The sequence below is a fragment of the Haliotis rubra genome, unplaced genomic scaffold (assembly GCF_003918875.1).
Source record: "Haliotis rubra isolate DU_JTF1 unplaced genomic scaffold, ASM391887v1 Scf249, whole genome shotgun sequence".
Classification (NCBI taxonomy): Eukaryota; Metazoa; Mollusca; class Gastropoda; order Lepetellida; family Haliotidae; genus Haliotis; species Haliotis rubra.
Window position 1 is genome coordinate 874,627 of NW_025766547.1, and position 131,804 is coordinate 1,006,430.

Here is a 131,804-nt window from a genome sequence, read left to right on the forward strand (position 1 = left end):
GATATTCGAAGAAACTTTTAGCAAAATATTTCATAGTTAGCTATGGGGTACTTATACGGTATTTGCTAAAATTGCCTATTGTGTCTATTCAAGATCAACAAATTGGTTGATGGCGTAACGTCCTATCCTACACCGCCCGCTATTGCTTGTCATGTGAATCACTGGATTGTTTGGTTTAGAATAGCTTGTTTACATGCCTCCATCATTTGACTGGCGTTATCCTGAAAGTGAATTAAGCAGCAAACAGTGTGACCGGTTGATGGCACATTTAGAACAGGACAGGTTGCATCATTTTGAAAGTATAAAAAGGCTTCTTTCGCCCTGTGGTATACTAATATATATCTAAGACTAGATCGGGGCGGTGGGGTAGCCTAGTGGTTAAAGCGTTGGCTCGTCACGCCATAGACCCGGGTTCGAATCCCCACATGGGTACAATGTGTGAAGCCCATTTCTGGTGTCCCCCGTCGTGATGTTGCTGGAATATTGCAAAAAGCGGCTTAAAACCAAACTCAGTCAGTCAGTCTAAGACTGGATCACCTCTGTTTCCAATAATGTGGTCCAGCTTTTTGTTATGCAGAGTTGTCTCCCTTTGATGACCCAGGAAGCTATTATTTCTAGGTTAGTCAGCACCATACCCAGCTGGGGGTAACGTATGAGACCTCATCGCTTCAGGCTTTCCTCCAAGTGTAAGCTGACATTGAACTGTAACTTGAATATACTGTTCAAACGTTAACTTCAACTCACTCACTCACTCACTTACATTCAGACTGGTTTCACGACACAGATATATTTGAGCGTTAAGACATCACGCTAGTCATTGTTTGGTAAACACATTGGAACCATGAACGGATTGTCGAGTGTCCAGATTAACTAACCGTTTATACATGCATGTCCACAGCTATAATCATCCGGAATGAAGGGTTTCACTGTATGTCCGATCCATATCCTTCGTCATGTATATTACGTGATGCTCATACATATTCATGATGATACTAGCACGAATATCGGAGAAATGTTGGACTTCCGAACGGAATAAGTTGGTGGTGCCCGGCACACTGACCCTGACGGTTGGACTGACCCGGACTGTTGGACTGACCCTGTGTCTTTCTATCAAAGTTTATTAAATAGGGTCACATGCAGATGTGAAATAAATCAATCATTCCCTTCACAACTCACAGGGATCGGCGTCGCAGTCTTGAACACTACACAAGTAATTAAAACGGTCTTTTCAGCATCGAGAATGTGCATGAGTCGGTAGGTAGCTTCAGATTTTACTCCCAAGGGAAAAGTGGGAGAATTTAACACTTTAAGTGGTAACAGTTTGTTAGTTACGTCAAGGGGATGTTTAATTAGGTTATGATTATTTGTCAGTGATATTAACAATACGGTAATGTAGACAGCCGGTGGTCGTCTTTTCGACGGGCAACTGAGATTATCTTAGAAGTATGAAATACACAATGCCATTTTAGAAAGATCTTAGAAGTAGTAGAAAGATCTTAGAAGTAGTAGAAAAGTAGTACATGCATTGTTAGATTTGTGGTGTTGTTAAGTATTCAGAGCCCCGATACACATTAAATATGGAAGTGGTAGTATTCCTCTCTACTGGGGCGGTGGGGTAGTCTAGTGGTTAAAGCGTTCGCTCGTCACACCGAGGTTCGATTCCCCACATGGGTACAACGTGTGAAGCCCATTTCTGGTGTTCCCCGCCGTGGTATTGCTGGAATATTGCTATAAAGCCATACTACTACTACTACTACTACTACTACTACTACTACTACTACTACTACTACTACTACTACTACTGCTAGGTACTACCTACTACTACTACTACTGGTACTACTACTACTACTGCTACTACTGCTGCTGCTGCTGCTACTGCTGCAGCTGGTGGTGCTACTGATAATAGGCACCCCATGTTAAGGTTTCAAGTTTCTTTTGTAACAGAACTCTCTACGCCTCGTTCCAAGTTTCTGTTGGGAAATTTGAGTTCGCATTGCCGTGTTTCGTTGACATGATCTGGTGAGCACCAGACCCACACAGCCTAGTGCTCGTATGTTCTGTACCAGTGTTTTGGAAATACAGGTAGATCTCTGCCAGAATCCATCTTACCTCAGGTCACGTGGCATTCTGATAACATTAGTGGGCTCCGAGTGGTAATTTCCTGTGTTTGCGCAAGCCGCAATAATACGTTTACCATATATGCAAACACACGCGATGTAATGGTATATCTGTCTGTGTTGTGATTAAGGTCATGTCATGTGAAGGTCAGGTCAAACACAATTCCTGAATACATGTACACGTGTTAATTCAAATGCCGTATTTCAGAGATCTGGATAGCTTGCCAAAAACCACGTACGTCCATGTGTCTCATGTCGTAATGTTCCCCGTAACGTCTGCGTGTCGTACATGGAGACGTAATGGATAGGTGGTTCAGATCGATGGCTTGTTTGTCTAGATTTTGCATCAATCACAATTTTGACAGGTTCCAGATTAGATAAATTTAAGACGCTAAATACAAGTTCAGTGGTGTGTTGATGAACAAAAATCAAAAGTTGACGGGTTCTCCCCGATTGTGACTCTTGTCCTGCTATAATTACAGCATCTGTGGATTTAGCAACGTTGCTGACGTAAACGGCTAACATCCCAGTCACCGTGATATAACTGAAATAGTTGACGTTGTCAAGCGTTTTCGCCATCTTTAACGTCAACGACAAGACGGTAGAATGGCAACATCGGTTAAATACGTGACTGTGTATATGGTACCATTTTAGTGACGTCAAGAAACAGACCTGGAACCGTCTATTAAAAACCATGCCAAACAGAGGTGAGAAAACGTTTTCCATATTTACAATTTAATAACAACATTGAACTATACTACCCATCAAAAGTTTAGACTCACTTAAATCACTCACTATATGTTATGTATACATATGAGGTTACAACGAAGATGAATTTCTCTACTAACTTAGGGGAACCAAATGCAAACCTTATGCAGATGAATTGCACGAGGATGAATCATCAAACTGCTGAAAAGCATGTGCAAATATCGTGCATGTGAACAACTGCATTGTGGTGTAAAGTTTTGTTAAGAATTCGCCAATTTTCAGTGAGTTTCATCATTTATTGAACCCATGACAATAATCTTTTCAACGGTACGAATTTGTTTTACAATACATCAGTTCATGTATAAACAGTACCTTTAAACAGTATGGAATATTTTGCAAAATCTAGTTTAGAACATGGGCTTGATTGTACCCATGAAGATTAACCCGGGTCTTTGGCGTGGCTTTACATTTACACTAGTGAGTCTAAACTTTTGATGGGTAGTATATATTCATGTTTATAACGAGAGTCGATAGTACGATTTGGACTACTTCATGAACATGTGGTGACGAATCAAGAAGAATGAAATAGTGCTGAGACCGGGTGTTTGCGCAGCCTGCCACACTGGCTTCACCTATCATAAACACATGCAAAGTCAAGTCAACTGTTCACCTGAACAACACGGTAAGATATAGTACAAGTTAAAATTGGGACATTATTATTATTTTCAACCTCAGGGTCGTCAAATTAAGAAATATGCTTAACATATGTACCATACAACTTTATGAAAACGTCTTTGGAAACTTGACTATTGAGACCTTGATGAAACATTGAGCTATTATATTACCGACAATTTACATTATATCAAGCTATTATATTTACTTACAGGTTTCTAATCATTGCTTTGAGTGGATATCAACACAGCGGGGCCTGCTGTTGTTGTGTTCTAACGTTGTACAATGTGCATACAATAGTTTCACAATTTCTCGACAAGTGAAGATCGGGGTTAGAATTGATCTTCAGTAACCTGTGCTAGTTTTAAAAGGCGACTAACGGGATCGGGATGTCAGGCTCTCTGAGTTGGGTGACACATGTCATCGTATCCCAATTGCGTAGATCGATGCTCAAGCTGTTGATCAATGGATTGTCTGGTCCAGACTCGATTATTTACAGACCGCCGCAATATAGCTGGAATATTGTTGAGTGCGGCGTAAATCTAAACTCACTCACTCACCATTTCTCTCACACCTGCTACCACCACTATTTGACAGTGATTTAAATTTTCGTAATTGTAAAATGAATTCATTTTAGTAGAAATTTCTTTTGATTATGGAATGATTAAATCGCTTTTATTTCATCACAAATCGTGCGGACATTAAAGGATACTGTATGTCTAGACCCATGTTCCAGTGTAGATTTGTAGATCGTACTTTGTGTGCACGTAAGACACTGTCGCCATGTAATCACGGTCTGCTGATCCAGATCATGAAATGAGAGTTCCCAGACGGGTAAAGTGCTGGTGAAATGAGCTGACAATTGGTCCGGCACGAGTGTTCCCGTAAATAACGTCAATGCAGCGGACATTATTGGCTCGGCAAGTCGGACCACTGAGAATCTTCTTGATTGTGTTACTGTTCCACGCCGAGTTGTATATAAAATATGAGGTTTCTCCTGTGAATGACATGTGTCCAGCAATCGGGTAATCCTTAATTTTCAAGAGTGACAAGGTGTTGGGACTTCGGCGCATCTTCAGATGCAACGTCGCCTTTATGGAACAGTTGGGTAGCCGAGTGGGTAACGCGGTCGCTCGTCACGCCGAAGAGAAACGAGTTCGATTCCCCACAAGGGTACAATATGTGAAGCCCATCTCTGATGAAGTCTGTTTTTGTTGTCCTCGGCGCTGATAATGCTGGAAAATTGCAACAAGTGGCGTAAAACCAAACTCACTCAAGATGTTGCTTTAGTTTTGGTTCCATGGAGACATAATAAAAATGGTGACAATGACTCAAATAAATGTAAATAGAATTCAAACATCATTGAATTTGACAACGGAACGGATATTGATATACAGCAAGCCATGGAAGATTAAATTTTGTTCCGAGAAATTTCGTCGACCTTTTTTTTCTGAGACAACCAGACTTCTTTCAGGTGACTACACTTGATCTGTATGACTCTCTCAGACCCCGTGATGCGTGCATGAAACATTCTCACCCGCGATGGGTACTATAAACATTCTCACCTGTGATGTGTACTTGAAACATTCTCACCCGTGATGTATACATGAAACATTCTCACCCGCGATGTATACTTGAAACATTCTCACCCGCGATGTGAATTTGAAACATGCTCACCGCCATTCTCTCCCACTCCCCAATGTCGTCAAGCAGCCTCCGTGTGTATTCATTCTCTCCACAGCTGAAGGCATTAAGTTATGAGATTTTAAAATCTCCATTAATACTCGTTGTTTTCCTTGTATAATGATTTTATTTAACCTTGTAATTCCTTATTTCATGTTAGCCTTGTGATTTATGAAAAGAATCCAGCATTACCTCGGGGTTATAACGGTTCTCTCCCAATTCTATGATTACATTTAAAATATCGCATATGTATTTCAGTCTGATTTAACATTCTACTCGTTTGCTTTTAAAAACGTATGAATTAATGACAGTAGATAAAATATTTTAAATCGATATCTAAATATCACCGTAGAGAGCCAACGTTTTGTCCTCCGAGCCAAACATTCAGGCTTGTGATTAAAGTAACTGTTTGCATACTGGTCAACGACAGACCCAACAGTTATCCAAATATATGGCGACATTTTGCCAATAATTGAGTTTGGATCGGATAATCCAGTGATTGACATCATAAGCATGGGATCCAAGGATCCCCACGGGGAGACAAGCACAGGTTCTGGGACCCTATATTCTTGTCCCGAATCCAAAGTGTAAAACTACTACCAGGGTGCAGGCCATCGACACAAGGGTTTGGTGTAAACAGGTTCCTTTATACACACATCACTGTGGCGTACCCCGACAAATTCAACGCTTAAAGGGTTAGCGTTAATAATGCATACTAACATGCTTACTGTGAATAATTTGTATTCAAAGCCCAATTCACGCTGACGAGCATCAAACGGGTTTTAACATACTGCACACAAAGTTAGCGGACGAAGTAGGCATTCAGTGTTTCAAAATGGGCTGTAACGCCGAACAAACAGCGAACATCGCTGTAGCAAGTTTGCCTATTTCCAGGACGATACATAAGACTGTATTTATAGTTACGGATCATGGACGCTGGTGCTTGGTTGATGAACATGGGCACAATCTGTCTGAAGAGGATGAAAGCATTACAATTATCGTGGAATTCTTAGCTGCCTCATCACCTCTTTGACTGGAATTGGTCTTTATTAAGGTAGGAACGTGGTTCACAGGTTTTGCTTTCTGCGATTTGCGTCGTTACTGAGGATGGCGGGGGTGGTTATTGGCACGGACGTTCGTCAATGGGGATTGAAAATAGGACAGTTATGACTGAACGTTTATGTTAGGTAATAAATAATCTTATGTTCCATCAAAACAATGTAGTGTGTTAGCCTTTACGTTACCGGTCCTTGACGCTGATCGCATACCCTTACACACGTTGTGACGTTGAATATGTATTGTATATATCAGTGGAGAACACTACAGTGGCCCATTCATTCCCGAAAAGCGTGTTAAATTACGTAATACTGACTGAGTTTGGTTTTACGCCGCTTTTAGCAATATTCCAGCAATATCACGGCGGGGGACACCAGAAATGGGCTTAGCACATTGTGCCCATGTGGGGATTCGAACCTGGGTCTTCGGCGTGACGAGCCAACGCTTTAACCATTAGGCTACCCCACCGCCCCAAATTACGTAGTACGATATCATTGGTGCCATCATCAATTGCCAATCGTCCATTCACATAACGTTCACCATCATTTTGCCTTTTTCTCCAAATGGAATCTGTTTCTCAGGAAAACTACATCCTTTGTACTCTTATTCTACAGACTGCCATTGAAGTGTTACTTGGATGATATATACACGTGTCTTTCTTGTTTCCAATTTCCATTATTAAAATACACTACGGTTATAACGAACTCAAAAGGACCACCGGTGTTAACCGTAGTTGGTTGTATGCACTTCGACTGAAATGTACAGCAAGTCCTGGGAACAACGCAAAAAGGTTCGTTGTATCCGCCAGTTCGTTATAGGCGTGTTCGTTATAAACGTAGCTTTCTGTAGTTATGATGCGTTCCGGTTACATAGATCCTGTTACACATACGTTGCTATAGATGTTTTTTATTCATATATGGTCAACGGTTCTTTATATAATGTCCATTTGGAATATATAAAACTTATGCGCCACATAAACACCAGTCTCGATTTTCTGCCGAAACACATTCTATTGGGCGAAAAGGGAAACAAAATATTAGCAAAAATCCTGGAAATCCGTCTGTGATGACACCAAGTGTTGTCGAGAAAGGTGATCATGTAAAGTCCTGTCGGTACCCTCTTAAATAAATGGACCCGTGAAGATCCCGGTTAGAATTGGTCATCAGTAACCCATTCTTGTTGTAAGAGGCGACCAACGGGACAAGGTGGTCAGTCTCGATGACGTGGTTGACACATCCCAATTACGTAGATCGATGACCATGCTATTGATCACTGGCTGGACGGTCTGGTCCAGACTTGATTATTTAGAGACCTCGAATATTGCTGAGTGCCGCGTTTAACAACAAACCAACCAACCAACCAATTTGAATAAATGTATATGCTATAAATATATTCTGGGAGCATCAAATCACGACGTTTCTGTTAAATGTGTCTCTATACATAGATTCCCGTCTTGAATTATATATAGCAGTTCACTGTCCGGCCAATCTTACATTTGATCTGATACTGTTACAAGTTTGTTTTACCTTCCTTTAATGCACACTGATGGTCAGCGCACAGTGGATTTAGGGGGCGTTTTAATAGGATGTGTGTCACAGATGAAATCCTACATTGTCGACCTTGAAACAAGTAGAGAAGATACCTAAAGCGTCTTGAAATTCCCTGTCTCTGGTACTCTGCGCGAATAGTTCAACGATCAGCGTCCAATATCCAGGGGTTGTTCCCATCCTTAAGGAATCTTCTGACCAAACACTGAATTGATAGCTGAAGTGACAATGTTATGGCTGTTTTTTATGGGATGCTTCACACGTAATTACCCTTGGGTGTCAACTCATTTGGTAGTCAACACGGAAAAACCTTCCAAGAAATAAACTTTGATTAAAGTGAGCATAAAGCTACTTTGCCATCCTGCTTGCGACATTCCTTGGGTCTTAAATTACATTTCATCGCAGGAAATACCAAAGACGACAGTTTCATGACATTTATTCATTGGGTTTCTGGAAGAGTAACTACAGATTAAGCCAGAGTGAAGTTAAATTCTGTTTACGCGCTGTTTCCTTCTTATATGCATTAAGGTAGCAACGATTAAGGCTTTATATCAACTTCATATCCCTGTTTAAGTCTGATATTAACCCTTCAGATCCCACAACAAATGGTGACAGACATTTGGGGTTAGAATGAAGAGACGCGTGTCATATGGCGTGAATATTTGTGATGTGTTTCAGTACAAAGTCAACTAATAATAATAATAATGATAATGGCTATTATGCATGCTCAAAGCGCTAACACATTATTACCCCAGACAACCCAAGCTGCCTGTGAGGCGTTAGAAGGTTAACAGTCATATGACTTTTCCTACCGGGTACCCGTTCATTGCTGGGTGAACAGCGGTAATTCATGAACAAACTCACCTGCCTAGGGAGAAACCACATGTGTACTAAATGTTTGTTGGTGGTGGATACATGTATGTCACCTTGGCTTCTCCGTTACAGGATGCTAGTGTCAGAAACTGGCAGTCAGATGCTGGCCATACCTTTTTGAAATCATATAGTTACGTACTGTTGATTATGTGGGTTTAAAAATGGAAAGACGTGACTTCGAAGAGGTGATGTTCTTCTGACTGCAATTAAACACGGCTTTGTAAAAGTGATTTTAACATAACAAAAAAGTGGCGGTAATGATTCAGTATTTATTTTACCGAAATTTAGATTATATGATGAGATTATTAGGTGACCAGTTGAAGTAGTGTTAAAGTATTATGTAAGTTAATGATTCAGTCAGAAATGTGTCACTGACAGGATCTCTAGACGGCCAAAATATAGAATACAGCAGTAGAGGTAGATGTGTCACTGACAGGATCTCTAGACGGCCAAAAGATAGAATACACCAGTGGAGGTAGATGTGTCACTGACAGGATCTCTAGACGGCCAAAAGATAGAATACACCAGTGGAGATAGATGTGTCACTGACAAGATCTCTAGACGGCCAAAAGATAGAATACACCAGTGGAGGTAGATGTGTCACTGACAAGATCTCTAGACGGCCAAAAGATAGAATACACCAGTGGAGATAGATGTGTCACTGACAGGATCTCTAGACGGCCAAAAGATAGAATACACCAGTGGAGATAGATGTGTCACTGACGATCTCTAGACGGCCAAAAGATAGAATACACCAGTGGAGGTGATGTGTCACTGAGGATCTCTAGACGGCCAAAAGATAGAATACACCAGTGGAGATAGTATATGTCACTGACAAGATCTCTAGACGGCCAAAAGATAGAATACACCAGTGGAGGTAGATGTGTCACTGACAAGATCTCTAGACGGCCAAAAGATAGAATACACCAGTGGAGGTAGATGTGTCACTGACAAGATCTCTAGACGGCCAAAAGATAGAATACACCAGTGGAGGTAGATGTGTCACTGACAAGATCTCTAGACGGCCAAAAGATAGAATACACCAGTGGAGGTAGATGTGTCACTGACAAGATCTCTAGACGGCCAAAAGATAGAATACACCAGTGGAGGTAGATGATGTCACTGACAAGATCTCTAGACGGCCAAAAGATAGAATACACCAGTGGAGGTAGATGTGTCACTGACAAGATCTCTAGACGGCCAAAAGATAGAATACACCAGTGGAGGTAGATGTGTCACTGACAAGATCTCTAGACGGCCAAAAGATAGAATACACCAGTGGAGGTAGATGTGTCACTGACAAGATCTCTAGACGGCCAAAAGATAGAATACACCAGTGGAGGTAGATGTGTCACTGACAAGATCTCTAGACGGCCAAAAGATAGAATACACCAGTGGAGATAGATGTGTCACTGACAAGATCTCTAGACGGCCAAAAGATAGAATACACCAGTGGAGGTAGATGTGTCACTGACAAGATCTCTAGACGGCCAAAAGATAGAATACACCAGTGGAGGTAGATGTGTCACTGACAAGATCTCTAGACGGCCAAAAGATAGATGTGTCACTGACAAGATCTCTGCCAAAAGATAGAATACACCATAGATGTGTCACTGACAAGATCTCTAGACGGCCAGAAGATAGAATACACCAGTGGAGATAGATGTGTCACTGACAAGATCTCTAGACGGCCAAAAGATAGAATACACCAGTGGAGGTAGATGTGTCACTGACAAGATCTCTAGACGGCCAAAGATAGAATACACCAGTGGAGGTAGATGTGACACTGACAAGATCTCTAGACGGCCAAAAGATAGAATACACCAGTGGAGGTAGATGTTTCACTGACAAGATCTCTAGACGGCCAAAGACAGAATACACCAGTGGAGATAGATGATGACAAGATCACTAGACAAGATAGAATACAGGAGGTAGATGTATATTGTATTCTGGTAAAATAGGGGATTATTTTCATGATAATCAATTATACTATTCAATGATTCCTGACGTTTGCATCTTTTTCAGTTCCATTCCGTTTTCAAACATATTTTCTTGAACCCGGCAGCTTATTGAAAGTAATATAGATAATAATCTGAAGATAATAAAAAGAACATCTCCCACACCATACACACATGCAATCCCAAAAGGACAATCCACACACACACGCACGTACGCACACACACACCAATACCATAAACCCAGCGTATATCCCCAACAACTCTCCTAGTTCCCCATGGCCATGTAGTATATCACTTTCAGCCATTCCTCTGTGTTTTCTTATCGTTGTGTCACATAATGAAAGTCGTCCTGAAATTCCAGCACTCAGCTCAGTTCCCTCCCACAACCATTCCATCTTTTCAGTCTGTGTTTGCGGCAAAGTTAATCCATACAGTGTTTTACATGTAGTTTCTCACGTATCACTTACATCGTGTCTTGAGAGTTATAGCCCGTTCGATGTTGTTAACGTTAAAGCAACAAATTATGTGTGGTAGTCGTCAAAAACTAAAAATGACCTCAAATGACCAAAAATAGTAATCTCTTATGTAACTCTTATCATGCAATTAAAAAAACTAAATTGATTCTATTAATGCTATCATAGGAGTATTTAAGTCTATATACCCAGTCCAGGGTCACAATTTGTCTATCAGTTTCTGTATAATGTTCACATTTATTCAAGTGACATCGATCACGGGACATTTCCCACCGAGCTTCCCCGTCAATGCATTGAAATTCTTAAAAGGGGGAGTCCACAGTCCATGCCGTCAATGGAAGGACTTCTCCATCGATCTGCCATAGAAAACTTTCTACCCTCGCCTCTCCACAAGTTTCGATATTGCTTTTGACTCTTGGACGACTCTCCCTGAGTCGATAGTTGGCGCGAGATGTGATGCCGTCTCGTGATTCGTGTTTGAAGTCGTGAAATTGCAGCAATTCTCTCCTGGCCGGGGTGACGAGTGCAGCCTCCAAGTCGACGTGAAGTCCTTGCAACATTTGGGATTTGGAAATTATCAACGTTGTTATTCCAGCTTTGGAACGATGACGTATTCCATCCGTCTTAAGATCTTAACCCTCTGATATGGCTGGGGTAATGATTGTTTAAATTGGCATTAACTCACTCACTCACTCACAGACCCACTCACTCACTCAAGTTCGTCCGAAGCGTATCTATTACGGTATTATTCACTCACATAACCTGATATTATAGAGGTCAGCGGAAGCCGTACAGTGGATGAAGGTGTACATTATGTGACGTACTTAATACACCATACAAAATACCATACACCCGTTTATTGCAGCTTCATAGATTATCTCAGGGTGGATTGTTTGTATGTTTCCGCAATCTGTACGTGTTTAGCGGTGTACGTGTCGTATGTTCGACTTGACACTAGCGGTGATAGAGCTGTAACTGTCTCCTGTTTCTTTCAAATGGAGAGATCACCAACATATCTTAATGTTCTTGTGTTGTTTCGAGTTTATGTTTGAATACGGTTTTGTATATAGCTTAGACCTAATGTTAGGTTGAGGTTAGGATTAGTGTAGGGTTAGGGTTACAGCTAGGATCAAATCGCAGTGTGTTGTGAGTTAACAGCGTTACCTTAAGGACCGGCGTTTCCCGAATCTGTTACCACTTAGAAACGATGTTGATGAAGATGTTGTATCCGTGACCCATGCTGTATATCCACAGAACCTTTGATATCTCTGCAGACAGTCAGTTGGACTGACACTTAGTCTTTGAATATATATTTTTTATTCTAACAAATAAATCCATTTAAATTGAAAAGGAGGCCCAAGGAGACCAGAGATCCTGAACCTGGGGAAATCTAGACTTGCTTCATTTAGGGCTTTTGCATTGCTGGGAGGGCTAGGTTGTCGGGAAAATAATATGGTTCAGGGACTGTGAGACAGACTAGCAGTGAGTTAGATTTACACTTCACAAACTAACATGTGCCTATTTTCATCACGGTTCCCGTTCACGTGCAAGGCTCTTTATGACATTCTTAGAACCATCCTCGTCTCCATAAACCAGGCTCGTATTTCGTTGTGTTACCATCATGAGTGTTTTATCACCTTAAAGTGTCTCCCGCAATGTATAGATCTGTAGAAAGACGTTATCCTACACATATAAGCATGGCTTGAACGTTCGTTGTAAAAACGGAGTGTATGTTTTAACAATCACACGCTATCAACCGAGTAGGGATGGAGCGCAAAACACGAGTTCTCCTTAAGTGCATATTTACATTTTTCATGAATGTCAAGAAAAATTATTTATAGCTGAACATGCTTTTTTTATGAGATGGGGTTCATAAATAAAGTTACATGCCGATAATACCTTTCTTTCAACCATCGTAAATTATGTGTTAAAGTGTTTTCATTTGATGAACTTTAATGACGATAAAAAGCCCATCTTATTATCTAAAGATTGTTGCTAGTGAAATTAGGTGAGGTGAGGTAAAAAATGAAGGGGCTTTAACGTTGGGTTCAAGAGCATCACGTTTCTAAAGCGGTGCGTGTGTATGTATGTTAATGTGTTTGTGTGAGTATTTGTGTACTGTGTGCGTGTGTGTTCGTGTGTGTGTCTGTCTGTCTTCCTCTCACTCTCTCTGTCGCTGCTTGTACTAGTCCGTACTAATGGTCTATAATGCAAGCTCACAGAGATACGGTCCCGTTTAACCATTTTTCCCCAAAACGATTTTTTGGGTATGATGCGACCGGAGATCGAACTACCGACCTTCGGCTCTCGGGAAAGCACCATCCGCGGCACCATCGAGGTGGGCCAACAGAGTATTGCCAGATAGCGAAGGGTGCCAGTTGGCCATGGGCAAGCTGAATAAGTTTGCAAGTCGCTGTGCAGAGTTAAGTCGCTTAACGTGGTCAGAAAACCGTTGTTGTTGGTTCAAGTACCCGGTTCGTCCTGATTGTGTTTCTAGGTACCCGAGCACCATACCCGGGCTAGTCTGGTAACGGTTCATGACCTGTATCTTTTCAGACTGAAGGGGCGGATACAGCTTATTTAGAAAGGAGGGGTGCATACTATTGAGAAAAGGGAGGGTGCACAATTCATTTTCACCCGAGTTTCAATGGTCATTTAATAAACTTTAAGGACAAATAAAGGGTGTGTGTGCGTGCGCACCCCTGCACACACACACACACACACACACACACCCGCGCCCTTCTGGATCCGCCTATGTTTTGGACTATCCCCACCCATAATGCCGACAGACTGTGAACTGACTTTGATACTGTTCAAAGCGGCGTTAACCTAACCTCATCCACAAACCTCAAACGAACAAAGACAACATAACTAACGACATGGTTAAAGCCCTCCATATATCCATGTTACAACTGAGAATAAAACTTTGATGTTACGATTACATCGCACTGAATTTGGGTTTTCCACACTCGACTATTCGACTATATCAGACTTCATTTTTACCAAACACATGTTCGGCACACCTGAGTGAGTAAATACTCACATTTTAGTTATGTTCCAGCAATCTTTAGGAGGGAAGAACAAAAATGGGCTTCACACATTGTAGTTATGTCAGGAAACCAGATCGGCCTTAGGTATATCTTGAGAACGCCCCCATAGAAATGCTATATTTTGAAACTGCTCAAGCTCCATACAATGAATCCCCGTTTATCAGGACGGTATCGACCATTGAGAAAGTGTCTGGAGTAACAAAATGTTAGGGATGTTGTCTTTGTCTTTTTATATAGTTATATTAACAATATTAACAATAATCATCCGGTGGTTTCTTCTTTAATCTCAGTCTGTGTTATTCTGCAAACAGCTTGTACCGAGGTATTGTAGATATAGGAGGAGGACTTGTGATAATAATAACTTTATAAAGATACCAAGCAGCGGTACGCTGGTACACTGATACCAGACAAGACACCAAGCAGCGGTACACTGGTACACTGATACCAGACAAGACACCAAGCAGTGGTACACTGGTACACTGATACCAGACAAGACACCAAGCAGTGGTACACTGGTACACTGATACCAGACAAGACACCAAGCAGCGGTACACTGGTACACTGATACCAGACAAGTAAGAAGAGTATCTAAGTTCTCAAAACACAACAGCTGATTTACACAACACAACGTTACTGTATTCAATTAACATTGACTCCACAGGATGCTGTGGCCCTACAGATTATGCTTCACGACGTACAGTAAACACTAACGAACTCTATTTCTGAGTACACTACACGATGTACTGAAGCAACGCGTTGTGTTGTTGGAGGACAGATGAGGTCAACCTGCAGATCCCCCACCTCCAGGCTAACTCCACCCTCCTCCTGTACCGATATAATGGCAGCCTGTTCTGCCGTCTCCCGACTAATGATGAACATTGTCCGAACCAGCAGGTTTCCAGTTGAAACATATTTGCCTGGTGATTTTCTCCGTGTAATGAGACGTTTTGCAAGTCCGGCGACGGTAATTTGTGGTTGAGTCAGGTTGATAATGTGCCTGGTTAACCACGACTTTCGTTTGGACAGACCGTAGTTAACCCAATAAGATGGACACCTAGAGACATTCAAAATATTTCTACATGAGTAGTTTTGTATTATTTTTGTGCGATGTGATAAGACTGAAATACTGTTCAATTCGGCGTTAACTCACACACTAAATATTAAAGAGTTGTTTTAACGATTGCTTCCGTATGTATAAAAAGTATTTTAGTTGCGGTCTATTCAGTTTGGTTCAAAATGCCACCGACTGTGTTTCAGTTGGTTGTTGTTTTATGCCGCACTCAGCAATATTCCAGCTATATGCCGGCGGTCCGTAAATAATCAAGTCTTGACCAGACAACCCAATGATTAACAACATGAGCATCGATCTACGCAACTGGAATACGACGACATGTGACAATCAAGTCAGTGAGCCTGACCGCCCGATCCCGTTATGTGCCTCTTACGACAAGCATGGGTTTATACCGAAGATCAATTCTAACCCGGATTTTCACGGGTTCAGTGTTTCAGCTGCATCGCTCCGATCTGTACGTTTCAACCAGGTATTATAGTGATCGATTAGGAGCAATCTGCCCTCACGATCCACATTGTAATGTGTTCCTGTGATAAAGTACAAGGTACAAGCCAAACGCGTATTTCGTTTAGTCAGTGTTGTATATTACGTTTTAGATATATTTTCACTCTTCTTCACTGATTGCAGACTGTTGGTGTGTTTGGATGATTTACAAAGTGTTAGTTTAGACCCTGCCTGTTGAACTGTAAGATTCTGCTGAATATGTACAGTAAATACATCGAATGGCCATATTGGAAAGCGGTTAGCTCTGTAGCCAAAGAATACATTACCTGCCGAAAAAAGTATAGATACAGTTTGATGATCGACCAGAACAATAGCAGCAGCAACAACAACAACAGCAACAACAACATCAACTACAACATAAGATTCTGTTTTCAATCATGATGTAATCTAAAGAGTGTCTACAGAACGATTGTTTAATCACATTGTAAATGGAATGAAGCCAGCACACATCGTATGATCACAAGCTGAGAAATATTCTGGGTATGAAATTCCAGTTTTCAGCAATATCTGAGCTGGCATGTGTGAAAGGCTCACTATACAACTGTCCTGTAAAATCTCGGTAGGTCGTACCCAAGGTGTCGTCAGACGTCTGATAACGGTTTCTAGAATCCCTTGCACTCCGCTCTAGTGATGAGGATTTGTTGGCGGATTCTTTGCTGTCTGTCACTTCGGTCCCAGGTACTCTACTGGATTATCAGACGGATGAAGGTGAAGGACATAGGTGTTGAGGAAATTCCTAGTCGGTCTTATTGTGTCGCAACACTGTAGCTGGTTTAAGAGAAGCATGACTGACTGCACCACTTGGTCCTTGTACTGTATATTTTTCAGGTTCCAATGTTCCAAATCAGTCTTGAAATCCCAAGTAAAACCCACACCACCATGCCTTATCCGCCACCGGAGAGCGGAAGGTCGCGGGTTCGATCCCCGACCGCGTCATACCAAAAGACGTTAAAATATGGTACTTGTTGGTCCCTGCCTGGCGCTCGGCATTAATGGGTACAACAAGGACTGGTCGGCTCGGAGTCAGTATAATGTGTCTGAGTTGGGTATTCATGCTTCACTGCGGCATGGTATCTCAATGGGCTAACACTATAAAACCAGCTTCAGTCTGAGCTAGTACAAGCAGCCGCACATACACATACACACGCATGCACGTCGTCATATGAGCGAAATATTCTCAAGCACGACGTTAAACCCAATTTCACATCCTCACCTTATCCGCCGATGGATGGATCTTTCGAATACATGCAGGAACCAAAGGTCCTACTTCCTTTCGAAACAAAACCTGTTCTCTGCCGTCATGTCGATACAAAATGTAACGGACCTCTCGGAAAACAGGTCACGACGCCAATTTCGCGCTTTCCAGCGTTGCAGTTGCCACGGACATCCAGTCACAGACGCCGGTGTTGCACGGTGAAGGACACTACTCCAAAAGGCTCTGATCCTTTCAGCGATGTACGTTGACTTCTCACCCTTCTCCCGCAGCCCTGAACGGTCGAGGTGAATCATACTTCACTTACTTTGTTGATTGTGGCGTAAAACCAAATCCAACCATGACATAATTCTCTATTCGCATTCGTTAGAAGTAATAAAATCACATTATCTGTCTTCGTGCGTATGGTTTCAGGTTTAATATGGCATTATCAAATGTACAGTTAACATAACACCACATTGAAATCCTGACACGGTGTATTACTAATCAACGCACTCACCGTGTTTCGGCTCAAAGTGTTAATGAGGTTAAATTGCCGATCGCTGTCATAATAAACAAAAGCGCTAACACACCTTTCTGTTCTCACATGACATCTCTTGCTAAGATCAGAATCGATTGTACACGTCTGATGACATGTCATAATGCGTCCGTGTCATGATACGTCATGACACAAACTGAACACAGTTGTATTGTCCGGCCAGAATATTGCTGGAATATAAACACATATAAATTACACTCTCTCGTTCTTCATATGATGCACAGTAGACTCGCTTTATAACGAGGTATGTTAAGCCTTATAAAACAAATGAACAATACTGTTCTTCCATGTGTGATTGGTGCTTTTATCAATAATAATAATAATAATAATAATAATGAGTGAATTTGTAACGCGGCAATCTCCACGCGAGCTGGTATGCTCATGGCGCTACAAGTAAAGTTATTTGGGTGAGAGTCTAGACAAAGTACTTCTGAAATAAAAACGTTTTGAGGAGAGTTTTGAAGGAGTGCAGGCTTGGGGCTGTTTTGAGATCTTCAGGCAGAGAATTCCATAGAACAGCTGATTTTATCAATCCAAATCGTTTTAGTCGATCTTGTGCGGACTGGGATTGAATTTCCTGTCACGTAACAGTGACCTGTCAGTAACATTCTTCTTGTGCATTTATATGGACATTTTCTCATTTATTTCGATTTATAAGCCAGTGCTAACCATGGTATACTGGCGGTGGGGTAGACTTGTGGTTAGAATGTTCGCTCTCACACCGGAGATCCGGTTTTCGATTGAGTACAATACATGAAGCCAATTGTGTGTGTAGCTCATGTGGTGGAATCCTGCCAAAATATGAAACGTCATTTCATAAGAATATCTAGTCTTGACACCCGCAGAAACAGATTCCATTTGATGTAAAAGAGCTGTGAAAATAGTATGAAAGGACCATTGAGAGTTGACACCAGGTGTTCGCGAAAAGGGTAGCAACAGTCTTCAAACAATTAACCCAGAACAATAATAAAACAATAATATTCCAACATTCTTATATGTGTCGCGGCGAAGTCGAACATAACTTGAAGTGAGGTATGTAATATAATCATTGCCACTATAACAACAGATGGTGTTCTCGATAGAAGCCGAAGTGTTCGGACCGGTAGCACACATATCATATACCACGCGTCATCTGAAGCCATTCCATCATCAATTAGGAGGCTGGCGAGCTGCGTTTTCAAGAATGCTAAAATTTAATTTGATGGCAAACCCATTAAGGATATCAAATTCATTCCAATACTTATTGAATATTCTTTGTTCAATTGGATAGCGCTGGTAGAATTCGTCTTTAGAGTTGTGAAGTATGACGTACATACATTGAGCAATATGATGCTTTAATTTTAATATTTTGTTGATAAATGTTTTGTCGGTGAACATGATCCTTTGGCAGATGCAAAGTTGTATATTTCGTCGGAAGTGCTAAAAGCAAAAACAGGTTTTAGCAAAACATCTTTTTTATTACAGGGTAAAATAACATAATATTATATTTATTGTCATTGGTTAGAATCTAGCCGCGAGGACATTGTAATCTTTGAAAAGATCGGATTTTGTGAGAAAGAGGAGAAAGGATATTGACAGAATGGATATTCTAAATCCCCAATATCAAAACAACGATTCCAAACTTTGTTCTTCCTGATCTTTTTTTCCACTTGTATGAAGCAGGGTTTTTCCTGATGGTCACTTGACTTGCCTGTCCGTGTGTTTGTGACGAGTGCTCCGAGAGAGGGGCAAGGTGCTTTCTCCTTTTCATGAACACATGATATCATCACTATTTGATAGTGAATCATAAAGTCATGATATGATAGAGTTGGAATCCTGCAGTGAACTCAGAGAAACCAATAAAACCAGAATATTCTTGTGAAAGTAAGTGATTCCTGACAGATGGTAGCATTTTCATAATTATTGGGTTAGTTTATCGCATTGATAACGCTTGTACCATCTTATTATGGAATCATCTGAAACATTCACTTGAAAATAGACGTAAATTCAACTGTTACTTGTTTCTTAAGCCCACCAGATACTTGCGATTGTGGGCTTTAATCCAAGGTAGACCATGACAATTAGGGCTGGTTATCGATCTAGATCGTAGAGATCGATAATCTTTAACTAACTATCGATCGATTATCGATAAATATCGGAAACGTAACTTTGTGCGAAACTGACAAAAATATATCAATGAAAGAAATAAGTATATTTCACATCACTGATGAATGGGACATGTTTTTGCATGGATTATTAACAAAACAACGTCCTGAACATAATATAGAAGCAGACCGTGAATAAATTCCTAAATTTGTATATTGTGTGCGAAATTTAAAACCTTTTTTGATCACAAAAGTTAATATGCGAAAGTATCGATAACACAATGTTCATATCGATAATCGTTTATCTTCCTTATCGACGATATTTCCTGGAAACAATAGCGAGTCAACACCATGTCTTAACACAATGTTCATATCGATAATCGTTAATCTTTCCTATCGACGATATTTCCTGGTATAGCGACGATATTTCCTTCCCTATCGAGTCAACACCATATCTTAACAACACGTTCCTATCGATATCGTTTATCTTTCGACGATATTTCCTGGTAACAATAGCGAGTCAACACCATGTCTTAACACAATGTTCATATCGATAATCGTTTATCTTTCCTATCGACGATATTTCCTGGTAACAATAGCGAGTCAACACCATGTCTTAACACAATGTTCATATCGATAATCGTTTATCTTTCCTATCGACGATATTTCCTGGTAACAATAGCGAGTCAACACCATGTCTTAACACAATGTTCATATCGATAATCGTTTATCTTTCCTATCGACGATATTTCCTGGTAACAATAGTGAGTCAACACCATGTCTTTGCTGGTTGATGTCTCCACAGTGGTCAGTGTTGGAGACTTGCATCATTACGGGAGTTTCCCACATCAAGTTGAAACAGTGAAATGTTGAAATACTCACAGTGTTCAAAGCGGCGGTTAAACAAGTTCGCTTACTCACCACATGTTTCAAATTTAACAAAACTATGAGTGTATTTTACATATGAACAAATACGGTAGGTCGGAATTTTCTTCTTCAAGTCAATTACATGTTGTACAATAGAAATAACATTTTACAATATTGTAATTGGGAACTTATTGATTTGAATCCCGTGGTCACGGAAGCCGTTCCGAGACACTGTAGCAACATCCCAGACGGGGAGACTGAGGGAACAGTCCATATATAACCGTTACATTTATGTCCCACCGAGCCAATGCATGATGAACAATCCCGGTAAATGTTCTGGTTGTTTATAGGGAGCACGAAGCAGCAGAGAGTGATGAAGTTTCAGATGCAGGTTACAAGAAGCCTCTACCATGGCGCGGGTTGTGTCGTGCAAATAACATTTCCAGTGAACAAAATATACTTTCTCAAATGTACAGAAAATATCAAAGGACGATGTTCGAATTTTAAATTCATTGGCAGACATATTTCCGGTCGTGATGGAAACCTATAATATAGTCTCTCTTTGATGTACTGTGGACTATTTTCTATAAGAAATGTGATCAATCAGCGTTAGGAAGATAGTGTTATCTATCCATCTACATTGCATCAATACATCACTACCGCTTTATATATTTATAATCAAGCAATTTAAACATGAAATGCATATATTCATTCTTTGACACAAACGATGAAATACCAGCCTTGCCTTCGTCTATCTCATGCCTTTGGAATATCAATCAACCGTTAATTATTATTGACTTTGACTGAGAACATTACGATCCTAACTCTCTGGATCTACATCAATGTACACTTGTCAGTGTCAAATTCTTGAAACATTCAGACTGAGAACAGTTCCTCTTCATGTGAGACAATCCGAGGATTAACTAATGTATAAATGTCGGTAACGTCACAATTAATTGTCCAGTCTCGACAACAACGACATAACATTCCTGTTGTATCCTCCGCAGATCAATAAGTGACATATGGTAAAGCTGTTAACAGCATTACATGGACTATCACATTACCTATGGTTATATCTCACATACGAAAAATAGATCTGTAGATTTCGCTGCATGAATAGTCACATGTGTGGATGGATTCCTGCTGTAATGAATCCATGTTTATAGGCTGGGGATCTGGACTGTGCACATTTGGCAAAATACCTTCCAGTAAGTAAATATTGTATCACGACTGCGCTAGGTATATATAGTGTATCATTATCTGTCTCATTGCTTCAGCGTTCGTTTAATGATGAGGACGTATATGGGAATATCATGTTTGTATTTGTTGTATGTCTGTGAAGATGGAGACGTGGAGAGGATGTTTGGATCTGTCGGTGAAAACGAAACACCACATGAACATGGGGAAACTGAATTTGCGATGACCTTTAAATATCATTATTATATGTAGGACGGTTAAAGTATGCTGTCCAACAACATTCCATTAGACAGAAGGTACAGACGGACCCAGGAACTACTGTATTGTTAGCAGTGCCATCAAGTTGTTTACCATGAACAACTGCCTTAATGGTAGTATCAAGTTGTTTACCATGAACAACTGCCATTAATGGTAGTATCATGAACTTGTGTTGTTTACCATGAACAACTGCATTAATGGTAGTATCATGAACTTGTGTTGTTTACCATGAACAACTGCATTAATGGTAGTATCATGAATGTTGTTTATCATGAACGAAAGCTGCATTAATGGTAGTATCATGAACTTGTGTTGTTTACCATGAACAACTGCATTAATGGTAGTATCATGAACTTGTGTTGTTTACCATGAACAACTGCATTAATGGTAGTATCATGAACTTGTGTTGTTTACCATGAACAACTGCATTAATGGTAGTATCATGAACAACTGCATTAATGGTAGTATCATGAACTTGTGTTGTTTACCATGAACAACTGCATTAATGGTAGTATCATGAACTTGTGTTGTTTACCATGAACAACTGCATTAATGGTAGTATCATGAACTTGTGTTGTTTACCATGAACAACTGCATTAATGGTAGTATCATGAACTTGTGTTGTTTACCATGAACAACTGCATTAATGGTAGTATCATGAACTTGTGTTGTTTACCATGAACAACTGCATTAATGGTAGTATCATGAACTCATGAACTGTTGTTTACCATGAACAACAGTATCATGAATATCGTGGTAGTATCATGAACTACCATGAACATTAATGGTAGTATGTGTGAACAACTGCATTAATGGTAGTACATGAACTTGTGTTGTTTACCATGAACAACTGCATTAATGGTAGTATCATGAACTTGTGTTGTTTACCATGAACAACTTCTATATCGTTAGTAGAACTCATGAACTTGTGTAATATGGACAACTATATCGTGGGTAGTACCATGAACTTGTTTACCATGAACAACTATATCGTTAGTAGAACTATGAACTTGTGTAATATGGACAACTATATCGTCGGTAGTACCATGAACGTGTTTACCATGAACAGCTATATCGTTAGTAGAACTATGAACTTGTGTAATATGGACAACTATATCGTGGGTAGTACCATGAACGTATTTACCATGAACAGCTATATCGTTAGTAGAACTATGAACTTGTGTAATATGGACAACTATATCGTGAGTAGTACCATGAACGTGTTTACCATGAACAGCTATATAATTAGTAGAACTAGTGAACTTGTGTAATATGGACAACTATATCGTGGGTAGTACCATGGTATTTACCATGAACAGAACGTAGAACTATGAACTTATGTTTACCTATATCGTGACCATGAACGTGTTTACCATGAACAGCTATATAATTAGTAGAACTATGAACTTGTGTAATATGGACAACTATATCGTCGGTAGTACCATGAACGTGTTTACCATGAACAGCTATATCGTTAGTAGAACTATGAACTTGTGTAATATGGACAACTATATCGTGGGTAGTACCATGAACTTGTTTACCATGAACAACTATATCGTTAGTAGAACTATGAACTTGTGTAATATGGACAACTATATCGTCGGAGGTACCATGAACGTGTTTACCATGAACAGCTATATCGTTAAAAGTACCATGAACTTGTGTTACAAGAACAGCTATATCGTTAGTACAAGAACAGCTATATCGTTAGAAGTACCATGAACTTGTGCAACAAGAACAGCTATATCGTTAGAAGTACCATGAACTTGTGCAACAAGAAGAGCTATATCGTTAGAAGTACCATGAACTTGTGCAACAAGAACAGCTATATCGTTAGAAGTACCATGACAGCTATATCGTTAGAAGTACCATGAACGTGAACAACTATATCGTTTACCATGAATTGTACCATGAACAGCTTTATCGTTCATGAACCTGTGAACAAGCTATATCGTTAGAAGTACCATGAACTGTGTATCATGGAGAACTATATGGTCGTAGTTGAACTATTTTAACGTGAACAACTATATCGTTAGTGTTAATATGAACATATGTCACATGAACAACTATTGCGTTAGAAGTACCATGAACCTGTGTAACATGAAAAATAAACAACGTGAAACATAACGTTAGGAATATGGCATATGCAGCAAATCTGATTAGTGTTTAAAACGGGAATATATTAGATGTGGCATATGATGCAATCTGATTAGTTTAAAACGTTGTGAGTAATAACCTCAAAGTCGAGGTGTTGTCTTGAATAATATGCAATGAAAGACGTATTGTATGATTTCATATTGAATTTTTTCTTTAAAATCCAATGTGAAGCAACGTTACTTGTCCCGTTAATATATCAGTGAAATACCCTCCCTCTGTCACGACGGACAAGCTGTGTAAACAAAGATAAAATGCTCTCTCAACGTCAAACCATCACTCAAACATTCAAATTCATTTAAAGAACCGGGATAATTTCAATGTTCACAGATGATCAATCAGTCGTCACGAACACGTGGCCCTGGTGTCTACAACCCCATCAATATATGATCGATTTCTCTGACATTTATCAAATCACCTGTCACGCAAACCAGCACGTGAGCAAGTAAAAACGACGATTAGTTAACATTACCTTAACGCACTGGACGAAATCTTTCGAATCCGACCATCAGTAGGTATTGTCGATATCACACATGCTCTGATATGCCTCGTCAATGTCATTATATAGGTCATATGTGACAGCTTGTCATATAACAGTAATCAATAGCGTCTGTTGACAGCATGCGTGATTACGTCCCGTTATTGACGTTATTTGGGGCAAAGGTGAGCTATAAACATCCCTTCACATGCCGTTGTAATCTGCAGCTGTTACAAGGAAAACTCTCTAGATATTCTGACAAGATATGCGACCCGCAGAACATGTAATGGTCATGCGACCCTGTTGTGAACTCCACCATGTGGTCGATGAAGTACTTTTATGAGACAACGCGATTGTTTAATTCAGTAATACACAACTGTTGTGTATCTACATCGGCAGCATCGGTCTACCCAATTGTGATCTGTGGGTTGCAGGCGGAAACATACTCCCATGTTTCATGGTGAAAGAAAAATGAAAACAAAATCAAAAATTATTTTTTTTCGTTTTTTATATATAATTTAAGTTTGATGATTGCCATTCGGATGTCATGCAGTTTGTAATGTTTTAGCAGCTGTTTTCAGTCTTGTAATATCTAGATAACGTTTGTAATTCTATTTGTTACAATCAACTTTTCAAGTGAACACTTTATTTGCCCGACACTTTAGAAAACTTGACTGAACATCTCATGTGAGATTTGATGAGGCTATGATACCTTAAGTGCGTTTATGACGTCATCAACAGATTGTCACTGCTGGGAAACCGTGCAATGCAAACCCGTTTATCCGTTAGCCAACACTTTAGCACACCTACAGAAATAATGACATGTTCATTTGGATTAACATTTTATCCGAACATGGCTCAAATAGTACAGAGCTACTAACTATAATACTTACACTTTAAATAAAATGTATATAAGGTGGGTGAACTATAAGGTGTGGTTTCGCCGAGTCACTAAGTGCTCCTACCTAACAGAATGCACCCTAAACCCCTTCTTTTCATTGGAAAATTCAATTAAATCATCAAATTTCTTAATCACCTGGCAGAATACTTTAAATACTCTAAGCCCAAATCAGCGCATATTTTTTATACTGAAATATATTATTTTGAAATATCGACAATAAAGGCCCAGTTATTGATTATTTTTAAAACAATACCAATTTGCAGATTCCCCGAAATCTAAGGTAGTCGCGTGATGCATTCGTGAACGTCTAATTGATGTCTGTTTTACTTGTCTGTGAATGACGCCAATCACAATGAAGAAGCTGTCGGATCTCTGTGAAATCCACGTCGCCGATAATGTCTTTTTTACCGCCACGAAAACTAAATTCCATGAAACAAATAAAACGGATTTGTTGACAATGCTGACATTTGAACATTATGAGCCATCATCTTAATGTTTTCTGTCACGGAAACACGAGAACATTTATTTCCCAGACAACATTATCGTAAATCTGGAGCAACTGCCACACAAACCGTTAAACTGGCCTTTATGATTGAACAGCTCTGAATAAATTGTCACGATAAATTCACATTTCAATGCAAATCGCTCGTTTCTTCTTATGTATCTTTCGTGTTTAGTTTTTATCAGTCTTTGTTCTTTGCGGGACCTGTTCTTCAAGGATGTATATTTTGCGCACACTTTTCAGTTAACCTTTGTGAAGATGTTTAATTTTTTGTATTGAATATTTCAAGAGACATACCGAGTCCTCATTAAAGGACTTCATATAATGTCAAGTGTTGTTAGGAGTATGTTAACGAGATATTCGGCAATATTCCATGTCACGATAGCCTGTAAATAATTGATTCTGATGTAGGTAATCCGTTGGTTACTATTATGAACATCGTCCAACCCCTGGATAAAATGACAACCAATCAACGCGCCTGAACACTCGTGCTACTTGGATCGTCCCTTAAAATAAGTGAGAGATAAAGTTGGTGATAACACCTCCAGGTTATCCAGTTATTTCACGGAGTACTGCTAAATGTGGGAGGAAATCCCGAAGTGATGCAGGCTACACACCTTTACAAGTTTGTTGGAACCCAAGAGCACGGGTTTGGTGCCCACAGAGATGCTTGAAAAAGAATCGGGACGAACTGGGATTCGAACCAATGATCGTAGGTTCCGGTCGTGATAGTACAGTACTGAGAGTCCAGCGCCACAGACCATTGAACCACCCGTGTCCCACTTATAACACGCACGAGATGAGATACCACAAATGGACGTGGATATTTAGACGAGACATATTCATGCCTTTACCGCGGACTTGACAAAACCGTCTCTTCAAGCTGGGAGACATCAGATGAACGCTGTGAGCTGTGTAGATGCCCGCGACAAATAGATGGAATATTGATGAGTGCAGTGTTAAACAAACAAATCCCCAAATCCAAACATATTACCAAACACCATATTTCCACCCGGAACGTCATACCGTGATGCTGTACAGAGAACCGCTTAAAGGTCACCAGTCGAGACAATCTTCTTCTGTAAGCTGTGAGTCCAACTGGGACTTTGCATGTACGTTAACCGAAAGGTGGTTCCATTTGAATGCTAAGAGAAATATGGCGCTGTTTAAACATTGTAAGACAAATATACATAGGACAAAACAGCCGTTCATAGTTATGGATGGAAGAAGTGATTCTGCAATGAGGAAGACCAAAAATATCAACGCCCTTTATTTGTCATTATATCAGTGCAGTATTGTTGTAAATAACAGTAGAATACCATGAATCCTGGACTAACTGTAAATATATATTGCTCAGTATTGAAATGATGGTAGACACAACTGGAAACGTTTCGGTTGATGTTTATGCTGGAAAACTTGTATCGATAATTTCTGTTGCGTCTCTTCTGAATGAAAGGCAATCTAAGCGTCTTCTGATTGCAGAACACTGCGAGTATTTTCAAAATGAAATGTTGATCAAAGATTAGAGATAACCATCTGTCACATATTGAATCAGCTGTGGCTACAGCTGGGCACAGATGCAATTCGGGATGAAATAACAGTACCCATGGTATTTGTATGTACAGTGAAATGTACAGTCGAACATGCATCGACAACTTGCCGTTGTCGCGAAGTAAAAGTCAGGTGCCCGTGGTTTCCTTTATTAGCGTTTTGAACTGCATTGGTCAAGATTATACAGTGAGTAAGTGAGTTTAGTTTTACGCCGCTTTTAGTAAAATTCCAGCAATATCACTTCGGGGGACACAAGAGATGGGCTTCACACATTGTACCCATGTTGGGAATCGAACCCGGGTCTTCGGTGTGACGAGCGAACGCCTTAACGACTAGGCTACCACAGGCTATTACAAAGCATTGGATGGCATTAGATTGGAATGGGCGTCTTGGTTGAGTGTCAGCCTCTCCTGGCACGACTACCTCTACGTAAAGAGTTCTTTGATCCGGGTCTCTCTTGGGCCTCTCTTGGGTCTCTCTTGGGCCTCTCTTGGACCTCTCTTGGGTCTCTCTTGGGCCTCTCTTGGACCTCTCTTGGACCTCTCTTGGGCTGTGTTGGCACGTTAAGTAGCTTTGGGTTGCATTTGAGATTATCAGTTGTGGATTTTGAATAACAGTTGATAGCACTGGATGGAACTATATAACAGGTGATAGCACTGGATGGAACTATAAAACAGGTGATAGCACTGGATGGAACTATATAACAGTTGATAGCACTGGATGGAACTATAAAACAGTTGATAGCACTGGATGGAACTATATAACAGTTGATAGCACTGGATGGAACTATATAACAGTTGATAGCACTGGATGGAACTATATAACAGGTGATAGCACTGGATGGAACTATAAAACAGTTGATATAACTGGATGGAATTATATAACAGTTGATAGCACTGGATGGAACTATATAACAGTTGATAGCACTGGATGGAACTATATAACAGGTGATAGCACTGGATGGAACTATAAAACAGTTGATAGCACTGGATGGAACTATATAACAGGTGATAGCACTTGATGGAACTATAAAACAGTTGACAGTATTGGATGGAACTATATAACAGTTGATAGCACTGGATGGAACTATATAACAGGCGATAGCACTGGATGGAACTATATAACAGTTGATAGCACTGGATGAAACTATATAACAGCTGACAGTATTCGATGAAACTATATAACAGGTGATAGCACATGATGGAACTATATAACCGGTGATAGCTCTTGATGGAACTATAAAACAGTTGATAGCACTGGATGGAACTATAGAACAGTTGACAGTATTGATGGAACTATATAACAGTTGATAGCACTGGATGGAACTATATAACAGTTGATAACACTAAATGGAACTATATAACAGTTGATAGCATTGGACAGAACTGGAAATAGTTGATAGCATTGGATAAAACCGTTTAACAATTGATAGCACTGGATGGAACTGGAAACAATTGATAGCACTGGATGGAACATGAAACAAGTGATAGCACTGGATGGAACTGGAAACAAGTGATAGCACTGGATGGAACTGGAAACAGTTGATAGCACTGGATGGAACTGGAAAAAAGTGATAGCACTGGATGGAACTGGAAACAATTGATAGCATTAAAAAACAGACTTGGATACATATGTAGACATGTAATGGTTGTATATCTAACGATTTGTCTGAATAATAGTGTAATTCAAGGCCATATTGATTAGAATGTTTCCAATTTGTTATGTTGAATGTTACAATGCATGGCTGAAGTTAAAGGAATTGATTGTTGCCGGTTGTATTATAAAACATGTTGCATACAATTATTTCAGCTTCGGTCTTTACGAAAGATAATGATCTACCAGCCGTCTGTATCAATGCCAAACCTTTCCATTTTTCTCAATTTTAAGCTTTGATATGTGTTTTGGTATCTGAGTCACTCACAGACATACACAATTACGGCCCATTTGTTTGTCGGTTGAAACCCACCATATGACTTTCAAGGACCTGCTGAGTGTGCTTTCATGTATGGCTTATTTCACTGTACTTATTCATACACATCGATTCTTAACTCTCTTCAAAGATGCACTTTAACATAAATTCCTAATTTTTAGTGTGAGTCTTATTCAAAAGACGGCGTTTATATGATTATATAAACTACGGATAATGACAAAATTCGGCACAATATCTATCAAAACCAAACTACAAAAGCTTATAGTTTTATTGAGTATAAAGACAATGCAAAATACCAACCTCTGACAGAACAGACCTTCTTGTAATCTTAAACATAAGTAGATCAGTCAAGCATATTGTTTCCTTTTTAGATCTATTTTTTGCTTGGTTAACGATTGAGTAAATTAGGTCAGGAAATGAAATTACTTGCTTCTAAATGATGCGCTCTTTTCACTTAAACGCAATCCCAGAAACCCTGTGGACATAATGACCAGTTTCAGTGGAGACCTTTGCTAGTCTTGGCCCATCGTACACAATTTATGGACTATTTAACAGTGTACTTCACTAAACCCCTACGATTGTAATAATTCTATAAACACAACGTTTAAACAGACACAGATCCTTCTGGCGCCATCAACATCATCACAACATCGATTTCGTTCTAATTCTGGATTTATAATTCGACACGTGGTCAGTATGCTGTACTCTGACTGCGAGTTCAATGTAGCGCGTTCCTTTGAGGATTTCGTTAAACACTAACTGACCTTGTATATAGCCTGTGTTGAACACGCCGTTGAGAGGTAGACGTAATTTGATCAGTAGAACGTCAAAAGAGGACGTAATAATGTCAGTACGTGACAGAGTGTTGGTGAAGACTTCGAACGTGCATGTGAGCAGTAACCCAGAAACATCATACCCATTATATCAAATGAAACGTCCTTTACATGTATGTTTCTGCACCTAGAAGAACATAATAGCATGTGTTTTAGTTCCCCAGTGTTTAGTACTATGTAATTGTCAGATTAAGTTTGTGTTTAACACGGTCTGCTGGGAGTGCATACGATGTTGGACTTATTGATTTTCTTCCTGAAGCAACAAAAGATATTCGCAAAACATATCTGTTGAAAAACGTAACGTTTTGTTAATCAATTGCTGTTTTGAGCATTATATAGGCGGTATCACGTCGAATCATCCTGGTATGGAACGAATGAGTGAGTGAGTTTAGTTTTACTCCACACTCTCCAATATTCCGACTATATGGCGGCGGTTTGCAAATAATCCAGTCTGGACAAGACCATCCCGTGATCAACAGCATGAGCAATTGGGATACGATGGCATGTGTCAACCAGGTCAGCGAGCCTCACCACCCGATCCTGCTAGTCGCCTCTTACGACAAACATGGGTTACTAAAGATCAATTCTAACCCGGATCGTCACGGGTTAAGTTGGAACGATGCCCTGAGTGATGATGGTTTTAGACTTAGGCACTTTGCGAAAATATTGGAGTCCGGATTTAGTGCCAACAAACAGGATCGAAATCGAGAATTGAATGGTGTGAGTGAGTTTATTTTTACGCCGCTTTGGACAATGTTCCAGCAGTATCACGGCGTGGGATATTAGAAATGAGCACCACCCAGTGTACCCATGTGGGGAATCGAACCCGGGTCATCGGCTTGTGCGCGAACGCTTTACCACTAAGCTACATCACCACCCCAAGATCTGAATAGAAATCACAGGGTTCTGGCAAAACCTAAGGGACGCAACGCTGCACAAGGAATACCGATGTTGCATCCGACCAGGGGGCCCGTGAAACCCCCAAACCCCTCCCACGTAACCCCTCCCACGTACCTAAAGCCACCACCCCTACACGCACACACACATACACATACTTACAACACCCCCACACCCAGTTTATTGACATAATCCACACCCACCATATATAGCTGAGACATTACCATTAAGTAACACATCTTGAGATTATATCCACCTAAATGGCCACGGAGTAATATACCACACAGTCACAGTGACATTTGTACCATGTTCAACGAAACGTACATTGGCTTTGCAACATCTCACTAAATGACATAGCAAATGTGTAATTTTGCCAATGGTTCATCGAATCAATAAAATTCAACTTTCCGAACCCGGAAAATGATTCATGTCCAGCAGAAAATAATTACCCGGACACGGACTTTATAAAGGAATTAATCCTAAAAAATCACCGGTGGGCCTGGCGATTTAGAGAAGGAAATTAGACCTAATTTTCCTCCTTCGCTCGACTTCCGTCAAATAATGCAATATTGCGGCAGAATCTTGGAGCACGGTGCCAAGAAAGACGGAGCTGTTTGATGATCAAAAACTTAATTTCATATGATTACACTTACAATATTTGTAAGTGAATCCAATGTGAAACAGGTTCAATGTCGTATATACATATTGCCTCCGAACTGAAAGCAATATAGTGCATGTACGTGGACCACGTCTTGTACATGCACTTGCTTACTATACAGAATCCATTAGCGAATGGCTCGCTCGACGGTCAAAATTTTACCAATCATTAGTTTCGTTGTTGGTGAAGTTCCCCCAGGGCATATAAAGAGTACACTGAACGCAACGACGAGAAGGATCTTCCGTGTTACTCAACGGAATGAATGGTAGAATGTTCGGTCCTTGCTCACGTACATTGTATTGGTTCTAAACAGGTTAAACGTCTCTGTATTGGTGTCTGCAGATGCTTGTGAAATAAAGATCTTGCTCTTAAAGTATAAGATCAACAAGCACGTATTCATGACGAATCAAAGTTCTTCTGTGTTTCGCCAGGAATATCAAATGTTAAACGCCGTAGAGTGTGGTTTAATGAAATAGACGCCGATTTGGTGTGGGTTGTGATAAGAGATGCAATCTTTACATGACTTTGAGACAGTAATGATATATACCTCATACTATGGTATTTTTGGATCGGGTACAGAACGTTTATTTTTTTCTCAATTTCTAATTTCTGAATAAATATCTACTATTAAAGATATTCACAGGACTATATCGTTAATTTGAATTTAATAACACAATGTTCAAAAATAACTCCAATGTTGCCTTCAGCTGTCAGGCCACACTCGCTCATGATTCCAGTACTAGTTGGGTGAAGGGGCTTGTAAGCTGGACTAAGCAACCTTCTGTATAACTATAGCAGTATATATCTGTGTATTTCGGCAGGACAGTGATACTAAGAAAGGAATCCACATACGGTCTTGTATGACAATAAACAGGGCTTCTAGGGACCGAATGTAAATGAGGTTTGACACAACAAATTTATTGTGCAAATATCTGCAGTCAGCAGTTTGTTGTAGGTTTGGCAACAACGGGTGAGGACTTAATACAGGCGTGTTTCCCCAGGGGCCCAAACATCTACGTGTGATGTCGGAGTACATTACTACAAGACAACTTCAGAGAAAGGATGGTGGTCACTTTACCCCTCAGTGGACACTCATACCATTAACACCAAGCACAATCTAAAACCCGATCGTGATTTCCATTAGAGGCATGTAAAACAGTAGGTTCTATACTCATATCACCCAAGGGGAAGACATGACTCTGGTAGTGGAATGAGATAGTATACACAGACTAGGTTGGTTTCAGTAAATGCTTGAGGAATTAAGTATTCTTTCCCTGGAGTCAAACATTTCACGGGGATTTTATGTTTGCCCTGTCAGCAATATTATATTTTTGTAACAAATTTGGACGAACTTCGTTTTAGATGGTCGGTACCTTGAACCTTGTCCTTATTTATAATACACTGTCACCTGACTTCTATCTGTGATTGTCATGATGATTAAGACTATTAGCAAAACCAGAAGAAACTATCCTGAAAGCAACATTTGTGTCCTGAAGCAACATCTGTATTCGGAAGGCAACATCTGTATTCGGAAGGTATCATCTGTATTCGGAAGGTATCATCTGTATTCGGAAGGCAACATCTGTATTCGGAAGGCAACATCTGTATTCGGAAGGTATCATCTGTATTCGGTAGGTATCATCTGTATTCGGAAGACAACATCTGTATTCGGAAGGCAACATCTGCATTCGGAAGGCAACATCTGTATTCGGAAGGTATCATCTGTATTTGGAAGGTATCATCTGTATTCGGTAGGTATCATCTGTATTCGGAAGGCAACATCTGTATTCGGAAGGTATCATCTGTATTCGGAAGGTAACATCTGTATTCGGAAGGTATCATCTGTATTCGGAAGGTATCATCTGTATTCGGAAGGCAACATCTGTATTTGGAAGGTATCATCTGTATTCGGAAGGTAACATCTGTATTCGGAAGGTATCATCTGTATTCGGAAGGTAACATCTGTATTCGGAAGGTATCATCTGTATCTGGAGGGCAACACCTATGCCTGATGTTAGAGTTCAAAATCCAAATGGCTGTAAACGTCAGTGGTAGTTGGGTATCTATGCACACCTTCATGCGTCTGTGACAAAAGTGATCAGAAATTGAACTCAATTCATGCGAGTAAGAATCATCCCTTGTCACAGTGATCTTGTACCAAGTGAACATGTTCTCCATGGTACTTTCTGCAGTGCGGTATCTTCGAGATCGACGTTACACGTGGCAAGTATTCAGGTGATCCTCAATCGTACACCTGATCCGTTTGTACTATATAGTAGTTATGTAGATCACTTCCAAGTCGACATCTAACTGCCCCATGACCTGACAATCACTGAAATAACCAAATATAGTCACTGACTCAAGACGCCATGGTTACCGTCGGAAGAAGGACCCCAAATACGTCCAAATGATCATCTCCCAACAGTGTCTCCTTTGTGGGTACATCACTACAACAGATCTGCCAGACAACAAGACCATCTTGGGTGTTTTAACTTTGAAGCTTGTCAATTCCAGGTCGGTCTGATGAAACGCATCCAATCTTGATCACGTGGTTTAAGCAGCCTGAAATAAAAACTGCGACCACATTAGTCGAGTTTTCCCATGCAGAAAGTCCTGTTCCTTTGAAAACCAGCATACTCTTCCTCCAAGTGTTACATCATACAGCTTTCTCATTTCAGCTCGGCACTCGGTCGACTATTCAAGTATGAATCGTCCAAATGTTGCGAGCACTCATTAGTTAACTTCTGCTTCAAATTACCGGATTAGAATTTAAGACATTTGTCCCAAAAAGCACCGTCATTGATTCGGCGTTTGAATGAGGTCCTCTGAACTGTTCAGTCGAAACGGAAGTTCCTAGCCGTAATTTGCATACCGTGCAAATAAAGGCCTGGGGTCATTATTGACCGGAAAATAAGGTCCCCGTTGAATGATTGTGACTCTAATGGAGGCTTGTGGCTTCTTTCGTTTGTGCGTTGAAGGACCTGATTCAGCCATGCGATTGTGTGGGATAGTTAAATCCTAGGTCACACATATCTGAGAGCCAAATGATGTAAATTTGTTAGTTTTTTTCTTTCCCTTGAGGGGCAAGGTTATCACAATGTTTAATTGGTGGGCCGTGTTATGGAGCCCAGTGTGGCCAAGAGCAAAGGGTTATTGATTCACCGGACAAATGCAAAGCTGGTTATGGGAAATAGCCATCAGATTGTGATTTTTCAAAATGTACGTTTACTAAAGCATTACCAGAATTTCATTTCAAACAAGACTTTTTACTCAGTTAAATAAGGTGTGTCGATGAAGTCGAGTCGTCACTCAAGTCGGCTGAGAGTTCATTGACTGAGTCAACACAGAGGTACTGCGACCAACAGGCAACAGTAATTCCATTACGAACTGAAGCATAAGGTCACCAAAAGAAAAGCCTAATCCTTTAGATTCCTGTCATCAAAGCTACACATTTATTGAAAGAGTGTGATGTAACTTCAGTGACTAGTGTCAATAAATCATTTTTATCTTTCATTCAGTTCCAATCTTCAGAGCTAAAGTTTAGATATACTTATTGATTATGATAAATTTTAAGTCAGAAAGCTTTTGATAGTATATTAAGACATTGAAGCAAATACTTTACATATCGTGTTCAACCACGCTTATGTTTGCAGGTGCTCCCAATATCATTGCTGTATCTCACGAGTAATGGTCATGAAGCTATTGCTACTTTAGTACTGGAAGTTGATGGTTCATCAGTTGATTAGTGACTATAAGGCAGTAAACACATCAATCTGTAGTAGCTCTCTATTATAGACTTCCTAATATATTCACACAAACAGCCTGGAGCAAGTAAAGAAGAATGACATCAATCAAAGAAGATTTGATATACAGTGGAGTTATTTCAGTGGGGAATTGTTAAAGCCAAGTGGTTAAAATGTTCGCTCGTCACAACGGACACCGGGTTGTATTCCCTTGATGGGTCGTATGTCTGATGCCTATTTATGGTGTTTGTTGTCGCGATATGGTTGATATATTGCCCTGAATGGCGTAAAATCATACTCATCCATATATATACGTTTCGGATGGGTTGTGTGACAGCTGTTATCTGACTACAACTATATATCGGTCCAGTATACTTCGAATATAAGGGGTGGTGGGGTAGCCTAGTGGTTAAAGTGTTCGCTCGTCACGCTGAAGACCCGGGTTCGATTCCCAACATGGGTACAATGTGTGAAGCGCATTTCTTGTGTCCCTCGCCGTGATATTGCTGGAATATTGCTAAATGCGGCGTAAAACCATACTCACTCGAATGTAACTAACTCCCAGGAAACATAAATTCTAGTAATATTCGAGAACATGATTATCATTCACAATGTGATGTCCTCACAGTGGAGTATCGTAAGACTGAAGTGGTCTGTATTATTTAGAGCTTCTGTCATGTCCTTTAAACTGATGCTAAATATAAATGGATCCATTTAGCATCAAGGATAATATCACATTGACACTGAAACCGTTGCTCCGCCTTAAGGGGGCACTTATCTGGGGAAAATGTCTGAAACAAAAATCGGAGCAATTCACATAATTACATCGAACCAGGAAGGCCGTGTCATCTTCTTGTTTTGCTGATACCCCTGCAGAGGGTATTGTCCGTGTCGGCATGTCACCTATGGCCTCATAAGACAACAAGTCAGCATCATACTGCTTCATTGTCTTTCAGTAAGGATTCGATGTAATCTCATTTTGGATACAAGCTCAGCTGTATTTTAACGTTTATGTACAGGCTGTCCTTAGAGCATCACTTCGACATTGGTTAGCTTAGTTTTATGATTCTGATATGGGTCGGCTATAATTAAGTTTCAGTTAAATATTGACAGTTTCAGTTAAATATTTAACATATAAGTTGGCTTTAGTTATTTTCATTCTGATGAACTTTAGTTACAAGTTTACATATAGATCAGCATTAGTTACCTAGTTCCATACAGATCAGCTTTAAATATTATTTTCATGTATGACAATGTTTGTCAAGGTGTGTATCACGCCCGACGTCATCGGGAAAGTGCTCATGTTATCGACCATTGGTTTGATTGGTGTGGACTTGACCAGAGGCCATATTGCTGACTGGGCGTATAACACCAGCAAACAGCTTATTTGTCCATCCTATGCTGCTGATAAGTGCAGCCAATTCAACCATGCATTTCATGTAGACTCGACCAAAGTGGTCGGGTTCTAAGATTTGGCTGATTGTGCGCCATCTTGTTCCGTCAGAGTCAACCGTTACATAAACATTTTAGTCACCGTAGTGGTGGTCTCGACGTTATGCAGCTGCGGCGTTCATCTTCATTCACTCGATCTCCTCAGTCGATGTAGTCGTTGTCATGGCTGACAACTTTCAGTGCGTGTCAAACCACCGTTAAACTTGAAGACAAGAAAGTCGGTTTTAAATTCGTAGCATTTATCAGTTCATATTGCAAACAGATTATTGACAACATTTTAATTGAAAAAATATATAAAAACGTACCTGATATCGACGAACAAGACACAAGTTCAGAACGCTAAATTTAAAGATTTACAGATTTTTACAATTCTCACTTTTGAAACTTAATCGCGATAACGAGGCTCCGGCAAAAATCATTTCCATCACAGACAACGGATTCCTCAACACGTGGACAGTTTTACAGGCATTGTCATCCCGAACGCTGAAACTTTACATTCCGAACTAAACAAGAAATTTCTCTTTATTTGGATGGTGACGGCGGTCTATACTATATTTAACCTAAGTCATCAAGTGAAATTAGTTGCGAAGGAGGCCAGGCAAAGAGATTGAAAACTCCTACCTATGGCGTCTGTTCACAAAAGGACGATTCGCTCTTTTACATCGATTGAGGAATGAACTGTTTGGTGTACTGTGGACAAGCCATTAAGCATGGGACCTGAAGAGGCGCGCTGAGTTTAGCTAGTTGGGTCCTTCAACCCTGCTTACTTCAAGTTGAATGTTGCACGCTTTGACGAGGACGCGCTAATCCTCGCTCGCGTTCCTGGGCACAATTGTTGATTTTTCATTCACCCGATCAGCAATTAATGTCTGATTTATGATGTTTCCTGTTTTATCTTCTAGTGGGAATGATTCTGCTCCATATGGCTGACGGAATACGCGAGTGGTCGTGGAACTAGAAGATCCGACTGACGAATATATCAACTTTTCCCTACGGTTGGAGGATTTCATTCGTGAAAGGAGCAATGCGTTTGTACAGGAGGGATAGTGCTATGCTTAGAACATTCTCCTGAGCTTCTCCGACGGATGGTTAACGGATACTTGTACAAGAGGTAACTCGCTACTGCTAATACAATTTGACTGTTGTATCGAAAACATGTTTATAATAATGTTGTCATAGTTGAATTGCAATTTCATTGAAACAACCCGTGATGGTTCTGTCTTCAGTATGCTAATCTAATGGTTATTTCGCATATGATGTTTCTGTTATGGTATATTTGAGCATTTGGGGACGAATTCTACACAGTGTTGTTTGATTCTTGTGTCCAGGTAATTAACGCAACTCTTTTCGGACTGTCCAGAAGGTATTCACGTCATCGAGTCTAAACATATGGTACACATCTTGTTAAAGAACATGTATAAAAGGAAGGTATTGATTTCCTATTTATCAAATGTGTGATAATATTTGTTTTTGTTCTGCTAAACTTTTGAATCGAGCAGTAGGACCATGAACATATGGTTACCTCGGCCAGAAGTGCAGCACATATACCTTAGACAGAAGACGAAATTATCAGTAAATTTGCATTTCCTTCTGACTGTAACACCACAGAACACTTATTGGTTCTTCAGTGAGGTAAGAAGAATAAAATCTGGATTCAGTATTACGAGACAGTAAAGGTAGTTCCATATGATCATTATCATATTCCTTAAAACCGTTAAATATTTGACGTATTCTTTAGAGCATCCAACACCACCCACGTTTACCATTATACATCATAATATGCAATGGCGATTTCCTCAGCCACTTTGTCCTTTGGGCCAAAGTGAAATCTGTTTAAAGATTGGTTTGCCTTTTGCATACGTTGACGTATCAGTTTGATAAATGCAATTCAGATTGCCAAAACGTTCATCTTTAACTCATATGTATTGTATATCAGTATGTTATTTACTCTGTACATTTAGTCAGAAAGCACCCTGCAGAGCTAGACATGCCTCTACAACAATATCGGAATCAGACCATGCCTCCGTGCATGTGTTAAAGCTACCGACAACGGTGCCAACCTGGGTTCGTGTTAAGTGAACTAAGAACGGTAATGCTTCGTACATCTTGGTTCGTACATCTTGGCACATGCAGTGAGCAGAAAAGCATGTGTGTGACCTGGGCGTATGTTTGTACACTGATCTGTGAAACATACTCTGGATACAATAATACCCTGCGCTATATCAAACAACTACACCGTTCTTTACCTAATACTCCTCGGTTTAACTTGGAGTGTCTAAACTTGGACTCAAAAGAAGATACACACACCAGGAAAATGGCTTAAACCAAAACATTGAAAACAAAATGTTACAAGGCTGAAAACGCCGGAACGCTTGAAACGTAGCTTCAAAAACACAACTTAGATACGAGAATGAAATATATCATCACCGGATAACCATTTCAATTTGGTTTAATTTTTAGCAACAACAGAAAATAAATGCAACGTTTTTTAAAGCGAATATCTCCAGAGGCTATATGGCAGTAAATGGTTGAATAGAACTGTATTAATCAAGTGTAATAGAGCAGTGATATTGTATATTCTCCAATAATAATGAGTTAACAGGGGAACAGCATTTTCCAATACGTCAATGTAATTCATTACGAAGGATGAAGCGAAAAGCACCACTGACACACAAACGTGTTCGTGAGACTAAACTGTCTTCTATCACTTGATTCATGTGTTGGGTCTATAAAGATAGATTAATCACATCAGTAAATGACCGCTATTTCCTGGGGACAATTAGTGACTTCTTTCATCCCACTTATTTTACTATTATCACTAATGGTCTCCGAGGATGGACATGGTACCAGATAAGGCACGATCGTACTTACCGTACGACTCATTATAACAATATATGTGAAAAGATCCCACAGTGGACTTGTATAACTAGGGCACCGTTCCACAAAACGACGTTAGCGCTACGATTGTCGTAAGTCTACGTTAAAGATTGGGATTACGATGGTCTTAACTTTAAGATCGTATTGATGAACCAGTCCCTGTCCGTTTGATAGTTTATAGTAATTTCCAGGGACAGAAACCTGAGATCCGTTGGGATATGAAAATGATAGTGTTGTAGCCTGTGCATGCATGTTTCTACGACATCACCGTATATTTGTACGACCTCTCCGTATGTTTCACGGCGTGCGAAGTTGCGTTATTATCGGGATATTGACGAGTTTTGCCTCTCTGTGATAGTAACACTGGTAGAATGTGTTTGTGTTTCTGTATATAATGGCGTGTTCGTGTGGAACCTGGTCAACAATAACACTGACATCTGGTGTTCATATACACTTAATATTGTGTTGATCGGATTCGTCTTTGAGGAACAACCACCATAGAGACTGGCAGACTGGTTTCTATCGCAGATAGGATATTTGCTCAATCACTGTTTCAAAATACACAATATTGTTTTCGCAATTTCCTCACAACGTGAAGCATTCAAGACGAATTCACCAATCTTTAGCGAATATGGGACATGTCTGTGACCTGCGAATCCCATGTGTGATAATAGTCTTTATTGTTTAAGTAGATACCCAGCTGAGAGTGACAATAACAGTCGCCATATATTCACAATTCGTAAATAATGTATCAAATAATCACCATAAAAGATATTAAATGCAACGAACAATTGAAACCTTGTTTCGAACGCTTTTGATCAGAATCTCCATTCTGAGTTTTATTATGCATTCGGAACATCTCGTAGAAGAAGGGACATATAACTGATGATTTTGTTTGAAATATTGTATAAAAAGAATTCATTAGAAGCCAGGACTGCTTCCAGTCAAATATTATTCATAACGTATCGATTAATTGATTTCCGCACAGGCATGTTAAAACAATGGAAATAGCATGCTTGCACTTCTCCGAGAGGAAGAGAAGCACGATTGTGCTTGTGTACTTCTCGGGGCGCACCCGTTGCACTACTGTAATTATATACTTCTCAAGCGTTGCTGGGGACATAATTGTATTTCTATACTTCCAGAGGCTAATGGTAGCACTGTTGTAAGCACATCTCTGCAGGAAACCCAGCACAATTATATTTATGTACTTATGTACTTATGTCAGGGTAGGCCCAACAAGATTGTAATTATATACTTATTTCAGGGTAGCCCAGGCTAGATTGTAATTATGTACTTATTTCAGGGTAGCCCCAGCATGAATGTAATTATGTACTTATTTCAGGGTAGCCCCAACATGATTGTAATTATACACTTATTTCAGGGTAGCCCCAGCATGATTGTAATTATATACTTATTTCAGGGTAGCCCCAGCAAGATTGTAATTATGTACTTATTTCAGGGTAGGCCCAGCAAGATTGTAATTATGTACTTATTTCAGGGTAGGCCCAACAAGATTGTAATTATGTATATATCAGGTTAGCCCCAACATGATTGTAATAATATAATTATTTCAGGGTAGGCTCAGCTAGATTGTAATTATGTACATATTTCAGAGTAGCCCCAACAAGATTGTAATTCTGTACTTATTTCAGGGTAAGCTCAGCTAGATTGTAATTATGTACTTATTTCAGGGTAGGCCCCAACAGCTGATTTGTAATTCATGTACTAGATTGTATTATCATTTCAGGTAGGCCCCAACAAGATTGTAATTATGTACTTATTTCAGGGTAAGCCCAACAAGATTGTAATTATGTACTTATTTCAGGGTAGGCCCAACAAGATTGTAATTATGTACTTATTTCAGGGTAGCCCCAACAAGATTGTAATTATGTACTTATTTCAGGGTAGGCTCAGCTAGATTGTAATTATGTACTTATTTCAGGGTAGCCCCAACAAGATTGTAATTATGTACTTATTTCAGGGTAGGCCCAACAAGATTAGGCTACATTTCAAGATTGTAATTATGTACTTATTTCAGGGTCAACAAGATTGTAATTATGTACTTATTTCAGGGTAGCCCCAACAAGATTGTAATTATGTACTTATTTCAGGGTAGGCCCAACAAGATTGTAATTATGTACTTATTTCAGGGTAGCCCCAACAAGATTGTAATTATGTACTTATTTCAGGGTAGCCCCAACAGGGTATTATGCCCCAACAAGATTGTAATTATGTACTTATTTCAGGGTAGCCCCAACAGCCCCAACAAGATTAAAATTATGTACTTATTTCAGGGTAGCCCCAACAAAGATTGTAATTATGTATATATCAGGTAAGCCCCAAGATGATTGTAATTATGTACTTATTTCAGGGTAGGCCCAACAAGATTGTAATTATGCACTTATATCAGGGTAGGCCAAACAAGAATAAATTTATGTACTTATTTCAGGTTAGCCCCAACAACATGTACTTATTTGTAGGCCCCAACAAGATTGTATGTACTTATTTCAGGGTAGCCCCAACAAGATTGTAATTATGTACTTATTTCAGGGTAGGCCCAACAAGATTGTAATTATGTACTTATTTATTTCAGGTAATGTAATTATGCCCCAACAAGATTGTAATTATGTACTTATTTCAGGGTAGCCCCAACAAGATTGTAATTATGTACTTATTTTCAGGTCAGGGCCCAACAAGATTGTAATTATGTACTTATTTCAGGGAAGCCCCAACAAGATTGCTATTTCAGGGTAGGCCCAACACAAGATTGTAATTATGTACTTATTTCAGGGTAGCCCAACATGATTGTAATTATGATTGTGATTGTATTATGATTGTAATTATTATTTCAGGGGGTAGTAGGCCCCCAACATGATTGTAATTATGTACTTATTTCAGGGTAGGCCCAACAAGATTGTAATTATGTACTTATTTCAGGGTAGCCCCAACAAGATTGTAATTATGTACTTATTTCAGGGTAGCCCCAACAAGATTGTAATTATGTACTTATTTCAGGGTAGCCCCAACAAGATTGTAATTATGTACTTATTTCAGGGTAGGCCCAACAAGATTGTAATTATGTACTTATTTCAGGGTGGCCCCAACAAGATTGTAATTATGTACTTATTTCAGGGTAATTAGGCCAAGCCCCAACAAGATTGTAATTATGTACTTATTTCAGGGTAGCCCCCCAACAATGATTGTAATTATGTACTTATTTCAGGGTAGCCCCAACAAGATTGTAATTATGTACTTATTTCAGGGTAGGCCCAACAAGATTGTAATTATGTACTTATTTCAGAGGCCCAACAGCTTATTCCAACATGATTGTAATTATGTACTTATTTCAGGGTAGCCCCAACAAGATTGTAATTATGCACTTATTTCAGGGTAGCCCCAACAAGATTGTAATTATGTACTTATTTCAGGGGACAGCCCAACAAGATTGTAATTATGTAATTATTTCAGGGTAGCCCCAACAAGATTGATTGTAATTTTCAGGGTAGCCCCAACAAGATTGTAATTATGTACTTATTTCAGGGTCAGCCCAAGGGATTGTAATTACACTTATTTCAAGCCCAACAAGATTGTAATTATGTACTTATTTCAGGGTAGCAGATTGTAATTATGTACTTATTTCAGGGTTAACAAGATTGTAATTATGTATGTATCAGGTTAGCCCCAACAAGATTGTATTTATGTACTTGTCAGGGGTCCAACATGCTTGTAATTAATGTTCTTCAAGAAGATTGGGACAGCACTTTGCAGCAAGATTATGTTCTTGTCAGAGGGTAGCCACAACAAGATTGTATTTATGTACTTGTCAGGGGTAACATATTTGTACTAATGTTCTTCTCAGAGGACAGCCACAGCAAGATTATGTTCCTGTCAGAGGTTAGTCACAACAAGATTGTATTTATGTACTTGTCAGACATAACATTCTTGTACTAATGTTCTTCTCAGAGGGTAGCCACAACAAGATTATGTTCTAGTCATAGGGTAGCCACAGCAAGATTGTATTTATGTACTTGTCAGGGGTAACATTGTTGTATTAATGTTCGTCTCAGAGGGTAGCCACAGCAAGACTGCATTTATCTTCTTGACAGAGAGTGTGCCTTAGACTTTTTAGTAATTATGTACTTGTCAGATGGTGCTAATGAAGTGACGTGGTTTATGACAAACAAATCTAAACTGACAAAGAACAGATTAGCTGTGTAACAGGGACAGGAACAATAGAGCCATTCTTCAACCACTGTCTGAAGAAGTACCCGTGAACACCCTTGTCAGAATTGGTCTTCAGAAATCCATGCCAGTCGAAAGAAGCTCGCTTACTTGGTTGATGCTTCGTGTCCCAATTACGTTTATCGATGCTAATGAAGTCAGTCACTGGATTGTCTGGTCCAGACTCGATTATTTACGTACCGCCGTTATATAGCAAGAAGTGTCAGAAGAACAACTGATCAGAACACTGTCAGAAGAATCACTGTACGAATGATGTCCGTGAAGCGATTGTAAGTAGCTGCCGCATAATATTCCAGATCAGTCGTGCATGTAATGTATACCTAACTGACCACCCGTGAGACCAAAGCCAAGTCCTGTTATGAAGTGCTGCTTTAGAACAGTGAATATCATTTGAAACACTGACAGCAAGTCTTCAGACAATGCATACACATGACAGCAACACAAACCAATCGAAACTGATCTTTTGGATAATGTTTTGATTGACAAATTTGAACGCCAAGGGTTTCTGTGAGATAAGGAATGTTTTATGGATCGTTTTATGTCCCACGGCTGTAGGGAGAGGGTGTATCCAGGGTCGATGAGGAGGCCACTCTACGCCGCACTGTGAAGGACAATTTGATCCTGAATTTGACCTTTCAAGGATGCAAGGGAAATAAACAGTAAGATCCTTAAGGTTAAGTATCGGAATAAATATCAAACAGTGTATCCGTGAACAATTTAGTACGCCCTAAACAACCACGGCTTTTGAAAAGATTAAGCATTAGATTATAAGCAGGATGCAATGTTAGCAATTATTTAGTGAACCATTTGATGAATTGCGTCTTAACTTGGATCTCACGCTACGTGTTTTTTTTCTGAAACACCTGGAATGAATTAGTTAGGGGTATCTACATGATGTATTCCAGTCTGTTGTGTCGTAATTAGCTAAGATAAGAACATAACATAACCGTAATTAAATCCACTTGGTCCTAATCTAAACGTACTAATATTAATACACGTTTAGGGACAGGGTGAAAACTATGGAGTGTCTGTTTGGACAGAATCGCACAATATGCGAATTTGGCACAAACCATGTAGCTCATATATTTATCACTCTTCTTATTACTTTAGACGCTGGATGCGAGGCAGGTCGCCGGTACACGTGGCTCGTTCTGCGTGGATTAACATGGGACGTAGGTGGTCACGCTGGGTGACTTGGCGTGTCCTACTGTACTGGTCACTTCTCTCGGTCACCACTGTTGTCTCATTCAGATTTACAATTATAACAATATCTACATAACAACAACAAACAAACAATAAAATAGCAAAATTAAAACAACAACAGGTAAATACATTTTTAACATCATACATACAGAATACTGAAGACATACACATCCCGACGAGAATGAGTTATGAAATCAAACGCAGGATAATTAATAATTGATAACCGAAAATTATTACTCATGTATCATTGGTACGAATATCTATATAAATAGAGAAAATGATATGTGATAAGATCCACGTTTGAAATCATTTGGATATTATAGGCGGCAGAGAAATGCAAGATTTGATACTGAAGGATACCCATCGATAATCTTAATGAATCTCAGAATTTCCTGTGTAGTGTCGGGCTCACCCCCAACACGCGCCGTCTTGGCCTCGACCCCTGTCTAAACGGTCTGGGCCAGATTGTGTGTGAGCGAGATAGGACGAGAGGAGTGCCTTATCAAGGTCTGGCTTGGGTGATGACTTCCTAATTAGACAACCGGTGCAAGATTCCTGGGGTCTATTTCAGTGAACAACACAACATGTTCCTGCAACGGGTGCCAAATCCATGTAAAAACACTGACGACGTTCTGCAATGGATCTCCTTTGCGATTAAAACTATCGATAACCTTTGATAAATTCCCAGGCAATTCTTTTGAGTTCCGTTTTTTTTCCCAAGCGTCAAGTATTTCTGATATTCTGAGCAGCTGAGGTGGTCTTGTCAATTCACATTTGAATTTGTTGCCGAAAAAAGTATGTTTTGAAGGGATATGATAAAACCCCTTTCAAGTCTTTGCGAGATAAGGATATGACATTTGTATACAACTAATATTCGTTCAGGGAATTATAATATGATTAAGATATTTTCTGATCGCATGTAAAATAGGTCCCTTTCATCACGGGTGGTCATAACATTACATAAAACTAAAGCTGGATGTGTATGGTAGACACTTGGAGTCATTTTCAAATTTAACGCCTCAGTGACCAGAACGCGATCTGATACAATTTTGACTTTTTCCATGTGTTCCCGTGCTGTTTCCTGTTAATACTTTCCGGGCCTTCACATGTGTTCAACCTGTCAAACACCCTCCTCGTATCATCGTTAATTGGTAGTGATTCGTACACACATGTCCATGATAGACGCACTACCCCGTTAACTTCTTTGAGTGGCATGTTTAGAAGTTAGTGAGTCAGAGGACAACTTTATTGATGAACAACTTGTTGTTATAAAGAAGTTGTTCATCCGTAAAGTTTGTCCTTATCCAATACACTTTTGTGAATTGTACCATGTGATTCAGTGATTTTCAGGGAAATATCGCCTTGCCTTGCATGTGTATTTAAAGGGAGAAACTGGTTGGGTAGGATACGATCACCTTTTCACAAATAGCTCATGCCGTTATTATCTGATAGTGATTCGTGCGATTCCATTTTTGACTTGGTCCATGTGATGCCGTTGTTCTCAGGCGATCAGTAGCTGTTGTTGGTCCATGTGATGCCGAACAGTAGCTGTTGTTGGCTCATGTGAAGGCGAACAGTAGCTGTTGTTGGTCCATGTGATGCCGATGTTCTCAGGCGAACAGTAGCTGTTGTTGGTCCATGTGATGCCGTTGTTCTCAGGCGAACAGTAGCTGCTGTTGGTCCATGTGATGCCGTTGTTCTCAGGCGAACAGTAGCTGTTGTTGGTCCATATGGTGCCGTTGTTCTCAGGCGAACAGTAGCTGTTGTTGGTCCATGTGGTGCCGAACAGTATCTGTTGTTGGTCCCATAGATCATGTACTCATAACTCAGTATGTACAATGTCGCGTTTCCTTTCTTCACTAACTCTTGGAATGACGTCATACATGGATGACGTCTTCGATGTTTCTCGTCACTAAACCTCGTTTTCTTTTTGGGGAATGTAGAGCTTTGTTACAAACTAGGTACAAATAACATAACAAATCAAATGTGGCATTGGTTTTTATGTCCTGCTGTGTTTATGACATTCATCGCCTCTCCATCTCCTGGGAAATATGATAACTAAAGCACTCAGGCTGTAAACAATGTACAGAGGTGGACATTCATGCCATATTCCCTGCTATACCATATTCCCTGCTATACCACTGCATCCAAGCATGCACACATGATGGGTTCTAGAGTACGATTCAATAATATTCATGAAGGTTGTACATCATGTCGTTTGTATAGAGGAATCTGATAGAAATGGTTAACTCAAATTTGAAACATCCGAGTTTTTCTTCGTCTTGTTGTTTTGTTGACCTAATACAGTGTGGCTGTGGACTATTGTGACCTAAATGTCCGTCCACAAAGTTTTAGTTAGTTTAATGAAGTATTTGCTAAAGCAACAACCCACGCGAATCACGACAATCGTAGCACTCCGATATAGCTGTGGATATGCTCAAAGCGAAATTAGCGCAAGGACTGTCGTAATTTGTTGTTTTTACAAGAGTTTTATCTCTCAAAAACCTCCAATTGTTTCAACTATTCTTTACTAAAAAAGTGGAATCCCAAATATAACATACGTTACTAAGAAACTGTAATCCTAAATATAACATACGTTATATTCATTGTCTAGTTCACTGAATAGGTTCAAACTATAAGACTGACCTAAGTTTGTAAAGGCATGTTGCACTAGTATAAGCATTCAAATAGACTTTTGTCGTCACTCCCGTGTATTTTAATCATCATCACCCTCGACTGTCATTACGATACCAAAATGTTGTGACAGCACGGAAACAAACGTACAAATAATGAACCTAATTACTGCCTGGGTCTGCTAGAACACTCTAACAAACGGGTACGAGTTAATTGAACTATTCCGAGGAACGCCCATATAGAATGTCTCTAAGTACAATATCTGGATGAAGAACTTTTTGAAATGATTCGTTCAATGCAAAGAAGTTGAACAAGAGAACAGCATGTCTTCCTTTACGTACTGAGACTGTATGTAATCTGGGGAGGTTGGCGGAGGATTGTGTGTTTATTTCTGGTCCACTGCCAGTTGTGTAAGCACAAGACGTAGGCAGTAGAGACCGATACCACCAACTGCGTGTGTATTGTTTATTCATTTATGCCGTGCGATGACTTTGCAAGAACAAAGTTCCATTGTTTCTTATATGCACGTGGTTGCTTGAGTGCATTTCTACCGAATCCTTTGTAACATACTACCTCCTTGTAGTGCACCTGGTTGTAGAAATGTAGAACACCTGCATATGGAAATGAAGTACACTTGCTTGTGGAAATGACGTGCACCTGGTTGTAGAAATGTAGTGCACCTGCTTGTAGAAATGTAGTGCACCTGCTTGTAGAAATGTAGTACACCTGCTTGTAGAAATGTAGTGCACCTGCTTGTAGAAATGTAGTGCACCTGCTTGTAGAAATATAGTTGTTGAAATGTAGTGCACCTGCTTGTAGAAATGAAGTGCACCTGCTTGTAGAAATGTAGTACATCTGCTTGTAGAAATGTAGAACACTTGCTTGTAGAAATGAAGTGCACCTGGTTGTGGAAATATAGTATACCTGCTTGTAGAAATGAAGTGCACCTGCTTGTGGAAATAAAGTACACTTGCTTGTGGAAATGAAGTGCACCTGGTTGTAGAAATGAAGTGCACCTGGTTTTGGAAATGTAGTATACCTGCTTGTAGAATGTAGTACACCTGCTTGTTGAAATGTAGTACACCTGCTTGTAGAAATGTAGTGCACCTGGTTGTAGAAATGTAGTACACCTGCTTGTAGAAATGTAGTACATCTGCTTGTTGAAATGTAGTACACTTGCTTGTAGAAATGAAGCGCACCTGATTGTGAAAATATAGTATACCTGCTTGTAGAAATGAAGTGCACCTGCTTGTGGATTGAAAGTACACCCGCGTGTTGAAATGTAGTACACCCGCGTGTTGAAATGTCGTACACCCGCGTGTTAAACTGTTTGTAGTGAACCTGTTTGTTGAAATGCAGTACACCTGCTTGTGGAAATGTAGTTACTCACCCCTTGTTAAATTGTAGTGAACCACCATGGATGCATATTCTTCCTTGTGGACATACCAGAGTTTACAGAGTTTGCGTTTTGCTTTTGGTTTGGTGAGAGATTTTCCCCTGCAAAATGCTTTTAACAAACGAAAATAATCATTATGGCTAATGTTCGGATGTCAATGTGGAGGTCGTCCTAAGTTATTAATGATATAAGTTTTCGTTAAAATGCACAATGTTCATATATTTGCTCAATGCGAGACATTAAAGCTTAAGTACAAAAATATACTTTTCAAAGGCGAATGAGAAAAGTGTTCACTAATGACCATTTTCTATTCATAGGATGTTCTTGTGCCTCTGTATAATCGAAATAAAATCATTGATGTCTCCAACCTGAGTGCAGAAATAGTCTCCGCTGTCTAGAAGACGAAATAGCTGGAGTAGCGATATTGTATTCTCTGAATGTACCGCACAAACGTCTTTCAATATTGCACTTCCATTTGAAGGTTAGAGCTGAGATTTCTCTGTTGGCTCGTAAACTTGGCTATTTTTGTGTGGTAATTTTAAGAGCGTGTCCCGACACACAAAATGCCTCAAACATTCGCATATAACGTCCAACCATAGACTAACGCCTGGCAGCGTAGATCAGCCGCTGCAATGGTAATGCTTTCTCCAGAAGGCTTAAGTCAACACCAACACCGCTACCGTTCTGCTATTGGCGCTGCCGTACCACACCGCCTCTGTAGTATTCAATCATATTTTGTTAAAAACTTGGCAGCGTTGGGATATGAAGTTATTTCCCTCGTGAATCAGGATTCGCGTGGTATCGCGTGGACAACTTGATAAGGGGCAAAGTGTCAATAAGAAGGACTGAGTTAAAAGCTTTGAGAGTACGTATGGTTTTACCAAGTGCAGAGAAGCCTGAGAAGGGATTTGTCGATTAAAATCAGGTAAATGTCGCTGACCTTTTATCGATTTTCGTGTTTTACATATCACTGGAAAAGGTTATGAGTGAAACGTTAGTGATTGCCGGGTGCATTGGATTTCCGTTTCCGAGACAGCTTTATAATTTGATTCGATTTCAGTGCAGCAAAGATACTTGGTCTTTTTGTACTTGTCCATTTTCAGGAGCAAGGATACCATGCTGTACTCGTCTTGGTCCCATGGTCATGATATTGTATTAAGTGTATGTATTCTCACCTTATATGTATGCGTGTGTGCATAAATCATCGAAATACCAAAAGTCACTATGAAAAAGATTTACTGAGCCGATAGCCTTGTGGTGATGGCGTTCGCTCGTCAGGCAGAGGATAGGGTTCGATTCTCAACGTGGGTATAAGATGCGAATCTCTGTGTTGTGTCCCCAACATATAAGGAATAGTGTTTTGATGTCCCAGCCATTTTGTGCCATACATTTATGTGTATGCATGTTTGTAGTCCAGTTATCCAGCCATTTTGTGTCATACATTTATGTGTGTGCATGTTTGTAGTCCAGTTATCCAGCCTTTTTGTGTCATATATTTATGTGTGTGCATGTTTGTAGTCCAGTTATCCGGCCATTTTGTGTCATACATTTATGTGTATGCATGTTTGTAGTCCAGTTATCCAGCCATTTTGTGTCATACATTTATGTGTATGCATGTTTGTAGTCCAGTTATCCGGCCATTTTGTGTCATACATTTATGTGTGCATGTTTGTGCAGTTATGCCATTTTGTTGTAGACATACATTTATGTGTATGCATGTTTGTAGTCCAGTTATCCAGCCATTTTGTGACATACATTTATGTGTATGCATGTTTGTAGTCCAGTTATCCGGCCATTTTGTGTCATACATTTATGTGTATGCATGTTTGTAGTCCAGTTATCCAGCCTTTTTGTGTCATATATTTATGTGTATGCATGTTTGTAGTCCAGTTATCCAGCCTTTTTGTGTCATATATTTATGTGTATGCATGTTTGTAGTCCAGTTATCCAGCCATTTTGTGTCATATATTTATGTGTATGCATGTTTGTAGTCCAGTTATCCAGCCTTTTTGTGTCATACATTTATGTGTGTGCATGTTTGTAGTACAGTTATCGGGGGCGGTGGGGTAGCCTAGTGGTTAAAGCGTTGGCTCGTCACGCCGAAGACCCGGGTTCGATTCCCCACATGGGCACAATGTGTGAAGCCCATTTCTGGTGTCCCCCGCCGTGATATTGCTGGAATATTGCTAAAAGCGGCGTAAAACCAAACTCAGTCAGTCAGTCAGTACAGTTATCCGGGTATCTCCATAAGAAATGGACGATAGTCTTTGAATTGATATAGAAACAAATGTCAGTTATTGGAATGTACTTGTATTTCTATTCCGTTGTTGATTGCCTGTTCTGCATTATCCAATATGAAGCAGTGATTTCGAAATGATTATTGTATTGTATCGAATGTATCGATCATCTGTGAATTTGCAAAGGCGTATTTACGCGAGTGTATTTGTGTTTTTAATGCAAGGGAACCGGGATGGATACCTATATGAGTACGATGTGACAAACCCGTCTTGTGTCCATGTCGTGGCATCTTTGGGATATTGCAAGAAGCGTCTGAATACTAGCCTTTGTTACTCACACATTGCCTTGAAGTCTAACGCTCAGGGTATCAGGGACTGCTTGTCATCAGGGTATCACGGGCTGATTGTCATCAGGGTATCAGGGACTGCTTGTCATCAGGGTATCAGGGACTGCTTGTCATCAGGGTATCACGGGCTGATTGTCATCAGGGTATCACGGGCTGCTTGTCATCAGGGTATCACGGGCTGATTGTCATCAGGGTATCAGGGACTGCTTGTCATCAGGGTATCACGGGCTGATTGTCATCAGGGTATCACGGGCTGATTGTCATCAGGGTATCAGGGACTGCTTGTCATCAGGGTATCACGGGCTGATTGTCATCAGGGTATCAGGGACTGCTTGTCATCAGGGTATCAGGGACTGATTGTCATCAGGGTATCACGGGCTGATTGTCATCAGGGACTGCTTGTCATCAGGGTATCAGGGGCTAAATACAAAACGATCGGATTGTACCATGGCCATTCCCATTCCGTAAGTCTGGCAAAACAAAGTATTCATGTCATCTGTGTTTGGCTGAACGGGAAGCCAGCAACACACGCTTCCTCGATGGTGACGTGTTTGATATGGTTGTCAAACGTGTGATTCGGCCGCTGTGTTTACATGAGTAACGTTAAACACGATTTCTTCAAATTCTATTTTACGCGTGTTCTTTTTTATGCTCGACAGTTTTTTCCTAATATTATAAAATCAAACCAGTAAATCCCCCCAAATGCAAATGATCTACTCAAGCACTGTGACGGTTAGGTAACGCGACATATATCTTGCTATGCAAATGGAATGACAATCTGTGTGTTCAAGTTATCTGCTATTGTTGTGGACTTTCTAACAACCAAACCGTCGAGTCTATTGTCTGCAACTGTTCATTACGTTTCCGCTGAATAGACAACAAGACGTTATGAATTTGTTTTTAACTCTTGTTCTGGGGAAGCCGTGTACAATTAGATAGATATACCTCGTGTCCTGCCAACTTGCCTGAACGAAGAACCAACACATGTTTCTGAACCAACACGTGTGGTTGTAATTGTTGACATTCTGTTTGTTTTGTCAAACCATGTTACAGTAACATTGTACCTTGTGTTACCTCTGTGATGCATACAGGTGCGTTTGAATAATATTGCATTGTTTTGTTGGTTCAATTATGATCGAAATCATCTACCTACTGGACTAATCTTAAACACGTAAGTTTTCTCTAATTTGTTTGTCATCTTTCCTTCATTCTCGCGTAGCTTCGGTATTCAAAATGTATCTGTATGTGAGTTGAACAGAGGGCTCTTCAAATAAGCTGTACCCAACAAACATGGACAAACCGACATGGCATGGATGTCGTGCTTGTTTTAATATAAGAAAACTTATTTCACTGTATAAGATTACTGTTTTCTTAACTAACTGCTTAGGTAAATGTATACTGAGAGATGTCGTCAATATCAGGTGTATGTAGCATTATTGGAACGTCTTTTTGTCATGTTTTTACGTCGCATTGATATTAGTTGTCTTTCGGCCTTTTATATTTCTATTCCGGTGATATACGGTGCACCAGTGGCCCGTGGTGTCGTTGTTTGCGTCGGATAGTATAAACTCGTTCTTATCGTAAGAAAGAATCGTAACCATTTCAAGGGCCATAATTTTTTTCCAGTTCTCTAAAAAGCTTCAACGTAACAATCAGTTTAAGAGAATTAAATTTATTTGAACTGTTGAAACAACTGAGCTTACTTGTGATTGCTCCTGTGAGTGTGATATATTAACATTGGTTACCTGTGTTCCCTGTAGTTTTGTATTATATGCATAAATAAGACTGAAACTCATCTTGCAACAGAATGCATATGTATGTGTATCTTACCGGTGTACAAATCCGGGGTCAAATATACGCTATTTTGTCGTCCTTCAGCTGGTTACATATTTTGCACTTGGAAATATCGAAGAACTAACAAGCACTGTGTTCGTTGTCTATTTTGTGTTCAGCAATTCTATCAATTATAAAACAGTCTATCTTCCAGCAACTGTCGACCAAAAAGGCGAATAAGGAAAATGATGAACCCTGCTAACTTCAGCCTGCTGCTTTTCTTTTGGCCTGTCAGCAGAACAGCTATACCTGTTATTCCGCCCTTGTCAAACCGGAAACCCCTTCATTCGGATTAGTCCTACTCCTTAATCGGGAGATATGTTAATGCGGATGCTGTCATTATGAACGCTGTAGTCCGTACGATCGGGATTTTCTTGTCAGACGCGTCCTCGAGGAAGGTCACTGTTGTCCTTTCACCAGGGATGAGTGCAATAATGTTCAAGAGAAGTACTACTTCCATCACTTGCCCAGGCTTTCCTTTGTCGCCATATTTGCAACAGGTCTTCTGAGAATTCCTCATATAAATTTAAGACATTTGACTAGGTTTAAACTGCAGTGTATGTGTATATTATGTTTATATATTTATGAACATTGGTTACCTGTGTTCCTCGTAATTCTTCATCTCCTCAACTTCTAGAATGCCAAAGAAGAAATCAAAGAAGTTGTATATTTACGTTGGGCTTTTTTTAAAAGAATACTTTTCTCAAAGCACCACTTTCTTTTGCACGTCAGTTTAGTTTCATTGTGTATTATTAAGTTACATTTGTACACTTGAAATATTTATATGACAAAATTATGAAACATAATACCTGAAATGTTAGATATTGATCATTTGTGGTTGCTCTTGTAAAGGCTTTTTGATATTTCGTGTGTACAGCCAAACACTGATGTCTCGAAATTACCTTCGTAAATACTTCGAATTATCCAACGTTCGACACAACCGAAATATGTATGAATAAAGAAAGCTTTTACGTCGATACAGCAGTAGGTTCGACACAGCGGTGTGTACTTCAGGTGTCCCTTGTTTTACAGTCATGTAGAACAGACTAGGTGGGTTTCGTTCAATGCCAGCGAGAAGAACTTTGGTTATTTCACCTCGCGTCAACTACATCTGGAGAAGAATAAGTAATGACCCAGGTCATTGAGGTATAATGTTAAGATGAAAACAATAAAGCCCTATTCATAATGCCCTATTCATAAGAAATGGTAATCATAAAGGTCCATGGCACTATCACGATTGTATCATGGGCATCATGAATCGCTATCAAATAGTGACGACACCACGTATACTGTGGTCTCACGTATACTGTTCCATCGGTGACACCGGTCACAAACACACGCGAAGGCAAATAAATATTTCACCTGTTTAGTCAGGTCATGTCTGGACTTCGCATTTCTTATACTCAGAAATACCCCAAACACATATACTACTTGTATGTAAAGTTTGTTGAGAGAGCAGTACTTGTATGGGCCGCGAACTAGTTACCTTTTAAAAAATACAAACCCTGAAATAACAGGCAAATGCTGGTGGAACAAGATTATATAATAGTGCCAGCATTCACAGTTCTGTGAACAGTGTTACATCTTTGAAGGATATTACAGAAAACAGATTTTCCATTAAACTAAAAACATAAAACCCCGTTTTGTAATAGCCAGGAGTTCGGTGGGGGACATCAAAGGGTTTCGGTTTGTGTAATTGCTTGTAGGCAAACGGAAATATCGAAACGAACCTTCTTGTGGAATATGGTAAAAGTGACTTTTTTTAAGCATATCGTGTACAGTATTTGTCAGGATAAACTGGTCGCCTTAACACTGACTATGTCTGATCTACCTGTGCATATTTGTGAAAACGATGTTGTTGCTTCAGACGATGGTTCTTTATACGTCAGCAGATGAAACAGCGCTACGCAGTAACATATACAACCAGGATGATATTTAATTATGTGTGAGTTCTTGAACAGACGATGCCGACATGGAAGGACACTGTGTACTCTTCATCGGCTGATGTCAATTCTGTGTTGAATTTAGGTAATCAGAATACAGTTGACCTGAATACAGGTTTGTACAGATATGTGCAGTGAGTAAGTCAGTGGGTATTGTTTTACGCCGCTTTTAGCAATATTCCACCAATATCACGGCGGTGGACACCAGAAATGGCCTTCACACATTGGACCCGTGTGGGGAATCGAACCCGGGTCTTCGGTATGATGAGCGAACGCTTTAACTACTAAGCTACCCCACCGCCCCTCAAATGACAAATAAATACAAAGGGGACCAGTTTCATGTCTATACTCACAAGACATGTCTACAATATGCAGGGTTCCCCTGACTGATTCTGACTGTATCCCTGTTTCATCAGCTTGTGTCCCCGTTTCATCAGTGCAGCCTGATATAAACGCCCTCTGAAGTGGGTTTGTCTCTTGAAAGCATGGAATTGGGAATTATTCTTACTCATTCGAACCGTTAATATAATAATACTGCCTTCCAAAAGGCTACGTTGTAGATTGCGATATATATTCCGATATATGTAAGTGGTGGGATAGGCGCGATGGTATAGTATGGTGTAGCGATGGCATAGCCTAGTGGGTAATTAATGTATTTGTTCAGGACTCCCACAAGGGTTCTATAATATGTGTAAAATGTGTAACGTCCAAAAAGTCTAACAGGACGAGATATCCAACTCAATCACTTCTTCCACTGCTGCTTGCGGAATTATTCCAAGCTGCACAGCCTTCAATATTTGACCTGGCTCATCACGTTCATGGTATGGACAAATATGCAACAGTATGGTACAGTTCACACATGAATAAATGATGTAGCAGGGAGCTTTTGAAGCATTAGAACATTATCATAATAACATAGGTCGAGGCCGTATTGTCATGCCACGGAGCTAGAACGGTGTTGTAACTTTATCCTCTGAAGCTACCATTCGTAACGCTCTAGTGTGATTTTAGCATTACACCATTCTGTGGTCCGACGTCAGTATGCATTGTGTTGTCAGCATCGTGTTATTAACGTCGTGTTATGAAACTAGCTTCATGTTGTGGTAGTTATGTCAGGGGAAGAAGCTTATCTTATAGGACTGTGTGGGGTCTCGTTTTAAATCTCGTAATCGTAACGGCTTAGTGTGAAAAAAACGTCATTGTCAGACCGTAACACAGCGATGGCAAAGAGATGTAATTATAATTGCATGATCATATGTCAAAGTAACGTATGATTGTATGTAAATAAGATAATTGTCCGATCGTAAGGCATCGATCTGAGACTTATCTCATTGTATGTTCATATTCACTACGTTATTGTGTGAACATAACGCCACAATGTAAAATTAACGTCACTGTTTGATCATAACGTTACAATGTGAAAATAACGTCACCGTTAGATCATAACGTCACAATGTGAAAATAACGTCACCGTTAGATCATAACGTCACAATGTGAAAATAACGTCACCGTTAGATCACAACGTTACAATGTGAAATTAACGTCACCGTTAGATCATAACGTCACAATGTGAAAATAATGTCACTGTTTGATCATAACGTTACAATGTGAAAATATTTGACCGTCAGATCATAACGCCACAAATAACGCCATCTTCTGATTGAACTCCACGATATACCGTCATTTTGAGATGGAAACATATATGCATATATAAAACGTCAGTGCAAAAGAACATACGTTAGAATAGGGGCAGACATACTGAGTCTCCGTACGTTAGTTATGCTACAGAGCATGACATTACAAAGGGCTGAAATGTTTAATTTAAGTTATCATTTTATTCAATAAAGATTATCCCATTCTCTTTCTGTTCTTACTGTCAAATGAAACACAGCGAAATGTTTAGACAATGTAATCAGATCATGCCCAAATATATCATGAAGGTCAACGATCGGCAATCAAGATAAATATTTCCATTGCCTAAGATGACAGGCCTTATTAGGAGCAATTAGTGATAATATTGCAGTTTCAACAGTTAGATTACGCGACGTACACTGAAGTCGCAAAGTGGTAGTGATTTGGTTATTTACCGACAAACATTAGTTAATTACCATAGCCCTGAGGTTACAAGTAGTGAATTGCCATGATTGATTCATCAGCAAACAAACAAGCAATCAGCTGATCGTCATCGATTTGTGGCAATTTTAACCTTTGGGTTGTTGACGCAGGTGCTTCATACCAACTAGGTTTGGCTGTAGGAACGGCCCCAACGAATCTGAATTACTTCCTGTAGAGTTTGTATCTTGGATATCGGCTGTTAACTGAAAGAAACAATTTGGAAACATAGATGCTACGATCGAAGTGAAATGACTTGATGACTGTTGACGTACGTTCAATGCCCGGGCAAAACGTCTCGAATGACACATTCAGTCACTGATGGCCACATTGTGGACAAAGCGCACGTTGAATCTACAACCTCAGGAGCTTCTCTTGATGCTTCAAAATCCAAAACGTTTCAGACGAAACAAATCAGCAAGTGAGTAATTGATACTTCATTCTCTCAAGGTTTCTGCAAACGATTATGTCAGGTGTTTTAGGTAAGTGAAATTGCTGTCCAATTAAGTTGTATGATCTACAGAGAATATCGCGCGGTAGGTTTCGGTAACACGTATATTGCTTATATGTTTGTGTTCATCTGCCTCTGCATATCTTCATACATCCCTAAGTTGGTCTCTATATATTCATATATCAAAATTCAACGTTAAATGTATGTGTGTGTGTATGTATGAATGGATGTTATGTATGTATGTATGTATGTATGTATGTATGTATGTATGTATGTATGTATGTATGTATGTATGTATGTATGTATGTATGTATGTATGTATGTATGTATGTATGTATGTATGTGTGTGTGTGTGTGTGTGTATGTATGTATGTATGTCTGTCTCTGTGTGTGTGTGTGTGTGTGTGTGTGTGTGTGTGTGTCTGTGTGTGTGTGTGTGTGTGTGTGTGTGTGTGTGTGTGTGTGTGTGTGTGTGTGTGTGTGTGTGTGTGTGTGTGTATGTATGTCTCTTGATTTGCATGCCTGCTTGACAACGGTACAAGAATCTGTATGATACGTGTGAATGTTCAGTGATGACTTTGCAGTTGTGTCGAACCTGGTGTTACTCAAAATATTTACAGAGGTCTAACATTCTCACTTTCTATCTGTAATTATTCATCTATTTTCTTTTATCTATCCTGTATTTAACAATATTTTCTACATCTACTCATATACGTTAACTATGTGTGTAATCTGTCCTTGTTCATCTAGGTACATTCACCTATTTTCATCTCGCTTCCTACATCTACTTCCTGGTGTCTCCCGCCGTGATGTTGCTGGAATATTGCTAAAAGCGGCGTAAAACCAAACTCAGTCAGTCAGTCAGTCCTACATCTACGTTGTCAGTCATCAGCTGTCAGACCGCCCACCAAAAGCCGGACTGGTGCCGCCATGTCCATATATCTACAGCTAGTACACACAGAGTACAAATTAATACGAATTGAAGCGACCATCATGACTTGATGCTCTTATTATACGTGTTTAGTGTTATTAACTAAGCCCTGTCCTTGGTTTATGACATCACTACACATAAAAGTGCTATCAAGCAGATTAGAAAGCCCAGACTCGCCGTGTAATGGCAGCAACCACGGCTACAACTTTATGTCATTTTGGTGTCCTCTTTGCCTTTATGTACACTCCAACATGGCCAATTTCAACTCCAATTCCAGATTATGTTGCCCAAATATTTCGGAAGCACAAATTGTTCCAACATCATAACTGTAACTTGTCTAGACAATGTGATATTACTTCCCATATTATTTTCTTCAGATAACAGTTTACAAGATGAAACATGCTTAGGTTTTAGAAGGCCTCGTAAGTTGAAAATTGACATGCACGGATTTCATGGATTCAGATTTTCATCGATTGTTCTGCGCTGTTGGCTGACTTTCCGTAACCTCTTGGCTGCATGGAACAAAATCAGTACAAGTGGAATATCAATATACTGAACATACTCAGTAACTGATGCATGGGGTGACATATCCCTCTCTGCGTGGCATCCTGAAACAGATGTCACCCCCATGCTCCACAGTTGTGCCGCTTTATAAACGTGTCCCAGCTGAAAACACAATACTCTTCCTTTACGATACTTCAAACATTTACGTTTTCAAAACGTCAACAGACAGTGACATCTATGGGAATTAAGTTTTACAATTCTTATAAAAGTTCAAATATTTAAGTTTTTACTGTGTTAAAAGGATGCTTGTTTTATGTGGATACTGTAGCTTGTTTACATATCTTTGAACATTCCAGCTATTTACTCCTGGAATTGATACTGCTTAAGTAAGATCTGTCAAACAGCTTAAGAACTTTATAGGATGTATCTGGCAACAAATCCCCAACCAGGCGTAACACCACAAGAAGATACGTGCTCCGGCCCTTAAGTTGTCAATCAATTCATCTCTATCAACAGCATATGGTGAATTAGCATGGTATGTGTGGCTCATGCAGGAATCCTGCTTGTGTTTCTCCCAGTGTCTGTTTACCGTTACGAGGCCTCTAAGAACACAACACCGCCATAACACAACACGAGACGGCAACCAGCGCTGATGGGCTGTTATCGTTGTTGTGGTATAGTGCTGCAAGATGTTACGCGAGAATGGCTCTTGTAGATTTCAGTGTATCTACTGGTTAACTTTGATGTGATATCTGCACATTTCCTTGTATCTACTGGTTAACTTTGATGTGATATCTGCACATTTCCTTGTATCTACTGGTTAACTTTGATGTGATATCTGCACATTTCCTTGTATCTACTGGTTAACTTTGATGTGATATCTGCACATTTCCTTGTATCTACTGGTTAACTTTGATGTGATATCTGCACATTTCCTTGTATCTCTGGTTACTTTGATGTGATATCTGCACATTTCCTTGTATCTACTGGTTAACTTTGATGTGATATCTGAACAATTCCTTGTATCAACTGGTTAACTTTGATGTGATATGCAAATTTCCTTGTATCTACTGGTTAACGATGATGTGATATCTGCTTTGATGTGATATTTCCTTGTATCTACTGGTTAACTTTGATGTGATATCTGCACATTTCCTTGTATCTACTGGTTAACTTTGATGTGATATCTGCACATTTCCTTGTATCTACTGGTTAACTTTGATGTGATATCTGCACATTTCCTTGTATCTACTGGTTAACTTTGATGTGATATCTGCTTGTATCTACTTTCTGTGATATCTACTGTATCTATTAACTTTGATGTGATATCTGCACATTTCCTTGTATCTACTGGTTAACTTTGATGTGATATCTGCACATTTCCTTGTATCTACTGGTTAACTTTGATGTGATATCTGCACATTTCCTTGTATCTACTGGTTAACTTTGATGTGATATCTGCACATTTCCTTGTATCTACTGGTTAACTTTGATGTGATATCTGCACATTTTCTTGTATCCACTGGTGAATTTGAGGTTGAATCTGATATCTGCACATTTTACTGCGATTATTGAATGCGTATTTACATATTTCCCTGTATCTACATTGGGAATGTTAAACGGATATGGTATTTGCATATTTCACTGAATCTATTGCAGTTCACCGTCTCGCCAGGTTACCTCTGAATGGATGTGATATCTGCACATTTTACTGTATCCATCGGTGATTTTTGAATGCGTATTTGCATATGTCCCTGTATCTACATTGGAATGTTAAACGGATATGGTATTTTCATATTTCACTGAATCTATTGCATTTCACCGTCTCGCCAGGTTACGCATTTCACTGCATCTACGGGTTAACCATGTATAAATATGACATTTGTTCATTTCGCCGTATGGTTTTACCAATTAACTTCGAGTTAATATGGCATTTGACATATCAGTTATCTTTCAGCTAATTTTAACATCATACCATTTCACTGTTCCCGACAGTTATATTAACTTTGTGCTAAGTGATTATGACATATCTGCATTTATTGTGTTTACCTGTGTACATTGTGCTGAAAAGTGAATCGGGTATGTGTGTATTTCAAAATGAGCGTTACATGCCCCATTTGAGTCCGGGGATCTAGGCTCCTGACAGCAATTATTTGTGATTCTGGAGAGTGTTTAGTTGCTTTCATGTTATTCCCATCTAACAAGCTCTGTAGTTTATTTCTGAACGTGGTAAACCGACTTGGAAAACCATATTTTGCGAGAATTACTTAAAGCAAATTATGAGGATAAGTTTTGATTTAGACCAGTGTCAACTCCTATACGTTACGTATAAGCAATGTATACCTAGAATATTATGATCACTGTTCTACTGCAGGCATTGGCAGGAAGGTTAAAAACACCGCATCGCTTTAAAACATATACAAAGTCGATGTACCTGAAATTGGAGAATGTGTTTACGCACATACGAAGCTTTGATTTCATCTTTCTGTGTTATAAGAAACAAACTCATTGTAGACACAACGTGAACACGTGTTCATAGTCCTTGCAGCATTAAAACCCAGACACGTTTGTTAGCTGCACGCTTTGTGAAGACTTTGATATTCTCGATTTAAGAAACATATTATTTTTTACGTTTATAGCAGTTGCACTCAAGATGGTGTATTTTACGAAATAGAATGCCGTTTTTAACTTGAACGTGTCTACAACATACAGTGCACATGGTTCTTTATGCATGAAATCTGGCTTCATCTGCATGCCGTAAGAATGATGTATTTTACTTAATTAGCTTGTCTTATGGAACGTGTGCAGAAGCAGTAAAATAGCTTCTGTGATGTGGGTAATGGTCTTGTGTGCATGTGAATGTTCCAACCATCATTCAGTCTCAGAATGCCTGTTGAACTAATGTTGGAGTTCAGACGTGTATATTAACATCAATGCCCAAAGAGTTTGACATATACGCCGTTAAACTGGCTGCACATATATTTAAAGAAACATTTCCGGGTTATCAACATCATGTGAAAACCTGGTATCTTGAAATACACAAAGTATATGTCCACGACACTGCAAGCAAGAGAGGGGGTGGGGTGGGAGTGGATGTAGGGTGGGGTTGAGGTAAGGGTATGAGTAGGGGTCGGGGTGGATGGACTGTTTAGCAGAATCCTGATGAGCCTTCAGCAACTCGGATCATGACGGCAGGGAGGGACACTAGAGTGTGTGTATTTAAAGGTGCTAGATAGGCACGCGTCAGCGGCTTTAAGAGACTTGATGGGTTTGTTATTCATGTAAAAGACGGGGTTCTCCTTACCAAAAAATCCATGTGCTTGTTATACATACATACATACATACATACTAACATTTGTATAGCGCCGATATCCAGCTTAGCTCAGCTGCTCAAAGGCGGTTTGTTTTTCCCTCGTTCACTGGATGTCAATCTCAACGGCACATCGTATTGTCAATCTCAACTCCCTGGGGATCATACAACTCTTGCAGCCACTAGGCGCACCGAGTTATTGTGGCATTCACATCCTAACGAGGTACCCATTCACAGTTGGGTGGACTGGGACACATAGTCACAGTACTTTGTCCAAGTTTACTGCACGTTGCTGTACCCGCAACTGGGTGTTTGCACGTATTCCTGTGGCCACCATCTGGTCATATACCAACGGATTCGTGGGTTCTTTTAAGTGCACAGGGCTGTGTACTGTACACTAGGGGTTGTGACAACACTGAAAGAGTCTGCACACAAAGTTGACTCCCAAGGTTTTTACACCCGGTCACAGGTGTGCTCGATCCCGTCACCTCAAGCTCGCTGGATCACTAGCCTGGCGCTTCAGCCAGTTCGCCCACGGCGCCCACCGCGCGCCCCATATTTGTTATATGTGTAGGGGCGGTGGGGTAGCCTAGTGGTTAAAGCGTTGGCTCGTCACGCCGAAGACCCGGGTTCGATTCCCCACATGGTCACAATGTGTGAAGCCCATTTCTGGTGTCCACCGCCGTGATATTGCTGGAATATTGCTAAAAGCGGCGTAAAACTAAACTCAGTCAGTCAGTCAGTGTTATATGTGTTTGTAGATAGTTCTGTGTTGATATTATGTGTCTGTGCCAGGTATTTACGTCCCACATGCTCCGTGTACGTGTATGTTGCACATGTGTGTTGTTTGTTGCCTGTTCTGTGTGCGTTTATGCTGCACACATGCGTGCGCAAGCTCCGTGAACATGTGCCTTGTGTGTAACAGTTTTATCGTAGATATGTGGTAGACATTCCCAAATTTGAGGAATCGTTAAAACTTATGCGTGATGCCATTCCCTATTTTGACTAATGTCCGTGTGAGGTGTTTTTTAACATGCCTTTGCATGTGTTGGTGTCGGGATCGGCCAATGAGGACAAGCTCCCGGTTTTGCGAACAGCTACTATTACCATTAATTTATTTGATTGTTCATAAGCACATGTTCTTGATGTGGTCAGAACTGTACAGTCTACTCTTCTTTTAGGTTTGTCATGAATATCGTAAGGGTTTGTCGCTTTTGTTTGTTTGCAAGCTCTGGGGACTTGTCGGTACGCCTGTAAGGCGGCTGTGCATTCAATGTAACTCCGCGAATTTACTAAAAATGTGCGCATAACTCTATAAATTAAAAAAAGCTGCAGAAACACATTCTAAACAACCACCTCAACAATAGCACTGTCACAGGCTCCTGACTTGATATTGAACACGAAAGTTTGGGTACAACGAACAAAATGAAATCAGAGATATCCTTGAGCCCAATGATTCATCACAAGCTTGTATCATCAGACATTTGGATGTAGAACGTCTCTTTAACAAACAGGAGCGATGTTCAGTGAAGGTTCTAGCACCATTACCAGGCAAGTTGACAACTGGGAGCGACGTTTTGGTATATGACACCTGTTTTTAAGAAGTTGTTCATTTATATATCGTATCCTAACTAGTGGTGTTCCGATTAATTGAAATAATCGAAGATTGGTCAAAGTGACCAAACGACCAAGCAATCGATCACATTTTCTCATAATCGAACGCAAACGATTTTGAAACTGCTGTTTTAGTCTTTGAAACACTTGACGATGGAACATAACTTCGAAGTTGTCAGGGCCTGAAAACTTGTTTAATTCTTAGAAAACTCACTTCACTAACTGAAAAGTCATGACTGAATATTTCTTGAAGACCCCAGAAGGTTATGTTCATGATATATCAGTCATCACTTTAAAGTAGCAAGGTGCATCATGTTATACATATCTGCAATAACAACCTGGATAGGAAAATCTGAAAATTTACGCTAACCAATTTTTATCGATGATTGTTCGTTGGTAATAAAGCAATCATCAATTATGAGATTTCAACCATTCCCAACACTAATCCTAACTTAATACCCCAATTTCTAATTCATCTCAAAGAAGTCATTGCATTATCAGGTTGTGTATATGCGAACATAAATACAAGATATTATCTGTCAGTCAATCAAATTCCACGAAATAACTTGCAACTTATTTACGATTAGGAAAGGAGTGTCATAGATGAGAAATTAAGTCTTCTTGAAGGGGTTCGACTAGCTACTGAGCCACTGTTCCCATGATAGTGATTGTGTAACCGGCACTAGGCGAGTGTGGGTTTCTTTGATGAACACCCCATCTATCAAAGTACAAATTAGTTGGAAATTGCATTCTTATAAAATCGAACCAATTCGTCTTTATAGGACAGATAAAGGTGAAACCCTTCAACTGTCAAAATACGAAACTTTCTCATCAAAATGCCTTTCCATTCAACTTCAAAAGTTTCATGAAAATAAACCAAGCTAATCTTTGACAGTGTCTATAATCCTTTCAACTTTTATGTTGTTCTGGATTAAGAACGGAATTTTATTATACGATATAAACGTGCCCCGGAATATTGTGATCTGTTTATGACGAGATATGTTTTAGGCAGGAGCAAAGACGTCCCTTGATCTGCTATGGAAACATTTCAAGATCAGTAAATTTATCTCATAGCATTGGACCTCTAATCTTAGTTTAGTTGAAGATGCAAATCTGGCTGTTGCAAAAGGTCCGGAAATTTGAAATGAAAGTATTTTGTGTGCCTCGATCTACAGATCAACTCCACCGAAGGGCAAAGGCTACGTCAAGTTTGAATTAGATAGAGATACTACTAAAGAAAGTCGATTACAATTTATCGATTAGTTATGTCTATCACTTAGTTTGTGAGACGATTTCTCTATTCAATAAATGCAAGCGCTTCACGGCGATAATAGTGCTACTTCTTTTCACGTCTACTTGACGGAGGAGCAGTAAAAAGCAATCTCGGAGCTGTGTTTGAGCATAACATGAAAAATTATCATCAATTGGGACTGAGAGGATGCGAAGACATCTCAGCCGCAGGGCAGTATCTCTCGATAATAAAACTAGCGACCGCAGCAAATTAAAGTATTGGTAGAGTGGCACAATTTGACCAAGGTTCAACCAGAACCAGCCCTGATTGTTCATATTTGGTTCATGATCAATCCATAAGCTCAGAAAATGAACTCCATTGAATCAAGGAGATTAGCAATGTTACTGCATTTCAAGATTCCTGGCTCGGGACAGAAGACGTATGGAGGCACGTTCGGGCCAAATTAGCCTATTTGCTTCTTTCGAAACATGTTTTGGGATATCGATCTTCTTTTGTCGATGCCATAAGCGCTTTTAGTAGAGAGATCAAAAAGGGGCTCCTTTTCTCAAGCGTCGCAGAGCTGTTCCGCACTTTCTGCATATTCTGTGTATTGCTCCATCAGATACCCCCACGAGACTCGTTAATTGTTTATCTGTTTGCATGCACTTCTTCATATTCACCATAAGCGACGGGGATTCTTTTGATGTGAATTGAGTTTGTCGTTTTTGAAAACAGATACATTCTCTTGTATCACTTACTTTGCCTTGTGATCCATAAACATCTAAGAGAAAGGGATGGCGTGGAATACATTAGACAGTTTTGCGAAATCAGGGTAACGAAAGTAACAGGACTTTTGATCGCCGTAAGTGATAGATAAAGATGATAATAGCTTCTACCAATGTGAGCATCATGTTAATTGTCCTATAACACTATCAGTTGTCGCTGATGGAATATGTTCAAACTTGTAAACCACATATTATCTTGTAATTGGTTCCCATTCTCCATATAACAAATAAAAGCTCATTACTCCAGGTTCCATTTCCACTTTACTGTAATTAAGTTCAGATAAATATCAGACCATATTTCATTACCTAAATACGATCACTGTATAACATTGCCCATCACGATTGCCATTTCATGACGGATAATAAGTGCTATATTGAATGTTTGACGTCCCTTTTCATGACAGCGGCAGGAGTGGTCAAACAGCTGTCTCGATGCCAAAGTGCCATTTCACAATTACAACTTGCTCAACGTTTGTTCGAATCCCAGACTCGACCGCATGATGATCGTTTGTGTATTGGTTTGCTATACTCATGGACAGACGTCCACCAGGTTGTGAATATTTAAATATCTGGAGTATTGTCAGATGATGATCATGAAGGTCATATACTGGAATCCTTACAGTAGTAATTTTCGTTTACTTGAAAAACTCGCGACCGAGATGTTATAAATTTAATATTATTTATGTTGCATTTAAATAAAACCAACGATATTGGTCTTACAGACATATAACGATGAATGTTTAGTTTCGTTTCCTCTGTCTGAAAATTATTCACACCTACCATCTGCCTGTAGTGGTCACTGCTCTTTGACGGTTAGTGTCCAATCCTTTGTGTTTGCATTTTAAAGGACGTCATACGACCATTGCTACATGGTGTTTCGTTACAAGACTGATGACGTTAACGAAGCGTTGATATGAGAATTTTATGTAGACGTGTGGAGGGTATTTCCAAAACTGATCCGTCAGTGACGAACCTGAGGTCCGACACAGTTCCCTATTTTGACTCGCACAACTATTATCCACGGTGTATACTTGACGTGCCTCTGCGTGTTTGTGTGACAAGTGCCACAAGTGGAACTGAATACGTTCATCGTTTTGAGAACACCTAGTAACATGACTTTTTGATTGTGAATCATAACCACATGCTCATGATCATGATGTAGTAGTATTTGTAGTAGTATTCGTAGTAGTATTCGTAGTAGTATTTAATGGCTTAACTATCTATTGGTACTGAACGGGAAGGTTCAGATCTCGCGAATTCCTGGATTGTGATTATTAATTCACAAACGTGTATTGATCCCTGCTCTTCGTATTGTTTCCCAACGTGGCAAAATGCTTTTCTGCAGCAGTTTAGTTCAACAGCATCAAGCGAATGATACAAGGATTTAGTCTCAAGCTTTCTCATTGATGCGTAGATTTTTGGCATGCAAATGTTGATGCTGTTGTTGATGTCAATGAAGATGCCCATGCATGTAGATGGGGATGTGTATGTTGATGCCAATAGTGATGGCGATGTCAATGTTGGTGTCAGTAGTGAATCTGATGATGATGCCAGTGATGTTTTCAACACTCAAGGGTAATGCTACCAATGGCACTGATGCCTCCAGAGGTGACACAGATGGTAATGCCAATGATGTCACTTTTTTCCTTTAAACTTCAAAGGTCAAACACTTTTAGACAGCGTCCTCGTACTAACACTCCTAGATTGTACAAACAAAGTTTCACGTTTCGTTCGTTCAGGTCCCAATGAAATACTTCAGATACATTCCTGTGAGTGCCAGGGATGCTGACTTCTCTCTGGCTCCCCCTGCCCATCACTTCATAATCCTCCTCCTTCCACACTGCCCCCTGTCCCTCCCCTACAATTACAACAATCAAGGACGAGGAAATCCCAGCCCAAATAGATGATTAGGTTTGAGATCGTCTTTTCCCCAGTGTGAAATGACCACTCAGTCGAGGCTACTGCTCCCAGTTGACATTGTAACCAACTTAAGTCCATTGATCTGACCACGACTACTCGCAGTTGTTTGTCCATCACTGGCGTGAATAAGCCAGCAGCTCCAGTCTGGTGTGTGTGAGAAGTGGCCATGTCTAGCCGTACGCATGATGGAGCATAAAAGAGGTAGATTCACAGGCCCGATGTCTCTGTCTTGTAGGCGTAATACGTGGGAATATAACCAAATTACACAGACAGAGTTAACAACCAGCATTAAACACTTCTGAAATAGCTTTACACAGAACAACATTACACAGACTTGTACAACAAGTGGTCCTGTTCTTATGTTTCTTAAAATGTGGACCGCCTCTGTGGTGTAGTGGTTAGAGCGTCCGCCCGGAGAGCGGAAGGTCGCGGGTTCGATCCCCGACCGCGTCATACCAAAAGACGTTAAAATATGGTACTTGTTGGTCCCTGCCTGGCGCTCGGCATTAATGGGTACGACAAGGACTGGTCGGCTCGGAGTCAGTATAATGTGTCTGAGTGGGGTATTCATGCATCCCTGCGGCATGGTATCTCAGTGGGCTAGCACTATAAAACCAGCTTCAGTCTGGGCTAGTACAAGCAGCCTCACATACACATACACACGCATGCACGTCGTCATATGAGCGAAATATTCTCAAGCACGACGTAAAACCCAATTTCACCTCACCTCACCATAAAATGAATATATACTGACGGTAAAAAGTAAGGTGACATACGACAATATTACCGAGTAGTGTTTGTTGACAGTTTCTACTGCTAGGACGTCATGAAACTCACAAAGCACATAAATTGACATTAACTTATAATAATATAATAATACCGAAGGCATTTAATACGGACATATGTTCAAGAACGTATGTATAATTAGATATCATTCTGTCTGTTTATTTCAGTGTGCATCTGTGTTTGAATTAATAATGACACGAGATATGAACAGTTGTCTGCATGTGAAGCAATACCTTGTTCCCAGCATACACAAATAGATCAGACATGATTAGTGTTAAGTCTCTCTGAAGCCATTTCCCTCGGTTAATACTGTAGACGATATGCTTAAAATAAATTCCTATCATTGGCATTCCACACAAAAACTGGTTTGATATTGGAGTTTGCCTACGATAATTACACAAGCCGAAGCCCCTTGATGTCTCCCACTGAGCTTCTGGCTATAACAAAACAGGGAAACATATATTGTGTGTTTTGTTTAATGGAAAATCAGTTTTATGTTATATTTTTCAGATATTTGATAACTTTTGTAGAAATGTGATTGACGTACTGACGTTGTCATATATGTCCGGCTCAGCCAACATTTGTTTGTTAACTGATTAACATGTTTTTGAACGGTAGGAAACTTACTTATATCCCCAATCGTAGCTCAAATACAGACGCTCGGTGAAAGGGAAACAGACCCCCAGGTCTAAATATACGAAGACTTCAACAATAAACAGAAAGGCCTTATCAACTATTTTCTCATAAAGATGTTTTTTCAGTTTATGAACAGATTCAAACAATTGTGATGGGAGAGTATTTGTGGCGATGTCGCTCTTTGTAACATTAAACACGAACGAAATGACATTACATTCTTAATGTCATGTCATCTGTGTGATTAGTTTCTATGGTTACATATCTAAACGATGTAGATTTGTGTCTAGTGTAGAATGACTCAAACGCCGTATTGCGTTGTGCTTACATAGAAGGCCACAACAAGCTGATTGTTTCTCCGACTGCCAGTCATGGGATTACATTTGGTGGTTGTTGCCATGCAAATGTCTACTGCTATCAACGATTGTATCCGCGTGTAGATAATTGATAAGTATAATTCATTTGATTCTGTTTCTGATGAGGGAAGAAGACCCGAAGTAATGCAGGTTTTAGAATTTACTCACTGGGTTAAACCCATGAACACTGAGCCCAGGAAAATGAACAACATAAAGCTGTGATTTGATCTGATGTACCCAACATCCTGTCATAGGGCGCGACAACAGAAATGGGCTTCACACATTCTACCCATGTGGGCAATCGAATCCGGGTCTTCGGCGTGACGATCGAAAGCTTTAACCACTAGGCTACCCCGCCGCCCCACATGTTAGGATATGTTTAGGATCAGAAATAGCAATCAGTTGAAAGAAGGGCAGGGCTGGTGTGGAACGTCACCAAAATCTCACTCACTCACTCACTCACTCACTCACTCACTCACTCACTCACTCACTTGCAATTGTCAGTGTCATTAACAATGTGTTGAAACATGAGACAGGGTGACCCATATACAACATTAAGAGACCCTATGGGAAATATGTTAACGACTTGTCATTATTTTGTATCACTAAAACGTGCATATCCATTCTTAAAAAATACTTATGACACATTTTTCACAATTGAACACCGATCTCTTTATGAAGAGAGTGTCGCCTTCAGGACCTCTGACGAGATATAATTGGGAATGTCCCACACACGCTTGATGGGACTAGCGTGGGCGTGATAACAATGATTATTTTGAAGCAATATATATTAGCTGTAAAACGTGGTCACTTGCCACCATGAACTGTATACCTGTCTGTAATGGCCGTGGTTGAAAGGATATCTCTACGAATAGTTATAATCAAATGTGTAACGCTTTTACAGAGCTTGGTTCAACTAACAAGTTCAATATTTCGCCGTTAGGTGTCACAGTAATTGCAAAGCTCTGGCACTCGGTAATCCGATGTAGCTTGAGGGTTGCCAGTTATCGGATTACATGAATGAAAGACATGAAACACACGTATCTCCGATAAATGCCACTTAAAAAACAAAAATAACCAACTGATTTGGTGTAACTCCAACCCCTACAGACACCTCCATATACATTTATGACGTTAGCAATAAGAGCAGCACATCTGTAATATAGAACGTCGAGCAAGGTGCTAGCACTAGTCATCCATCACCCACAGTGTAATGAATACAATAACTGACAACTACACTCTCCACAGTAATACATGACATGGTGGTCAGTCCACCTTCCCGTTTACATCGAGCAATATTGCAGCAGCTCCATCCTTTAAGTCTACATTTCCATAACTGAAGTACCACCGAGCAAGCCTTATATCCAAGATTTCCCAGCACATGCGACTCTTGTTCAAGTATTGTTTGATCAAGGTGACAACGTTCAAGGCATCAGTAAAGTTTTCAAAATGTTTCCAGGTACACACTTGAAGGATATTCCAAATTGGACGCCTCAGTGACCAATATGGTGTCAGATCTGCACATCTGTTCATAATTTTACACACAACTGGACGAAACAGTTTAGTCGCTAAAAAGCAAAAGCTACTATTCACTCATCCAGAAAGTGAACATTTTAAATTATTATTTATAATATTTCATTTCCTTAAAAGGTCCTCAGTATGTGATGTTGCGTGTCATAAACTCGACAACCAATTCAGGAGTATTTATGTATCATGTAAAACTCATTTCAGTTGGGTAGGAAGTTGACAAATTGCCTGTCAATCAACTCCAGACACAACATCAGAAGCTGTCTGTTCACATTGCAAGGTGACACCAAGTTATTAATGCATCATACGCAGACCTCACACACAACACTTACATCTTCCAGCAGCCTTGTGCCCATTCGTCAGGTTTGGATCTGTTCCTAATAAAACTAGCTTGAGTGTTTCAGGATCTAAAGGCTGTGTTTGTGCGCAGTTTAACACACAGACCCGGGATTGTCTATGGTTTCATACCACATTCCATCTGGACCAGTGATTGACATGATGAGCACCGATGTGGGATACACTGACGTGCATCAACCCATTGTGTGACAATCAGTCTACGACCCTTTCATCATGGACTGCTGAAGACCAATGCTAACCGGGATGTTTACGAGTACCTGTGAATGGTATTCTGAGCCACACCAACACTGTCGTGTGGTAGATGTTATGCACGACAGTCACTCAGTCTCATATGGGAATGATCCCGAGTCTTTGGAGTAGTAGAACAAAACTTTCCATCGTCCAATGGCAGAATACGTGCACGTGGTACATCCCTCTTAATGTCGATTAGGTTGCAAAACATCCGCAAACATTTCATGGCCGTGGATCTTTTTCCTTTTAGTTTGCCTTGGACAGCAAGGTGGCATGAGTGGTCCGGTTGTCGAAGTCGCCGCAGTTCGCTGTATAGAGTTGCGTCCCTTGGTGACGCCAGGATCCCATGTCTATTTGAATGCCTGCTCGTCCCGGTTTTATCTATTTATAAGTTCTTCAGATCAATACCCGTGCCCGATGGTTCCACCAAAATGGTAGAAGTCTGCGATTTGCATCTCTTCCCTAATACTGATGAAACACTTTGTAGAGCGGCGTAAAACACAAATCACTCACTCACTTGAACAACGGCGCATCTGTTCGCTTGCACAAGTGCTGTGCCATTGTAGACTCCATCAACGCTATACATATTCAATAAGAGGTTTACTATTTACACCTTTCAAGAGTACACCGTGACCAGTAACAAACTGTAACGTTGGCAGAAGGACTACAACATGTTTGTGGTATAAACTCCATATCATATTTCCTGTGCCTTTATATGTAGCATCAACAGCGATGCTGATCAATACGTAGTCCTCTTTGATATCGTGTTTTACGAGACGATTAGAGACCTCAACGAAATCCTGTTTACCCACCAGAAAATGAAACATACATTATTTACCTGTCAATCATAAATCAGTATAACGGGACAAAGGGAGATAACTGGTGTCGCGCCGCAATGGTCTATGTCAGCGAGGATACGACCGCAATCAAGTCTAGCACCTCAGGTTATCCGTCATGGCTATTGAAGAAAATTGGTTTATTACAATACTTGCTTGCTCCTGCTCCTGTCTGGGCCTCCACTTGATTGGCGGTGAAGGTTTTGTAATGATTTCAAAGAATCACTGTCAGGCAATTTGGCAATAATCGAAGGATTTGTTTCACACATTGCGCGCGTTTATGCTGCCTGTTGATCTTAGCTTGTCTGCTGTGAAAAATTTATTACGGTTCGCTGAGTGATTTAGTGGGGCCAGCAATCAGCGCCATTCAATCCCTCCGTTTGATGGTTGCTCATTCTTCTGTGTAAGAACAAGCGGGGAAAATTTCACAAGAACGCCAAGGAAGCGTTGCATACAGTGTCCCGTGATAGGGATAGGTGTGAATCACATAATGTAATGATTATAGATATGTGTTTGTTGATGCAAGACTAATGATAGAAGGCAATTGCAATATCAATACTGCATCATCTCCGTTAATTGCTAGTATAGCTATTGGTCAGATACATTCCCTCTTATTGATCCTGTCAATGAATGTTTCATTTCCATGTTCTGTACACATAGGGTATTGGCCTGGGATATTGATATTCCATTATATTTAAAACAGATTTGGAAGCATAGGTCTCAAATCGATGATACTAGACTTCAATTACAAAAAGTTATATGTGGTACTTAACGCTGGATCATGAACGCTGATTATATGTTAAAGTGGCAGTGGTATTGGCTTGGCCATACTGTTTCTAGTAAATGGAAACAACATGGTTTGCCCTTGTGTATGACCATCACTGAATCGTAGCAGAAACGGTCTAAGTGTGGATACTGATAGAGAACACGTCAGCTTTGAATATGCTGAAGAAACATCACATACAAGAGACATCAAAGGCAAGAAGCCTCAGACAGACAGACACACGAAGCATCACACACAAGAAGCATTCCATGCAAGAAATACCACGCACACGAAGCATCACACACAAGAAGCATTCCATGCAAGCTATACCACGTACACGAAGCATCACATACAAGAAGCATTCCATGCAAGAAATACCACGCACACGAAGCATCACACACAAGAAGCATTCCATGCAAGAAATACCACGCACACGAAGCATCACACACAAGAAGCATTCCATGCAAGAAATACCACGTACACGAAGCATCACACACAAGAAGCATTCCATGCAAGAAATACCACGTACACGAAGCATCACACACAAGAAGCATTCCATGCAAGAAATACCACGTACACGAAGCATCACGTACAAGAAGCATTCCATGCAAGAAATACCACGTACACGAAGCATCACACACAAGAAGCATTCCATGCAAGAAATACCACGTACACGAAGCATCACGCACAAGAAGCATTCCATGCAAAAATACCACGTACACGAAGCATCACGTACAAGAAGCATTCCATGCAAGAAATACCACGTGCACGAAGCATCACGCACAAGAAGCATTCCATGCAAGAAATACCACGTACACGAAGCATCACGTACAAGAAGCATTCCATGCAAGAAATACCACGTACACGAAGCATCACGTACAAGAAGCATTCCATGCAAGAAATACCACGCACGAAGCATCACACACAAGAAGCATCCCATGCAAGAAATACCACGTACACGAAGCATCACACACAAGAAGCATTCCATGCAAGAAATACCACGTACACGAAGCATCACGTACAAGAAGCATTCCATGCAAGAAATACCACGTACACGAAGCATCACACACAAGAAGCATTCCATGCAAGAAATACCACGTACACGAAGCATCACGCACAAGAAGCATTCCATGCAGAAATACCACGTACACGAAGCATCACACACAAGAAGCATTCCATGCAGGAAATACCACGTACACGAAGCATCACGTACAAGAAGCATTCCATGCAAGAAATACCACGTACACGAAGCATCACGTACAAGAAGCATTCCATGCAAGAAATACCACGTGCACGAAGCATCACGTACAAGAAGCATTCCATGCAAGAAATACCACGTGCACGAAGCATCACACACAAGAAGCATTCCATGCAAGAAATACCACGTACACGAAGCATCACGTACAAGAAGCATTCCATGCAAGAAATACCACGTGCACGAAGCATCACGTACAAGAAGCATTCCATGCAAGAAATACCACGTACACGAAGCATCACGTACAAGAAGCATTCCATGCAAGAAATACCACGTACACGAAGCATCACATACAAGAAGCATTCCATGCAAGAAATACCACGTACACGAAGCATCACGTACAAGAAGCATTCCATGCAAGAAATACCACGTACACGAAGCATCACACACAAGAAGCATTCCATGCAAGAAATACCACGTACACGAAGCATCACACACAAGAAGCATTCCATGCAAGAAATACCACGTACACGAAGCATCACACACAAGAAGCATCCCATGCAAGAAATACCACGTACACGAAGCATCACACACAAGAAGCATCTCATACGAACAATCATAGCCACTCACTTAATCAGGGCTAAATAACATTTGACCAAGATAATTTATGGATTAAAGCTTCTTCATTCTTTCCGATAACAACTTCTACACGCCGCTAAAAGACATCATATGACATAAATAACATTTGTCGACTTTGGTTAAAACAAAGGATTGAAACAGTTTTGTTTGTAAGATCTTATTCAAGAAATATGTGTGGAATATATTGATTTTACATTTTACAAAGTACAAAAGATAACTTTACCCAGCCGAAGACAAACATATCAATCTAACGATTTAGTATGTTGGCAACGAGTCAAAATCCACTTTGAGATCAACAGATAATAATTATTCCAAAACATATAAAAACTGGATATATCTGTCAAATTAAATAAACATAATGCATTATAACAAAACTAAAACTTAACAAACTTGCACGTTAAAGAGCTAGAACAATATTCCTCTCTTCATCAACTTATTCATTGTGTTTGTATTTCCTGCCGGTCAAGCCGTTGTGGGTTTTTACATCCATTATTATTCTGAAATGTATATGAAGTCAAAGGAGAGCCAGAACCTCGCAAAGCAGCCGAGAATAGAAGATTAATCAGCAACTCGACAGGGACGCGATGTATGTTTAACTCCTGAAAAAACTTAATGAATTACAATTTTATGACATGTCACGTACTTTCTGCAAAATGAATCGCGAGTTGCACCTCAGGGCCCCTTCGTTTCCACGTCAATCACGTTAGATGACGTCGCAGCTCTATAATTTCCATGCACATTGAAAGTTCAGAGAAATTACGTAAAATTAGCAAACTAAAGCTTTTATCCATTTGATTGAAAATACCCCATATGGAAATAAGGATGTTTTCTTGAAGATAAATGCTCTTAAGTGGAATTTGCGTTGATGAGAATTATTCTAACGTCAAAAAAATGCGTAAGTGTCGTTGCCAAAGGAATCAAGGTTCGTAGCTCACTTAAACAGAATGTTGAAAAATTCATTTGCATCGACAATCATATTCCAAAGTCATTTTTACTGTCTATAAGAGTCAATAAAACAGAGAAAGGACTTTCCATCTTGTGCCAAAGCAGGTTCATCGGGAGTATACAGTTAAGATGACTTATTTTATATTGTGTAAGATATAAATTCATTTACCGCTGGTGTATTTCACTTGTGTTGCTGCCTCCACCCATCACGTAGTCACGGTTTGGTGAAATCAGATCCATGGTGATTCCTTACTTAAAGTGGTCCCAACTACCCATGCTGTTTGTCGATCTCGCTGAACTCACTGACTTTGTCAATGGCGACATATCCTTGCGGCGTTGTCCGTTGCTTACAATGTCAGTCACTGGCCGACGTCACACAGCCAGGATAGTGTGACGTAAACCCCTAGGGATTTATGGAAATCTCCTGTTCTGCTATATCAAAAGCGTAACAGGATGGTGTCGTAAACTAGAGATTTATGGAAAGCTATATCAAAAGCCGAGGCCGACGTCACACAGCCAGGATAGTGTGACGTAAACCCCTAGAGATTTATGGAAATCTCCTGTTCTGCTATATCAAAAGCTAACAGTCACAGGCCGACGTCACACAGCCAGGATAGTGTGACGTAAACCCCCTAGAGATTTATGGAAATCTCCTTCTGTTCTGCTATATCAAAAGCTAACAGTCACAGGCCGACGTCACACAGCCAGGATGGTGTGACGTAAACCCCCTAGAGATTTATGGAAATCTCCTTCTGTTCTGCTATATCAAAAGCTAACAGTCACAGGCCGACGTCACACAGCCAGGATAGTGTGACGTAAACCCCTAGTGATTTATGGAAATCTCCTGTTCTGCTATATCAAAAGCTAACAGTCACAGGCCGACGTCACACAGCCAGGATAGTGTGACGTAAACCCCTAAGGATTTATGGAAATCTCCTTCTGTTCTGCTATATCAAAAGCTAACAGTCACAGGCCGACGTCACACAGCCAGGATAGTGTGACGTAAAGCCCCTAGAGATTTATGGAAATCTCCTTCTGTTCTGCTATATCAAAAGCTAACTTGCTGTCATAAACAATACACATCGCAAATATCGCTGCTTTTACATCTACCGCGGTATGTATGGTATATATAGATATATATTATTTACTGACTTGGAGGCATTACCATGACATGTCACCTCGGGTGTCTGGTGTTTATCAAGTCTCCAGTAAGGATTCACAAATCTAATAACCCAAGACCAGATTGGTTTGTCTTAGAAAATAAAATCCCTATCATCTTTAACAGTGTTTGATTCAAACGGTTAGACACAATTGTCATTCTCCCTATTTAACTTTTCATGTCGAATATGTCATGTTTTAAAGGAACATGTCTGTTTGATATTGCGTTATTTAAGATATTAGGCAGTTGGTCACATTTAGGCAGCTGATAAATGAATCATTTTGTCACACAGTACTTCCAATCCGATAAACAATGGTGAACTTTGTTGCAACAGCAAAGGCCCTGACAACCCATACGTGTGCTTACTTATACAGCCTTAGGGAATCTGTATATTGTACATCTAAGGATGTACCTGGTCACTGGTATATCGACTGGTGCACTTCACGCGCAATGTAACGTGAACTTGTAACCATATGTACATCAAGGCATCCAAAGACTGACTGACTGACTGAGTTTAGTTTTACGCCACTTTTAGCAATATTCCAGCAATATCACGGCGGAGGACACCAGAAATGGGCTTAACACATTGTGCCCATGTGGGGAATCGAACCCGGGTCTTCGGCGTGACGAGCCAACGCTTTAACCACTAGGCTACCCCACCGCCCGACATCCAAAGAGTTGCACAAACTGATAAATAAGTGGTAATAAAGTCCCAGGTTACCTGTTTGGCTGGAGCGAGTACGTTAGCTCAATAACTCGAAAAAGGTATCTTTCTGGTCACCACGAAAACTGTGCTCTAATGTCAATAACTTAACCCAATGCTAAGGCATACGCTGACAGCATTAACGCCCTGCAGCCCACGGTGAGAGCTCCTGTGTAGAATCATTTAGAGTTCGGTATTAGACGAAATTAGTCCTAATTACAAATACTCTGGGCAATGACGTAAATATTCCAGGTAACTCTGGTGAGCTACAAAGCCTGTGACGTCATGTTACTACAGAGTATATTTTGTTGACATGCTCACAATTTCATTTGTTTCCTTTCCAGAGTCTCCCAATTTTATCAGCCGCCACCATGATGCATGTAAAACTTACCAGGATGTTCACGAATGGCTTCATCCCGACATGCATGATTATCGGAGGAATGCTGGGTGAGTGGAATATATTTAATATAACCCACACGATGGTGTGTGACAACTTTCCGATATTTGCATATTTGCATTTTGTGTTGATTTTTCGCTGTCGGTCGAATGCTTTATTATGAAAAAAATACAATATGACGTCATCCGTTGTTCGTGACGTCACAAATGATTACATTACAAAATATGAAAAATATAACCCGTGAAATTTCATACAAATGTGTACAGACATGAGAACGTGTAAGACATGTTCATATATAATTTGCATCACGTATGAAAATATCAAAATTATCAGGCCATTCTGACAGATAAAACGCGCGGTGGGCGAGCTGGCTAAGGCGCCAGGCTAGTGATCCAGCGAGGTTGAGGTGTCGGGATCGAGACCTACTGTGACCGGGTGTAACAACCTCGGAGTCAACTTTGTGTGCAGACTCTTTCAGTGCTGTCACAACCCCTAGTGTACAGTACACAACCCTCTGCACTTAAAAGAACCCACGAACCCGTTGGTATATGACCAGATGGTGGCCACATAAATACGTGCAAACACCTACACTGGACCAAAAAAGAAACGCATAGCTGAATTCTGATCTTCAAAGTAGATTGTTTCGAAAAATATGGCATGGAATGACTGTCAATGTTAATATTAAGTGTGAATATAGCCCATACAGTTATCCAACACACGCAAACACAACCTTTGGTGATTATTCGCCAAAACACAGCACCTTGAAAAAAATCCCCGTATAATCTGCATGTAGAAAAATCTGAAAGCATGATGCACGTGCAAATACAGGATCTGAATCTTGATACTGATGGGTATAAAAAAGCCAGAAGTCCTGTTGCGATTCATTCTCCGAAATTCTGTATATGCGACCCTCAAGATGCCACGACTAAACGAAGAAAGCAGAAACAGAGCCATTGGACACTTGGAAGCTGGAGAAAGCCAGTCATCAGTTGCCAGACATCTAAACGTGAGGCAGAGTACGATTTCCCGTCTCTGGCAGCGCTACACGCAGCACAACTCGGCCAGAGATCGTCCTAGGAGTGGGAGACCAAGGGTGACAACTCCAGCGCAAGACCGCTTCATCCGGGTGTTTCATCTGCGAAATCGGACCGTCACTGCAGCGTACACCGCCGACAATGTTCCTGGGCTGCGTCGAGTCTCTGCACAAACCATCAGGAATCGCCTAAGAGAGCATGGAATCCGACCGATGCGACCACATACAGGACCTGTTCTGCGACACCACCATCGTCGTGCACGTCTTCAATGGAGCAGGAACGTTCGGCCATGGACCCTCTTGAACTGGAGGAGGATCTGGTTCAGCGACGAGTCGCGGTTTATGCTGTATCGACATGATGGCAGGATGCGGATTTACAGACGTCGAAATGAAAGATATGCTCGACAGTGTGTTCGTGAGGTCGACAGACACGGCGGCGAAGGTGTAATGATGTGGGCAGGCATATCTGTGAATGACAGAACAGAGCTGGTGCATGTCCAAGGGAATTTGAATGCTGTGCGCTATCGTGATGAAATCCTGGTACGTCATGTTATTCCCGTAATTGACGCTAGAAGAGAAATTTTCCAGCATGACAACGCAAGACCGCATACAGCACGCATTACAACAGATTTTCTTGCCATCAACAACATTACAGTTCTTCCATGGCCAAATTGAACATTTGTGGGACCAATTGGATCAACGTGTACGACGCCGACAGCCGCAACCACAGACACGTCAACAGCTTGTCGATGCGTTGCAGGATGAGTGGAGAAGAATCCAACAACGGCGGATCCGACGTCTTATACAGTCTATGCCCAGGCGATGCAGAGCAGTGATTGAGGCTCGTGTCGGTCACACCAGATACTGACTTTGTGACCGTGCCATCAAAAACAAAGACTCTCAATACCACTGTGAATGACTGTATGTTTTTTGATACACATGTCCCAATACCTGTGTGAATTTTTATTGCTCTATTATCATTACTTTTTGTGTAATTTAAGTTATTAAAACATCACTGATAACACTGGATTTTCACCTATGCGTTTCTGTTTTGGGCCAGTGTAGTTGCAGGTACAGCAACGTGCAGTAAACTTGGACAAAGTACTGTGACTATGTGTCCCAGTCCATCCAGCTGTGAATGGGTACCTCGTTAGGATGAGAAAGCCACAATAACTCGGTGCGCCTAGTGGCTGCAAGAGTTGTATACTCCCCAGGGAGTTGAGATTGATAATATGATGTGCCGTTGAGATTGAGATCTTGTGATCGAGGGAATAAATACCAGCGCCTTAAGCAAGCACTAGTTGCTTGGATATGTGCGTTATATAAATATCCTATAATAATAATAAACGCCGTTATTTCACCCGAACATGTATCTTCAATCTATGTATGAAAAGTGTACCAACACTACCAATAATCAACTTTAACAAATGCAATGTGGCAAAGGTAAACATCTGATGTAAATACGATCTAAGGTCTCATCACCGCTGCTCACGGATATAGGTTACACAACACCAAATGTTTTCCCATAGACTTCTATAGTAACCTTATATTTTTTAAAAATATCCAGGCTATCAACAGCCATTCCATGTACATATGGGTACACTCTGGCCTTTAAACTACCATAAAACAAAATATCAGGCCAACATGTCCGGCTCGTTTTGCGAGCACAGGAAGCGGAACACACCAACCCCAGTTCCGCACCAAATGTCACCTACTGGAAAATATCTGTACACACAATAAGCATAAGTCATGGTGATAAAAATGACAGCACTAAATACTTAAAATTGTGGTCAGTTTTAATTACTGTGCTTTTAAAAAACAAACATCTTACACTATTTCATCCAATCACAGCTGTCACATGTCTCTGTCTCTCTTCACTTGTTTACATACGGGTCTCGCGCAGGGAGCATGTGATACTGATTTAGTGTAGTAGAACCAATAAGGAACGTCCCATTTGAAGCCACGCCAGAACAGCCTTTCGTGCCCTTGGACCGACCAAAGAAATGTGATCTTCAGATCCGTGCATAGCAGCAGCGGGATCTGAATAAGTTAAATTGCGAACAGGATGACAAACGTCTCATCGACTGTTTCTGCCTATTATTATATCATTTGTATTACATTACGGATATATCGAATTATTCAACTCCAGTGCCAGAAGAGATTGCCACATGTGTGCTATCAAACTATACCACAGGACTTCATAAACCGATGGATCGATCAACCTTGGGTATTTATGAAGAACAAATACTCCAGTTCCACCCTATTATCTCTGTTCTTGACAATATAGCAGGGTTAAACCAAACTCATTCACAAGTACTTGACTACGTTCTATTTAGTAGTTTACTGCAAATTTCCTACAAGCTACTTCTAACACTGTTACGAAGCAACCAACACGACGTCCAGCATCTACTCAGGGGAATAACGATAGATAAAACTCTTTAGGAAACAACACTACACAGACCGCTGGTTTAGTATTGACCAGAACGTCGTTGTCAACCACAAGTACAACAGTTAGATATCGGTTTCAATTAGACTTTATGATGGATATTTCATAGACACGCCATACTAATGTCAAATGTGACGTAGAATTCCCGATTTCCGAAATTCATTTCTTTTCAAGTATTTATAATTCAACTTGTGTTTTTCCAGCACTGGTGGCTTGCAGTGAGCAGGAATACCGACTAGTCCGAGACATTCTGAAGACCTACGACAAGAGGATTAAACCCTTCGTCAACGGCTCGGGTGCTTTGAACGTCACAATGGGCGTGGCCCTGGCCCAGATTATTGACATAGTAAGTTTCAAAATGTTTATAGACAAATCTCAGCCATAGATTATTTTTTAGACCATGACCATGCTATGGTTGATACAAACTACACTCAACGAAGGGGGAAAGAAATCGTGCCCGTAAAATGGGATTTGGTCAAACAGTTGCTATATTATCGAAACGTTACCTGGGTGAAAGTGGTCACCGAAACACCTATGACTTCAGGTGCAAAGGACAGCTACATGTATAGCATATTCAAGACTGGGTGTCCGATTGTACTGACGTTTTGTACATGATATCCGTACCAAATACATTACTATGGAATACTATTTAAGCCACCATTAAACTTCAGCAAATATTATCTTTTCCGGTATGTGTCTGCAGCCAATGCATCTGAATAACAAATATCTGCAAAACGTCGTGTGTAAGATATTCCCGGATTAATAGTGTAATTTGGCCATTCAACCTCACAGAACTGATACGGACAGGCCCCATGTGTCGTGATAATATCTGGCATTTGCAAGGACACGATCTGTCAGTCTCTCGTGGACAACCGACCTCCGTCCACTGTAAATAAGAGCGCAATGGTAAGGTCGAGGTAATCACATGGTGCAATCTAGTTGGCAGGGTCTCTTCTGACTGCAGACGAATAGTTAGACAAGCTCTCATCATTCGCTTTGGAAAGCAACAAGGCTTGTACATATACAGTTAGTCTGACCTTTGTCGTCCGTATGTTCCTGATAACGACTGTACTTGTGATTCATGCATGTGTGATCACGTGTTTTATAAAGAACCGTGTGTGGAGAATAGGAGCGCTCATTCAGACTATTGTAGGGTGGCGTCATACTGTTATCAAGGTCACACGTTGTAACCAGGCTACAAGATAAGATCAGAATATTCTCCGATAATGTTTTCTACTACTACTACTACTACTGCTGCTGCTGCTGCTGCTGCTGCTACTACTACTACTACTACTACTACTACCAGACCCGTGAAGGTCCAGGTTAGAATTGATCTTCAGTAACCCATGCTTGTCGTAAGAGGCGAATAACGGGATCGGGTGGTCAGGCTCGCTGACTGGGTAGACACTTGTCAGCGTATCCCCATTGCGTAGATCGATGTTCATGCTGTTGATCCCTGGATTGTCTGGTCCAGACTCGATTATATACAGACCGCCGCCATGTAGCTGGAATATTGCTGAGTGCGGCGTAAAACTACACTCACTCACTACTACCACCAACACCACCTACACTACCACCAACACCGCATCTACCACTACTACTACTACTACTACTACCACCACTACTACTACTACTACTACTACCACCACTACTACTACTACTACTACTACCACTACCACTACCACTACCACCACCACCACTACTACCACCACCACTACTACTACTACCACTACCACTACCACCACCACTACTACTACTGCTACTACTACTACTACTACTACTACTACTACTACTACTACTACTACTACCACTACTACTACTACCACCACCACCACCACTACTACTACTACCACTACTACTACTACAACTACTACTATTGCTACTACTACCTCCTCCTCTACTTCTACTACCACCTTCACCACTACGATTACTACTACTACTATTACGACTACTACTTCTACTACTACTACCTTCTCTACTTCTACTAATACTTCCACCACCAATATTACTACTACTACTACTTTTATAACTACTACTTCTACTACTACTACTACCTCTTCCTCTTAAACTACTTCTTCTGCTACTACTACTACTACGATTACTACTACTATCTATCTATCTATCTACGTAAACAGACCGAATCCGTAGTCATAACTTCATCCTAAATACTTCGGTCATCCCCAACCAAATGGTTTCACACAAGTCCACTTAACGGAATGGAAAATCTGCTACAAATGCGTACACCTTTTCATGTTAAAAATCATCACCATTTGATAATATAATTACACATTAAGAAACATTCTTTACCTTTCTGATTTTTATCAACGTTTTATAGAACAGGTTACGTTTACATTTTAAACTGATACAGTGTTTAACGTAAGATCACAGCTTGGAACCACACGGTTAAGCCAGTTTTGTGGGAATCTGTGATCAGAGGCTTTTCTTGGCGCCCCAGTTGAAGCCAAACCGATATTAAAAGACAGAAAGCCCTGTAATTGAATCCCACAACCAAATGTGTTCATTCTGTTGCGATCAGCTAGGTACATTTGGGCGATGTGGTGTTGATTAAAACAGACGGTTGCCTATTCTTCCCGTTTAGCTTGGAGACACGGGTGTTCTGGGAAGCAGTCATTTCAATCCTGAAATAATCCGACTAAATCTACCAAGTCACGCCGAATGGAAATGAATGTTCCGGTTGACTCATACCCTAGTCATCGTAGACGAAGTCGCGTGTAGGGCGATGTCGTTGCTGGTTTTAATGAAGGAAGATACATTCACGACGAATCTATTTATATCAGGTTACGACAAGCCATTGTGTAGCAATGAACTTGACTTGACCTCGTGGCGTTGGGATCACGGAAAGAATTGTGCGTTGATGTGGAGCGAGCGCTGGATAATGACGCCTGTTATCAGGCACTCAATAAAACGACATCGTTTTGTCGTTCATTTAACCGATTTTAGACCTTTTATCTTTCGGTCTTTTGATGATTTTGATTAATCAGGTTTAGAAAACTAAATGTAATGCCCGGTTTGGTGATTAGTGAAACCATGACATGCACTGCAACAACGCCGGGCAGAACGACATCGACAACATACTGCCCACCATGTTTGTCTTTCAGCCAAACTGAAAATGAGTTTAAAATGTAACAACATTATTTTCATATTCATTAGAAACATCTTCCAAGTCCAGATTTCGCTGTAGGATTCCGACAATAATGACAATAATGAAAGGTGGGCGTATAGTATTCACGGTGGCACAGGTCATAAACACATGCAAGGCAAATCATTTATTTACTAACTATTTCGACTATAAATGATACGATCTGAGACATTGAGACTTAGCAGAGTACTTCTGTTAATATATGACACGCATTATAAGTTTCTAACTGCGATGAAGGGGTGGCAGTCAGAGGTGCAAGGTGAACCATGCGTCAACTCGAATCTAAAAAAACCCCGGAAAACCGATGATGTTTAGCGATGTCTTTAGTCCTCCCAACTTCAACGTTACATTTTCATTTTTTTTCGGAATATTATCAGAAATAATCTTTTTTTTTTTCTTTTTTTTTTCCATGTTTTTATTCCCAGAGTTATGTTTACAGACTTTACCTCAGTAGTACAGTACAGTACAGGTAGCTTCATAGTACACAAGTACAGTGTTTCCTTGATCACATTGTCAAATATCATGTTGTTCACAAATATGTAAAACGGTCAAAACTAAGCCTGTATATGAAGTGTTACATGTTTACAGATTATACCTCAGTAGGACACAGTACAGTACAGATAGCTTCATTGTACACAAGTACAGTGTTTCCTTTGTCGCTCACTCTAACATCATGCTGTTCACAAATATGCAAAATGGTCAAACTAAGCATGTACGTGAAGTATTACATGTTTACAGACTTTACCTCAGTAGTACAGTACAGTACAGGTAGCCTCATAGTACACAAGTACAGTGTTTCCTTGATCATATTGTCAAATATCATGCTATTCCCAAATATGCAAAATGGTCAAACTAAGCATGTATATGGAGTATTACATGTTTGCAGACTTTACCTCAGTAGTACAGTACAGTACAGGTAGCCTCATAGTACACAAGTACAGTGTTTCCTCGATCACATTGTCAAATATCATGCTATTCCCAAATATGTAAAATGGTCAAACTAAGCATGTATATGAAGTGTTACATGTTTACAGATTTTACCTCAGTAGTACAGTACAGTACAGGTAGCCTCCTAGTACACAAGTACAGTGTTTCCTTGATCATATTGTCAAATATCATGCTATTCCCAAATATGCAAAATGGTCAAACTAAGCATGTATATGGAGTATTACATGTTTGCAGACTTTACCTCAGTAGTACAGTACAGTACAGGTAGCCTCCTAGTACACAAGTACAGTGTTTCCTTGATCACATTGTCAAATATCATGCTATTCCCAAATATGTAAAATGGTCAAACTAAGCATGTATATGAAGTGTTACATGTTTACAGATTTTACCTCAGTAGTACAGTACAGTACAGGTAGCCTCCTAGTACACAAGTACAGTGTTTCCTTGATCATATTGTCAAATATAATGCTATTCCCAAATATGCAAAATGGTCAAACTAAGCATGTATATGGAGTATTACATGTTTGCAGACTTTACCTCAGTAGTACAGTACAGTACAGGTAGCCTCATAGTACACAAGTACAGTGTTTCCTCGATCACATTGTCAAATATCATGCTATTCCCAAATATGCAAAATGGTCAAACTAAGCATGTATATGAAGTATTACATGTTTACAGACTTTAACTCAGTAGTACAGTACAGTACAGGTAGCCTCCTAGTACACAAGTACAGTGTTTCCTTGATCGCATTGTCGAATATCATGCTGTTCACAAATATATTCATGCCAATAATGGTTGTGACCCCCTCCCCCCACCCCCACCCCACACACACCTCACACCCGCCCCACACCCCTCTCCAATTAAAAAAGTGAAGGGGATGACAACCATTATTGGCATGAGTATATGTAAAATGGTCAAAATAAGCATGTATATGAAGTGTTACATGTTATACAAATCTGTTGATAAAAGTTTAATTATTGGCAAATAATGTATTGAAGGCGGACCAGAAGCTAAAGAATTTGGCATAATTACAATTAGAAAAAGCTATCAATTTTGTTGGTTCATAATATTTGTTGACTTCTGCTTTAATATATCTAATATTCAGAGTTTGCTTTTTCTGCTTTTTCTATAAATAGCTTCTTTAAACACCAAAATTACAGCATTCAATGAATTATTGTGTTTGCCTTTAAATCCAAATATAATATTCTCTAGAGAAAAATTAATTTCACTCTCTGAAACAGTTTTAAGCCATTTTTCTACTTCCTTCCATATCTTTCTCACATAAAAGCATTCGAACAGCAGATGTACCATGGTTTCTGAATCTTGTCCACAGAATGTACATAAGTGTGATTCAGATATTCCTATCTCGTACAAGAAGCTATTTGTTGCTAAAATATTATTCACTATTTTAAATTGGAACCATCTCATATTCACACTCTCAGTACATCTATAAGACATCAGATTAATATTTTCTTGTTCTGATCTATCAATAATTCTATTCAAACACTTTTGACATTTTTCTTGTGCATCTGTACTGAAATCTGGAGCAAATAAAATCTGATAAAACATTTTACTACCCTTTTGTGTATTAATTATGCTGTATACATTAAATAGGAGAGTAGGATCATATATCCTTTCTTTGTAATCATTAATCAAACTTCTTTTAATGTATCTCGCTACTGTTGACTTGAGCCCTTGATATTGGATAAAATTTGTTTCTAAATTATATGTTTCTCCAAGTTTGTTAAAGGAATAAATTTCACCCTTTTCATTAAACATATCCTTAATAAAACGTATCCCCTTTCCTATCCAGTGCCTATATTCAACCCATTTGCCACAAATAGAGATAGTAGAGTTGTACCATAATGATTGAGTCTTTTTGTCGGAAATATTTGTAATCTTATCATAGCATTTGGATAGATACAAACCCCATGCTGATACAACATCCCTCCAAAAAATATTTGTAATGTATGGCACTACAGTAGTGTTCATATACAAGTAATCCGCCAACCATAGGGTATTCCTGGGATAATAATTCCAGCATGTTTGCCCCAATATGACTTACTATCCAGTTGTTTTATCCATGATAGTTTTGTGATAATATAGTTGATTTTACATCAGGTACCTTAATTCCTCCGTATTTAGGTGGTTGTGTCATTACACTTCTCTTGACCCTATATATCTTACCTCACCATATGAAGTTAAAACATTTCTTCTGAAAACTATTTAGCTGTTCGTCTGGAGGGTTAGGTAAAGAGGCAAACAAGTGATTCATTTTAGGTAGTAGTAAAGTTTTCAAAATAGTATTTCTACCCATAGGTGTTAAATGTCTAATTGACCATTGTTTCATTTCTTTTTCAATATTTGTAAATTTCTCTTTATAGTTTAAGTTTACCATTTCTTGTAAATCTACACTGAAATTAATCCCCAGTAATTTAAAATATGTCTGACTCTAATCCAAATTCCACTCTCTACAAAGCTTATACTTAGATCTCTTCTTTGACACAATCCAAATGAATTTAGTCTTCTCAACATTAATCTTAAGTCCAGAAAATCTTTCAAAACACTGAAGAATATTCATACACCATACAGACTTTTCTCCGACCCATCCAAAGACAAAGTAGTATCATCTGCAAATTGTTCTAAACTATGTTCTATATTGCTCATTCTAATACCTTTAATATTTTTTCATTTCTTATCAGTATAGCCAATATTTCAACACACAATATGAAAATATATGGTGATATCGGATCTCCCTGGCGACAACCCCTTGTAACTGGGGAAAAGGTGCTTGCAAAACCATTGACTAACACACTTGATTCAATATCTGTAAAAAAAGTGGAAATTCACTTTTGAATACTCTCTCCAAAGTTGAAGAATCTTAATACGTTTATCATAAATTTCCTATCTACCGAATCAAACGCTTTTTCAAAGTCAGAAATAATCTAATCTAAGTATGAGGGGTTTTCTTCTCGGAGCTAATGCGTGGACAATCTGTCTGTCTGTTCGACTGTGTCATTTCCTTGAGCGGTCTTCCTTTACACACTGGTAAATCCTGGGTCGTTAGGGCAAACTAGCATTTAGCTTTTTGATCCTACCGGTGATCAATGTTGTAAGTGCAGCCTTTTTTTACAGCGTTTACGGTACGTTAATTGTTGCATTGGTCATTTAATTCCATGTGTTCGCTTTGTTGTCTTGTGGAAATTATACGAGTTTGAAAACCAAATGTCGTTTATCGATTAATAACCTCATTTGTTACATGTTTGACAAATTAAATCTTTTTTGTATTTTACAGGATGAAAAGAATCAAATTATGACAACAAATTGCTGGATAAATCAGGTGCGTTGGTGAAGCGAACGATGGGGTCACACTGGATGAATTTAATCAATTCCTATAATTACTAATGAATACATGTGGGTGGTAGGGTAGCCCAGTGGTTAAAGCGTTCGATCGTCACGCCGAAGACCCGGGTTCGATTCCCCACATGGGTACAATGTGTGAAGCTAATTTCTGGTATCCCCCGCCGTGATATTGCTGGAATATTGCTATAAGCGGCGTGAAACTAAATTCACTTACTTACTAATACATGCTCTAACGCGTTATGATGTGGCAGTTTCGTCTTGGGCACCGGTGGCTCTTTCGTCTTAGGCGCCTGAATTCGCCATGAAGAGTTACGTCCCTTGGATACACAAACATGTGCTCTGCGATAACTATTCTAGGTTTATCAGGTGGTCATGAACGTCTGGGAATACCTTCCAATTTCCATACAACATCAAGTTGACACGCCGTTATATGACTAGAATACTATCTAAACTGGCGTTAAGCCCATCACACTCTACCATTGTGTGAATCATGTCTGTCTACCTGATACAGACGGGCTCACCTGTCTCAGTGAAATAGTGAAAACTGCAGTTATGAAGTGTTCCTACATAAAAAAACTCTTCTTTGGCAAAATAGTAGAACTGTACAGTGTGGAAATTTTATAAGAAGATGTCATCAGATAGTGTATGACGGACTATCAAAGAGTGTTGCACTAATTATACGTCACATGCATGAACAGTTTCTCAATTGTGATTGTTATTATTATTATTATTCTCAATTCTGTTTTTTCCTGTCCTAGGGTTGGATTGACAAAAAGTTGGCCTGGGTACCAGAGAAATATGGAAACATCAGCGTAATAAGAATTCCATATGATTCAATATGGCTGCCGGATATAGTACTGTACAATACGTAAGTATGTCAACTCCTTACAGAGACATAGTCATTGAGGCTCGTGTTATGAAACCAAACGATGTTTGGAGTTGGTTTATTTATTTATCACGTTTCATTAGGACGAATCAAGCTTTGGTTTGGTAACAAACAAAGAACCAGGGCTGAAGGTTTGATGTGCAGATCCTGGTTGTGGGTATCAGAATTTGCTTGTCATAAGACAGTAGATTCGTTTGTCAGTACGTTATTTGTGCTTGAATACATACAAATCAAACCATATATATTTCTCACACATACAACCCCGTTTTGTCAGGCTTCTACGTAAGCATACTAACCATCAAAAGTTTAGGCTCACTAGTGTAAATGCAGCCATTTACTTCAGTCAACTGTTCTAAACTAGATTTTGCAAAATAGTCCATACTGTTTAAAGGTACTGTTTACACATGCACTGAAGTATTGTAAAACAAATTTGTAATGTTGAAAAGAGTGTTGTCATGAGTTCAATAAATGATGAAACTGAGTGAAAATTGGTGAATTCTTAGCAAACTTTACACCAAAATGCAGCTGTTCACTTGCACGATATTTGCACATGCTTTTCAGCAATTTGATGCATGATCCTCGTGCAATTTATCTGCATAAGGTTTGCAGTTGGTTCCCCAAGTTAGGGGAGAAATTCATCATCGATGTAACCATACCTATATACATAACATATAGTGAGTGCTTCAAGTGAGTCTAAACCTTTGATCGGAAGTTATATTTGCCTTGTTTCCGACGTGTTTTAGTACACATGCATTTCAAATGCACTCCACCTTATACTTCTATTGCTTCAGAATTTTGAGAAGGGAAATGAAATGTTTTGTCAAAAGACCTACCGAAAGTACCAGATGATGAAAAGTTAATGAAAGTATGAATTACCAGAAAAGATGAATTTTCACCATATTTATGTTCGCACACACAACACGACTGCACGTGCGTAAAGGTCAGCTGACACTACCCGTTGCCCACAGCACACAGACAATAGTCTTTTGTCAGTATCAGCGGTAGAGAGAGGCATTAGTATGGCTCTCTTTTGGATCCCCCATTACCATATTGCATGAAGGTTTCCATCGTGATGTACAATACATGCATGTCAGATATATTTAACACCTATTCTCTGTCACCGAATTGAAACGCAAGATCACTATTGATTTATGCTTATTTCCGGTCCAGGGCGGAAGTGACAAGTAAGGAAATGTCAAGCGTCAGCACCAATGTCATCGTGACGTCAGACGGCAACGTGACGTATCTGTCAATGGTCATCTACAAAAGCTCCTGCTCCATCGACGTCAAACACTTCCCCTTCGACGAACAAAACTGCAGTATGGAGTTCTCGTCGTGGACGTACGACGCGACGTCTCTGAACATCATGAACGTCGGCGAGGAGGGAGACACGTCGAACTACATCCCCAGCACGGAGTGGCACCTGGTCAAATATGTCCAGACCCGTGACCCTGTGTTGTTTTCCTGTTGTCCGGAGCCGTACATCTTCATGAAATATTTTGTCCTCATCAAACGGAGGCCGCTGTTTTACTTGTTCAACATGGTGATGCCTTGCCTCCTCATCACGATGGTTGCTCTGCTGGGATTCTATATGCCGAACGACTCTGGGGAGAAAATTTCAATGGGAATAACCACGCTGCTATCAATGACAGTGTTTTTGATGATTGTAGCCGAACAGATGCCCCCGACATCGGATTTATTACCTTTAATTGGTATGTATAACCCATTTTCTGTGTTAGTTGCGGTAAAATACTCAATATGTCTTTAAGACGAAGCCATGTGTTGAAACGGTGGTAGCAGACTTTTCCCTGTAGGGTCTGAAGGCTATGGAAATCGAGCATTTATTTGATTATTTATCCGGTTTGTTTATGGTGGTTCCATTTACTTAGCCCTGCATGTCTCACAATGTGGGTACAGAAAGGTCGTGCACCAGTTTCACTTACAACGATTATTTATGGGCAGCCTCGTGGTTTTACTTAATTTTCATACGATTCTACATGATGGACCGCATTGCCTGGCGCACAAAAACTATCATTTCGTTAAGATCAAGAGATCGACAGGATGTACCTTCAATAACGCATTGTTATTTTTCTAGTACTTGTTATAAATATCTATTGAACTTGAAAATAAGAATGGAGTAAATGTAAACAATGACCTTGGGGCAAAGGGAAACTTGTTCAACGTGTACTGACAGAATAAACAAGTCCTCATATAGGTACAATATGACTGACTGACTGACTGAGTTTGGTTTTACGCCGCTTTTAGCAATATTCCAGCAACATCACGGCGGGGGACACCAGAAATGGGCTTCGAACATTGTACCCATGTGGGGATTCGAACCCGGGTCTTCGGCGTGACGAGCTAACGCTTTAACCACTGGGCTACCCCACTGCCCCAGGTACAATATGAAGATGTCGCGTATCCCCGTAACGTGTGCTGGAAACCAAGAGCGGCATAAAACTATACTCTTTCATCATTGCCTAAGGCACAAGTTGGCACAACCTACCAGTATTATCATGAAGGAGTTTTTTTCACTTAAACGTTGTGACTTCCGTCGGTACGTTCAGTTTCATTAAACTATGTTATTTGGTTTTCCATGGGTGAACGAGTTCGTGTAAACCTCTCTCCTTTTGCGAATTGTAAATCTGTTTCCTATATTTTCTACCCTGTAAGCCCATGTTCTTTCATTTAGGTATGTTGGTGTAGCCATGTCACTCTAGTGTTTTCGTTTGCCCGTTTTGAATGCCCTGTTTCGATCCTCGGCATGGTGTACAATATGTACAGCCCCTTCTGATGTCAACCGATAGTACAACAAACGGCGTAAAACTGCACTCATTCATGTGGCTAAACTGTTTGCTCATCATGTTGAATGTAAGGTATACAATAGTGTACAAGGTATGAAGTTTACATTAGATCCCCTTAGTCACGACCGTTCAACAAACGGCGTAAAACTACACTCATTGGCTATTTTTCCAGTTTGAAAGCTATATTCTACAATACTCGTTCGTTTCAGTGAATGCTGTTTTTGTTGCAGGTCTGTACTATGGGATTACTATAGCGATAGTGTCGTTCGCTACCGGCATGACGGTGTTAACGCTCAACATCCACCATAAAGGAGCACGGGGCCAGGAGATTCCACGGGTTGTCAAGATCATATTTTTTAATTATCTCGCCAAAATGATGTTTATTAAGATAGACCTAGCGGAGTCACACAGTGCCCCTATTGGGATGGTAAGTTTAAGCTGTCGGAGAATCTTGGAAAACCTGACCATTGTTATCTACTGTAAGATCCAGGTGTTACCCCGTCTAGAATAGAATCAATATTGTCGTATTACCAATATCAACACTTGCACAATATATTTCCTGGAGTATCTGTTGCATCCCAGTTGTATCGCATAAGTCATCGTTCAAAAGTCAGAAGGTGAGGGTTTGTGACCCACCATCAACATCTGATCTAAGGGAAATAACTCGAAATAGTACCACACGAGAGGAACAGTTTACACAACACCAAATGTTTTCCCATAGACTTCTACAGTAACCTTTTATTTTTTTAAAATTATCCAGGCTATCAACAGCCATTCCAGGTACACATGGGTACAGTCAGGCCTTTCAACTACAATAAAACAAAATTTCTGGCAAAATTGTCCGGCTCATTTTCCCAGCACAGGAAGCGGAACACATCAACCCCAGTTCCGCACCAAATGTCACCTACTGGAAAATATCTGTACACACAATAAGCATAAGTCATGGTGATAAAACTGACTGCACTAAATACTTAAACTTGAGGTCAGTTTTAATGACTAGATGGATGTGCTTTTAAATAGCATAAACATCTCACACTATTTCATCCAATCACAGCTGTCACATGTCTCTGTCTCTTCAGTTGTCGCTCAGGGAGCATGTGATTCTGATGTAGTGTAGTGTAACCTACAGTGAGAACGTCTGAAATCGTTACTATAGTAATACTGGTACACGATGTCCATATTACTGTTTCGATAATGGTAACGGTAGTTTATGCCAGGGTGTTACACTGTAGTAGTATCGGTACCTGTGCCTATGCAGGAGTGTGATACAATGATAGCCATTATACAATAGGCCAGAAAGATACCTACAGTATATTTAAGGTTGTGAAACAATGATATGTCATCATATAACAGGTCAGAAAGATACCTACATAATATGTAAGTATGTGATACGATGGTATGCCATGATATAATATTATCGTTAGAGGATTAGTAAGAGTGTACAAAACAAACATATTGGTAACATTAAAGATACAGTATGCCTCACATATTAGAATCTTCCTTGTCAGTATAATTGACTCTGTAATATGTGTACAAAAGGCAGGTATCCATAACATGCTTCTAGAAGTATGTATCTCATGTTTCAGCATCAAGTTCCAACAACAGATTACTATGATGTGTATGATGCAGATAAACTGCCGAAAAATGGCGGCCTTTCTCCGCGGTTCTCCCGGAAGTTGCCCACAGGGGGCGCTACATCCGGCGGTGACAGCACGGAAAGACAGTTCATGCGGGTTCTACAAAAGGTGTACCAGACAATAGAGAAAAACGAAATGCGATTGGCTGAGCAAGACAGGCGTGATCAGCTAAAGTTGGAATGGCAACAGTTGGCTCTGGTTTTGGATCGTCTTCTAATGACAATATTTATCATTGTCACCGGATGTACGACTGCAGGAATATTCCTTCCCTCTCCCCACTCAACAGCGTTTGGAAATCCATTCTGAAGGAATTACGGGGATTGTGTTGGACTTCCGGTCAAGGATCAGGCATTTCCATACGTGTTGATGTCTACTCGTTTGTGCTAGACAGTGAAGAATATGGTCGTCCTTTATGTTACCATGATTTCCGATGAAATTATGTTTAACAGATATCGTATTGATGGTCCTTGAATTTCTGTTTGTGTGGATTGTATTTTCTGAACTATGCACTACATAGGAAAGTGTCCAGAAAGATTTCTGTAAGGTCTTCACAGGAGGAACAGTTGTGCATACTCTGAGAAACATTCGTTACATCGAATGTAAAGTTGTTCTTGAAGACACTTTGTGTCGTCACCTGACCTCAGACCTCAGACCTCAGACCTCAGGTCTGGACCTGGCCTCATTTGGTGTTTTGTTTACGTTGAAAGGATTGATGCTCTGCTGGTGGGGTAGATTCCTTGGACAGCTCTTAAAATACATCCTGATATCCTGATACTCCTCTGTATATCCTATCCGTTAAGAATTGAGTTTTTGGCACCGGATACCTGTCTGGATACAAATTCCGTCGGGAATCCAGATCTCCGTCAGTTGATGCCTTGAAGGATACCTCACTACTGAGTATGTAAAGTGTGGACGGAATACTCCCTGTTTGGTCCTGTGGAGATTTTCAGCTGGAGCTAGATGGCGAGTGAGTCATGGTACAGCGATGATTCGTCAGATGTTAGTAAACAAGACGCACCAATGTCACTGTGTCCATCACTGCAAGGACGTGTGACGTCAGTGTTCTGCTGTAACACGGCGCCTCGTGGGGAATAGAACAGCGCAAGAACAGGCCAGGTCAAGAATGGAATATCCCTTCGAAAAGTATTCTTGAAACCGCACAACATAACTACAACATGCTTGTATAAATTGTTTGGCATATCGTAAATCAAGAGATTTACACTTTCTTCCGAGTAACTGAGTTTGAGATGTATGTGTATATTTTATTGCATTTTCATAGATTTATTCAATCTTGTGTATTGGTATATGTGGAGAAAAGGGATTTATGATCCGTTGATTTTTAAATGTTCTAAAAAATATGCACATATATGTATGATATCTATATTGCAGCATTTACAAGTTACAAGAAAATGTTGTATTTACAATTATTTCTCACCCCTTTATTCTATATTGGTTGTCACCATCGTCAGTTTGGTAGTTGTATCCACCTGTATTTGTTTATTACATCTACTCGTTCGTGGTGTAATTACGGATCCTGGATATCAAATTAGGTGCTGACATGAGATGTGCGCGTGGAAAGCAAGATTTACGTTTACTGTATGAAAATGTTATTTGGTGTGGTCCGTGGAGGCTGATTCATTGTAAAATATATTCATACTTTTTATATATATATTGCCCAAACTGACAGCAATTACAAAACTGTTTCATGTCCATTTGTATGGAAAATATGCATTTTATTGCTGCTGCAGTTGTGTTGTAGGGATGTTGTGATGACATCCAGTGATGTCTTTTGATGATGGCTCCATTTTTCTGCTTTCAGTGATCGTCTTTATTAGCTTCTCCTTCAGATTTAGATGTAGCACATGGCACAGTTTGACAAATCTATGAAATAATTTTTTAACTACAGATCTTTTTGAAACGGAAGTTTGTTGGGATGGGACACGAATATTTGACGTGGTGTGGTGTAGAGTCGAGACCGAGCTGGAATCGTGTCTTGCCACAAGAGTCTACCTGTACATATATGTTTCACTACCTCCAACATGTTCCTCGGGCTATCAAGGTGGCGTACGGGTGCCAGAGTAGGGTATGCCAGAGTGGTTGCATACTGGTGTCCCAGATTGACGGGCGGAGTCTGACAAAGATGAGATCTCACATTGGTGGGTGGAGCCTGACAACGTTGGGATCTCGCATTGGCGAAGTAAGGGAGGCTCAGTTGGGATCTGACATTAGTGGGTGTAGTCTGACAAAGTTCAGATCTGACATTGGTGGGCGTAGTCTGACAAAGTTCAGATCTGACATTGGTGGGCGTAGTCTGACAAAGTTCAGATCTGACTTTGGTGGGTGGAGTCTGACACAACGTTGGGATCTCCCATTGGTGGGTGGAGTTTGACAAAGTTGGGATCTCACATTGGTGGGTGTAGTCTGACAACGTTGGGATCTCCCATTGGTGGGTGGAATTTGACAGAGTTGGGATCTCCCATTGGTGGGTGGAGTCTCGGTTGGGATCCTATATTGGTGGGTGGAGTCTGACAAGGTTGTTATCTTACATTTGTGGGTGGATTTTTGGTTGGGATCTCACATGGGTGTTATACGATATTCCCAGTACGGATCTCACAGTGGTGGCGTACGGTACGTCCAGAAAAAATCTCACATTCACCGTGTACATGAGGACAAGTACGGATCTCACATTGGTCGTGTACGGTACGCCCAGTACGGATCTCACATTCACGGTGTACAGGACAAGTACGGATCTCACATTGGTGGTGTACGGTACGCCCAGTACGGATCTCACTGGTTGTGTACGGGAGGCCAAGTACGGATCTCACATTCACGGTGTACAGGACAAGTACGGATCTCACATTGGTGGTGTACGGTACGCCCAGTACGGATCTCACTGGTTGTGTACGGGAGGCCAAGTACGGATCTCACATTGGTAGTGTACGGTACGCCCAGTACGGATCTCACTGGTGGTGTACGGGAGGCCAAGTACGGATCTCATATTCGTGGTGTACGGGAGGCCAAGTACGGATCTCACATTGGTGGTGTACGGGAGGCCCAGTACGGATCTCACATTGGTGGTGTACGGGAGGCCAAGTACGGATATCATATTGGTGGTTTACGGTACGCCCAGTACGGATCTCACATTCACAGTGTATAGGAGGACAACTACGGATCTCACATTGGTGGTGTACGGAGGCCGAGTACGGATCTGACATTGGTGGGTATGGTCTAACAACGTTGGGATCTGACATTGGTGGGTATAGTCTAACAACGTTGGGATCTGACATTGGTAGGTGTAGTCTAAAAACGTTGGGATCTGCATTGGTGGTGTACGGAGGCCGAGTACGGATCTGACATTGGTGGGTATGGTCTAACAACGTTGGGATCTGACATTGGTGGGTATAGTCTAACAACGTTGGGATCTGACATTGGTAGGTGTAGTCTAAAAACGTTGGGATCTGACATTGGTGGGTGTAGTCTGACAAAGTTCAGATCTGACTTTGGTAGGTGTAGTCTGACGGGAGGCCCAGTACAGATGGTACGGTGGTGTTGAACGCGAGGCCCAGTACGGATCGTACAGTGGTATTGTACGGGAGGCCCAGTACTGATCGTACAGTGGTGGTGTAACGGGAGGCCCAGTACAGATCGTACAGTGGTGTTGAACGCGAGGCCCAGTACGGATCGTACAGTGGTATTGTACGGGAGGCCCAGTACTGATCATACAGTGGTGTTGTACAGGAGATCCAGTACGGATCGTACAATGGTGGTGTACGGGAGGCCCAGTACAGATCGTACAGTGGTGGTGTAAGGGAGATCCAATACGGATCGTACAGTGGTGTTGTACGGGAGGCCCAGTACGGATCGTACAGTGGTGTTGTACGGGAGATCCAGTACGGATCGTACAGTGGTGGTGTAAGGGAGACCCAATACGGATCGTACAGTTGTGTTGTATGGGAGATCCAATACAGATCGTACAGTGATGGTGTACGGGAGGTTCAGCTATGTTCTCACAGGGTCGGTTGAGGTAGGTTCGGATGCCAGGTCGCCTCGGAAGGATACAAACGGCATGGTGATATAATGCAGTGCAATTTGATGGGCACTGCATTTCCTGTTTCTCATATCGTGGGCTCGAATCTCAGATTTGACTGGTTTATAATGTTTGTGAGCACCGTGTGAAGGAAGACATATTCATGCCACACATAATTTCATCCTTCTCGCCCCATGGTGTAAATAACATCCCCAGCTATCCATGTTTGTCGTAAGAGCAAGTCAGTGAATTAACAGATTAGGCGTCTCTGTGCCCCGATAAGAGTTTACGTTGCTCGTTCTTCAACCACGGTTCGTCTGGGTCATACTCGACAATTTACGTCCATTAAGTCAACTTCTCGATATAGGTTTCCAATACAATGAAAAACAATATCTGGTTTGTTTTCACCAGGGAGGGCGATTCTGAGGTAAAGTTGCTACATGCCTGCAGTAAAAATATAACCATTCCCGCCTCAAAATGTCTTCTTTGCGAATGTATAGATCCTGTTTTAGTCATTTCAGGGTTGGTTTAGCTTGCCATCTTTATGTAGTCAAAGTCAAAGATGTTTATTGTACAAAAGTCCTCCGGCCCATATACATTGGAGTTATACATATACATTATACATATGGTGAAATAAGTAGTAATTAGTGATCCAAACAGCAAATCATGATACAGGCAGTAAATTATGTACAAGTAGTGAAATATGATGGACCTACAACACTTTTATCAGATTGTTACGTTTAATAAGAGCATAATTGATATAGTACGACAGCTTTATTATTACATGCTGGTCAGTTGATGAAAGAAGTAGTTTAAATGCTAATGTAGGTGGCTTACATAGATAATATTCAGCTATATATTTCGTACGCAAATCTTTATACAAAGGACATACAAGTAAAAATTGGATTTCATTTTCCACATCTATATTACACAGTGGGCACATTCTCTTGCATCGTTCAATATTAAAACGTCTTCCTTTTTTTACCATTATGTTGATCAAACCTAACCTAAAACGTATAAATGGATATCTTAATTTCTTTGATGTTAAAAACGACAGATATTTCTCCGGCTGGAGTATATATTTGTATATTCTATAAGAGTCAAAACACAGGAACTTAAAAAATTGTAGCGTCCGTATTTTATAAGTCTGAATGGCATCATTCGACCGTTTTGTGGAAATTCGTGGGCAGTTGTCGATCGAAATAATTACGTATTGTGTATTTATTAATAAAAAGCCAAATCCTGAGATTTTGCTGCAATACTGCGGTAAGTCACATTTTCTGCAAATCCTTCCGCGATGTCGCGATACAAGAATCCGTCATGGACACTCATACTGACACTTACATCTTATACTGCAGTATTTACAACACAACTAATTATAGGTCATTTGCTTGAGTAGAACTATTTTATGAAAATGGTCATTTGTTTGAGGGAATGTCTTGGTTTGTTCATACAAGTCGTGTTTGTTTCCAGTGTTACATACAAGAAACTCTTCATATCACAAGATTGTATGCATATTTAATGAACGTATTCATTAAACCCAATCAGTTCTAACATAATTGCAATGCGGCTGTTAATGTTTCTCAGCATCCATCCTTCCAATACGTGTTGCAAGGACGCGTTGATCAGCATACTTTATTGTTGTACATATCATTTTCCGTTTGAAACAGTATATGACATATTCATTATATTACCGTTAGTTTTTTAAATGGTATTCATGTTTGTTCGACTTTATTACAGTGTCCAGTATAAACCTTCCATGGATTGGTTCTACATTTTGCATGTAATATGTTTGAGATGTTTCATTGTGTGTACATACAACACAGTACAACTCGTCAACCATTTTGTTCAAGCCAGTTTATTGTAGCTGAAAGAAGCGAGGTCCTACTGCAGTCATCCTTCTAGCAATTGTCATTATTTGTCACAGGAACTGGAAAGAAAGTTACACAAATAAAGTGGGAAATGATGTCGAAGTCCTTTACGGTCTGTTGTCATTTGTTGAGGTTTGTGTTGTTCATAATCTGTGAACATGAAGTCACGTTTACAGCAAAGAGCGTGAAGAACATTTCTGTATAGTAATCAAATATACTCTAAGGACATTTGTCACTTCCACAGACTGACCATTCTAACACAGAAAATGTTTCCCAGCAAAGATGATTTGTACCATTACAAGGCTCAACGATCACACGTATATAAGTAAGTGAGTTTAGTTTTCCGCCGCTTTTAGCAATATTCCAGCAATGGCGGCGAAATGGTCTTCACACAACGCATACCTGTTAGGAATCGAACCCAGGGATTCGCCGTGACACACCAACGCTTGATCTACTATACTAGCCAACCGCTCCATCATTAATATAAAGTTGCTATGTTAACATATGAAGTTTAAGCTTGAGTGAAGGTAGTTACACCGAAACGGCTGTGGCTACATGTAGACCTTTCCCCCAAACGAAACACGTATGTGATGTTAAAGGGATTCATTCAGTCACTTCCACATGACCTTTAAATCGTTATATGGGTGTTTGGAATATCCACGGGAAGCCATCATCAAATGTTAGTGGATACATATTTCAATATGCCGGATACCTCAAGCATGGCAGCCGTAAGTCTGTATGGCGGCTATGTATTACCGAGAGCATCCTTCGCTACAGGGGGCGGTGGGGTAGCCTAATGGTTAAAGCGTTGGCTCGTCATGCCGAAGACTCGGGTTCGAATCCCCACATGGGCACAATGTGTGAAGCCCATTTCTGGTGTCCCCCGCCGTGATGTTGCTGGAATATTGCTAAAAGCGGCGTAAAACCAAACTCAGTCAGTCCTTCGCTACAGCGACAACACAGACTCCCATTCCAGCAAGTACACCGGAAACCGATCCGTGTCTTAACCATAACCACGGAACGGCACCTGCATCCAACAAACTCAAAGCACAAGTGAAAGATGCGCACATACAATATACCAAGATTGCCCTAAAACGACGATGTAAAGGGTAACAAAATCTAACTGAAGTGCACACAAAATATCCATGGATGTTCCGTACCTAACAAGAGGTTAAGGTTTCGCCACAGAACAAAAAATCATTTGGGTGAAGCCAACCAGGTACGATTAGAGAAAAGATGACAGAGAATGTAATAAACGGATATAAGCTTCGGCCGCAGCCACTACCATTTGTGTGCTGAAATAGAATCAGATGCGACTAACGGGATCGGGTGGTCAGGCTCGCTGACTTTGTTGACACGTGTCATAGGTTCCCAATTGCGCAGATCGATGCTCCTGCTGTTGATCCCTGGATTGTCTGGTTCAGACTCGATTATTTACAGACCGCCGCCATATAGCTGGAATATTGCTGACGGCGGCGTAAAACTAAACTCACTCACTCACTGAAATAGAATCAATTGAAGGGGACTGTCTTTAAACCTTTATTCTTGGTAGAGATTTTGCAAACAACAATACGGAAATTGCTTCCGTTTAGGGACCAACATGACCGCTTCTCTAGAGCAGGGATAACATAGCTGGATCATCCCCGGATCACGTGTAGTGAAATCAAAGAAGAGAATACAGTAACTGAAAGACAATGGGCGTACACTGTTTATTCTGGAAGCATCAACAATGTGATACCTAAATGTTTCAAGATATTCTCAAATACCAATGTACTTCAATCATAATTAGACAAGAGAGGATAAAGGTGTTACTTCTGTGTATCCAAAACAGGACAGTATAAACAGAGTGATAAAAGGTATCCAAATTATTTAATTTACAAAAGGGTTAGGAACTCGTTAAACTGACATCCGTATGAGAGAGCAGTGACAATCTTGGTTAGAATTGGTCTTCGGCAATCCGTGTCGTAAGAGGCGACTAACGGGATCGATCTGGTGGTCAAGTTCAAAAATATATATCAAATTCCAAAAGGTTCAGTAATTGGATATAATGTGTATGATCTAAATAATTCATGTATTCATTGTATAGTATATATCATTTTGTATATCTTTCTATCCCTGTACATATAGTTTGTTTCACTTTTGCATGTAAGCACTGTAAACAGGAGAGGGTTTCACTGAGTTGGCATAACTTGTACCCAATCCATTCTCTTGAATAAATATGTTTAAATCAAATCTGGTGGTCAGGCTCGCTGACTTGGTTGGCATATGTCATCGTATAACAACTGTCTAGATCGATGCTCATGCCCTTGATCACTGGATTGTCTTGTTCATTTACAGACCGCCGCCATATAGCTGGAATAGTGCTGAGTGCGGCGTTAAACAACTACAACCAACCAATCATTACACCTGACAACCTTATTAACACTAGGAAAGATAACAATATGTGGATAAACACTATCTTGCTATGAGAGCGACGTTTCGGTGTAGGTTCTAACACCGTTATCAAGCAAGTGATGAACAGAATAAGGATGAAGGAGGATGACATATATACAAGTTATAGTAGAATAGGGATAAGGAAGCCAGACAGAATACTGACTGACTGAATGAGTTTGGTTTTACGCCGCTTTTAGCAATATTCCAGCAACATCACGGCGGGGAACACCAGAAATTGGCTTCACACATTGTACCCATGTGGGGATTCGAACCCGGGTCTTCGGCGAGACGAGCCAACGCTTTAACCACTAGGCTACCCCATCGCCGCCCAGACACAATAACAACACAAGGGCTTTGATAAAAGCGTTAACAAATGAAGCCTGCAAAGTACACAAGGAGATATAGTGAAGCCTGTGGTATACATAAATGGGGATTATCGGTGATGAGGATCTTTAATGAGCTGGTAGTACGCAGGAGGTATGTAATAACCTTGGTCACGGTTGATTGATGGCTGGAGTCTTTTGATGTAGATGGCTTCTTGGAGCTTTCTGAGTTTAAAGTCCTTGAGGTTGGTTGTTAGGGTTTTGTCCCACTTATTAGCACACACAAAAACATATGTCATGATCGATGCTCACGATGTCAGTCACTGGATTGTGAAAGACCTCGATTATTTGCAGACCATAAATGTATCTGAGTTAGGAGTTACACGGAAGATCATCAAGAGAACCATGCACTTGTGTGGACACTCGTGTGAGCTATGCTAAATCGTGTTATCTTGACCAATGTAAGTGGACCTGATCAAACTATGACCTGTATATGTGTAACATGTCCAGTCATATAGTATACACTGGGATAAATCCTGAATGAGAACTAGTCGGTCTCTCCAGGTGATTATCTTGTATATGGTTTATCAGTCTTCACTAATTCTAGGACACTGCCAGTGGGACACGGAAACTGTGAGTTTAGTTTACAGTTGAACATGACAATTAACCTTAGAAGTGACGTGTTTGTATGAGTGAGTTGGAGATTTAGAAATTGTGAACCGTATTTCAGTTACATCATGTGGGGCCAGTTTGTCAAAGACTTGGGAAACAAAAGCACGTAATGAGAGGCAATGAGGTTGGGAACATGAAGTTAAAAACGGATTCGGGATTGGGGATTCGAATCCCGAATCTGAATATTTTTTTCACATTCGGGATTCGAATGATGAATCTGAATACTTTTTCACATTTGGGATTCGAATGATGAATCTGAATTTATTTTTCATATTCGGGATTTGAATCCCGAATCTGAATATTTTTTCACATTCGGGATACGAATGATAAATCTGATTTCTTTTTCATATTCGGGATTCGAATCCCGGTTCTGAATTTTTTTTCAGATTCGGTATTCTAATTTGCACATTCGACACTCGGTATTCGGTATTTGAACTCTTATATTTCACCCCCCTTCTAAAGTACTATAGTACTGTCGGAAAAAGAAAAAAACTGTATTTTCTCATTTATATCTACAATTTATGTAGTTGATATGTGAAAGTGTGAAATATCTGTTAATCTAAGTTCGGCCTAACGACAGTCTCAGTGGTAGAGAGATAGGAAACGGAGAAAAGGGACTCTACTGAGGAGACATTAGTGCAGAAATGAGCAAAAAAAAAAGACTTATTTGGAACAGACCATGGCTTTACGCAAATTAGTGTGCGACGATATTGTATTACAAAGGACACTTTTTAAATGCCCAATTTGAAATTAGACGTAGAATCATTATAAACGATAGCTGACGTAAAAAATAATAACTTTTATGCCGAAACTATTAAGGATGTAGCTACCATGCAGTCTCACGGTGACTATAAAAAGAAACAGATAGGAGGGGTCGTCTCAAAAGGTAAGATAAGATAATCCTTTAGGGCAATTATACTGGGGAGGTACACGGCACGTCATAACAATTTACAAATAATATCCAGTCCTGTCGATCTTCGGGTGGTCATGCCACCCATATACTACGATGCGTTTCTATGGATTTCGGGTGTCATACTCTTTTACATATCTCAACATAAACTATATGAAACTATATGAAAGAAAGACTCGTTAGATGTTAATAGTCAACACACATGAAAAAGCACAAACTATCTTTGAGATGACCCCTTGTGCTGGTAGGCAGCACGTGCATTTCATGCCAGGTGAGTCGACGGTCCGTCGTCATACCTGGCTGAGCGACCTAATATCTATAGTCTGACCTATTGTTTTCAGCAGCTATTCGTTTTGCCCGATTTTACGAGTAAACATGCTTTTCTGGATATCGTATTACGCATCCCACTGAACGCCCAGTTAGGCCGAAGTGGGTTGTTTCGACATATGCTATTTGCAATTGTGTAAATTTTAGGGATACAGAGTAACAGCCTAAAAACATTTTTTTTCTATTTCCGACAGTACTATAGGTGCTCGTTGTATACCTTGGTAACTACAGTTTCCGATATTGGAACCTGAAATCTGAGTTTTCTCAACATTCGGGTTTCGGGATTTGAATCCCGAATCTGAATATTTTTTTCATATTCGGGATTCGAATCCCGAAACCCGAATGCTAAAAAATCAAGATTTGAGGTTCAAATATCGAAAACTGTACTCAGCATTCGGCATTTAGTATTCAATATAACTCTTATTATGCATTTCTTTTACACATTTGGAATTCGGAACTTCAGTGTCCTTGTAACTATGGGGCGGTGGGGTAGCCTAGTGGTTAAAGCGTTCGCTCGTCACGCTGAAATCCCGGGTTCGATTCCCCACATGGGTACAATGTGTGAAGCCCATTTCTGGTGTCCCCCGCCGTGATATTACTGGATTATTGCTACAAGGGGCGTAAAACCAAACTCACTCACTCCTTGTAACTATACTCTTTGCACCTTCATCTGTCAGCGTATCTATCCTCGATGTTGCCGTGCACCCTCGGAAATAGTGAACGGTCCTGAAACCCCGGATGACGATCGAAGAAACACGAACAATGTCAATATTCATTATTATCATTATTATCAGATTCGAATCCCGAATCCGAATTTTTTGTTCACATTTGGGGATTCGAATCCCGAATCGGAACTTCAGTATAAAGCAGGATAGAGACTTTGCTACAATCATATCTTTATTCAACATAATAGATGTACATGATGTGCACAAGGAAAAGTATGATGAAAATGTTTGGAGAACATCAATTCAGTTTTTATTTTGACAAGACAGTGATGAGTGGCACCTTGAATTACATTTTACACCAGCCTTGTAGCATTTGCATCTATTTGTCTGGCACCTCTTGACTCCAGCACAATTGCACTTAACAAAGCCTTGTATACCACAGGCTGACCCAAACTGGACTGCTAAGCGTAAGGAGACCAGTTTTTCAGTAGACGTATCCTCTAAGGTGTACGGAGCTGTGGCGCAGACATCAAACTGAAATTACGAGAATGTTTTCCAGATAAAACACCAGCTTTGACAGCATTTGTGTATATGCCACTGTCATTAATGGGATCAGCTCTAATAGTAATAGTAATATTCCGCTTATATGGCCCTCATATCCAGGCACATTGCTTGCTCACGGCGCTACGTACATTACTATCCCCGGTCATAGGACACTATCGTACTTTCCGAAACTCTTTCAACTCCCTGGGGATCACACAGCCATGCTGCCTGTTAGGCGCAATGAACTAAACATTCAAATTGCCAGCACACCCTCACGGGTATTCATTTTACAGCTGGGTGAACTGAGACAATGTGGATCTAAGAATCTTGTCCAAGGATGCTGCGCAAATGTGCCCACCTCGGGACCCGAACATAGGTGCCTCCACCGGGAATCGAACCCGGGCCTTCAGCGTGATAGGCTGACGCCTTACCACTGCACTATTGCGCTCCACCTCTTTCCACGGATGGGATTGGAACTGTAACGTTGTCACCAACGTGAACTTCTGACAGAACAACTTTACTTCTTTTCAATATTCTCTCGGCTTTTTTGCAACTGAGAGTCTACTGCCCTCTTCCTCTGGATATTGATCTGCTGACGTCTCTTTGTAGCAAGGAGTTCTGCTGATGATGGCGGATCTGGAACGGCGGCTACAGCTGGTGGATCTATAACGGCTGCTTCAGCAGGTGAATCTGGTACTGGCATATCTGCTACAACAGGTGGATCTGGATCTGACATGGCTGCTTCTGCTGAGGGATCTGGAACAGCTACAGTAACTGGTGGGGGATCTGGTGCTGGCTGGTCTGAAGGGGTGTCATGGCGATTATAGCATTGATGAGATGTTCTTCCGTCTCCAGTGTTGCCATTACCTCATCTGGGAGCTTGGAGGAATTTATTCCAGTTGGTACATCTGATCAAGCACAGGCAGCAATTCGTGTTTGCTTGATTCTGCTGTGGTAACTGGAACTGGACAAACTTGGGTCCCATGGTCCAAGCAGTGGTATTGTTGTCAGACATCAAGGCTGTTAACATGTACTTCACATCACAGTTGGCAGGCTCAACGGAACCTTAGGATTGGAGGTGACGTGGTTTACAATATATGATCTTGGTGCTAGGCCACATCTGTGACACATCATCAATGGCAGCAGTAAATTCTGAACCATTGTCACTCTGCAAGATGTCAACCAACTGATACGCTACTTCTTGGGGGTCAACGGTCTCAACACACATAACTTAGTGAGATGGTGCTGATAATGCAAAATCCATTTGAATTGACCTTGACTCATGGATTGCATGTCAATCAAATCGACCTGTGCACGTTTTTGGTAACTTCTTTAAGCATATTGTCATTACCACCAGCAATTCACTTATGGTCTTTTGATATTCATGTCTTCGAATCAATACTCGCTTGTTGGTGTTGTACAATTCATACAGGTGACGTCTGAAACTCTCTCTCAGACTCCATTTTGGATATGAACCTTTCTCAGGTGCGGGTGTTGTTATATACTGTTTCTAAATGAGCTCAGTTCTAAATTGAGTCAATCTCAAATTTTCTCATCAGCAAATACCATAGTTGGCCTTATCACACTCTATAATCAGTAAGGAGGAATGTTTAATACAATTACAAGATTACAAAACAAACAAACAGATTTCCTCCTTGCTTAATTCCCCTTTGATCTCAGAAAGCTATTCATGCATTATTGCCCTCAATAAAGGTGTGTTTCAAATTATTGACTTTGATGGTCTTTCTTCGATCTTCAACGAGAGCTCATGCATACAATCAGGGAAGAGCTTCGGGACCGTTCGACTATCTACGAGGGTGCACGGCAGCGTCGGGGTAGATAGGTTTGACAGATGAAGGTGCAAAGAGTATAGTTACAAGGACGCTGAAGTTCAGAATTCCAAATGTTTGAATACCCGTGAAGGCTGGGTTAGAATTGGCCTTCAGTGACCCATGCTTGTCGTAAGAGGCGACTAACGGGATCGGGTGGTCAGACTCGCTGGCTTGGTTGACACATTTTATCGGTTCCCCACTGCGAAGATCGATGCTCATGCAGTTAACCACTGGATTGTCTGGTCCAGACTCGATTATTTACAGACCGCCGCCACACAGCTGGCATATTGTTGAGTGCTGTGTAAAATTTAACTCACTCACTCGCTCACCAAATGTGTTAATGAAATGCATGAGTTCAAATACCAAATACGAATGCTGAATGCCGAGTGTCGAATGTGTAAAAATACCGAATCTGAAAAAAAATCAGTCGAATCCCGAAACTGAAAAAAACTATTCAGATTCGGGATTCAAGTCCCGAAACCCGAATGTTGAGAAAACTCAGATTTGAGTTTCAAACATCGGAAACTGTAGTTTGGTTGTTATGTTTTAAGTTACCCAGGTATCCAACGAGCACCTAGTACATTAGAAGGGGGTGAAATATAAGAGTTCAAATACCGAATGCCGAGTGTCGAATGTGCAAAAATATCGAATCTGAACAAAATTCAGAACCGGGATTCGAATCCCGAATATGGAAAACATATTCAGATTTGGGATTCGAATCCCGAATATGGTAAACAAAATTCAGATTCGGGATTCAAATTCCGAAACCCGATGTTGAGAAAACCTCAGATTTGAGGTTCAAATATCGGAAACTGTAGTTACCCAGGTATACAACGAGCACCTAGTACATTAGAAGGGGGTGAAATATAAGAGTTCAAATACCGAATGCCGAGTGTCGAATGTGCAAAAATATCGAATCTGAACAAAATTCAGAACCGGGATTCGAATCCCGAATATGGAAAACATATTCAGATTTGGGATTCGAATCCCGAATATGGTAAACAAAATTCAGATTCGGGATTCAAATCCCGAAACCCGAATGTTGAGAAAACTCAGATTTGAGGTTCAAATATCGGAAACTGTAGTTACCCTGGTATACAACGAGCACCTAGTACTTTAGAAGGGGGATGAATGCCGAGTGTCGAATGTGCAAAAATACCGAATGTGAAAAAAAATCAGATTCGGGATTAGAATCCCGAATATGAAAAAAATATTCAGATTCGGGATTCGAATCCCCAATCCCCAATCCCGAATCCGTTTCTAACTTCATGCTCCCTAGCGGGTTTTGGTGTTTTCCTACAATATAGGCCTAAAAGCACGTGATTTGTAGAGAATTAACGTTCAGCATTGCTATTCTTTCGCAGGTGCCTGATCAGAACAGCATCATACTGAGCTGATCATAATTACTTTCTTCAGACCTTTGTAGTGGGGTGTGGGCTGTGAGTGGTGTGTGGCCTGTGTAGTGGGGTGTGGGTGTGTGGTGTGTGGGTGTGTGTGGTGTGGGGTGTGGTGTGTGGGTGTGGGTGTGGGTGTGGAGTGTGGGCTGTGTGGAGTGTGGTGTGGGTGGTGTGGGGGTGGTGTTGGGTGTGGGGTGTGGGCTGTGTGATGTGTGGTTGGGGTGACTGGTTCCACTGTTGTTACTTCTGTGGCATATAGCGGGGAGCTAAACACACATCCATGGTTATAGATCACTAAATAACATCTAATGACACAAAACGACACAAAAATACGATGAAAGATGAAGAACCAGTAGCGTGTCTGATCAGGGTTCAAAAGCCGTGAACCCCAGAGTGTTGAAACAGTTGTCATGACTTTTCTGTTCCACAGAAAGTTCTGACATTTCTCATTGTTGCTGACAGTGTCTGGTGGGTGATGTTTGGTGCGTTGAGTTGAAGGTCCTTTTGATCTTGGATCATCTTCGAGGCTGTCGCTTCCTATCGTGAACTCTGCTAGTCACATCTTTAAAATCGCAAAGGCAGGAATATGTTCTTTTTGGTGACTGTTGTAGGTAGCTGAACGGTGAAAGGGAGGGAACTCATTTCAGTCGTTCAGATCGACCCATCTAATCAGCCCTGTTGCCTTACAGATGGGCATCAGCCTTCGTATTCTTCTACTACAGACACTGTCTATCGTCGTCCTTGCCGCCAAACATGATACAGGTACCACGCTTCCATCACCTTCGGCGTTCCATAGCTGTAGAAATAAAGCCTACTGCATTGTGCAGATACTGTTATTAGTGAGATTATTGTTCTGTAGTTCTGTCTTCATGTGTGTGTGTGTCTCTCTCTCTCTCTCTCTCTCTCTCTCTCTCTCTGTGTGTGTGTGTGTGTGTGTGTGTGTGTGTCTCTGTGTCTGTGTCTGTGATTAAGTGTCAGCACAGTGTCAGATATAATATCACCGGTTACCACTAATCAATGCTCATGTTATTTTATAGGAAAACAGAAAAGGATTCTCCTTAGTAGTGAGTGCACATTGTATTATTTTTGCTGTAACATGTATGTGACAAATAAATTTTCATAGAAATATGAGTCATCATCGCGGTATTGTCTAAAATGGTAACGATGTGTAAAATTAATGACATAATAGTTTTGGTCAGTCAGCAAAGAGTCAAGTGCGCGCTATCCACCCCTAGCCTTGTCGCACAAATTCAGCTGTAACATCGTCAAGCTGTAACAACAATCCAGGTTGTGAGATGTAAATGTATTAACATAATACAACACCTGTATACTTACCTCTCTGTTTCAAATATCGACTGATATAACGACTGTGATATATACATTCCAGTGCTTACCTGTCCCAAGCTAACAAGTGTCGTGCACGGCACTCTGAAATGCACACATGGTAACACCTTAACATCAACGTGCACGACCACGTGTGCGTCAGGGTTTACACCGGTCCATTCCAAAATCACCTGCACCTACCACAAAGACCAACGCAAATCGATCTGGTCGGCCACGCCATCGTGTAAAGGTTAGTACCCCGACGGGGGCGGTGGGGTAGCCGCCGTGATATTGCTGGAATATTGCTAAAAGCAGCGTAAAACCATACTCAATACACACTCACTTGTACCTCGACTGTGCTTAACGAAACCATGAACCTTTGGTTGTTGAAATTTCGTGGCTCAATCTGGGCGCCACCAGTGTTTTTTACGACTCCCTTCTTTTGGCTAATCGTATTCCACCTCTAATGTCACTTGTAATTACTTCAAACTACGTGAACCCGTGAAGATCCGGGTTAGAACTGGTCTTCAGTAACCCATGCTTGTCGTAAGAAGTGTCTAACGGGATCGGGTGGTCAGGCTCGCTTACTTGGTTGACACATGTCATCGGTTCCCAATTGTTTAGATTGCTCATGCGGTTGATCACTGGATTGTCTGGTCTAGACTCGAATATTTATATACCGCCGCCATATAGCTGGTGTATGGCTGAGTGCGGTGTTAAACAGCAAACAAAGAATCAAACAAAGCTGATGTGTCCAGTCAAGATCAATTTAAGAGTTAGTTTCACATTTCCTGCTTCACGAACCTCCACTGAATGTGGAGCGAGGTGCAACACTTGGATTAACGACGCAATGCACAGTCCAGTCCAAACCGTGGAACGTAGTCGGCATCGTCATGTCGATCGTAATCAACATGGCGACTGCCGCGCAGATTTAGATTTTAAGATTTGCCTGCATGTGCAGCGCCAAATGTGCCTCCATTTGAATCATGAGATTTTACAGGTTTACATCACGAGATTCATTTTAATTACGCATCTGCCGAGTCAGCAAGACTCACCATCCCGTTAGTATCTTCTTACGACACGCGTAGGGTGCTGAAGACCACTTAGCGGTCATTTAATGTGTAAATTTCATTACCTCTGCGTTTAATACTATGACATGAAGACTGAGTCGTGTGAAGCCAGCACCACGGGAACGAATAAAAGGATCGAGTAAATCCTGTTGCAATGTGGATATCTTCCATTGCTGGCGGTATGTGGACGGGATGAATGGCACAGTAGTGTAAGGAAACAGACTTCCGAGGAACGCGGGGCTGTGATGGAAGGTGTTCGGATGGATTCACACATGCAGGATGGTTCTGTCTTATTCCCGTGAAGATTTCTTGTCTGTAAATCGTCTTCATCGACCTACCTTTGATGCATCAAACGACAGCTGGAGTTGGTTTAACACGACTCACGGCTGACTTACTAGAAAATTTAAAGGGCATGCACTTCCGGTCCTCCGAATTTGCCCGATAGAGCGTCTGTGTGGTGAACTGGATAGACGTGTTCGTCAACATATAAATGACACGACGCAAGTAGAATGGAGGGGAAATCTGCAGTACAGAATCTGTAGACTTCAGTCTGTGCCAAGATGTAGAGCAGTGATGGCGACAAAGGCAGGTTAACACTGGGTACCGATTGGCATACACCCCCACCCCTCGGACGTGCGTGTCTTGTGACAAACAGTTGCTATTGTCAGAACACGTGACTATAGCACGCTATGTTTCACACATTTAATTCATCATAGTGAAATGTTCAAAGTTAGCCTATGCATTTCTTTATTAATTTCTTGAAAAGTTTCTGTGCTCGTTGGCAGATCTTGTGTACATCTAAGGATGAATTCACCTGTTATCTCCACAACATTTACAGCAATCAGATGTCCATCACCGCCGACTATCTCCAACGGAGCTCTACACTGTCCATCGTCAACGCATGCGATTGGTCAAATATGTACTCTGGCCTGCACTACTGGGTACCGTTACACCAGCTCCAACACCGCTTACCATTCCATACACTGTCTCAGCACAGGAGCGTGGTCAACACACACCACTTGTACAGGTAGGCGGTTGAGATGTACAGGTAGGAAGCTTTCTTGTACAGGTGGAGGGGTGTCTTGTACAGGAAGGCAGTTGTCTTGTGTAGGTAGGAAGCTTTCTTGTACAGGTAGAGGGGTGTCTTGTACTGGAAGGCAGTTGTCTTGTGTAGGTAGGAAGCTTTCTTGTACAGATAGGGGGGTGTCTTGTACAGGAAGGCAGTTTTCTTGTGTAGGTAGGAAGCTTTCTTGTACAGGTAGGGGGGTGTCTTGTACAGGAAGGCAGTTGTCTTGTGCAGGTAGGAAGCTTTCTTGTACAGGTAGGGGTGTCTTGTACAGGTAGGCAGTTGTCTTGTGCAGGTAGGAAGCTCTCTTGTACAGATAGGGGGGTGTCTTGTACAGGAAGGCAGTTGTCTTGTGCAGGTAGGAAGCTTTCTTGTACAGGTAGGGGGTGTCTTGTACAGGTAGGCAGTTGTCTTGTGCAGGTAGGAAGCTTTCTTGTACAGGTAGGGAGTTGTTTTGTTCAGGTGGACAGTTTTATGTCCAACGTGACCTATTGATCTCTCCCACTCACGTATTCAGACACTGACATGACCTACATATTATCCCTAACTCTTTCAAAAGTGTAACACCACCGCGAGGAAGCTTCCTACCCCAGTGAAACCAATGTTATATTTGGGATTACACTTGCTCAGTACAATACAACTTCTAGTGCTGTTTTGGGCGGAGTTATTGTAAGTCATAGAAGTTCCGGAAGACAAAGTCACTGACCTAGCCAAGTCACCATCCAATGCATCAGCACATTGAGAAATGGTAGCCTGGAACACCGACATCTTGAGCCCTCTGATAAGCTAAAATTGCTTTGGCCAAACGCCTCCCATGGCCAAACGCTATGAATCGACAATGCCTTTTTTGAGTGTTCTCCGGTATATGGTTCATTGCAACTGTAAGAACAGACCGCTGATACACAGAACTCCCCCCACACACACACACACCCCTCTTCTATATGTCTCATGCCTTCATGTCTAATACATGAGTGCGACACAGAAATACGATGTCCGGTCCCATCCAAGATAAGCCATGGGTCCTACCAGTGTTCTCCCTCAACCGTGCACAAATACGGACACAAGTGCAGTTTGACCTGCTCCGCGGGATTCAAACCCAGTAGTTCTACCCACAGCATCACCTGTTTGGCCACCTCCAAGTGGTCGACGTCGGCGTCATGTGTGGGTACGGAGGGTTTTGTGTATTTCGTTCAGTTTTTATTAACTATTTTGATGCATCTTTTGCAACAAAATTGTTTTAGTGAAGTGTAAATTCTATTTAAGATCCTTACTATGACGTCAATTTCGCTCTTACACCACCCCAGGGGAATCCACTCAGCATTGGCAAACTTTTGAGGGATTGTGTTGAGAAATAATCATGCTATCTGTTCCCTCAACGCCGTGATTGCCAGGTAGACTGAGGGAGTCTCTGTCACCCCGCGTATGAGGGTTAAGATGAAATTTGGGTATTCTTTTGAGGGTCAAACTGAGATTAATTCTCCAGCAACATCACAGAAAACGTTGGTAGATTTTGTATAGAATTCTACTTACTTGAAAACAAATGCGGCCACAGAACATCATACCTGGATAAAGAGCCCACCATTGCACCTTTCAGCCATCTCACGATGCTAGTTGTGTGGAGGTTCCATAGATTTAATAGGTGTCACAATAACGCCTGCTTCTGCGTCTTTTATTCCCAGAGATACGATGTCCAACTCCACCGAAGGTTACTGCCGGAACGTACCAGTGTAGCTCAACCACCACCCACAACCTGAATGACGTCTGTCACCTTCACTGCAATGTCGGCTACAAGCCCAGTACTGGACGGTCTGACATCAAATGTTTGTCCACTTCAGCCTGGTCAACTCCGGCAAAGTGCGTGGGTGAGTATGTTAGATGACAGCATCATCAACAACGGTAACCTATGGGCATTCCTAAATTTATTTTACCTTGGACTTTAACACAATAATTTATTGAAACTCATGTAAAATGCATTAAACGTTGGAGGATTTTTTGTCAATTAAGCTGATTGTATTCATGACATACAAGCAGGTAACAGTTGTTTACAAAAACCTTGTTCATTAAAATAATGGTTCAGTTGCAATCAAGGACACGTTGGTGTTAGTGAGGGTGTATAAATTGGGAAAAATAATAGAAGCCTTCATGTGAAGATATACAGCTGTTTTGTTCGGCGATGAGCATGTGTTTATGTGTGCATGTGTGACTAGTTTAGTTGGGGTCGGTAGTCAACTCAGTTGTTGACATTGCATTTTGTAATTTCCAGAGATCAGATGTCCGACTCCGCCTAAGGTTACTGCCGGAACATACCAGTGTAGCCCAGCCACGACCCACAAGCTGAATGACGTCTGTGACCTTCACTGCAATGTCGGCTACAAACCCAGTACTGGACGGTCTGACATCAAATGTTTGTCCACTTCAGCGTGGTCAACTCCGGCCAAATGTGTTGGTGAGTATGTTACATCATCAACATCATCAACAACGGTAGCCACAGTGCAATCCGAAATTTATTTCACTTCGCACTGATATTTCATTGAATCTCATGTAACATGCAATAAATACTGAATGAATTTATATAATTAAGCTGGTTGTATTGATGAAATGTAACCAGGTCACCGTCATGTACAGGAAGCTTGTTTGTTGTAATGATTCAGTTGTAGTCAGAAACACGTTGGTGTTGGTGCGGTTGTATAGATTGGAACAATGAATTGAAGCCTTCATTTGAAGATATCCAGCTGTACGGCGGTGAGCTTGTGTGGATGCATGTATGTGTGTTTGAGTGTAAAGAACGTGCCAGACGTGGTGTTGAGGTCGGTAATGGACTGGAACTCCAGTAGTTTAGAAAGGAGTTTGTAACTGGCAAAGTTCCACTTTGGAAAATCCTTGTATTCCCAGAGATCAGATGTCCGACTCCGCCGAAGGTTACTGCCGGAACATACCAGTGTAGCCCAGCCACGACCCACAAGCTGAATGACGCATGTCACCTTCACTGCAATGTCGGCTACAAGCCCAGTACTGGACGGTCTGACATCAAATGTTTGTCCACTTCAGCCTGGTCAACTCCGGCCAAATGTGTGGGTGAGTATATCTGATGTAAACCACATGTCTGAACATACGATCGTCGATATTATACTCACCAACAATACCGTAAGGAATAATTTCGAAGCCAATAGTTTCATTTGGATGTTAATGTCGACCTGTCCTACCTCGATCATTTATATGCTATTGGAAGAGGATCAGAACCATCAGGTTTGTTATAAAACTACAACTAATCTGTAATACCATGACACATTAACGAACTATGGTAATATGTGAGAAGAGAGATCCTTCCTGTTCAAATGAAGCACGTTGTTCCTCTCTGCTCCAGAGATCATTTGTCCGCCTCCAGCCAAGGTCACCCATGGAGCCTACTGGTGCGGTTCAGCTACAACCCACAGACTAAACGATGTCTGTAACCTGCACTGTAACCCTGGGTACAGACCAAGTTCTACCGCCTCCGACATCCACTGCCTCACTACAGATGCATGGTCCACTGCGGCCACCTGTGTTGGTCAGTTAACACCTTAATACCCGCCGACCAATACCAAACGTCACAGACACGGACAAGATTAAAGAACCACATTTTAGAAGCAACTCGCGTCAGGAGACAGTTTCTAGGAAAACATGGATGGGGTTTGGGTAAGGGGAGACGGTTTGATGTAGAAATATCACTATGTTCCAGATATTACGAAGAAACAATAACTTTGCTTTCGGTTTCAGTTTCAAATGAAATAGTAGATGAACATGCTATATGTTCTGTAACTGCATATAAATATCATGACGGAATTACTTTATTGAGCATTTACATATTTTAAGGAACAGATTGAATAACACATACAAGCTCAACAGGGTTACCGGAACACTACACGCAGATAGCATCGTTGGAACTTCAGTCTTGGAAAGGTGTAACAGTCGTGTATGCGAAACTAGACATTTGCACAGTGATATCTTAGGGATTCGGGTGAGCTAAGGAGCTGTGGGGTAACCTCGGGATTATAGTGCTCCTCACATTCTATCATCCTTTGGAATTACATGTGTCATTACATTACATTTTGTGTGTCCCCTGTAACCTGTGTCCCCATCGTAGTATTGCTGGAATGGGCGGTGGGTCAACTCTTTAGAAGTCCCCGAGTAACTTCAGTCATCAATAAGTATTTCATACCAAGACATTATAAGGTGGAGCTTGAAAAACACATGAGAACAATAGTTGCAGCCCGGTTGTTGAAGTGTTTGCGAAGGCTCCCCAACGTGGTACAAAGTGTGAAGCACACTTTTCCTAGAATATTGCTAGAAGAGGTATAACAGCCTACTCAAGTGGCTGATTTGACATTGACCCAAACTTTCAGCAATCCGATGTCCAACTCCAGCTACACCCCGACATGGTACATTCCATTGCTCCCCGGCCACTGTCCACGCCGTAGGCAGCACGTGCGGCCTGACCTGCTCCCCAGGGTACTTGCCGAGTGTCCACACAATCTCCTGCTTCTCCGACTCCACGTGGTCAGCAAGTCCAGTCTGTACTGGTAAGGGAGGCATTCACAAACAGTTACATGACGTGCTCATTATACCAATCCTTTTGATAGGGAGAGGGTATGTACTCTTTCTTGCCAAAGATCCCGTTAATGACAGGGTACATCAAATGATTCGATTCACTTATCATCGCAAAAGTAAGATCCATTTTGTTGCGACATGCCTATAATTTTGAGAGTTTTTTTATGTTTTCAACCAGATATTAAAACAATTTTAGTTTGATCAAATACACAATATCTCAATGAAAAGACTGTAACTTATCTCTTAAAGGTACAGATTAATCAGATCTGATCAAAACAATCTGCCTTTGAATAACTCGAACCAAACACTTGAAAACAAAACACCTGGTGCTTCAGCAATCAGATGTCCAACTCCCAAAGCTCCGCAGCACGGCTCGTACAGATGCGCCCCCTCTCCTACGTCACACAAGCCAGCAGACACCTGTAGCCTCAGCTGTACATCCGGGTATACTCCCAGCGTCCACTCCATCACCTGTCTGTCCGACACCACGTGGTCAGCTGTTCCGTCATGTACCCGTATGTTACATACAAAATATTCACCACATTTGGGAAGACATCTTTTCTATATGCAGCCATTAAATGGAATGAAGTGCCTCATAAACAAATCATGACCATTTAAACCCTGACAACGAAAACTTCATTTCATTACGCCATTTCCTAACTTATCTCACCAGTCAATACGGTATAACCATGATACCTTATAAGGTGGTGTACCTGCGTTGCTGGTAGCTTATAGCCTGATTTTATATTGTATTGTCAGAATCGTGCACTTACTTTACCGTTACCTTATGGTTTTAATTGTAACTGTGTTACTCTACTTGTTTTAGTGTCCACTGACGACAGATTTTATAGTGTACATGTTTTCCTTATCAATGTCCAATTGTTCTCCTCACGATATAGCTGAAATGTTGCGAAGTGCCCTATTACAGGGGCCAGAAACGGTAGGTGCCGTTGTTTAAACGTCGCGTTGGACGTCGAATATACACAACCCATTGACATGTTGCACGTCGACGTGGAGCTGGTTTCCAGGGCTAACTGGTGGTATCATCAGAAGTGACCTGTCTTTAACAGGTCCGACGCCGGGGCGCTTTTAAGCCCGATTTGACCCGATTTACGGGAGTATTTCACGCTGCAGGTGCTTGTTATGTTTCGTACATCACATGGGTTTTGTTGTTACTATGGATCGAAAGCCCTGTGTCTTGGCTTTCACGTCATGTGCAACACGTGCGGGTGTCGTCACGTTTAGCATTAACTCATTCCATCAACCATACGGTATTGGTCTAAAGGACTGTATTACATTTTGCTGACCACCCCACATGTGACACGCAAATCAGTCAGCACACCACGCCCTTCTTCAATCGGCATTAACTTACCTCGAGGCAATATTCCAGCTATAAGGCTGCGGTCTGTAGATAACTGAGCCTGGACACCAGACAACCAGACAATTCAGTGATGAACATCATGAGCATCGACCTACGCAATTGGGATACGATGACATGTTTCAACCAAGTCAGCGATCCTGACCACCCGACCCCGTTAGTCACCTTTTACAACAAGCATGGGTTGCTGAAGATCAATTCTAACCCGGATCTCTCACGGGTCCTCGAGGGGAAAGTATACGTTGATATACACTAAACCCGGAATCATGAAAGCGCTGGGGATATCAAAAACCTTTTAAAAAACCGTTGTATCGAAGTTCAAGGGGCCTACGTGAAGACTTCGAGCTCGACAAAACAACAAAATGATCACTGATAACAACAGCCAGAAACTAATATCATTATTCAAGATAACCGTACGTTCGTCACATCTAGGTGCATTGGATCCGATGTCGTGTATTTACTATCCAGAAACCCGATGTCGTGTATTTACTATCCAGAAATCCGATATTCTGTATTTACTATCCAGAAATCCGATGTTGTGTATTAACTATCCAGAAATCAGATATTCTGTATTAACTATGCAGAAATCCGATGTTGTGTATTTACTGCCAAGAAACCCGATGTTGACTATTTACTATCCACAAATCCGATATCTGTATTTACTATCCAGAAATCCGATGATGTGCATATACTATCCAGAAATCCGATGTTGTGTATTTACTATACAGAAATCCGATCTTGTGCATTTACTATCCAGAAATCCGATATTGTGTATTTACTATCCAGATATCCGATATCTGTATTTACTATCCAGAAATCCCATGTTGTGCATATACTATCCAGAAATTCGATGTTGTGTATTTACTATACAGAAATTCGATGTTGTGAATTTACTATCCAGAAATCCGGTGTTGTGTATTTACTATCCAGAAATCCGATATTGTGTATTTACTATCAAGAAATTCGATATTCTGTATTTACTTTCCAGAAATCCGATATTCTGTATTTACTATCAAGAAATTCGATATTCTGTATTTACGATCCAGAAATCCGACATTCTGTATTTACTATCCAGAAATCCGATGTTGTGTATTTACTATCCAGCAATCAGATGCTGTGTATTTACTATCCAGCAACCCGGTGTCGTGCATTTACTATCCATAAATCTGATCTTCTGTATTTACTATCCAGAAATCCAGTATTCTGTATTTACTATCCGGAAATCCGATATTCTGAATTTACTATCCAGAAATCCGATGTTGTGTCTTTACTATACAGAAATCCGATGTCGTGTATTTACTATTCATAAATCCGATGTCGTGTACTTACTATCCAGAAACACGATGTTGTTTATTTAGTATGCAGAAATCCGATATTCTGTATATACTAACCAGAAATCCGATGTTGTGTATTTACTATCCAGAAATCCGATATTTTGTATTTACTATCCAGAAATTCAATGTTGTGCGTTTACTATATAGAAATCGAATGTCGTGTATTTAGTACACAGAAATCCGATCTTCTGTATTTACTATCCAGCAATCCGGAATTCTGTATTTACTATCCAGAAATCTGATGTCATGTACTTACTATCCAGAAATCCGATGTCGTGTATTTACTAAGCAGAAATCCGAAGTCGTGTATTTACTATCCAGAAATGCAATCTTCTGTATTTACTATCCAGAAATATGATGTTGTGTATTTACTATCCAGAAACCCGATGTCATGAACTGACTATCCAGAAATCCGATGTTCTATATTTACTATGCAGAAATCCGATGTCGAGTATTTCCTATCCAGAACTCCGATGTCGTGTATTTACTATCCAGAAATCCGATCTTCTGTATTTACTATCCAGAAATCTGATGTCATGTATTTACTATGCAGAAATCCAATGTTGTGTATTTACTACACAGAAACCCGATGTTGTGTATTTACTATCGAGAAATCCGATATTCTGTATTTACTATCCAGAAATCCGATCTTCTGTATTTACTATCCAGAAATATGATGTTGTGTATTTACTATCCAGAAACCCGATGTCAGAAATGTATTCTTGACTATCCAGAAATCTGATGTCATGTATTTACTATCCAGAAATCCGATGTATGTATTTACTATGCAGAAATCCGATGTCGAGTATTTCCTATCCAGAACTCCGATGTCGTGTATTTACTATCCAGAAATCCGATCTTCTGTATTTACTATCCAGAAATCTGATGTCATGTATTTACTATGCAGAAATACAATGTTGTGTATTTACTACACAGAAACCCGATGTTGTGTATTTACTATCGAGAAATCCGGTATTCTGTGTTGACTATCCAGAAATCTCATGTCATGTATTTACTATCCAGAAATCCGATGTGGTGTATTTACTATCCAGAAATCCGATATCGTGTATTTACTATCAAGAAACCCGATGTCATGTACTGACTATCCAGAAATCCGATGTTGTGTATTTACTATCCAGAAATCCGATATCGTGTATTTACTATCAAGAAACCCGATGTCATGTACTGACTATCCAGAAATCCGATGTTGTGTATTTACTATGCAGAAATCCGATGTCGAGTATTTCCTATCCAGAACTCCGATGTCGTGTATTTACTATCGAGAAACCCGATGTTGTGAATTTACTATCCAGAAGTCCGATGTTCTGTTTTTACTATGCAGAAATCCGATATTCTGTATTTACTACCAAGAAACCCGATGTTGTGTATGTACTATGCAGAAACTCAATGTCGTGTATTTACTATGTTGAAATCCAATGTTGTGTATTTACTATCCTGAGACCCAATGTTGTGTATTTACTATCCAGAAATCCGATGGTCTGTATTTGATACCCAGAAACCCGATGTTCTGAATTTACTATCCAGAAATCCGATGCTCTGTATTTACTATCTAGAAATCCGATGTTGTGTATTTACTATCCAGAAATCCGATGTTGTGTATTTACTATCCAGAAACCCGATGTCGTGTATTTACTATGCAGAAATCCGATGTCGATGTATATTTACTATCCAGAAACCCGATGTTGTTTATTTACTATACAGAAACTCGATGTCGTGTATTTACTATCCAGAAATCCGATGTCGACTATTTCCTATCCAGAACTCCGATGTCGTGTATTTACTATCGAGAAACCCGATGTTGTGAATTTACTATCCAGAAGTCCGATGTTCTGTTTTACTATGCAGAAATCCTGTTGTGATATTCTGTATTTACTACCAAGAAACCCGATGTTGTGTATGTACTATGCAGAAACTCAATGTTGTGTATTTTACTATGTTGAAATCAGAAATGTTGTGTATTTACTATCCAGAAACCCAATGTTGTGTATTTACTATCCAGAAATCCGATGTTCTGTATTTGATACTATGCCCAGAAACCCGATGTTCTGAATTTACTATCCAGAAATCCGATACTATCTCTATTCTGTATTTACCACAGAAATATGTTTACTATCTACAGAAATCCGATGTTGTCTATTTACTCTACAGAAATCCGATGTTGTGTATTTACTATCCGATGTGTTGTTTAATGTTGTGTATTTATTATTGTGAAACCCGATGTCGTCGTGTATTTACTATGCAGAAACTGATGTCAAGTATTCTCTATTTACTATCCAGAAATCCGATGTTGTGTATTTACTATACAGAAACCCGATGTCGTGTATTTACTATGCAGAAATCCGATGTTGTGTATTTACTATCCAGAAACCCGATGTCGTGTATTTACCCAGAAATCCGAAATGATGTGTATTTACTATGCAGAAATCCGATGTTGTGTATTATTTAATGCCCAGAAACCCGATGTTGTGTATTTACTATCAGAAATCCGATGTTCTGTATTTACTATCCAGAAATCCGATGTTGTGTATTTACTATACAGAAATCCGATGATCGTGTGTATTTACTATCCAGAAATCCGGTATTCTGTGATGTTGTGTATTTACTATCCAGAAATCCGATGTTGTGTATTTACTATCCGATGAATTTCCTATCCGATGTCGTGTATTTACTATCCAGAAACCCGATGTTGTGAATTTACTCTCCAGTGAGTGTATTTACTATACTGAAATCTGATGTCGTGTATTTACTATCAGAAATATGATGTTGTGTATTTACTATCCAGAAACCCGATGTCATGATATTTGACTATCCGGAAATCAATGTTGTTTACTATGCAGAAATCCGATGTCTGTATTTACTATCCAGAACTCCGATGTCGTGTATTTACTATCCAGAAATCCGGTATTCTGTATTTACTATCCAGAAATCTGATGTCGATGTATTTACTATCCAGAAATCCGATGTCGTGTATTTACTATCCAGAAATCGATGTCGTGTATTTACTATCCAGAAACCCGATGTATTGTATTTACTATCAGAAATCCGAGAATCTGTATTCACTATCCAGAACTCGTGTATTTACTACACAGAAACCCGATGTATTGTATTTACTATCAGAAATCCGATATTCTGTATTTACTATCCAGAAATCCGATGTCGTGTATTTACTATCTAGAAATCCGATATTCTGTATTTACTATCCAGAAATCCGATATTCTGTGTTTACTATCCAGAAATCCGATGTCGTGTATTTACTATCCAGAAATCCGATGTTGTGTATTTACTATCCAGAAACCCGATGTCGTGTACTTACTATCCAGAAATCCGATGTTGTGTATTTACTATCCAGAAATCCGATGTTGTGTATTTACTATCCAATAATCCGATGTTGTGTATTTACTATCGAAATCCGATATTTTGTATTTACTATCCAGAAATCCGATGTTGTGTGTTTACTATATAGAAATCGATTGTCGTGTATTTACTACACAGAAACCCGATGTTGTGTATTTACTATCCAGAAATCCGATATTTTTGTATTTACTATCCAGAAATCTGATGTCATGTATTTACTATCCAGAAATCCGATTTTCTGTATTTACTATCAGAAATCCGATATCGTGTATTTACTATCAAGAAACCCGATGTTGTGTATGTACTGACTATCCAGAAATCCGATGTTGTGTATTTACTATGCAGAAATCCGATGTCGTGTATTTCCTATCCAAAACTCCGATGTTCGTGTATTTACTATCGAGGAAACCCGATGTTGTGAATTTACTATCCAGAATTTGATGTTGTTTTTACTATGCAGAAATCCGATGTCGTGTATTTACTATCCAGAAACCCGATGTCGTGTATTTACTATCCAGAAATCCGATATCTGTATTTACTATACAGAAACCCGATGTTGTGTATTTACTATGCAGAAATCCAATGTTGTGTATTTACTACCAAGAAACCCGATGTTGTGCATTTACTATCCAGAAATCCGATATTCTGTATTTACTATACAGAAATCTCGATGTGTGTAATTACTATACTACTGAAATCCGATGATGTGTATTTATTATATCCAGAAATCCGATATTGTGTATTTACTATCCAGAAATCCGATGTTGTGTATTTACTATGCAAAATCCGACGTTGTGTATTTACTATGCAGAAATCCGATGTTGTGTATTTACAAATCAGAAATCCGATGTCGTGTATTTGCTTTCAGAAACCCGATGTGTGTATTTGCTATGCAGAAATCAATGTTGTGTGTATTTACTATGAGAGAAATCCGATGTTCTGTATTTACTATCCAGAAATCCGATGTTCTGTATTTACTATGCAGAAATCCGATGTTCTGTATTTACTATCCAGAAATCCGATATTCTGTATTTACTATCAGAAATCCGATGTCGTGTATTTACTATCCAGAAATCCGATGTTCTGTATTTATTTACTATCCAGAAATCCGATGTCGTGTATTTACTATCCAGAAATCCGATGTTGTGTATTTACTATCCAGAAATCCGATGTTGTGTATTTACTATCAGAAATCCGATGTTGTGTATTTACTATCCAGAAATCCGATGTCGTGTATTTACTATCCAGAAACCCGATGTCGTGTATTTACTATCCAGAAATCCGATGTTCTGTATTTACTATCCAGAAATCCGATATTCTGTATTTACTATCCAGAAATCCGATGTTCATGTATTTACTATCCAGAAATCCGATGTTCTGTATTTACTATACAGAAATCCGATATTCTGTATTTACTATCCAGAAATCCGATGTTCTGTATTTACTATCCAGAAATCCGATGTTGTGTATTTACTATCCAGAAATCCGATGTCGTGTATTTACTATCCAGAAACCCGATGTCGTGTATTTACTATCCAGAATCCGATGTTGTGTATTTACTGTCACGAAATCCGATGTCGAGTATTTCCTATCAGAACTCCGATGTCGTGTATTTACTATCGAGAAACCCGATGTTGTGAATTTACTATCCAGAAATCCGATGTTCTGTATTTACTATGCAGAAATCCGATGTCGTGTATTTACTATCCAGAAACCCGATGTTGTGTATTTACAATCAGAAATCCGATGTCGTGTATTTACTATGTTGAAATCAATGTTGTGTATTTACTATCCTGAGACCCAATGTTGTGTATTTACTATCCAGAAATCCGATGTTCTGTATTTGATACCCAGAAACCCGATGTTCTGAATTTACTATCCAGAAATCCGATGTTCTGTATTTACTATCTAGAAATCCGATGTTGTGTATTTACTATCCAGAAATCCGATGTTGTGTATTTACTATCCAGAAACCCGATGTCGTGTATTTACTATGCAGAAATCCGATGTCATATATTTACTATCCAGAAACCCGATGTTGTTTATTTACTATACAGAAACTCGATGTCGTGTATTTACTATCCAGAAATCCGATGTCGACTATTTCCTATCCAGAACTCCGATGTCGTGTATTTACTATCGAGAAACCCGATGTTGTGAATTTACTATCCAGAAGTCCGATGTTCTGTTTTTACTATGCAGAAATCCGATATTCTGTATTTACTACCAAGAAACCCGATGTTGTGTATGTACTATGCAGAAACTCAATGTTGTGTATTTACTATGCTGAAACCCAATGTTGTGTATTTACTATCCTGAGACCCAATGTTGTGTATTTACTATCCAGAAATCCGATGTTGTGTATTTGATACCCAGAAACCCGATGTTCTGAATTTACTATCCAGAAATCCGATGCTCTGTATTTACTATCTAGAAATCCGATGTTGTCTATTTACTCTACAGAAATCCGATGTTGTGTATTTACTATCCAGAAACCCGATGTCGTGTATTTACTATGCAGAAATCCGATGTCGTGTATTTACTATCCAGAAACCCGATGTTGTTTATTTACTATCCAGAAACCCGATGTCGTGTATTTACTATGCAGAAATCCGATGTCATGTATTTACTATTCAGAAACCCGATGTCATGTATTTACTATGCAGAAATCCAATGTTGTGTATTTAATACCAAGAAACCCGGTGTTGTGCATTTCTATCCAGAAATCCGATATTCTGTATTGACTATACAGAAATCTCATATTGTGTATTTACTATAAAGGAATCCGATGTCATGCATGCATTTACTACCCAGATACCCGATGTTGTGCATTTACTATCCAGAAATCCGATATTCTGTATTTACTATACAGAAATCCGATGTTGTGTATTTACAATCCAGAAATCCGATGTATGTGTATTTACTATCCATGAATCTGATGTTGTGTATTTACTATCCAGAAACCCGATGTTGTGTATTTACTATGCAGAAATCCGATGTCGTGTATTTACTTTCCAGAAACCCGTTGTAGCATATTTACTATCCAGAAATCCGATGTCGTGTATTTACTGCTCAGAAAGACAATGTTCTGTATTTACTATGCAGAAATCCGATATTCTGTATTTACTATACAGAAATCCGATGTTCTGTATTTACTATCCAGAAATCCGATGTTGTGTATTTACTATACAGAAATCCGATATTGTATATTTACTATCCAGAAATCCGATATTCTGTATTTAGTATCCAGAAATCCGATATTCTGTATTTACTATCAAGAAATTCAATATTCTATATTTACGATCCAGAAATCCGCTGTTGTGTAATTACTATACTGAAATCCGATGTTATGTATTTACTATCCAGAAATCCGATGTTGTGTATTTACTATCCAGAAATCCGATGTTGTGTATTTACTATCCAGAAATCCGATGTTGTGTATTTACTATCCAGAAATCCGATGTTGTGTATTTACTATCCAGAAACCCGATGTTGTTTATTTACTATACAGAAACCCGTTGTCGTGTATTTACTATGCAGAAATCCGATGTTGTGTATTTACTATCCAGAAACCCGATGTTGTGTATTTAATACCAAGAAACCCGATGTTGTGCATTTACTATCCAGAAATCCGATATTCTGTATTTACTATACAGAAATCTCATTGTGTGTAATTACTATACAGAAATCCGATGATGTGTAACTATCCAGAAACCCGATGTTGTGTATTTACTATGCAGAAATCCGATGTTGTGTATTTACTATCCAGAAACCCGATGTTGTGTATTTACTATGCAGAAATCCGATGTCGTGTATTTACTTTCCAGAATCCCGATGTAGCATATTTACTATACTGAAATCCGATGTCGTGTATTTGCTGCCCAGAAAGACAATGTTCTGTATTTACTATGCAGAAATCCGATATTCTGTATTTACTATACAGAAATCCGATGTTCTGTATTTACTATCCAGAAATCCGATGTTGTGTCTTTACTATACAGAAATCCGATATTGTATATTTACTATCCAGATATCCGATATTCTGTATTTAGTATCCAGAAATCCGATATTCTGTATTTACTATCAAGAAATTCGATATTCTATATTTACGATCCAGAAATCCGATGTTGTGTAATTACTATACTGAAATCCGATGTTATGTATTTACTATCCAGCAATCCGATGTTGTTTATTTACTATCCAGAAATCCGATGTTGTGTATTTACTATCCAGAAACCCGATGTTGTGTATTTACTATGCAGAAATCCGATGTCGTGTATTTACTTTTCCAGAAACCCGATGTAGCATATTTACTATACTGAAATCCGATGTCGTGTATTTACTGCCCAGAAAGACAATGTTCTGTATTTACTATGCAGAAATCCGATATTCTGTATTTACTATACAGAAATCCGATGTTCTGTATTTACTATCCAGAAATCCAATGTTGTGTATTTACTATACAGAAATCCGATATTGTGTATTTACTATCCAGAAATCCGATATTCTGTATTTACCATCCAGAAATCCGATGTCGTGTATTTACTATCCAGAAATCCGATGGTGTGTATTTATTATCCAGAAATCCGATGTTCTGTATTTAATATCCAGATATCCGATGTCGTGTATTTACTATACAAAAATCCGACGTTGTGTATTTAATATCCATAAATCCGATGTTGTGTATTTACAAACCAGAAATCCGATGTTGTGTATTTACTATCCAGAAATCCGATATTCTGTATTTACTATCCAGAAATCCGATATTCAGCATTTACTATCCAGAAATCCGATATTCTGTATTTACTATCCAGAAATCCGATATTCAGCATTTACTATCCAAAAATCCGATATTCTCTATTTACTATCCAGAAATCCGATGTTCTTTATTTACTAACCAGAAATCCGATATTCTGTATTTACTATCAAGAAAACCGATATTCTCTATTTACTATCCAGAAATCCGATATTCTCTATTTGCTATCCAGAAATCCGATGTTGTGTATTTAGTATCCAGAAATCCGATGTCGTGTATTTGCTATCCAGAAACCCGATGTTGTGTATTTACTATACTGAAATCCAATGTTGTGTATTTACTATCCAGAAATCCGATGTTGTGTATTTACTATCCAGAATTCCAATGTTGTGTATTGACTATCCAGAAACACGATGTCGTTTATTTACTATACAGAAATCCTATGTCGTGTACTTACTATCCAAAAATCCGATGTTGTGTATTTATTATCCAGAAATCCGATGTTGTGTATTTACTATCCAGAAATACGATGTCCCAGTCCTGCAGCAGTACCCCACGGGAGCTACAAGTGTTCCTCTACGTCTGTACACTCACAGGGAGCTACCTGCACCCTCACCTGTGCCACGGGGTACAGACCCAGCACTTCCACCAACACCATCACCTGCCGACCTGACGCCACCTGGACAGCAACGGCCAGATGTGTAGGTGAGTGAGTGAGTGAGTTAGTTAGTGACTGACTGTGTGAGTGAGTGAGTGAGTGAGACACTTTTTGCTTCTATTGATCAAACACAGTAGCTTGCATTTTGGCTGCCATAATTTAACTGAATGTATTCAAGGATTATAGTATTGAATTACTGCAATACACTTTTCTGGGACGATATTGGTTAATTCTGTGATGTTTTTGTTTATTTCAGTTCTGTTTTACCTTTGAGTGGCGTTTAGAAGTTGGTGTGGTGAACACCACTCTCCTTGTTGTTTTATTAGCATTTAATGGTTTTTAGAAACAAGATGCGCTGCTCCACCCACAGTCACGGGTGGTACTTACAAGTGTGCCTCAGCAACTGTCCACAAGATGAACGATGTGTGCCATCTTCACTGCAACACAGGCTACAAACCTAGCACCTCACATTCTGACATCACCTGTCTGTCAAACCGGGCCTGGTCGACTCCATCGTCATGTGCTGGTGAGTGATACACTGGTAGACAGTCGTAGCACTAGGCATCAGATGCCATGTGTGGGTGGGTGATACACTGGTAGGCAGTTGTAGCACTAGGCATCAGATGCCATGTGTGGGTGGGTGATACACTGGTAGGCAGTTGTAGCACTAGGCATCAGATGCTATGTGTGGGTGGGTGATACACTGGTAGGCAGTTGTAGCACTAGGCATCAGATGCCATGTGTTATGTGGGTGGGTGATACACTGGTAGGCAGTCGTAGCACTAGGCATCAGAGGGACATGTGTGGGTGGGTGATACACTGGTAGGCAGTTGTAGCACTAGTCATCAGAGGTGGGTGAGTGATACACTGGTAGGCAGTTGTAGCACTAGGCATCAGATGCCATGTGTGGGTGAGTGATACACTGGTAGGCAGTTGTAGCACTAGGCATCAGATGTTATGTGTGGATGGGTGATACACTGGTAGGCAGTCGTAGCACTAGGCATCAGATGCCATGTGTGGGTGGGTGATACACTGGTAGGCAGTCGTAGCACTAGGCATCAGAGGCCATGTGTGGGTGGGTGATACACTGGTAGGCAGTCGTAGCACTAGGCATCAGAGGCCATGTGTGGGTGGGTGATACACTGGTAGGCAGTCGTAGCACTAGGCATCAGAGGACATGTGTGGGTGGGTGATACACTGGTAGGCAGTTGTAGCACTAGTCATCAGAGGCCATGTGCCCTTCTGCCCTCACAGTCCGTCTTTCGTCGTATCTTACATACCGCTTACAGTTTCGACCTGTCCCAAATGCTAATAGTTTGTTGAGATTTTGTAAGTATAAAGGGGCTCAGGGTTACTCACAAGACCCCCACATTGGCTTGTCTATGTAACCCCAAGGTAACTGTCTTTATAAAAAAAGTAATCTGCCTATAACAAACGAAGCCACAGAGTTCCAAATACTGTTTCTAAAGACGTAAATCACGGAGGTATCAGACTGAAGCATACATATGGCTCCCCGTCTGTCAATTTCCCTGAGGCGCGGCGTGTAGAAGTTGTTCGTAGAACAATGAATAGAGGTATCTTTCTCAGTTCATCAGTTCTTGTGGAAATGATAAGAGCCTGCTTATTTGGCGCTTTTGCTCGTAGATATCATGCTTCTTGCACATTTTATGCAATTCGAAAATCGACCATTTAACCAATTTCACGCTGGTTTTGAATTTTAAAAACAAATTCACCAGCTCACCAATGAGAATCTTCCACAACATAATTTTTTTTCAATTCAAGTATAGCTGCCACACGATCATTCGAGACGTCTCTCGCGACAAGCATCAATGTTTGTGACTATTTTCTAAATATTTACTTTGTTTTGGGAAAATAATCCAAACGCACCAGTTGTATATGTTTTGCACGTCA

At 40.3% G+C, this 131,804-nt stretch overlaps 1 protein-coding gene and 1 non-coding gene across 3 annotated transcripts; one reads left to right on the forward strand and one right to left on the reverse strand.

Annotated features, from left to right (window-relative positions):
* Window positions 1-21,496: 21,496 nt before the first annotated feature.
* LOC124279266 (ligand-gated ion channel 4-like) lies at window positions 21,497-97,812 on the forward strand. 2 transcript variants are annotated; one of them, XM_046715089.1, is made up of 9 exons: window positions 21,497-21,623; window positions 37,872-38,080; window positions 79,017-79,119; window positions 82,752-82,894; window positions 89,952-89,996; window positions 90,778-90,887; window positions 92,076-92,617; window positions 93,940-94,136; window positions 95,296-97,812. In XM_046715089.1, the coding sequence occupies exons 3-9, from the start codon at window positions 79,044-79,046 to the stop codon at window positions 95,650-95,652; spliced, it is 1,470 nt and encodes a 489-aa protein (XP_046571045.1). In that variant the 5' UTR covers window positions 21,497-21,623; window positions 37,872-38,080; window positions 79,017-79,043; the 3' UTR covers window positions 95,653-97,812. The 2 variants fall into 2 exon arrangements, with proteins under 2 accessions (XP_046571045.1, XP_046571046.1); XM_046715090.1 differs by lacking the exon at window positions 21,497-21,623 and having other exon boundaries at window positions 37,289-38,080.
* A 9,682-nt stretch (window positions 97,813-107,494) lies between these two features.
* Trnad-auc lies at window positions 107,495-107,562 on the reverse strand. The gene has a single exon. It is a non-coding gene; the product is annotated as a tRNA-Asp (tRNA).
* Between the last annotated feature and the right edge of the window lie 24,242 nt (window positions 107,563-131,804).

What these genes read in the sequence shown, in the direction of transcription:
- LOC124279266 (XM_046715089.1), top strand. Translation starts at nt 79,044, where the DNA reads ATGATGCATGTAAAACTTACCAGGATGTTCACGAATGGCTTCATCCCG. An exon ending in GATTATCGGAGGAATGCTGG is followed by an intron (nt 79,120 to 82,751) that starts GTGAGTGGAATA and finishes GTGTTTTTCCAG; the next exon opens with CACTGGTGGCTTGCAGTGAG. An exon ending in ACAGTGCCCCTATTGGGATG is followed by an intron (nt 94,137 to 95,295) that starts GTAAGTTTAAGC and finishes CTCATGTTTCAG; the next exon opens with CATCAAGTTCCAACAACAGA.